General features: G+C 41.7%; 2 protein-coding genes across 8 annotated transcripts in view; one reads left to right on the top strand and one right to left on the bottom strand.

Moving 5' to 3' along the window:
- The first annotated feature begins 5,380 nt into the window (after positions 1 to 5,380).
- On the top strand, positions 5,381 to 89,965 carry acsl4a (acyl-CoA synthetase long chain family member 4a). 6 transcript variants are annotated; one of them, XM_073057960.1, is made up of 16 exons: positions 5,381 to 5,483; positions 49,101 to 49,166; positions 50,779 to 51,013; positions 52,405 to 52,582; positions 55,402 to 55,511; positions 60,034 to 60,172; positions 64,148 to 64,298; positions 65,743 to 65,866; positions 66,315 to 66,386; positions 66,752 to 66,891; positions 70,380 to 70,552; positions 71,639 to 71,713; positions 73,942 to 74,130; positions 80,538 to 80,652; positions 84,309 to 84,466; positions 85,777 to 89,965. In XM_073057960.1, exons 3-16 carry the CDS (start codon positions 50,786 to 50,788, stop codon positions 85,932 to 85,934), a joined length of 2,010 nt encoding a protein of 669 aa, XP_072914061.1. In that variant the 5' UTR covers positions 5,381 to 5,483; positions 49,101 to 49,166; positions 50,779 to 50,785; the 3' UTR covers positions 85,935 to 89,965. The 6 variants fall into 6 exon arrangements, with proteins under 6 accessions (XP_072914061.1, XP_072914059.1, XP_072914055.1 ...); XM_073057958.1 differs by having other exon boundaries at positions 50,774 to 51,013; XM_073057954.1 differs by having other exon boundaries at positions 50,446 to 51,013.
- Positions 89,966 to 125,105: 35,140 nt separating this feature from the next.
- The window catches only part of nxt2 (nuclear transport factor 2-like export factor 2), a 10,676-nt gene continuing 8,826 nt past the window's right edge, over positions 125,106 to 126,955 (bottom strand). The window contains exon 4 of one of the 2 annotated variants that reach the window (XM_073057952.1): positions 125,106 to 125,586. In XM_073057952.1, the coding sequence (XP_072914053.1) occupies positions 125,405 to 125,586 (182 nt within the window). In that variant the 3' untranslated portion in view covers positions 125,106 to 125,404. The remainder of the gene's footprint in view (positions 125,587 to 126,955) is intronic. The other variant, XM_073057953.1, reaches the window with a different exon arrangement.

Here is a 126,955-nt window from a genome sequence, read left to right as displayed (position 1 = left end):
ATTTATGGAAAGGGTGGAATCAAACGTATACCGAGCTAGCCTATGAAAAGGGTGTGCTCTTGGACCGTTGGTGCACCGCAGAACAGGTGGACGGGGATTATGGGCGTATCAGGGAGTTATTTCTGATTGAGGAATTAAAAGGGTGTGTTCCGGAGGAGATCCGGATGTATTTGAATGAGAAGGCAAATAAGTCCATCTCAGAAATTGCTAGGTTCGCAGATGAATATGCCGTAACCCACAGGATAAAGATTTCCTCGCCAAAAGGTTACCCAAGAGACCGTCGGAACGGTAGGGAAAGTCCGCCGGCTGAGGCAGAGGTCCTGCCGGGAGCTAGTGGTAAGGTTGAGGGGGAAAGGCCAAGCGGCCCGAGATTTCCGGGCTTGACCTGTTTTAATTGTGGGAAGGGAGGACATATTGCCTCTAGGTGCTTTGCTCCGAGAAATGAGCCAGAAAAAGGGAGAGCAGCAGTCCCTATCGGGTGTGCCGTGGTAATCAGTAAATCGACGAGAGAGCCCCGGGTAGACAGAGTACGAGAAGGGTCAGAGACTTGGCCGGAACAGTGTCCGTGAAGGGGGGAGACCCACCCATTCCCATCCGAATCTGGCGAGACACCGGGGCGGAGCTGTCGTTGATCCGCCGTGAGATACTAGATTTCGGTCGGAGAAGGGGAATGGTCGCCGTGAAGGGGATAGGTACAAGAATAGAAATGGTGCCCCTACATCAGGTAATTATGGATTGTGAGCTGGTATCTGGACCAGTCGAAATAGGGGTGCCATCAGAATTCCCGAGAACTGACGCGGACGTCCTCCTCGGAAATGATTTAGCCGGGGGGCAGGTTTGGACACGGCTCAAACAGCCTGTGAGGATTGCAGCCCCGCCCCTCGCATCTCCAGTCTGTACCACAGGCGCGAGCATTCGCAGCCTGTCGAGAAAGGCAGCTGAGAAAGCGAGCAGTTTAAATCTGGCCAGTATTGATTTGGCCGAGACGGTCCTACTGACCCTGTACCACGAGGGTTCTGAGGGTGGTAAACCGAAGAGTAGTAAAGTGAAAGGGGTTAAGGGAGAGGAGCGAGATCTGCCCTTAGTGAAGAGAAAGGTCCTAGAGGTAGGAAATAAAGAGGAGAAATGGAACCAACTGTTAAAAGGTCCAGAGTTGGACATGGATGATCTGTCGGGGGTGGCAGCCCTGTTTGAAGAAGTTGAGAGTTATCAAGGTGTTCCCGAGAATGAGATGAAGGCAGTCCTAGATGAAAAGGATGCCATTACCTTGGAGAGGTCTGCTGGGTTGGCAGACGAGGTTGTTTCAGCCCGTGGGGTTGAGTTTACTCCGGAAGGGAGTTGCCCAGAGAGGAACTGGGAGGATCAGGGGAAGTTAGAATTTGAAAAAGGTACGGGTATTGAAAGCCTGGAAGAGGCAGATGTCCCGTTTGAGTGTGTCCAAGATGTGGATGCACGTGGTACTGAACCTAGTAATGGAGCTCAGAAAAGGTCTGAGGTATTTGATTCAGTTGAAAAGGAATGCAGTCCCTGTGGGTCAGATGGACTGGGCTCAGTGAAGACAGGGTTAACCCTGGTAATTGGGGGAAGGGAGGGTTCCCAGGTGTTGGTACACGAAGGGGTGGTTAACCTTAAAGTGGAACTCGACCATGGGGGGATAAACATTATTATTGAAGGGAACGGGAAGTTTGTAGTTCCCAAATCGAATGAAGAAAATTTAAAGTTTAGATTGGTGTCAGAAGAAGCAACCAAGCTACAGAAACGAGGGCTTGGTACCGCGGTGCCTGCGCATTGATTACAGGTGGATTTGGAATGTAAAGGTGCCCCACACGCTGTTGTTATTCAAGAGAGCGCTGTGAAAAGGCCGAAATTTAAATGTGGCCTGAGGGAAAGGTTCGAACTGAAACCCATCAACCTGCATGGTCTTGACAAAAGGGTTAGCTACCTGTGTAACATTAAAGATTTGGGTGGAAATTCCCACGATGATTTAAGTTTGGGACACGGTGTTGAGAGAATAACCCTTATGGAACGGAAAGGCGGGAGAGTACCTCGCCAAATTACCCAGGTCCCCCACGTAGGAACTCACCGGAAAAGAGGTGAAGGCTAATGGGGGCGCCATTTTTAAATAGAAAAACCGGCTGTACGGGATTTTGACAAAGCATGTGAATAACAAAGACAACCCCCTTGGAACCCTGCCTGTTGAAATCTGATGCTACCAGCCTTTAGTCAGGGACAAGATGTTACCATATTAAAGGAAGTGACACTGTAATCGTTAACTGTTTAGACGCTGAAAAATGTATGACGGTACAGCTCTGTAGTTAAAAGAAAAGCTTTTGTACTATGTTAAATCCTAAAACTCTGTAAGACTCTGTACCACTCCGTTTTAACCGCTGGTAAAAATGTTTTTAAGAGGGGAGGTGTTATGATCCCAGCCCCCTCCTTTGTGAGAATCGCCAGAGCCCTAGTGAAGGGGGGAGTCAATGACCCAAGAGAAGAGAAAGATACGTGTGGTGTCCCTCGTTTCACGGCGAGGCAAAGCTGGCGACTGTGGTCATTGTCTCATGGAGACACCTTTGTGAATTGGGAACTGTACTATGTGTATACCCTCAGGGCAACGTGGGTGGAGAGATGGGGAGAGATTGCATCATCCCAACCTGATTGACATCTGAGACCCCGTGAGTTCAGATAAAAGAGGGGTTGTAAAGACGGCCCCCCCAGACGCACCAGAAGACACGCTAGAAATCCTGTGACAGCGTTTAATAGCGACGGCCAGTGGTGGGGTTCGTGTGCGTCTTTTCCTTGCCTGGGATTGGCGACCTCACCACGAAAGAACAGCTTAGCTACAGGGGAGGCCACAAGTGAGCATCCATTCCCCAACGAGACTCCGACGAATCGAACTCCTAAAGGTTGGAAAAACCCGCCGGGTAACTGTTCCATTCAATTCTCTCTCTCTCTCTAACAAAGTGCACCAACGCGACACCACAAAAGACGGCAGCTGGTGGAACTGCAGTGACCGCAAGAGACTTTCAGATATACAGCGGACAATATATACATTACCCCTAGACAATGATAGAGTTTATTTCTTATTGGTTATTACTATACCTGCGCTTTAGATTGAGTATTGACGACTTATGGTATCTGAATATTTGTATTAACCTTACTTTTGTGCCCCTTTATAAATAAAAACGTTTGAAAATGGTACCATCAGACTTCAGCAGACCTCTCTATCTTTGCTGGTAAGTGATCCAGTTACGGGATACGTAACAAAGGCAACGTCTGTTATCAAAGGTCCCCGCTGTCTGGGCCATGCCAGCTTTTGCAGTTACCATCAAGCGAGAAGTACAGAAACCTGAAGTCCCGCACCACCACATTCAGGACCAGCTACTTCCTTTCAACCATTTGGTTCTTAAACCAACTGGCAAAAACCTGATCGCAATTTTGATCACTTTGCACCAAAGCAGACTTTGTTTTGCTTTTGTTCTGTGTTCTTTCTCACAAATATTGTGAACAATGTTTTCGGTTTGTATTCTACTTGTGAAGGTGGCATTTCTGATGCTATATGCCCATGATACTGCTGCATCTAGATTTTTCATTGCATCTGTGCACATATGTATTTGTGCATGTGGCAATAAACTTAACTGACTTTCTAAGATACAGAATAGTTGACTAATAAAATGCCTTTTAAATGACAGATGACGTAAGAAAGCAATTAGTTTCTATGTACCCAATTGCAGATAAGAAATTAGCTCTAGTCCTTTCAGCAATAAAATGTAACGGCATAGAGAGGGTTGACCAACCTATGTAAAATTAATGGATACATGTCCAATTACATTCGCGATCTTTGTTACTATCTCAGGGTTACGGAAGCATGCAGGTGAGCTCACAAAGTGCTTGAAAAAAAATGAGATTTTGTTTTTATAACTGTAGATGATCAATGCAGGTCAACAAACAAGTGACAACATGCATATGACATGTGCAAAGTCACAATGAACAGATGTTTGGGCGAGCTGAACATGGATGCAACGAGACCTGGGTGTCATTGTACAGATGCAACGAGACCTGGGTGTCATTGTACACCAGTCATTGAAGGTGGGCATGCAGGTACAGCAGGCGGTGAAAAAGGCAAATGGTATGTTGGCATTCATAGCAAAAGGATTTGAGTACAGGAGCAGGGAGGTTCTACTGCAGTTGTACAAGGCCTTGGTGAGACCACACCTAGAATATTGTGTGCAGTTTTGGTCCCCTAATCTGAGGGAAGACATTCTTGCCATAGAGGGAGTACAGAGAAGGTTCACCAGATTGATTCCTGGGACGGCAGGACTTTCATATGAAGACTGGATCGACTAGGCTTATACTCACTGGAATTTAGAAGATTGAGGGGGGATCTTATTGAAACGTATAAAATTCTAAAGGGATTGGACAGGCTAGATGCAGGAAGATTGTTTCCGATGTTGGGGAAGTCCAGAACGAGGGGTCACAGTTTAAGGATAATGGGGAAGTCTTTTAGGACCGAGATGAGGAAAAACTTCTTTACACAGAGAGTGGTGAATCTGTGGAATTCTCTGCCACAGGAAACAGTTGAGGCCGGTTCATTGGCTATATTTAAGAGGAAGTTAGATATGGCCCTTGTGGCTAAAGGGATCAGGGGGTATGGAGGGAAAGCAGGTACAGGGTTCTGAGTTGGATGATCAGCCATGATCATACTGAATGGCGGTGCAGGCTCGAAGGGCCGAATGGCCTACTCCTGCACCTATTTTCTATGTTTCTATTATGGAGAGTGACAGATGGGACATGGAGAGGTGAGGATTGTAACCGTTTGCCAGGGTTTACGATGGCGCGGATGAAAGTTTCTGCTGCTAAAAGCTGAGGCAGATTTTGAAGTGGCCAATGTTACGAACGTGGACGTCGGCATTTTGATTTTGAAGGCGTAGCAAGCCCATCTCGGAACAGCCCCTTTCTGTCGTTTAACCTCAGACAGTTGGGAGGAAGTCAGTAGCTGTTGAACAGAGTGTATTGTCCTCTCGTACACCTTCCCAAAGCTGAATGTGCAAATCAAGGACTACTGTTAAGGAAATATTTGATTAAGCTCTAAATTGAGAGACGCAACCAATAGAAATAACAGGTGTTTGAAATGTAGGAAGCACACACACCTGGAAGACTGGAATTGGAGATGCCAAATCACAAAACCCATTGCAATACACTTAATTCGGAAGAACGGTCACGCAAGTTACTTCTGCAGAAACAGCGTGAGCGGTATCGCGCACGCAATCTGCATTGCCGACAGAAGCCGGGACTGCGGTTCCGGAGAGGGACAGGAGTGGGCGGGGTTAAATGCCACGGCTCTCCTATTGGCCGCCGTGGATCGAATCAGATGACGTGAGCCCCGTGTTTCCGGGCTTCCCCCCCCCCTTTAGGGGCTGGGGGTTACTAGCGGGCATTGACACCTTGCGGCTGGTCGGTTCATTCTCGGAGCGGAGAGCGTCAAGGTAAGGGGGGCAGCGGCACGCCGGTTTACTGGGACCGGGAGTGTAGTCTGCAAGTGATGCAAATACTGTATATACTCATCTTAATGGATGAGAGGCGAAAGCTGTTTCTGTGCGCTTAGAGCGCCCCATGTGAGATGTCTGTTGCCGTTAACAATGATAGAAAGCCGGTCAAGTTTAAGAAGACATCTGATACACATAAGTGGACGTCATCCCCTGGCAAATCTGCTTTATTTGAGCTTGATCTGGGTGGACTTGTTCACTCCGGCTCTGAAAGCCTCTTTCACTAATCTTGTGGTTAAACGGCCGCGGATGCTCCCATTGTGAACGGCGGTGGAGTGAACTAATCCGAGCCACGTTCTAAAGCGGAACACTGTTAATATTGCAAGTAACATGATCCCAGCCATGTCCTAAAGTGGAAGAGCCAGTCACCAGCTCCCGTACTGTACAAGAGGTGGTTAGAAGTAAGCAATGCAACCCTTTTCTCCCCCCCCCCCCTTGGGAACAGGTAGTTAAAACTTTAAATCTAGCTCTTAAAAAGTCTATCTTTAGCCATCTTTCCCCTGCTCAAGACGCTGCTTTACCACTGAGTCAGGGGCTGGTGAGCTCATTTGATATTTTGAGAACAGGTCATCGTTTCCCGTGTCTTGCAGATTTCCCGGTTGAAGGCTTCTAAAAGTAACTTTTGAATCAAAAAGGCTTAGTGATTGTGGCTTTTCTCAGTCAATCTGTCAAAATACGCTTAAAATTTCCCTTACAACGTTTTTGTTGGGATTATGATCTGTGAATGATTGTTGTTTCTAGTTGTGTATAAAGCTGTTTTAAAAGGCAAGTTCTCTTTTTCACTTAGTAACAGTAATGGCTGTGTCAAAATTTAACAAAATGAACTTCATCCGTTCTAGTCGCAGAGGAGACCATTCTGCTTTGTAACCCATTGTAGGGATGGTATCTTTACAGAATAGTTGCCCCAGTTTAATCCTGCCAAGATCTTTCCTGCCAAAGTTTGCAAATTAGAACCTAGAAGATGACAGGATGATTGGGGAGTACGTTTATGTAGGCCACACTATGATGTCGTGCTGACCTATATAAAGCTACTCCACCGTCAATCTAACGCTTTCCTCCCAAATAGCCCACGACCCTTCGTTCTTTTCTTGCATCCTCTTAAATGCCCTTGTGGTATCAGCCTCTACCACTATCCCCAGGAATGCAGTCCAGGCACTGACTACACATTGTGTTTTTTTTAAAAAAAGCATGTCTACCTCTGGACATCTCCCCTAAACTTTACTCCACTTGCCTTTAACAGATGACCTCTGGTTTTGGCCAGTGCTGCCCAGTGAAATGTGTACTGGCTGCCTACTCTTTACATTTTGCAATTTGCATGGTCTTTTTGAGGGATCCATGGAGTTGGACCTCACCGTTCCATCACCCTGCTATTTAACCGACATTCAAATGTGATCTTCCAAAGTGTGTTGCTTTGTTATCCAAATTAGCTCACAATCCAAATTACTAATTGAAATATGAAGCATTTGGACTGAATGATGATATTCAAACAAGGACCCGTACTTTTCATTTTACTCTGTGGTTTGGTATAGATTTTTGACAAATATTGGTAATGAAATACGTATCATTTGCCTTCTGACTATTCCTTCTGAAATGCAGTCAAGAAAGAAGTGTTAGGATTAAGATATTTGGCCCTTTTGAACTGCTGTGCCATTCATGAAAATTGTAGCTGATGTTCAACCTCAATGCTATTTTCCTGCTCTAGCCATGTGTCTCTTGATTCCCTGCATCTCCAAAATGCTCAGTTTGTTTTTACATTAACCCCGTGACTGCATCCTTCTGAAGTACAGAATTCCAAAGAACTGCCGTTCTCCATGTGGTAAAATTTCTCCTCCCCGCAGTCCTAAATTTCCTATGCCTTAATCTCAGAATGAGAATCTGAATAACACACACGAAATGCTGGAGGAACTGAGCAGGCCAGGCAGCATCTATGGAAAAGGGTACAATTGATGTTTCGGGCCGAGCCACTTCATTAGGATTTCTAGTAACTGCAGATTTTCCTTTGTTCATGAGAATCAAAATCACTTTATTGCCAATACATGAAACAAACCAGAATTGATTGTGGTTCGGTGCCGGCATACCATAACAGACAGCGCAACAAGCAACCATCCACTTACAAGGCAATAATGCAGACAGCCATGAGCAATCAACAATTAGCAGAAATTCACAAATGTCAATAATCAAACTTAAAATAAACATGAACATTTGAACAGACTAAATAACTAACAACAGAACAAGGAGAGGAGGAATGGCCACTTAATGCATGTTGTGCAGGGACATTTAGGGTGTTGAGTGTGTTTTGTTGAGAAGTTGGATAGCTACAAGAAAGAATCTTCAGAGATGATGTATAGTTCTGGTAGTGATGGACTTGTAGAGCCTTCCTGCTGGCAGTTTGGTGAATAGGTGACTGCTCGGGTGGATGGAGTCAGCAGTAATCTCTTAGGCTCTACGTTCTGGCGATGAACAGGTTTTTTAACGTCAATAACTGGCAGCCAATAATGTTTGCCAAGTGGACCGTTTGCTGCAGCGTAGGCTTGGATAGGGAAGAATTGGTGGGAAACCAAACGGTGATAAAGGAGGTCACAACACTTTCACAATAACGGCTGAGTAAAAATGCACCAGGACACACCCTGAGATATTAAGTTTCTTAAGCTGGTGTAGGAAGAACAACTTCTGCTGGGCTTTCCTAGTGATGAGCATAACATGCTTGTCCCACTCCAATATATAGGTAATGGTAGTCACTAAGAATTTGAGACTTTTCAGAGTTTAACTTGTTGCCTACTATGAAGTAAATGTTGGAAACTTATGAAATAAAAGCAGTATGGAAAATTCTGAAAGCTCTGATATGAGTTGTTAGCTTGGTTCCAGAAATGGTGGGGTGGGTAAAACATGGGGCTACAGATGAAAGATTAAATGTAAGCTTTAGCACAGAAGGCAATAGACTCCTCATTGCCTAGATTTTTCGCAGTTCAAAATAAGTTTATTATCAAAGTACGTGTATGTCACCATATGCTACCTTGAGATTCATCTTGTTGCTGGCATTCACAGTAGAACAAAGAAATAAAATAGAATCAATGAAAAATTAAGCACCACAGACTAACAAGCAGCTAATGTGCAAAAGGAAAACAATCTGTGCAAACGTAGTAATAATAATAAGTAAATAAGACTGAGAACATAAGCTGCAGAGACCTTGAAAGTGAGTCCATAGGTTGTGGGATCAGTTCAGTGTTGAGTGAAGTTATCCACGCCAGTTCAGGAGCCTGATGGTTGAAGGGTAGCAACTGTTTCTGAACCTGGTGGTGTGGGACCAAAGACTGCGATACCTCATTGCCTGTGGCAGCAGTGAGATGAGATCATGGCCTGGATGGTGGGGTCCTTGATGATGGATGCTGCTTTCTTGTTACAGTGCTCCTTGTAGATGTGCTCAGTGATGGTGAGGGCTTTTCCTCTGATGGACTGGGCCATATCTACAACTTTTTGTAGGCTTTTCCATTCTTGGATCTTGTTGTTTCCAGTTTGGGTACTCTCCAGTGGATCTATAGAGGTTTGCCAAATTTGCACAGACTCCTAAGAAAGTCGAGGCACGGTGGCATTTATGTGTTGGCGCGTGGCCAAGCGGTTAAGGCATCGGTCTAGTGATCTGAAGGTTGCTAGTTCGAGACTCAGCTAAGATGGTGTGTTGTGTCCTTGAGCAAGGCACTTAACCACACATGCCAAGGCCTTTGCCCTTCCCTTGGACAACATCGGTGGCGTGGAGCGGGGAGTCTTGCAGCATGGGCAATTGCCAGTCTCCCATACAACCCTGCCCAGGCCTGCGCCCTGGAAACTTTCCAAGGCGCAAATTCATGGTGTCTCGAGACTAACGGATACCTATATTATGTGTTTGTCCTAGGACTCACTTCAGGTTCCCTGGTTAAGACGTAAGCTGCCAACATTCATGATTAGGGACTAAAGAATAAAAGAATAGAGAAAGACAGCTGATTCTCTTCACCGTTGATGAGTTAGAAAGATTCTAAAGAATATTTAATAAAACTTTTCTAAATAAAACTTTACACGTCGCGGAATTTTGTCAGTGCCCAATTCAATTGCTTCATATTGCCAGTATTTCCTATGCCATCTTTGGGTTTTCTGCAATATACTCTTGTAGCTCAAATTATTTTAAAGTAACATTTATAGTAAAAGGTGTGGTTGTAATTGTAATTCATTGGCAATTGTAATTACCGCAACAGCCAATATACAGGCAGTCCCCGGGTTATGAACAAGATCTGTTCTGAAGTCTGATTTGTACATAAGTTGAACAGGTACATCTGGTCTTGTTTAGCTTCGGTTAGTCAAACGTTTGTCGTAGTATACAGGTAGTCCCCGAGTTACGAACGTCTGGCTTGGGGACAACTCGTACTAACAAACTGAGAAAGAAGAACGCCGTATGCCATTTTAAGTCAGATCGCGACACCATCCGCCATTTTAAATTGTTGTCGTTGACACTGTGTTGAGAGTTTAACTTTGTATTTGGCTTAAATTTTTCTTAGTAAGATTCACCCTGACCTCCCGCCCCCCTCCCCCCGGTCCGGTCAGCTGGTGGCCCAGTGAGATCAGCGCCGGGCTGGAGACCGGAGGTTTGATCCAGTGACAGTCCCCATTTATCCCATTTAGCCTGTCTCAGTGCGGTGGTCCTTAGGACCCAGCGGACCTCGGGAGCCGGCACAGCTCAGGACCCGCCACCCGTAGTGTTTCGTTTCATTGATGGGAAGCGATCATGATTGAAAATAAAGTGGAAATAATAAAGCATTTGGAAAGATGTGAAACGCCATCGGTCATTGGAAAAGCGTTAGGCTACAGTCGATCAACGATCGGAACAATTTTAAAGGGTAACGGATAAAGTGAGAATAATGGAGCATGTGAAACGCCCTGCCCCGATGAAAGCTACAATTATTACTACGCAACGCAGTGTTTTAATTATTGGAATACATACATTTCTTAAGTGTTTTATATGCATAGAAAGGTAAAATATATACTATATACTAAGACAAATGTTTGACTAACTGACGCTAAATAATACCGGATGTACTTGTTCCGACTTGCGTACAAATCTGACTTAAAGACTGACTAAGGAACAGAACTCGTACGTGACCCGGGGACTGCCTGTATAGTATATATTTTACATTTCTATGCATATACAACACTTAAGAAACACTTCCAAATACACTAAAACATCTTAAACATAATATAGTAATAATAAATGTAACTACATATGGTTGCATCGATGCCTTGCATACTGGAAGGGGCATTCGCGAGGTAACATTATGATGGACCTGATGCTGGAGAGTCAGGGTTTGATTATGCTGCTGGAGAGGGGGGCGTGGGTTTTTCTACTGGAGTCAATTTCTTGAAGTAGGCATCAATGGAGGCTTGTACAGAGCTTTTCTTTTACTTGTCATAAATGGCCTTGCAACAGCTGAGGTGCTCGGTAACTGCATGGTAAACTTTGGTGAACCTCTCTGTATTAGGATCTTGCTCCTCTAACTTTGCCATCTCTGCTTTAATATTATTTAAATTTGCCCTCACTTTGAAACGATTGAACCAACCCCTACTCGCAACAAATTGTTCATCACAATCACCTTCACTAGCTGTACTTGCAGCTTTTAAATCGTGGAAAAGGCTTCGAGCCTTTTCTTGCAGTAAAGTAAGGCTAATAGGAATATTACGCAGATTTTGATTGTTTAACCAAATTATCAATAGCCTTTCCATTTCAATAATTAAACCACTGCGTTGCTTAGTAATAATTGTAGCTTTCATCGGGCCAGGGCCTTTCACATGCTCCATTATTCTTACTTTATATTTTAAAATTGTTCGTTCGTTGACCGACTGTAGCCTAACGCTTTTCCAATCACCGATGGCGTTTCACATCTTTCCAAACGCTTTATTACTTCCACTTTATTTTCAATCTTGATCGTTCTCCTTTTCTTTGATCCATCACCAGCATTTGCATCGGATTTACACTTGGGAGGCATGGTTACAAAGGTAAATAAGAGAAAAATTTAAGCCAAAGTTACACACTCAACACAGTGTTAACAGCAAAGTGATTCGACTTAAAATGGTGGATGGCATTCTCCTTTCTTGAGCTGACAAATCGCTGAAGCCACGCAATGTTTTCATGAGCGTCACAACATAGTGCGTGCGTTCGTTATTACGAACCATTGTAGTTAACTCAAATTTTCAATATAATAGGCTTTATGGCAGTCCATTCGTAAGTACGAGTTGTCCGTAACCCGGGGACTGCCTGTAATTATAATTGCATGACTCACAGAACTTGAGGAAATTTTGATAGTCTTGACTTCAGATTCAACAATTGCTCACTGATTGGAATAATCTATTTCTAAGCATCTAATACCCTTAAGTATAGAAAATGCATCTTCTAGCACTTGCCTTTTGGCCATTTTAGTCATTTTTCTGTGGACATTCGTTTTTTTTGTTTCTCTGACCATTTTGATATACCTGAGAAAGGCTTTTGTCTTGCTTTTCTAGCCTAACTCACTTCTTTTTGAACAGCTTGAACTTTGCCTCAGTTGGCAAAGACACCAGTATTTTCATAGAGATCCAGTTCAACGATCTGACTTGAGGTGACTCGTGTTCGATGACTGATGATTGGCCAAGTGCATGAAAGATAATGCCTTTTGGATTTAATGAGACTGACGTATTGACTTTGTAAACAACTTGTGTGCTTTGATATTGTGAATCTTCACGAGGTGCAGCACATATTTGTTTATGTACGATTCAAGTGTTGGCATGTCAAAATTTTCTTCTTCCCTTATATGCCATCCAGCCGTTTATACTACTACCAGGTGACTAGCTCTGTTACTCTTGGCAATTTTTTCCTGAAAGGAACTTGTACTTTCTTGCTCTCTTCTCCTTATTCCTCCTTCTGACTTGCATAGTTGTGACTTCTTAAGCAGGACTTAAGGTGTGGCAATCACTTGCATGTTTTTGCCAAAGTCAAGTTTATTGTTGTATTCACAAGTAAATGTATGCACAGATGCAATGAAAAGCTAACTTATCGCAGCATTTCTGTGCTCAGGTGAGCTCGGTACAGTTTCAGAGCCAGGAAAAGATAAAGGGCCTCAAAGCAGGGACAAACTAAAAGCAGAACACCTCTATAAAAAGAAACGAAGATGAGGATCTGGGAGCCAGAACTCCATTAGTTCCTTGGCACAGCAGGAGTTTGGAGCAGATTGTTTGCAACCCTTTTTCTGGAACATATTTTTTTAAAAAATTGGCTGGAGGTACCCTGAAAATACTGAGTTAGTTTTAGCATAAACTACTTTAATCAGTTTTTAAATTGTAGCATAATTGGCTATGTCCATGTGCCACATTGCTGATTGTGGCATTTATTGTGAATCCAGTAAACCAAAATACTGCTTTCAGTTTCAGCTCTTTCCTAATATCCAAGTCTTTTTTAAAATAAATAAATTCCACTTCTGAGAAATGGTGATTGTCCATATCTAGTAGTTATCATGATACATTAAGTTGTAAATGACAAAATGATAGTTCCAACAATAGGGTTCATTTAAGGTTTGTAGATGAAATGGTCCTATTGTTCATGAATGGTTGAATCTGGGGGGAATTTGAAGTGATTTCCTTGCGGTAACCTAGTAAGTTGTCTGTCTCTCAAGATTTCCCACCGTAGAAAATCTTCAAAAGGTGTTTCCTCAAGGAGGTGACCTCTATCATTAAAGGCCCTCGCCATCTGGGACATGCCCTCTTTGCGTTACTGCCATCAGGAAGGAGGTACAGGAACCTGAAGACCCACACTGAATATTTTGGGAACAGCTTCTTTCCCTCTGCCATCTAAACAGTTCATGAAGCTACTTTTCATGAATTAATCTTTTTGTGTTATTTATTTTTGTAACTTTGCGCAGTAATGCTGCCACAAAATGACACATTTCACAATGTTTGTTAGTATTCTGGTATTGACCAAACCTGCCATTTTGTAAAAACATGGCTAATCTTACATCTTCTCTAGTCTTCCATTGTATTCTTTGATTTCATTGGGTATCCAAAAATCAAACAATCTGGGCATTGAATATAGTAATAACTAGGCATCTTCAGCTTACTTGAAGTTAATAATTCAAAATTCACTGAATAAAGAAATGTCTATATCACAATCCCCACATTTTAATTTCAGTATTTATTTCTCACATTTCTTTATAGTATGAAAGGAAACCTTTCAGCCCATTGAATCTGTGCTGGCTTGAGAGAAGGAGTTCCTAACCTTTTCATACCACACAGAGCACCAGAGGATGGAATTGAATTTGGGTTACTGGGACTGTGAGATGGGAGCATTGCCTCCACTGCTGCTAAATCAATGGCACTACAAATCCAAATTCTGGAATCTCTAGGTAGTAGGGGAAAACTCCACTGAGCATTTAAAATCATTACTCGTTCAACGGGCAGCATCTGTGATAAGTATTTGTGCTGAATTTTATAATACATTGGTCAGACCACATTTGAAGAATTGTGTGCAGTTTGGGTCCCATACCTATGAAAGGATGTGCTGGCATTGAAGAGGGTCCAGAGGAATTTTTACAAGAATTATCCTGGAAATGGAAGTGCCAACATGTGAAAAGCATTTGAAGGCTCTGGGCCTGTACTCACTGGAGTATAGAAGAATGGGGGGGCGGGGAAGATCTCATTTTAAAGCCTACGAAACATTGAGAGGCCTAGATAGAGTGGATGTGGACAGGATGTTTCCCATAGTGGGACATTCTAGAACGAGAGGGCACAAACTCGGAACAGAAGTGCACCCTTTAGAACAGAGAAGAGGATGATGTTTTTTACCCAGAGTGTGGGGAATCTGTGGAATCTATTGCAACAGATGGCTGGTGAGGCCAAGCCATTGGGTATATTTAAAGCAGAGTTTAATAGGTACTTGATCGTTGAATGTTAAGGAGAGAAGGCAGGAGAGTGGGATTAAGACTCATTGGCTGAATGGACTAATTCTGCTCCCATGCCTTGTGGCCTTAAGTGGAGTTAATGTGTCCAGGTGATGACCTAGTACCAGAACTGATTTATCAATACTGTTTCTCTCTTCATAAATATTTTCTCATCGGGTGATTAGTTGCAGCCTTTACTATATGTCAGGATTGATGGACTTGTTTTTACATACTGTTTCCATGGCTGACGCCCTACCTTTGTTTTCCATCTGCTCCGTCAGCAAATAGCAATTCAGGTGTGTGGCCCTACCAGACCTTGAGGGATTTTGCTGTTACTTCTGGGCAGGTTTCTTTCCACAGACATCTTGTGTCTGCTCACTGGAAGAGCAGCCCGAGCATCGTATTGCAGTCACTTGAGATCGCGTGTTTCTAAGTGTGGTAGATGGCATTCAGCCATTCTGAGTTGAACAGTCACATTTTGAGACAAATCCTGTGGATCGTGAGTACAGCATTAATTGCTTGATGGGACTGCAGAGATTTTTTTTTTGACCAGTCTTCTACCTGTCTGCTGTCAGCATTTTGCCAGCTCATTGTTGGTGACTATTGATCTTTAATTATTTATTGAGATACAGGACCCTTTGGAACAGGCCGGCCCTTCCAGCCCTTTGAGCCAGACCGCCCAGCAATCCCTCGATTTAATTCTAGACTAATCACAGGACAATTTCCAATGACCAATTAACTAACCGACTGGTATGTCTTTGGACTGTGGGAGGAAACCCACGCGGTTACAGGGAGAACGTACAAAGTCCTTACAGGCAGCTGCAGGAATTGAACCCAGGTCCCTGGTACTGTAAAGCGTTGTGCTAACCACTACACTACTGTGCCGCTCACCTTGTTGATCTCCTTGTTTTACTTAGTGAGTATAAATGAACCTGTCTTTTTTTTAAATTCAGGGCTTTCATAGCATCTCAAACTGCTTTGCTGTGTTTCTGAAGTGAGGTTGTTGAAGTGGAAGTCTGGTTGTGCACAGCAATGGGCAGGAGAGGACATTTTGTTTTGCTTGTGCTGCAGAGGAACTCAAGGTTGCCCTTGCATTCAGCATCATGGGATTGGTCACCCAAGGGAGTAGCACCCGCCAAATCTCTAGTCTGAGCTGCTGGATTAGCAACGGTGCTGTTAAGTGCCCATTTGGATATTTTGGACAAGTTCCTTTTTAGTTATCTCCACCACCCTCCATGATGCTGCCTGGATTGGAGAGCCTGTCTTCTGAGGATAGCTGGTATAAGCTAGGGTTTTTCCTTTTTGGAGAGAAGGATGAGGTGATTTTCAGATGGGGAGATGATGATAAAAGACATAGATCAAGTGGATAGCCAGAGACTCTTTTTTTCCAGGAAGGAAAGGGCTAATATGAGAAGGCGTAATTTTAACTTGGAGGTCAGTGCCAGGGGTGTTTTCTTAAACACAGAATGGTGAGTCTGTGGGATCAGATAGCCAGGGGTGATGGTAGAGGCAGATACATTAGGGGCACTTCAGAGAGTCTTAGATAGGGACATGGGCGAAAGAAAAACAGAGTGCTGTTATGGGAGAGAAATATTAGATCTTGGAGTTAAAGAGTTGGCACAACATTGTGGGCCGAAAGGCCTGTACAGTGTATTCTCTTTTTCTCTCTCCCTTTCCCAATCCTGCTTGACCTATTGAGTATCTCCAGCATTTTCTGCTTTCATTGCTATCTCATTGTGCTACTTGTGAAGCAGGCTAGTAACAAATATGTTGTGCAGGGTTTTTGCTGGGTTTCTAACAGCTGATGACTGGGTTCAAAGCAGTGCGATCTAGTTTAAACCACGTCTCTGGGGCTGGACTGACCCAATTAATCCCTGTAAAAAATGTCTTTCATGGAGATTTGATTTTGACAATGGTAAGAAAGATTTAGAGGGTAGTGCCAGAGAGATTTCAATGGAGAGTGTTTTAGATGCTACAGTTTTTATGATTGCATGGTAATCCAACCCAACTATAGCATTTGATATGGCTCTTTACATTGCCTTGTCCATTCCTTAGCCTCTGGACACACTGTAGAACATCTCTACAGAAGTGTTATTTTCAGCAGATGATGTGTCTGTTCCTTTGAGATGCTGACCCGCAAAGGTGTTGTTAGTTCCCAGTAAGTCCTGCCTGCTGAAAGTCCCACAGAATTAGGATCTCACAGTGCCCCGAACCAGGTTTACTTCCCTTATTTTGTGCTGGTTGTTGTGATTCTGGACTTGGGTTCTTGATTGTTTTTGCTTAATTCGGTAATCTTACTTACTCCTAGATATCAAATTCCATTACCTTTTTTGTGTAAGGATTTTATGCAAAGCAAGCACTTTGTGGTAGTGTGGATGAGTTGGTGAAAGGCAGGTCTGAAACCCTTTGCCTACTTTTGAGCTTGGTCAGTCGTGGAGGAGCTGCTGTTGGACTAGATTGGGGGAGGAGGGAGTAAAGTCTGCTTTCAACCTTCTCAGAGCAGGTAAGGACATGAGAATGTGTGATGTTCTCCATATTTGAATAGATTGACTTTAAAAACTGTGTCTGTTTCCAGAGATTAATTATCTGGAGTGGCTGCTGAAAGTTACCACTTGTAACAGGAGGAAGAAAAGAAGTGAATAAAGTTACTGGTCTGATCAGGCATATTAAAATTGCTCACGATGCACCCGTTTTCTACATGTCTAATATTCCCATGTTACACCTGTCTTTCATCTGCTCACATTTCATATTTGGAAAAGCTTTGTTCAATCTTGTTCCTTTGTGCTTTATCTCACTTTTGCGAAGATATTAATCGAAATAATTTACGGAAAGAATAGTGCTTTGTTTTTAAAAAGTAGCTTGCTTCTCATTAATGAAGTATTACCGTCCCTGTACACTTCTCACATTACACTCTGTTGCTAATCCTTTTTTTAAAGCTGTTAATGTATAAATTATAAAGCGATGAACAGCACACAAGGATTGCTTGTACTTCAGCTGGTTTGCAATTGGCTGTTATTTTAAACAAGCTGTTAAAGCATTTGATAGTTTCCTCCTTTTAAAGGCGCACAGAAACATTTTTCTTTGTTGCCTGCACGATGCCATTAATCCAGACCTTTGCACAACGTGTGTGTGTGTGTGTGTGTGTGTGTGTGTGTATGTGTGTGTGTGTGTGTGTGTGTGTGTGTGTGGCAGCCAGCCTCTCCAGAGACTGGGGTTATTCGTGGTCATTGGTTGCGTGTCAGTCAGCGACAGCAGCCGCTTTCTGTTCTGAGATACAGCTCGCAGATTGTGAAGCAACTGATGAATGGATGGTATTTCACAGTTTTCACTGGTGTGAGGATGAAATGGAATGCCATGTTTCCGACGGACGAATAGAGCACCTCAGTTAAAGTTGGATGAATTTGTTGCGGTTTGGAGGGAGCGGTGGTGACCTTGCGGGGCAGGGTGTCCAACTAATACTGCAACAAGATTTGTAATTATTAGTGCTTTTAAATTGTTTTTTTTTAAATGTTAGTGAGAAAGCAATTCATACCCGCAGGTTTTCAGATTATGTAATGTACAAACGGACTATTCACACCGTTCCACCGTGCTTCAGTTGTCCCCGGGCCGAAGACGTCTTCAGTGTCCTGCCTAAATGACTACCGTCTCGTTGCACTTATATCCATCATCATGAAGTGTTTCGAGAGGCTCATCATGAGGTATATCAAGACCCTGCTGCCCCCCTCACTGGACCCCCTGCAGTTCGCGTACAGTCCCAAGCGTTCAACAGACAACGCCATTGCCACCACCCTCCACCTGGCCCCAAATTTCTTGGTTTTCACCTGGCGGAGAATCTCACCTGGTCCCTCAACACCAGCTCCATAGCAAAGAAAGCCCAGCAGCGTCTCTATTTTCTGCGAAGGCTGAGGGAAGTCCATCTCCCACCCCCCATCCTCACCACATTCCACAGGGGTTGTATTGAGAGTATCCTGAGCAGCTGCATCACTGCCTGGTTCGGAAATTGCACTGTCTTGGATTGCAAGACCTTGATAGTGAGGTCAGCTGAGAAGATCATCGGGGTCTCTCTTCCCGCCATCACGGACATTTACACTACACGCTGCATCCGCAAAGGAAACAGCATTATGAAGGACCCCATGACCCCTCATACAATCTCTTCTCCCTCCTGCCATCTGGGAAAAGACTCCAAAGCATTCAGGCTCTCAGGACCAAACTATGTAACAGTTTCTTCCCCCAAGCTATCAGACTCCTCAATACCCAGAGCCTGGACTGACACCTTGCCCTATTGTCCTGTATTATTTATTGTAATGCCTGCACTGTTTTTGTGCACTTTACACAGTCCTGTGTAGGTCTGTAGACTAGTGTAGCTTTCTCTGTATTTTTTTAGGTAATTCAGTCTAGTTTTTTGTACTGTGTCATGTAACACCATGGTCCTGAAAAACGCTGTCTCATTTTTACTATGCACTGTACCAGCAGTTATAGTCGAAATGACAATAAAAGGGACTTGATATAGAATGGTTAATTTTTAGATATTTGGTAATAAGTTTTAACATTATAGTGCCCTTTTGTCTTCCATGTGCCATTTATAAAATTATATAATCTAGAATGATAGCTTTATACACAAGCCCAAGAGCACAAACTAACGCATTTGGACAGTCACTGTCCCTCTGCTATCAGTCTCTGGAGTGGACCTCTCAAATGGCAAAAGATAAACTCTCCATCTCCCAGTCCACCTTGTCGTGGCTCTTCCACCTTTGCGCATCTGTAACCACAGCACCATTCTGCGTTCTGTTTTCCTCTCTCCTTCCTCAGTGTAGTTATGTATGGCACCATGTGTCTGGATGACATGCACAACAAATGTTTTTTTTACTGTATCTCTGCACAAGTGCCAATAAACCAATACAAATTGTACCGTTTGCATCTTTCATTCTGTAATGTGGTTTGCAGATATTGTGAAAGATGATGCAAATGTAAGCAGTTGGAATAATTTGATTTGAGCCTGTGTGCATCAATAAGGATGCTGTGGTGTATTGAAGCAGCTGGAAAAGTCATTGTGTGTTACTCATCCTAGAGGTATGCATTGTCCATCACTGTTCACAAATATTCCCATTCTCTCAAAATTTGTGGCTGTGGTCAGAGAAATGCTGACACTGATAAATGGATTTGTGGTTGGCTGCATAGATACAGTATTGCTGCTGCAATATTTCATGACATTAAAATAATTCCAGTTATTTTGTGAGAGCAAATTTATAGGAATAAGCTTGGTTTTGCATATCTTTAATTTTCCTCATGGATTTTGAAAGACTGTTTTCAATGTGTTCTGAAATCTAAAAGTTATCTGTCACTTCAAATTGGCTTTCAAAAGTGGTTCTACAAAGCCACCAATTCACAGGAAAGGATGTGCTGTAAAGTGAAACTCAAAAGTTTTTGAAAAGCATACGTGATTACCCAGCACTACCTCCAAGCCATATGGATACTTTCCTGAAGTATTAATCTAGCAAGGATTGCTTTTCTATTACATCAAAGGGGAGACTGACATTTGTATTTCATGGATTTTAATGTTGAAACAAGATTGGTTTGTATGATCCCTCAGGACCGTTTGGTTATGGTGATGGCTGATTCTTGGCATCACGATCATCTGCCATCTTATCCAATATCCTTTTATTCCAATGGCATCCAGAAACCAGAGTAAAGAAATTTTTCCTCCGATTCTGAATGCCCACATCTTCATTTTCAGCAGCTTTCTGAGATGGCAAGAAATGGAAAAATGACTTGCAAACCAAATCATCTGTTTTATTTTAATCTGCTCTGCTGTTGAAAGAATAGCTCATCTCAAATGGCTTCCCATGTGCCTTAGGTGAGCTCCTGGCAGTGTCCAGATTTCCCATAGTGCTTGGGCAGTTGGGAAGTTAGTCCACGTGTCTGCAGTTTGGATGTAATATTTTCCTCCTTCAGCTTTGAATGTTATTATCATCTGGGATTTCTGAAACATTTTCAAGTGTTCCAACCATGAAATGATTTTGATTTGAAATTGAAAATCAAGAAATTGAGGATGTTGGTCAAAGTGTATTGAGCTGAACGCTAACACTTCCGGCAGATGCTGCCTGAGCGTTTCCAGAACTTTCTGACCTTGACTAGAAATGTATCATTCAATTAGCTTAATTCGTGATGTGTAGACCTGCAAACAAGTTAGAGAAATTTACCTTTTTCATTTTTGTACCATTGTCCATATTGCACTTCAATTTTTAAAAAGTACAGAAAAGCATTTCCAGTGAAAGCTTGGGTGGGATTGAAGAGAAATGAACAACAATTGCCCAAGGTAAGCTCTGGTGTGGAAAAGCCAAAATTGGAAATGTTTCAATAAAAGAAGCCCAAAATGCTATGAGTTTTGGGAGAGGGGGGGAACATGGAAATATTCTGTCTTTTTCTTGTTAATGGACATGTTAATCACCACAGTGAATGCTAATGAAGTTGATAACCAAAGGTGAGGAGGGTGGAGGGGTGGTGACTTGCTCAGCTGTTTACATGTAAAACATAATCCGTATTTACAATTGCAGGAGCAACCTTCAAAAGTCTTTTGAATAAGGAGGAGTGTAGGAGGGCCAGTGCAGGCAAATGGGACTAAGCTTAATGGTGTGGATAAGGTGAAGCTAAGGGCCTTTCCCCATGCTGTCTTCCTCTCAGTCTACATTGGGGAAATGTTGATGGTCTGGCTTGTTCAGAGATTCTGGTTAACCTGTTCTTCAAATCTTCACCTCTTACATTGTCTCCAGCCAGTTTTTGATATTTATTTTCAGCCTGGTTGGCTTTTGTTGAGTGATCTTAAAATAGCCAGGCGTTCCTTATCTCCCTGATGGTAACTACATTTTTCCAACTTGTGAAGAACGTGGGAGTATTTTCTGTCTTAGTGCCTCATAACTAAGTATGTTGCATTTCCCACATGAGACTGCGAGATTCTGTATTTGTGCTTGTGTGTCTCCTAGTTCTCAACAAACCAGGCAATGAAGACACTATGCATTTATATCTAGCTATTTCAGCATCGTGATTCTTTTAAGCTCAGGGAGTCAGAGATATTCATGGCGCAGGAGGAGTCTATTTGGCCCACTATTTCCATACTCGGCAATTCAGACCGTGAGTTAGGTAAATTCTTCTCCCTACCCAGCTCTTGCTGCACAGCCCTGAAACCTTTTCACGTGCCCTCCAGATACCCTTCACTTTAAAGCCCCTTTGCCTGCACCCCCACCCTTTCTGACTCCAGATCCCCAGTTTTTTTTCCTTTCTACCCTCTAGACCCCCCATCACTCAGCCAAGCCTGAGCAACTGGCTTTTCTACCCATTTGATACTGACCACTAGCAAATGCCCAGTACAAACCTCGGTCATTCTCCTCTGCAGCTTCCCTTGTCCTTCATACGATGCAGTGACTAGAACTGTACCCATTCACCAAATGTCCCACGTTGCTTCAGTGTGATCTCCTGGGCATCAGCCAATGTAAGGCACCTTCCCACACATCATACTTGCCCTACAACCTTCATCGATCTTTGGGCATGTGTTCCAAGATCCCGTTACTCTTTCACACAATCCATTGCCTACCTCCTGGCCTTGCCTGACTGCTTCCCACCTCCAATTGGGACCACATTGAGCACCACATTGTGCTCTCTCTGTCACATACTGCCCTAACCAATTTAGCAACACCTGCCTGCAGTGGAAGAACCCCTTATGCTTCCAGCCCACACCACAGTGCTAATCCCGACATGATCAGCAGTCCCTCTGTTTATCACCTGGTATTTATCCAGTTCTCCACACTAAAAAAACATGGAGCCTAGCACCCTCTGCCCAGCACCCAAAATTTCCCTTGACCAAAATTTCCCTTGACCAAAATTTCCCTTGGCTCTCTGCAAAACTGTGGTCTGAATTCCTCCATTCCTTGGACTCCACGACTCCTGACCAATCTGTTGCACAGGATGCTGTCAAAAGCCTTGCCAAAATGCGAATAAGCTTTCTAAAATGTTTTGCCTTCCCTGTTGCCAACTCCACAAAAACTCACTGAAGGCTTGTCCTTCCTCAACAAATCCGCACTGATCTTCAGCTTATCTGTGCCTCTCCGAAGGGCAGTGCCCACCTTTGATACTGGTGCCCAGTGCAGTTCATGCTCACGAGATTTGTACTTATAAACTCAATCCTTGAAAGGGTTGCAATAATGTGCAGAAGTAGCTTAGTTTTTATTGTTTTAAAAAAAAACTTCTGCTTTTCCCTTGCTGTCAAATCGAATAACTTCCCCTTTTCCAGTTTTCTCCATTTGCCACCGTGCCCATTTCATTAACAGAAGCGTGTTTTTCCAGTCAATAATCACCAGACCACTTTGTGCTTTGGTCTTTGCAAATAACTAACTAATTTTCTTTTTTGAGAAACAGCACAGAATAGGCCCTTCCGACCCTCAAAGCACGCCACCGACTTAATCCTAGATTAATAACAGGACAGTTTACAATGATAAATTAACCTACCAGCAGGTATGTCTTTGGACTGTGGGAGGAAACTGGAGCATCCGGAGGAAACCCACGCAGTCACGAGCTCCTTGCAGGTAGTGGCGGGAATTGACTTCGGGTCTCCTGTAATGTAAAGTGTTGTGCTAACCACTACACTACCGTGTCAACCCATGGCATAGAATGTAATGATCTGTATTATAATAGATTGTAAACGGGGGAGGAGGCAATATCTTTTGGCACTGTATTTGGATGAGCCGGCCATACTGAAAGCGTGTTTATTCTACGAGAAGGAACTCGACAGGTCAAGCAGTATCTGGAGGCAAAGGAATGGTCGGTGTTTTGTGTCGAAACCCTACATCAGGGCTTGCTGCAGATTCCAGCATCCACGGTCTCTTCTGTCTCTGGTTTACTCCTACCATTTTCCCTCCTATTTTTTAATAAGTTCTCTCTTAACCTGGTGCGACATTTTGTGCAACAAAAACAATTTTTTTTTGCTGAGGTGGACAGTCTGAGCAATTTGTGACAAGGATAGTTCAGAGAGTGAATATTGAAAAGCTCTGGACCTGTGGTCACTGAAGTTGAGGAGAACGAAAGGGGATCTGTTTGAAATCTACTGAATACTGAAAGGCTTAGATAGTGGATGCGGAGAGGATATTTCCAATAGTGAGAGTGCTTAGGACCAGAGGGTTCAGCCTCAGGACAGGAGAATGTCCCTTTAGAACCGAGATGAGGAGGAATTTCTTTGGCTAGAGGGTGGTGAATCTTTGGAATTCATTGCTGCGGATAGCTGTGGGGTCCCAAGTCATTGACTACATTTAAAGTGGAGGTTGATAGAAAAAGGATCTAGTGCTTTCCTGGCGTATTTCAGAAATGAGCTCATCTCCAGCTGGGAACAGGTATCGATTATAACTGGCGTTTTGATGACAAACTCTGCCACCTTCATCAGGGTTGATGCCTGGGCATGTCTAGTCTGGTGGTATTTGTATCCCCAGAAGCTGAAGGTTTTTATTAGTAAGGGTGTCAAAGTTGATGGGGGGGGGGGGGGGAGGCAGGAGAGGGGTTGAAAGGCAAAATAAATCTGCCATGATCAAATAACAGAGCAGAATTCAACGCACTGAATGGTTTAATTCTGCTCCCATGTCGTATGGATGCAGAAATCAGGGACAAAGGATTCTTTTTAAAAAAAAAGATGCAGCTAAATCACTTAGCAGAGCTTGTCTCATCAATAAAAATATTGAAGGAGGCTGGGACTGCTCCCTGCAACTATTGTGCATTGAATTTGTTGGAGGCTTGATATTATTAGCAAGTGGAAAGAGTGCACCTGCTGGCACTGGCTGCCTTGCGGGTGGTGAGAGTCGTTTAGTGTGGGGTGAGCGGTGAGCTGCCTGCGCATTGGCTGCCCAGGCAAGGGGAGGGAGCAGCCTTAACCTAAAGCAGGGAAGTGAGATACTAAGCTGGAGCTTGGCAACCAGGAGCCAGCTGTCGACCAGAATTAGGCAGATTAGTGACGAAAAATACATCTCCATTCAATGTCGTCAGCCGAGCCATGACTGGCCCTGGTTTCAGGCCGTTATCTTAATAAGTGATCCAAGGTGTCCTGCAGCAATAACTCAGATAATTACTGACTAGGAAAGAAACTCAGTGCATTTTTGTTTGTCCAGGAACAATACTTTACATTTTTTTGCAAAATTCTTTCCCCCCACCTCTCACTGTCAGAGTATATACACCCTGTATTGTGTTTTTATTTTATGTATATACAACGTATTATTGGCAGCAGAGGTGTCACCTCATGTCTCATTATAAAGGAAAGGTGATGCAATCCTTAGAAGCAGGTTTAACGTCATTGACATATGTCGTGAAATTTGTTTTGCGGCAGCAGTACAGAATAATACATAGAAATGTAGAAAACCTACAACACAATACAGGCCCTTTGACCCACAAAGCTGTGCCAAACATGTCCTTGCCTTGGAAATTACCTAGGGTTACCCATTGCCCTCTATTTTTCTAAGCATGTACCTGTCCAGGAGTCTCTTAAAAGACCCTATCATATCTGCCTCCCCCACCGTCACCGGCAGCCCATTCCACACACTCACCACTCTCTTGAGTAAAAAAAAAACTTACCCCTGACATCTCCTCAGTACCTACTCCCCAGCACCTTAAACCTGTGCCCTCTTGTGGCAACCATTTCAGCCCTGGGGGGGAAAAACCTCTGACTATCCACACAATCAATGCCTCTCATCATCTTATATGCCTCTATCGGGTCACCCCTCATCCTCCGTCGCTCCAAGGCCGAGTACTGTACACTCAACCTATTCTCATAAGACAGGCTCCCCAATCCAGGCAACATCCTTGTAAATCTCTTCTGCACCCTTTCTGTGGTTTCCACATCCTTCCTGTAGTGAGGTGACCAGAACTGAACACAGTACTCCAAGTGATCTGACCTGGGTCCTATATAGCTGCAACATTTCCTCTCGGCTCCTAAACTCAATCCCACAATTGATGAAGGCCAATGCACCATATGCCTTCTTAACCGTTGAGTCAACCTGTGCAGCAGCTTTAAGTGTCGTATGGACTCGGACCCCAAGATCCTTCTGATCCTCCACACTGCCAAGTGTCTTGCCATTAATACTTTATTGTGTCATTGTATTTGACCTTCCAAAATGAACCACCTCACACTTACGTGGGTTGAACTGCATCTGCCACTTCTCAGCCCAGTTTTGCATCCTATCAATGCTCTGCTGTAACCTCTGACAGCCCTCCACACTACCCATGACACCCCCAACCTTTGTGTCATCAGCAAATTTACTAACCCATCCCTCCACTTCATCCAGGTCACTTATAAAAATGATTAAAAACAGATAAATTACTATACAATATTCAGTAAGTAGTGCAAAAATCATGACGTAGTGTTCATAGGCTGGTTCGTTATTACTTCAGAAATCTAATAGTGGAGGAGAAGAGGATATTCCTAAAGCGTTGAGTCTGTGTCTTCAGGCTCCTGTACCACCTCCCCTGATGGCAGCACTGAGAAGAGGCATGCACTAGATGTTGGGGGTCCTTGAAGATGGATGCCACCTTTTTGAGGCCACTTCAAAAGATGTCCTAGATGCTGGGGGGGGGGGCGGCGAGTACCCATGATGGAGCTGGTGGAATTTGCAACTTCCAATCCTGTGCAGTGCCCTCCCCCACCTTGCATACCAGAATGGTGAGGTAACCGGTCAAAAACTCTCCACGGTACATCTGTAGGAATTCGCCGAAGTCTTTGGTGATGTATCAAATATATTGTAATACATTTAAGATCTCAAATAATAGATTGCAAACCTTGCCAGCTAGGTATTGTCCATCCATGTACACGTGTGCGCTGCTTAACGTCCATTCGGACAACGTCCAGTCGCATATACGTCTGTAGTCCTGATCGGAGAGCATGACGTAGCGAACGTACCCAGTCTCATGTATCGTGCGTCTCTTGAGTGTAGTAGCGTTTAATTCTCTTTCGAAAATATTACCATAAAGTGCATCATGGCTTCCAAACGCAGCAAAACCACTCCTAGTGATAGCAGCAGCAAGAGGCAAAGGAAAAGTATTGATTTGGAAGTGAAACAAAAGGTTATTAAACAATATGAAGCTGGAAAACCAGTGCATGCTATTGTTCGGGATTTAGGCGTGTCGCACTCGACAATCACGACAATCCTGAAAAATAAAGAGAAGATTCTTGAAGCTGTTAAAGGATCGGTTTCACTGAAATCTACAAGGCTCACGAAAATGTGAGAGGGACCTATATCGGATATGGAGAAATTGCTAAGTATATAATATGGTGTTCACACAACTTCCAAATCACATAACATCCGATTTCACAGAATGTATCGTGGGCGTTAAGTGACGCATATCTGTAATCTGTCATGTGTGGCTGATTGAGTGGCACGTAACAAACTTTTGAATTGCCACCTTTAGAATTCGGTATGCGTCCTGAAATTTGTTAACTTGGCAGCAGCAGTTCAATGCAGTACAGGACAATATAGAAAAAAATAGGTAAATCAATTACAGTAAGTGTGTGTGTACTAAATTAAAAATGGTGCAAAACAGAAATATTTTTTTTAAAATGAGGTAGTGTTCAGTGTTCATTTAGGAATTGGATGGCAGAGAGGAAGGAGCTGTTCCTGAATTGCTGAGTGGGTTTCTGTGTACCTCCTTCCTGATGGTAACAATGAGAAGAGAGCATGTCCTGAGTGGGAGAGCAATGAATGCTGCCTCTCTGAGGCACCGCTTTGTGAAGATGTCTTGGATACTATGGAGGCTAGTACCCAAGGTGAAGCTGACTAATTTTACAACTCTCTGTAGCTTCTTTTGGTCCAGTGCAGTAGCCCCCTCCCCTCCATCCGTGCCCCCGCTCCCCATACCAGACAGAGATGTAGCCTGTCAGCATGCTCGCATGCCCTCCCAGTTGGCTCATAACCTCCAAGTTTAATTCTTGTTTCTAAAAGAGTAAACTCATAGTTCCACATCTTGCACTGCAGCAAGATTATATTACATGCCACATATCCTTTGTCAAACTCTGCCAGCAGCTTTCTCTGTGACTTCATACTTTCAGGGGAAGTGTTGAATGGTTTGGCCATCTTTTGTCCTCCTATCTTTGCTATTTTTCACTCCAGCATTAATCAGTTGCATGTGCACTTAATCAACGGATTGTACTGCAGATGCACCCAATGAAGATCTGGGCTTATTTTTCATCTTGTTATATAATTATGTAAAGAATGATTTGAATCGTGATTTTTAGATCTGAAATTTTTCCACTTTTCATTTTCTCTTCTCCCCCCCCCCCCCCACACCAACCAAAGATTGTATTGTGGTTTCCTTTTCATATTCACTCTGGAAAAATTTATGTTTAAAATGTGACTGCATCACGTATCCTTACTGCAAGGTAATATCCACTGCGTAGCAGAAATCTGTGCATTCTAAGTCAGAATACTGTAACTTTTATGGTCTTCAACTAGTGAGTGGAGTTTAACCATGCAGAAGTCCAAATTTAGCTTGGTCGTGGGAAAGGAAAATGATGGAAATGGTTATTTAATGTTATGAAATGTTATTTCTGCTTTTGGTTCTGAAACCATGAGGGATATATTTGTGAGAGATGATTTTTTGTCCTACATCTGGTTTGAAGTCTTTCATCGAAGGGTATCTGCTCTCCTTGCCGTGTCTGCCATATGTGTGGCTCCTCACCCACCAGTGGACTTGACTCTTAATTGCCTGCAAAAAGAGTTTTGATATAAAAATAATTCTGAATGATTAGGTCTTAAATACTTTGAAAGGATGACCTTGTTGCAGCAGCTAATGCAAGCACGTCGGGTGCTCTTTTCCCAGTGATGTGCCGAGCTGTGATATTGTGGTGTTCAGGCTGCAGTGTGCAGCTAGTGTTTTCCCATGCCTGGGACTCCATGATACTGCCATAGACTCGCTGGTCGTTTACGAAGTTTTCGCAATCTCTACAATCTGGCAGGAAGGCCCGAAACACTAATCAAAATCAACTCTAATTGTTGTCAGATGTACGTTGCGTTAAGCAGCATTGATCTGGAGCTTAAACGCTTGGTAAGGCCGATTTCAAATTATTTAACTCTTAAAGATTACCAGCAGGGTCACTGACTAGGTTAACAAAAGAAAGCAAACACATCAGATGCACAAACTGGGCACGTGATCAACCTGATGTTAGCAATAGAAGTGAGCCTTAACCTATTCTCTCATATCGCCTTACATGAAATCTAAACTTTGCAATAGGATGTTTTGTTAATTATATCCTATTTTATCAAATGTACTCAAAATTTCATCTCCTGTAACATGGTTGTACCAATGTAAACATCTCAGTGTACTTTTTTCAGTATCTTTAATAAAAGGGCTGGGAATAAGTGTTCCACAATTTAAAAATCCAGTATTGTGCTCACTAGGGAAATAGTGACTATTATAATGCACTGTGCTTTCTTGGTACTAGAGGTAAAAATGGTGGAATTGAGACCATAGAGAGCAATTTGATTTAACATCTAGCAAGAATAGTAACTTTTTGCATGTTTTGGGGTAAAAATGGATGGAAAGAAAAAGACTGGATATCTGAAATCAAAAAGGGATACTGGTAATGCTTAGCAGGTATCTATTATACAAGAAGCAGTTCATGTTTCTAGTTAATGACATTTCTTCAGAAGTAAAATTAAAGCATGGTCATTGAGTATACTATGTGGCCAGCAACTATTCAGAGAGTGGGTAACACACGCAAAATGCTGGAGGAACTTAGCAGGTCAGGAAAAGAGTACAATTGGTGTTTCAGGCCAAGACCCTTCAGTAGGACTGGAGGAAAAAAAAAGATGAGTAGGTTTAAAAGGACCTTCACCATTCCTCATCTCCTTTCCCCTCTCTCCTTGCCTACTCATCGCATCTCTCTAGTGCTCCTCCCACCTGGTCTTTCTTCCATGGCCTTCTGTCCTCTCCTATCAGACTAACCCCTTCTCCAGTCCTTCCTAGCTCTTTACTTCATCCCTCCCCTTCTTGGTTTCACCAATCATCTTGTGTTTCTCCCTCCCATCCCCCTACCTTTTCAATCTGCTCTTCTTTTATTTTAAGAGTCCTGCTGAAGAGTCTCTGTCTGAAACGTCAACTGTACTCTTTTCCATAAATGCTGCCTGGCCTACTGAGTTCCTCCAGCATTTTATGTGTAGCTTGGATTTCCAGTATCTGCAGATTTTTCTCTTGATTGTGTTTAGAGAATAGGAGCTGGTAGAGGGATTGGGGGAAGAAGGTTCCTAATCTGTTGAGGCCCCCAAATCCTAAGGACTTTCCACAGGGGCACAATTGAGAGCATTCTGACTGGCTGCATTACTGCCTGGTGTGGGAACTATACTTCACTCATTTGCAGGACTCTGCAGAGAGTGGTGCGGACAGGCCAGAGCATCTGTAGATGTGAACTTCCCACTATTCAGGACATTTACAAAGACAGGTGTGTGAAAAGGGCTCGAAGGATCATTGGGGACCTAAGTCACCCCAACGACAATCTATTCCAGCTGCTACCATCCAGGAAAAGGTACCGCAGCATAAAAGCCAGGACCAACAGGCTCTGGACAGCTTCTTCCATCAGGCCATCAGACTGATTAATTCATGATGACAACTGTATTTCTATGTTGTATAAATATGTACTATTTATTATAAATTACTATAAATTGCACATTTAGATGGAGACAAAACAAAGATTTTTACTCATGTATATGAAGGATGTAAGTAATAAAATCAATTTATTTCAATACTTTTCATAACTCAGGATAGTGTTGGGGAGAATTGGTCTCCCTTTACCATTAGTACTTGTTGAAGTAAGTTTTTTATCAGGTGGTGGACTGTTGATTCTGAGTTTGCTGTGCCCCAGAATCCAGCTATTTAACTATTAATTGGAAGAATTTGTGAAGTATTATTATATCTGGTAATAAACAGCATCATGTGCTGTCATATGACATGGGCAATCATGGTCTTCCATCTGTCTTTAATCTGAAAAGTTCTAATAAACTCTTTAAACAGCTTCTTCCCCTCTGCCATCCGATTCCTGAATGGACATTGAAGCTTTGGACACTACCTCACTTTTTCTAATATACAGTATTTCAGTTTTTGCACATTTTTAATAATTTATTCAATATACATAATTGATTTACTTGTTTATTTATTATGTTTTTTATTGCTACTCTTGTTAAGGTTGGTAGATTTCCTTAAAGGACTTAGCCATACCAGTTTTCATAGCAGTCTGCTGGTTCTATGTTCAGTTGCTACAAAATGTTCAGGATTATATTTAATTATTTCAACTCAAATGACTCCGCACCCCTAGCGGAATTCAAACTCAAGCCTCCAGGAAAATAATCCAGACCTCTGCTGATGCAAACTTAATCATGATGCTCTACACCCATTGGGAATGTCAGGGTCCTGGGAGTAATGGCTGAGTAAGTATTTTAATCAGGTGAGGGACAAATATGCAGTACTTTTGGAAAAAGTGCTAGAATATCTCTTGTTGTGATTTAGAGCACAACCAAGTCCCACGTTTAAAATTTTATCTGGGAGGCTGCATCTCTGGTAATGGAACACTCCCTCGGTACGTCATTCAATAACCAAGCTAAACTACAAGGCTCAACTCTTTGAAGAGGGATTGAAATGAGCATTTCCATCTGAAGCACAGCTAACTCTAACCAAGCTGTTGTCTTTCTGTGTTATTAATGCTACGTCAATGGATTGGTGCTTTCATTTCCCCAGCTGTTTCTCTAGGAAGCAGATTGCGACATTTTCCTGCATTTTACGATTTCTATCTAACTTCGTGAGCACCAACAAATTCAAAAGTGGTGCTGAGTGAGTTTTGTTTTAATTTGTTGCTGTTTGTGAAGGATCGATCTATCTATTTAAAGATACAGTGCAAAATGGGCCCTTCTGTCCAATGAGTGGTGCCGCCCTGCAACCTACCTATATTTAACCCTAATGACCAAACTTAACCATATATGACCAATATGTCTTTTGGACTGTGGCAGGAAACCAGAGCACTCAGATGAAACCCACGCAGTCACACTCAGACTCCTCATAGACAGCATTGCAATTGAACTGTGATGCCCCAGCTGTAATAATGTCGAGCTAACTGCTACGCTTTGAACTACATAATCTATTTCCTTTTTTTTTTGTCCCCCACCTATTTCTAAACTTGGCCACAAGTTACAATGTTTAATGATAAATGTTCCAACCAATTCAAGAAGTTATTGCACAGTGGCAAGTTCCTGCTTTTAATTCTTTCTCAAGTCAGGTTTACAGCCAACGCTTATATTAGAATTGATAAATAAAGTGATATTGCTCAAAGCAAAATCCATGTTCACAAATTCGTCAGTTGTTTTATGTTCTTAAATCTACCTTTCCAAACGTTTTCCTCTGATTCTAACCAATTTTGCACCTACTTGTATTTATTATTGTCCGCTGTATATCTCCTGGAAGCTCCATGTATTGGTCACAAGCTTCAAGTGCAGGCTTGAAGCCTGCCCCATTTTCATGGCTGTGGTTTGACTAAGAAAAGAAATTCCTGTTTATCTCTACTGGCTCCAAATGAATTCTTGTCACTATTATTATTTGTTCTAGATCTGCCTGGCATTAGAGATGTAAGAATGGAAGATAGTTTGAAAACTTAATGGAATAATGGTTTTGTTTTCTTTGGTTACAGAATTGAAATGCAAATGTCAATATTCACTCATAATTGGTCCACTATTATCACGTGTACCGAGATATAGTGAGAGGGTTCTGTTTGCATGACATTCAGATGAAGCATTCTGTACATGCATACATTGACGTGGTACAGAAGAAAGCCAATAACAAAATGCGAAGTGTGGTTACATGAAGAGCAATGCAGGTAGTCAACTAAGATGCAAGGACTATGATGAGGTCAACTGGGAGATCAAGTGTTAACCTTGCTCTTACAAGAGTGCTGTTCAAGGGCAAGGGCAAGTTATTGGAGATGTTCACACCGATAAACTTGGTGTGTCTTCACCTCACCACCAGGTGGGTATATATTCTGTCCCACTTCTTGAAATCAACAGTCAGCTCTTTTGTTTTGCTGACATTGATGGAAAGATTGTTATTTTGGCACAATGCCACGAGGCTTTATGTCTTGTCTTGTCAATTTACTATCATGGTGCCATCGGCAGACTTTGTAGATGAATTAAAGCAGAATCTGGCCACACAGTTGTGAGTGTGGAGGGAGTAAAGCAGTGGGACTAGGATACAGTTTTGGTGTCGAGGATAATGATGGCAGAGGTATGGCTGCCAGTCCTTGCTGATTGCAGTCTGTTAATGAGGAAGCCAGGGATCCATTTGTAGAGTGGATGCAGAATCCTATGCCCTGGATTTGGACCGAGTTTGTTCTCGTACTGGGGAAAAGGTTAAGGAATCAAGCACCTGAAAGTAGAAACATATTGTAAAAGCTAAAGTATTAATGTAGGATTAGTGTAAACAGGTGGCTACTGGTCCATGTAGACTTGGTGGGTCAGAGGCTGTCCGTGCTGTGTCTCTTGTTTGGGAGGTGGAGAGGCCAGTGTCTCACCTTGTAGAGAAAATGATAATGAACCCTTATTATCGACAGAACAGTACCACCTCAGGCTGTTATTTTAGCTCGAGACTGCAATCTTCTCCAGTATTTTGCCGAGGAGATGTTTTCCGTTTCAGCAAAGTGCACTGGGGCATGTCTGTCTAAACAAAATCTCGCCGGGTTTCAGCTCAACCTTACTGACAGCGGTGCAGAGTCCATTCTCTGCACTAGGAAAGAAGTCAACTTAATCCACTTTATTGGTGACTGTTTACATGATTACTTTGTGTTCTGGGAATCAACATATTTTCAAGTTGAGTATGATTATAAGCCCAGAGCAAGGTTAACAAGACCCATACCCAAAAGGGAGTTGGCTGCAAGTAAATTTTGTATTGCCAATGTGTTTTGTAATGGTAATGCATTTATTAATCCCATATTGTATTCCTTTATAATGCTTAGCATTGTAAAGTAAGTGAACCAGTACTTACAATTTGATGAAGAATGGTCGCTAGCTTGTATTTAAACAGATTTATCAGTAGGAATGAGGGTTCTTGGGTCTACATTTGCGTCAAAACAAAGTGCAGAACTTCCTATTGAACTCTGAAAGGAAAAGGTTCTTTGAGCTGGAGGTAATCAGTAAACAATCATTCCTTATTGATCAGGTAAACAGTCATCCCTTTCTCCAGAATTCCTGACTTCGCCTTCAGCTGCTGAGGTGGATACTCTAATATTAATGAATTGCTTTTAAGCTGTGTCCACAGTCCTAGAAATAAGATGCATGGCTTACTGAGTTTTGCTTTTGAGGGGAGAGATGTAGTCAGAATAACAACTTTTGAATTTTGGTGCATGAAATTTATTTTGGAATGGGTAGTGAGGTAAAGTAGATGTGGCTGATTCACCTGATAATGAACAAGAATTTCTGAGAAGTGTGCATTGCCAGAAAAGCCAGTGTTCATTGCCAATTCTGACTTGCCCTCGAGAAGGTGATGGTGAGCTGCCCTTTTCAACTACAAAACCTCTGGAAAAGATGCTCCCACAGTGCTACTGGACAGTGATCTCCCAGTAAAAATACAGGACTGGTGAAATAATTCTAGGTGTGCTACTTCAAGGTGGCCCTGGTGTTCCCCTGCTTCTCTTGCCCTCTTCATCCTTGGTAGTAGAGGTGGTGCTTGGGTGTGTAATTGTTGTGTATTTTGCCAAAGATACACAATACATTGATGGAGGTAGTGAAAGTTCAGGATGATTTGAGGTACCGGTCAATCAGGCTGCACTGTCATGGATGGTTTCAAACTATTTGGGAATTAATAGTTGGCCACCTAAATCTTATAAGAACATAAGAAATAGGAGCAGGAGGAGGCCGTCTGGCCCATCGAGCCTGCTCCACCATTCAATGGCTGATCTGCTATGGACTCCTCTCCACCTATCTGCCTTTTCCCCATAACCCTTAATTCCCCTACTATGCAAAAATCTATCCAACCTTATCTTAAATATATTTGCTGAGGTAGCCTCCACTGCTTCATTGGGCAGAGAATTCCACAAATTCATCACCCTCTGTGAAAAGCAGTTTCTCTTCATCTCCATCTTAAATCTACTCCCCCATATCTTGAGGCCATATCCCCCTAGTTCTAGTCTCACCTATCAGTGGAAACAACTTTCCTCCCTCTATCTCCTCTATCCCTTTGATAATTTTATACATTTCTATAAGATCTCCTTTCTTGTGCTTTCTTTTCACATTACCTGACTTCTCTTTTAAAGGTATTTTCACAAATGTCACTTTTGTTTTTGCCTATACATTTACACAGGAGCTTTTTTAAAATGTAACATGCTGGTATTGACAGCAGCCAGCATCCCACATCCAATTCCTTCATTGCAAATTTCTGTTGTTAATCCCCAGCTTTGCATTTTCACTCGGTCAAACGTCTGCAATATTTCATATTGTTCAAGATTTCGACTTTAATTCTTAGCGTGTACATTCAGGTTCAGCTGTAAGTGAAGCCTTAAAACGTCTCCCTGTTTTTTTTTTGCTCTTCCTTGGTGAATGATATTCTGACATTTAACTACAGGACTTCAATTATTGCCTGACTGTGAACCATAACTGAGCACGGCTGATGTAAACAAGCATAACGAGATCTTTGTGTGGTTTTCTTGCCTGTTCCTCCTACTGTATGTTAACTCGCTACAGCCTCCCTGTTTGTGGCCAGGCATGACATTGCGTGTTATGTCTGAGGTTCTTACTGCTGCTAGGTTATACTCGATCATTGGAAAGCTTGTTTAGCACAGTTTTATTCCTAAAACATTTTGCTTTCACATTGCCCTGCTCACCTTTGAGCTGCATAGGGACCTCAATGCTTGTAGTCTTGTCTGTGGTTCATCAACAGACTCCGTCTCAGCCCATGAAGCTTGAGCTCCCATACTTGATGGGATGGGCGGGGAAGGGAATGTTAATGACTTGGAAGAGGGGACCAAGTGTAGCGCATCTATATTTGCTGATGACCCTAAATTGAATGGGAAAACAAATTGCACAAAGGATATGGAGAGTTTGCAGATGCATATAGATACCGTAGGTTTAGTGAGTGGGAAGGGGCCTGGCAGATGAAGAGCAACTAAGTGTGAAGTCATCCACTTTGGAAGGAAAAATAGAAAGTCAGATTATTTTTAAATGGTGAAAGATTGCAGTGTGCTGCTACGCAGACAAACTTGGGAACAAAAGTTTGGTTTGCAGTGCAACAGTTTGTCAAGAGGGCAAATGAGATGTTGGCCTTCATAACTAGTGGGTTTGGATTTGAAAACAGGTTATGCTGCAACAGTACGGGGTTGTACCTGGATTTGCAATTGCTTGCAGTTCTGGTTTCGCTACTTGAGGAAAGATGTACTGGCTTTGGTGGGGGTGGAGAGCAGCTTCATCAAATAGATTCTCGAAGTGGAAAGGTTAGTTTATGATGAGAGATTGAGTTGCCTGGGGCTAAATTCTCTGGAATTCAAAAGTAATCTTACAGAAACGTACGCCATTATGAAAGGAGCAGATAAGATAGGAGCAGGAAAGCTCTTTCCACTGGTGAGTGAGACTAAAACTAGGAGAATGAATTTCGGATCGAGATGAGGAAGGAGCTGCTTTTCCCAGAGACCAGTGAATCTGTGGAATTCCTGTTTTGTTTTTATGTTCTTGTATTAAGACTTGAATGTGACTCAAGTCATAAAGCAAATTAACATTGGTTACCATGAGAAAAGTATTATTAAAACATTTCAAAGTAATTGTGGAGATGCGTATCAGCATGCTCTTTTCTCCTCTTTTCACCATTCTTCTCCCCCCCCCCCCACAGTGAATAACTGACCAGCATATGGGGGGGGGCAGATTTAACTGAGGGTTTTTGATATTAAGTCATGGTAGTGGATTAGCGTCCCTACGCCATGAGTTGGCAGCAGTTTTATGTCCTTTATCCACACAATCTTGTTGAACTCGTCTCGCTCTATGAAGTCCTTATCTCATAGGCGCTGCATTGAGCCCTTCCTGACTTGTCCCAGCGTGCTTGGCCTGGAGTGAAGCTTATAGCTGAGGCTTCCCAGCCTACACAAAGGAGGCTACTACACAACAGGTTACTCCAGCCACCTGGCCAATTTAGGGACTGAGGTGATGGATTCTGCCTTTCTTTAATTGCTTTTCTGAAGGCTGTTATTCCTGCTTTTCTCTGCTTGCTGTAAAACTGTCTCATATATTTCAAAGTAAATGTATTATCAAAAATACATGTATACAAGCCTGAGATTCATTTTCTTGTGGTCATACTCAATAAATCCAGAAAATCATAATAGAATCAGTCAAAGACCGCACCAACTCGGGCATTCAACTGATGTGTAGAAGTCAACAAACGATGTAAATGAAAAAAGAAATAATACTAAATAAGGAATAAATATCGAGAAACTGAGATGAAGAATCCTTGAAAAGTGAGTCCATAGGTTGTGGGAATGTTTCAGTGATGGGGCAGGTGAAGTTATCCCTACTGGTTCAAAAGCCTGTTGGTTGAGGGGTAATAACTGTCCATGATCGTGGCCTTGAGGCTCCTGTATCTTCCTGATGGCAGCAGCGAGAAGAGTGCATGTCCGAGGCAGTGGGGGTCCTTGATGACGTGGCTGTCCTGTGACAACGCTCCAAGTAGATGTGCTCATTGGTGGGCAGGGCTTTACCCGTGATGGACGGGGCCATATCCACTGCTTTTTTTTTTGTAGGATTTTCTGTTAAAGGGCATTGGTATTTACAAGTGCAATTGCACGATTTAAAAGGCGTACTTGACTAAGGAGACGCTGGCCTAATGGACTATAAATAATATATGTTCTTTAGTCAAGATTACAATTCAGTTTCTTCTAGTACAGCATTCCAATGCAAATGGGAAAAGCATACATAGGCATAATGGACAAGGTGGGCCAAAAAACTTGTCTGTGCTGTATATTTCTGTAATTCTCTGTTACAAGGAAGGAGAATCTGGCTGCCTGTCAGAAGCCTGATAGATCCCACCACTGTTTGGGTTGCTTTGGGCCTTGCTCAGCCTTTGTCCAGGTGATATGCTTGGTATTATCACACTGATCAATATCAATGGATGAACAGTATGTTGTCCTTTTTTTCCAGTTTTTTTTTCTACAGAGCCCTTGGTTGGTGGGGTGAGGGTTGGGCTGGGGTTTGGGGAATGGACCTTGGTTTGTCCCCATAATCAAGTCTGGATTTAATTTTATGTCCCAGTGAAACTTAGCTTTGTTTATATTACTATTCCTTCATAACATCTGGAAATCCAAAGTACATACATGTTATCATGTACTGTACTATCTTGGGATTCGTTTTCTTGTAGGTATTTACTGGGGGGGGGGGTGTAAATTACAACAAAATGTTACAAAAAATGTACAAAAAGAGTAGTACACCCTAATGTGCAAAAGAAGACAAACTGCCAATAGAAATAGAAGTAAGGCTGATGGCGAGTTGTAAGGAGTCTGTGGTTCATAGAATCAGTGCAGAGTAGAGGTGAGTGAAGTTATCCGTCCCGGTTCAGGAACCTGATGGCTGTAGGATAATAACTGTTCCTGAACTTGCTGAAGTGGGACCTAAGTGGGACCTCCTGGTAGTAACAAGAAGAGAGCGTAGGGTGGATGGTGAGGAGGAGGTGGTCTTTGATGACAGATGCTGCTTTCTTGTGGTAGCTCTCCATATAAATGTACTCACTCAGTAGTGGGGAGGGCTTTGCCTGGACTGGGCTGTATCCACCACTTCCTGTTCCTGGACATTGGTGTTTCCACGATGAGACCAGTCAGTTTACTGTCCACTCTGCACCCACGGAAGTTTGACAATTTTTTTTTTTTGGCTGACATGCTGAACCTAGGCAAACTTCTAGAACAGTAGAGATGCTGAAAGGCCGCCTTTGTGGTGACAGTTGGGTGCTGCTAACCCTCCCCGCCTCCATTTTCCCCCCTAATGAGGACTGGTTCATGGGTCTCCTGACTTCCTCCTGTGGTCAATAATCAGCTGCTGTATTTAGTTTTGTTGACACCATGCGAGAGGTTGTTGCAGCACCACTCAACCATACTTTCAACCTCATTCCGGTATGCCTTTGATTCCGCCAACAATGGTGATGTCACCGGGAAACTTATCCATGACAGTGCAATGGACTGGGTAGAGCACTGTGGTGCGCCCGTGCTGATGGTGACTATGGGGAGGATGATGTTGCCAATCCATTCTGACTGGGGTCTAACAGGGCTCTTAAAACTGTCCTTCCCTTCCTGAGGCTTCACTAGTAGCACTCTTCGCCACTTGGCTGATGCCACCCGAGGAGGCGGTTCACATTCACCTTCTCGAAGGACCTGGAGTGTGCCACGGATTTGTAACTGCTCATTCTATCTGAGTTTAAAAGGAGTATGACGCGCGAATATCAACGTACAAATTATGTGCATATTTATGTGTCTCTGGGGTCTTAATTTTTGGAAGCTGATTCTCTGTGGAGTCGTATAACCCACAGCAAAGTCTGATGAGAAAGAAGCTAGGCTAAGGTCAAGCTAAATGTTTATCCTGCGTAAAACCTTGTGTACTTGTAATCCATGTGACTCAATTGGTTTGATGCCATTCATTGGATCTGCCTCAAGTTATCTGTTAATGTTGATTTCCGTTTTCCCTTTTTTGTAACCACCTCTGCTGTGACAAAATGTCCCAGTCGGATTTCTGAATCACTTCCTGCCCGAGTGTTCTCCCCTTTCACCTAGTACTGAGGATAGTGAGCTAGTTCTGAGGGTGTAGCAAGCACGCTGCTTATAAAAAGATCAGTTCTGTCTCCACATGCTGCATTCCAGACCCTTGCAGCAGGCTGAAAACATTGGCCGGGAATCTGAAGAGTTGCTCGGTGCATCCTGCTGGTAAGGGGAATAGTTTAGCTTCTGATTTATTTTTCTAAAGGAGATATTTACTCTAAAATTTAAACTGTGAACTACTCTAGGACATTGTGGGGTGCTGTTGAATAAACTTGAGCCACTTGATTTGAAAAGAAATAAATCTGTTTTTTGGGTTGAAGCAATTCAGTTGAACTTTACAGTAGATTTGTGACCCATTTCTATATCTTGGCTTGTATTTTAGAGCCAGTGTTGTCGGGTAAATACACTCTGGTACCTTTTGTACGTAAGCAAGCTGCCACTGAGTGTATGTTCGTGGTCTTCTGCAGCTGTAGCCCATCCACTTCAAGGTTTGGCATATGTGTTCAGAGATGCTCTGTTGTAACACATGGTTATTTGATTTACTGTCACCTTCCTGTCAGCTTGAACCAGTCGTGCTGTCCTCTAACCTCTCTCATTAACAGGACATGTTTGCTGGCAGAACATAATGTTCTTTTTATTTTTCACACCATTCTCTGTAAACTACATGTGTGTGAAAATCCCAGGAGATCAGCCGTTTCTGAGATACTCAAACCATCTCATCTGGCACCAACAGTCATTCTACAGTCAAAATCACTTGGATCATATTTTTGTCCCATTCTGAGCACCTGACCCTGGCTGATTATATATTTGTATTAATGTGCAGGTGCATCTTAGGAAGTGGCTACTGAGTGTAGAAATCAAACTATAGATATTGACTATCTAAAGACTTATAAATGCTCAGCAGGTCAGTATCTGTGGAAAGAAACAAATTTGATGTTTCAGGTGTAAGATCTTTCACCAGTGGGTAGGTAAATGTGTTAAAAGGAAAAATCACTGTCAGTCTATGTATGTCATGGTCCACAATCCTTCAGTTGGCAGCTTCTTTCCTTTCTGTGTGTTTGTGTGGATTTTGTTGGACGTGATCTCTTCAAACTATGTACCTGCAGTCCTATTCAGTGAGAGTTGAATTGGGCATGGGAGATTGGATGTGGGCAGCTCGCTTCCTGACCTGGTCTAGATGCTGAGTGGTGGGTGTAGGCTGGCTTGGTCTTGACAAAAAGTCAATTAATACTGAATTGGAATGTCTTTTCCTGAACTGAGTGGCTTGTTAGACCATGTCAGAAGGCGTATTTGGAGCTGTATGCAATTTGCTTGCCTGAAGAGTTTTAATAAACTCACTTGCAACAGAGCTCTAGGTGCACTGGTCAGGGAGGGCTTATTACAAAATAGATGTGCTGAGTTCTGGAAATAATGTGCAAGTTGTCCTAAGTTCACCAGCAGTGAAAGGGACAATGACTCAAATAAATGAATTTCCACAATCTGTGGTTGACAGCATAGTGTTGCATTTGACTGTTAACCGAGAGATTGTGTAAGGTCAAATGGATTTCAACATAAACCTATACTGATCCCTTTTAACCTTAAAACAGATAGGACAGAGTTCTTGCCAAAAATTTACATGCGGTGTAAACAGATCTGATGATCTTTATGCATTATTAATAAGATTGCCCATCAGATTTGGAACTGCAGTACAAAAGGAAAATACCGTAGCCCAATTTCAAAATGCAAACAGGAGGAAATCTGCAGATGCTGGAAATTCAAACAACACACACAAAATGCTGGTGGTACGCAGCAGGCCAGGCAGCATCTATAGGAAGAAGTACAGTCGACGTTTCGGGTCGAGACCCTTTGTCAGGACTGACAGGGGAAAAAAGAGATAGTAAGAGTTATGAGAGAGGGAGGGGGAAATCCGAAATGATAGGAGAAGACAGGAGGGAAAAGATAAAGCTAAGAGCTGGAAAGTTGTCTGTGTTGGGACCAATTCTTTTTATGTTACATGTCAATGTCTTGGATAATGGACCTGGTAGCTTTGTGGCAAAGTTTGTGGACAATACAAAGATGGGTGAAGGTGTAGGTAGTTTAGAGGAAATAGAGAGGCTACAGAAGGACTTGGATTAGGAGAATGGGCGAAGAAATAGCAGATGGAATAGTGTCAGGAAGTGTTTGGTAGAAGAAATAAAAGTGCTGTCGGACGATCTTGCTCACACAAGGTGCAGTAAGTGAAGGTGATGGTTCATCAGCAACTTGGCAACAGAATGTGTGTTCTGATTTATTCTGGAGAGTCTAATGCTCCGTGTTATACACTCATTGCACATTTGTTGATGAGGAAGTAGCTATGAAAAGCACAGACTGACATAAACAGAATGAGAGAGCCAGACAAGAAGGAAAATAAATAATGTACAGGCTTAAAAAATAAAGTTGAGGCTAAGATGTAACTGGGCTCTCTTGGTAGATCTGATATTCAGCAATGTAATCAAGATATGAATAAAACATGATCCTGAAGCAAAATGTTCATATGCTGGATATCTGAAATAATAACGTGCTAGAAATATCAAGATCAGTCAATAACTGTGAAGACAAAAACAATTAGCCTCAACGACCTATTATTAGAAGTGAATCATAACGTAACAGTATATTTTCTCATTATATTTATGTGCCTACTGAGTGCACATTGTGAATGTCTTTGTGACATGAGCCCCATGTTACTACCCCACTGAGGCAAGTGAGGTCATTTTCAGCTCTACGTGAAAATTGGGTTTACTGATTTTTTTTTGTGGGAGGGGGAATGGTCTACTTCTGAGAAAAACCGACCAAATGTGATTCTATCAACTTATCTGTAAATAAGTGGGTGTGCTGCACATCATTTGAGAGCTTTGCCTTTCTCCACGAGCTCTGTGCAACCTTCTTGGAAGCCACTTCCAGACTAATTAGTTTAAAATCTGTTGTCTCCGTATTTATGATGTCACTAACCTGTGCCTTGTATCCCGAAGTAAATCCTAATAGATTAACTTGGAAGCAATGGTAGAACTTGTTGCCTTTCTGATAAGAGCAGGCAAACATTTCAAGCATCCAATGCGATCTTTTGATTAGAAGGCAATCAGATCAGATATATAATCACTGACACGGCATAAAATTTGTTTTTGTGTCAGCAGTGCAGTGCAAGTCATGGCATTACTGTAAGTTACAAAATAATTGGCTCAAGAAGAGGGGAATGTGAGGTAGTGTCAATAGAATGCTCAGAAACCTGATAGCTGAGAGGATATTGTTGTTCCTTTCCACACCTTGTGCTGTATCGGGCGGCAACCTTGCTTTTCTTTTGCATTTTTGTCCATTTTTTTTTTACGCGGTTAACTCGACACTCAACCCAGCACGGATGGAAAGCGTGCAAGGAGCCGGCCAGATTCGAACCCGGGACCATTCGCCTCAAAGTCAGGTGCGGATGCCACTACACCATTCACTACACCACATGAGGAAGAAGTTGTTCCTGAATTTGTTGACTGTGGGCCTCCTACAGAGAAGAGGGCATTTCCTGGATGGTGAGGATCCTTGGTGATGGATGCCTTTGCCTTGAGATGCCACCTTGTAAAAACTCCCTCAATGGTGGGGAGCTTTGTGCCTATGGAGTAAGTGGCTGAGTCTGTAACGCTCTGTAACCCCTTGCCTTCATGATGAAACCATACAGAATGCTCTTCACCCTAGATTGTAGGAATTTGTGGGAGTCCTTGGTGATATACCAGCTCCAAATGAAGAAGAGCTGCTGGCATTCCTTCTTAATTGCATCAATGTGTTAAGCCCAGGATGGATCCTTTTGAGATGTTGGTATCCGGGAGCTTGAAGCTGCTGACCTTTTCCACACTGAGCCTTCGGTGAGGACTGGTGACTTCCCCCTTCCTGAAGTCCACAATCAATTCCTTGCCCTTGCTGATGGTGAGTGAGAGGCTGTTGTTCCAACACTACTCATCGGCTGGTCTCTCCTGTATTGCCTCACCTTCAACATCAGCAACACGTGTCAGCTGCCAATTTGGCACTTGAAATGTGCTTAACCCCGCAGTCCTGGGTGTAGAGAGAGTGGAACAGTGGGCTAAGCACGCATCCTTAAGGTCGATATGTGTTAAGGCCTGTGTCGATTTGTCAGCGAGATGCTACTACTGATCTATGTTGTCTGTGATCTCCCAAACGTTACAAATGTTGAGGTCTCCTGATATCCTGGGAGCACGGATCCCACTTTGCAGGAGACCCTACCTGCTGTGGTAACTTTATTTTGATGCAAACGTGGTGGTTAAGGTTTACTCCAACACCACACCAAGGAGGAGGTTGTAGTGGGGTGTGGTGGCATGGGAAATGTGATGAAAAGATCATAACCACAGATTGGCTTTCCAATACTCAGTGATTGAATCATTAATCCAATACTGTGGGTTTATTTTTGTACAATTGACTCAATCACAACCGTAAGACAAAGGTGTGGAATTAGGCCATTTGGGCCATCAGGTCTGCTCTCCCATTCCATCATGGCTGTTTTATTATCTCTCTCAGCCCCATTCACCTGCCTTCTTATAACCTTTGGCACCCTGACTAATCCAGAACCTATCAACCTCCATGTTAAGTATGCCTAATGACTTTGCCTCCACAGCTGTCTGTGGCAATGAATTCCCCAGATTCCAAGTACATTTATTATCAAAGTACGTGTACATTATACATCCTTGAGATTTGTCTCCTTGCAGGCAGCCACAAAATGAGAACCCCAAAGTCCTCCTCATCTTGATTTCTATTCTGAGGTTGTACCCTCTGATCCCAGACTCCCCCCATAGGAAATATCCTCTCCACATCTACTCTATCCAAACCTTTCAAGAATACATAGGCTTCAATGAGATATCTTCCTCCCGCCCCCCATTCTTCTAACTCCAGTGAGAACAGGCCCAGAACAGTCAAACGTTCCTCCGTATGTTAACCCTTTCATTTGTGAGAACTTCCTCTGAACCCTCTCTTATCCAAGAAAAGATCTGCTGACATTAGAGGCCCAAAACTGCTCGCAATACCGCAAATGCGGTCCCTCCAATACCTTAACACCTCAGCATTACATCCTTGCTTTTGTATTCTAGTCCTTCAAAATAAATGCTAACATTGCATTTGCCTTTCTTACCACTGACTCAATTTGTAAGGAAACCTTTAGGGTATTTTGCCCAGTGATTCTCAAGTTCTTTTGCACCTCTGATTTTCTCCCTGTTTTAAAAAAAAGTTTGCACCTTTATTCTTTTCACCAAAGTACATGACCATGTGCTTCCCTACCCTATATTCCATCTGCTGCTACTTTGCCCATTCTCCTAATCTGTCTAAGTCCTTCTGTAGACTCCCTGCTTCCTCAACACTATCTGCCCCCCGCCTATTGTCGTATTGTCTGCAAAGTTATCAATTCCGTCATCCAGATATGTGAGATATAATGTGGAAAAGAAATGGCCCTGACGCCAAACCCTGTAGAACACCACTGGTCATTGAAAGCCAACTGAGGGAAAAATAAACCTTTATTCCCACTCTTTGCCTCTTGTCAGTCAACCTATCTTCTATCTTCAGGTTTTGTACGACTAGTGTACGTTGTGAAATTTGTTTGGTGGCAGCAGTGCAGTGGAACTTATTTATTTTTATATATGTGTAATTACTACAAAAATAAGTGCAAGAAACAAGTAATGTTGGAATGTCTGTGAGCTCGTGGACTGTTCATAAGTATGGTGGAGGGGAAGTAGCTGTTCCTAAACATTGAGTGTGGGTCTTCAGGCTCATGTGCCTTCTTTCCAATGCTAACACTGAGATGGGGGCATCTCTGGGATGATAAGGAATGACAGATGCCACCTTGAGGTTCCGCCTCTTGAAGATGTCCGCAGTTGGGGAAGGGATGTCCCTGTGATGAACCGGCTGAGTCTACAACCCTCTGCTGCCTATTGTAATTCAATACGTTTGGAGGCTGCATACCATGCTGTCTTGCTGCCAGTCAGGATACTGTTTGCCGTAAACCTCAGCAAAGTATATCGGAAATACTGGGCTGAGAAGGAGCAATTGAAGTGCAGCTTTCTTGTTTTAATCCATTAGTAAATCTCATTTCATTCACGCCAATAATAAACGTCCTGCCACATGATGAAAATGTTAAGGAATTCCTCCTTCAGTCACAGACAACCCAATGAAGTCTTGTTCTTTGTCTTCCAATTCTGCGCATCTGCTTTACAAACTGTCGTCTAACATATCATGTTAGCGGAAACCATTTAAGCATGAGAGCGTGTAATTCCTGTTTTATTAGTCCAGCTACCTTGGCTGAATTTCCTCTTTTTTTCCCCCCACCCATGTGTATTTATTTCATATGAACTGATTTCTAAACAGGTTCCAAAATATTTGAACTTGTCCTGCATTAAACTACTCCTTCAGAATTCAAATATAAACATTGCAAAAGCAGGAAGCTGGATAAACAACTGTGTTCAAAAATGCCTCTTGGCTCCAGCCAAAATAGAAATGCACTTTTTGTTGAAGCTGATGACTTCAGCAGTTATAACACGCAAGATAGAATAGCTGAACCATTGAGAGTTATGCTGGGCAGAAATGGTCTTTATTTGGGCTGCTCTCAGAAGCCTGACACTCAGCCTATGGTCTTGTACGTTGTAGCTCATCTGCATATTTCGTAGGTAATGCTGACGGTTCTTTCCTCTCCCACTTTTCAGAAGCCTCACCACACTTCTCAAATGAACTTTTTCTCCCCCTTCATTTTAGACAAATCCTTCCCCCTCTATCTGCTGTAACCTGCACAAGTGTTTAGCTTAGTTTGGACAGTACGCTGCCACAGCTGTAATATTTGTAACTGTAATTTCATGTGTACTACCTGATTCCCTGGGCTGTTGGGAGATGAAGAAATTTAGTAAAGAAAAATTGAGCCTGTTAAAACCCTCTTTGCAGTAAACTTAAAAAAGGCTATGGATTGGGTGATGTGAGATGTGAAGGGATTTTAGACTGTTTATTTCTAAGCCATAATGTGATTGGGAGGGGTGCCTAGATGGTAATGAGATCTGTGCTTATTGGGGCATATAATTGTTCCTACTGCCTATTTATGGCCCTTTGACTATGAATGTTGGCACAGCTGATAAAGCAGCAGAGAATGACAGAGCTGTCAGGAAAATAGCGTAACATTGCCCTCACCGACTCTCAGGTATGTTGAAACATGCATCTTTTATCTACACTGAACTTGCGCAGCTTCATAAGAGACGGCGTGCCAGGTGACATGGCACAACATCAACTCCAATATATGCTTCACAGTGTGTTTTCCAGTTGATTAGTCTGTGCTTTCAAAGGGAGTTGCACTTTAAAAATGTATGTAGCCCTCAAAGGAAACTCCCTCCCTACGATTGAGCACATTCACAAAGAGCATTGCCACAACAAAACAGGGACCTCTGGCGACCGAGCCACACTCTCTTCTCACTGTTACCATCCAGAACCTTGGGTTCCACACCGCCAGGTTCAAGTACAGTCCTAACCCTTCAACCATCAGGCTCCTGAACCAGTGAGGTTAACTTCATTCAACACTGAACTGATTCCACAACACATGGACTCATTTTCAAAGATGCTTCAAACTCGTGTTCTCAGTATTCATTTACTTATTCTTATCCTTGTATTGGCACAGATGTCTCCTTTTGCAAATTGGCTGTTTTGCCGGTCTTTGTTGGTGCGTAGTTTTTCATTAATTCTATTGTATTTCTTTGTTCTACTGTGAATGTCTGCAAGAAAATGAATCTCAAGGTAGTATATGGCGACATGTATATGTTTTGATAACAAATTTACTTTGAATTTGTCTTTTGACTGATCTGCTATTTACAGAATTTTGGTATGGTTTGTGATAATATTAGATAACCCTGTTCCGGTTATGGGCTGAATGTGTCCTGTTCCTGCAATAAGTGTGTGTTCTGGAAATTGGTGGGACTTGTAGGCATGAAATATTGGCAAAAGTTTAAATCTTTTAAATCAAGGTAATCATTGCAGAGTGCTGAAAGGAAATACTTGACATTTATATAATACTTTTCAGGATTCTGAGTTTCATGCCATCTTTCATAGCCAATGAAATGTCTTTCTCTTGAGGTGCAATTATGGTTGTAATGTTGAGAATTTACAGCTAATTGGTGCATAGAAGGCGCCTTAATGATGGAGAACCATGGTGATGTGTTATGTTAATGACAGACGTGTTAAAATACAAAGATGTCTCCAATGCTCTAAATTGTGTCAGGGAACGCGTGATGTCCTCAAGGGGAAATGAGGCCTTGGTTTCTAAGTAGGTCAACCTTTGACAGCGAGGAACTAGCTTTGATCATCTGCCATTTAAAAACTGGAAGTGCAGGAAGTAGTCGAGATTAGGTAGTTTGTGTTTCGGGCTGATGAGCTATCGTCCAGAATGTTTAAGTGGTAGCAGGGAAGCCAACTTTAATGATGAGGAGGCTGGAGAGAATGGAGTGCGAGGGTGTACAGTAGGAGGAATGGAGTGCTGACCAAAGGTAAAATGGATTGGTGTTGGGATAAATAAGGAAGCAAGTTTTAAATGGGGAAAACAGAACGATTATATAAAATTACCAAAAGAGAAACGTGGAGCTTTAGAAGTTTGAATTGCAAAAGCTGAAGCTGTTCATTAGCTGTAACTGTTGAACGCTGCTTTGAGTCTAGAGGTTGCATGGCATCCAGTCAAAAGAGACTATTCACTGAGCTTGTATTGAGCTTTGGAAAGCCAAATTCAGAGGTCAGAGTGTCATGGGGATGAAATAGATGGGTGCTTGATAATTCTGGGCTACCTTTGCAGGCATTGGGGTTGGGGTTATTTAGTTTTCATCCCCAGTTTAAAGGGATACTGTTCTGTGCAGTACACTGAATTGGAAGAAGTGATATTGTGTTGTCTTCAGAATCAGGTTTATTATCTCCGGCATGTGATGTGAAATTTGTTAACTTAGCAGCAGTTCAATGCAAAACATAATCTAGCAGAGGAAAAAAAACAATAAATAAAATAAAAATAATAAATAAGTAATTAATTACATATATTGAATAGATTTTATAAAATGTGCAAAAACAGAAATACTGTATATTTTTTTAAAAAGTGAGGTAGTGTCCGAAGATTCAATATCCTTTTAGGAATCAGATGGCAGAGGGGAAGAAGCTGTTCCTGAATCACTGAGTGTGTGCCTTCAGGTTTCTGTACCTCCTACCTGATGGTAACAGTGAGAAAAGGGCATGCCCTGGGTGCTGGAGGTCCTTAATAAAGGACACTGCCTTCCTCACTTGGGTAGTGAGGAATTATAAAAGGAGCATGTATTGGTGAAGTTGGATTAGTTAACCAAAGCATTATAAAGGGAGTGGTCCCTTTATGAATTGCTGAGCTATAGGAGAAGAGATTGTGTCTGGTGATGAAATCCTGCTGGAGTTCCTGGAAATTCCAGAGGGATTATGGGATTAACAGTTGAATGGAAAGGCTGCTAGGGTGGAAGGTGAGAATCAGGGTGACCCTGCAATAGTTCTGTGCAGAAAGAGATGGGGAAAAGAGCAGAATTACATGAAATGCAGCAGAGATGTTGGAAGCAGAATAATTGTATAAAATTACTGAGTGGAAAAATGTGAGGTTTTAGAAATATGAAATGCTCGGAATCCTGAGATAGTTGAGGGTACTGTCAACCAACAATTGACAGAATTTATGGTGTTCTCTGATGTAGAATTTTAACCCACAGCCTTTAAACTCCAAGATCAACTAATTGCACTGAGTCATAGATTTTTAGTTGAGATCAAGGAGTGTAAGTAACAAAGAAGAGTATCTGGACTTGCTAATAGGAACAATTTGTTTTGCTTCTGTTTTTTTTTTGGCAGGTTTAAACCAATCCAAAAGTACAGGAACTGCCAAGGACCTGAAGAGTTACCAAAGTAGGATCCCTTGTAAGTACTTGAACACCTCGTAGAAATGTGCTTGTTCACCAGAATAGCTCCTTTACAGAGAGACCATTAGCTGTTTGTACAATGACCCTGGAGGACCGTCACCTGGAAATCAAGATGCAATTTTGTTAAATAATGTTGATAACTGTATTTTAAATGCTAAGCAACAAGCAGTAGAAGTGACTTGTTGTACCAACTCAGCCATAACCTGTGCAGTTATTTTACAGTCTGTGAGAATTGTGTTGCTTTATTTGAACTACATGCTAGAATTGCCCAGAACCCAAAGTCCGGAATTTAGACAACTTTTTTCATGTGCGCATTGTGAGGCACCTTGATATTATTGATGCAGCTGCTGTATAACTAGAGGTGTATGTGCTCAATGGTGCTGTGGTCTGTCACTTTAGCCCAGGCATTTTTTTCTCTCTGGAACTCTGTTAATCAAGTTTCTTCTATGAATGTTCTTCAAATTGCATAGTGATTGTAAGGAATGCTGTTTCCTTGTTTTTCTGACTGGATTATGGTCATTTATAAGGAGAAATAACACTTTACTGGTATACTTAAGTATTTTTGTTCCCTACTTTGTGTTTACTTTTCACTTGGGTTGGAAGAAGCCAAAATTGCCAGTGGTTTAGTATATACCAGTTCATCTCTAGTTGCATTGCTGTAACAGAGTCACAGTGAATGTTAAACTGTTTTTAAAAGCTCCAGACACACAGTGTGTTGTTCTAGATCTTAAACTATTTCCCTTTAGCTTTATTTTGTCAAAGCAGTACAGAGGACACGAGGAGCAAACTGCTGAACTGATCTTAAAAGGGAAGGCCACAGTCTGAAAGTCTGATGTGCATTTAAAGTGATTTTTGTGTGTGTGTGTATTTATATGCGCTTTTGCAAGTTAACATAGGAAGTAAGAGCTTCATGTTTTGAACTGTGTTCTGTGTGGCCCACTTGGTGACTCGATGTCTAACTGGACTCCATCAACACAAGTTTCTGAACTGATGGATTCACATTCACTGGGGGCATGTATGGGAATTTACATCTGACTGCTTCTGAATGGGGATGTTAAAGAGACATTTTGTATGAGTACATGCAGAAATGTGTATCCTCAGCTTATCAATTATAAGGGTTTTTGCCCCACTAATCCTTCCTGCACATGCCTCCGAGTTCACTGCATCATATCACTTTAATCTTTTCACTGCTAAATGTCTGTATTAGTATATTAACCATGGTACTAACTTGTCCGATTTCTCTTTCTCCTGCGCTCCATTTGTTGTGAACTGACCAGTGCCTGCTCCTGGCTTATAAAACGGCGGTGTAGCTTTCGCTTTAGCATCTTTTCTCTTTCCTGGTCACGCCACACTCCAGCATTGCTTTAGCTGTACTGCAACTTCCAGAAGCTGAGCTGAGAAGCGTAGTCAGTTGACATTGAGAGACATTCAGTGGATTCTAGAAAGCTTCTTGCCTCTGGGATTCCTAAAACTTGGAGGAGAAACAAATCCATCATGAAACTTAAACAAGAGGTGCCCCACATTTTCTTGCTTCCTGTCTACTTACTGATGTGGTTGTACACAGTGCTCACCTTTGTCCCATGGTATTTCCTCTCTGATGCAAAGAATAGAAAGGCCATGGCAAAACGAATCAAGGCAAAGCCCACATCTGAAAAACCTGGCAGTCCATTCCGCTCCGCCGACCACTTTGACTCCCTTGCCAGAGTAGACTTCCCTGGGCTGGATACGCTGGACAAACTCTTCGAAGCAGCTGTAAAGAAGTTTCAGAAGAACAGTTGTTTGGGTACGCGGGAGATGTTGAGTGAAGAAAACGAAGTTCAGGCCAATGGCAAAGTGTTTAAGAAGGTAAGAAACTTGTGTTGATATTAATTTACAAATTGTACAAGCAATCTAGAGCAGAAAGGGGAGGAGTTTTGGTTGCAACAATACTTTGTCTATATGCAACTAGACTAAATTGAAGCTTGTGCAGAAGATCAGGAGTTTCAGAGCAACTACTTCAATACCCGGAGATGTAATTGACTGGAATCTAGAACACGATACAAAATGATGGTGGAAATCAGCAGGTCAGGTGTTATCTGAGGAAAATGGCAGCCGATCTGTACTTGACCTGAAAGTTTGACTGTACATTTCTGACCTACTGAGCTTCCTCCAGCTTCACTGTCTGGGTCTGCAGATAGTGAACGATGTTAATGGGCCTGATAGGAGTGACAGGTGAGGAGCTCACAAGCAATAGTTTCTGTCTGAGCATGCAGATTTGTTCATGTTGACCTAAACTCTACATTGGTGCAAGGGTCAAGAGCCAATATCCTTTTCCGCCCCTCCTGAGCAGACAGGCACTGGATGTCTTTTCTTTCCCCTTAAGGAGTTTGAGTCTTTCATTTTTTTTTCCCAGCTTTATGTTCATTCTAGTTCCTTCACAGAAAAAAATGCAAGTTACTTTTTGGCATCAAGAAATATTTAAAATTATTCCATTTGCCAATTGTTGCCAAGTATTTTGCATTCCTGGCATCTCTTTCCATACCTTTTTCCCCCACGCAAACTCTTAAACCATAGAAATTAAGATTTTCCCCACCACCACTCAAATGTCATGCAGTCTAATTCAGTGAAATGATCCTGCTGATGTTTACACAAGGGTATGGCCTTTGTCGGGGAGAAGTTGTGGAATGCACTAGATGCCTATCATTATCCTACCTTTCACCATATGTAAACTTCAATAGCATTTTTAGAAAAATAAGATGCAAAGATTAGCCTTATTTGTCACGTGTACAATGAAGCATTTAAAACACACAGTGAAATGCTTTATTTTGTGTCAATGACCAACACAGTCTGAGGATTGTGCTGAGGGCAGCCTGCAAGTGTTTCTGGCACCAGCATAACATGCCCAGAACTCGGTAGCCCTGACCTGTGTCACTTTGGAAAGTGGGAGTAAACCAGAGCATGCAGAGGAAACCCATGGGGATAACGTACAAGCTCCTTATAGTCAGCATCGGGAATCGAACCCCAGTTGCTGATCACTGGCACTGTAAAGCAGTTGTGCCAGCCGCTATGATACTGTGCCGCCCTATAAATTTCGCAGGGCTTGTCCACTTCCTTGGCCAAGTTTACTCTATGCTACTTCTCGGGTTAGATTCTGCGATGAGGTTGCTTTTGCCAAATATCACTCAATAAGTTGTTGAATGTATCTGTCTCCCAGTACCTTTTGCTTTGATAGCTCATGTGTTATGACTTCCCTGCAGCTAATTCTCGGGGAGTATAAATGGCTAACCTACGAGGAAGTCAATCACCACGTCGATGCCTTTGGCAGTGGCCTCTCTGCATTGGGACTGAAGGCAAAGGATATGATCGGCATCTTCTGTGAAACTAGGGCTGAATGGATGATTGCAGCTCAAGCCTGCTTCAAGTATAATTTTCCACGTAAGTATTTGATGGGCTCAACGCAAGTTGAAAGAGGAGCAGCTCGTTGGGATTTACTCTGGTAACTGAACTAATTGGGATCTGCTATGTTGCTGTTCAGTGAATTGTATTAATGTCAGAATTGGGTCTATATCACTGACATGTGTCATGAAATTTGTTTTGTGGCTGCAGTACATAATAAAAATAAATTACTACAAGTTACAATTGGTTGTCCATCAGGTCCGATGATGAGAGAAAACCTGTGCAGGAGAGTTTTTAAAGTGCAAAGCTATTGCCCTGGGGCATTTCCACTCTCTCGATGTGAGAAGTCCATGTCCAGTGGTACGAAGAAACAGCACTAACTGTGGTCTTCCTTGGCTGCAGTGGATGACCATGACGTCTTCTGTGACTTGTCATGCCCTTCGCTCTCTACGGAACATTTCTGTACCACCTTCCTAGCTGTCAAATCTCATTGTAGATCTCATCCCCACAGACCGCCAGAGATGATTTTTATTTATTTATTGAGATACAATCCAGAGTAGGCCCTTTGAGCGGCCCTGTAAACCTCAGATTTAGTCTGAGCTAGAATATGGGACCAATTAATACAATGACCAATTAATTTACGAGCTGTGGACTGTGGAAGGAAACTGGAGCACCCAGAGGAAACCCACACAGTCACAGGGAGAATGTACAAACTCCTTACAGGCAGCGGCGGAGTGTTGAACCCAGGTCGCCAGTACTGTAAAGTTTATGCTAATCACTACACTACAGTGCCGCCCCAATTTTGTAATAAGTTAAATAAGAAATATAAACGATAAATAAGTAGTGCAAAATAGTGAGTAGTGTTCATGGACTGTTCAGAAATCTGGTAGCAAAGGGGAAGAAGCTGTTCCTAAAACATTTGAGCAGGTCTTCATGCTTTTGTACCTCCTTTCCTGATGGTAGTAATGAGAAGAGGATTTGGCCTGAGTGATGGATGTCCTTAAAGATGGATGCTGCTGCCTTGAGGATATCCTCGATGGTGGATTCGAAGTTCTCTGTCTCACTAGACTGGCACGAAAGGTCACAGACATAGCCCTTGCAAGAGATTGTTAGCTTTGGTTCCATTTACACATCCTCTGTGCTCTGGGCTGGGATTGGCGCTGATTTCAAACCCACTTCAGAAAAGGCAAAAGGGTCAAACTTCTACATGAATCTTTAACTCCTTAAAAGGTAAACCATCAGCTCACACAAGTTGCACTGAAGTTTTGAAAAAGGGCTTGAATGTGATCTGACAAACTTGTAGTGACTTGAAGGAGCTTGTGTCTTCAGAACCTCTCCGATATCTTGAAATGGCTTATAGAAAATGGACAGCTTCATATGTTATCACTTGTAACTTAGGAAACACTGCAACATTACCACCCCCTCCCCACAGCAATGTGACAACCGTAAAGTAATATAATTTTTTCCAGTGAATGTCTATTAGATATTTATCAAACCATTTTTTTTAAAGAGGAGCAAAAACACAGAGGGGAGTTGCTCAGTAAACTGTGAAACTCAGTTTGTCTGTCTTTCTGTGACATTAGATTGCAGTGTGCTACAGTTCCACGTTAACTTTCCACTCTTAAACTAGGTCACTCATTCAGTTGCTTAAAGTTGGGAGAAAATTATTAATAAATGGAGCAGAAAGGTATGATGGTCCATTACCATTCTGGGTAAAAGAGCAACTGGTTTAACACTGCCTTTTTCCAGTAAGTTTTTTATTTCCCTCAATTCATACTGTCATGGTTTCTAACTTGATTAGAAGCTAAACAGTTGCTTTCAGAGCCCCAAAGATTGCCAAACAAGTCACTCCAGAAAGCTCGTATTTCCTGGCGAGATAGAAAGAAACGGATTGTTTATGTCTCATTGCTGAGTAATCGATGGGTGAAAATTGAACCTCGCATGTGTATTTGCCAAGTAAGTCATATTTGAATGGGATTCCTGATAATGACTTGGATCTGTGCTCCGTTTCAAAGGGTGTAACTTTTAATGTTTCCACGCAATGATGTCAGTCAAGAATGGTTGATATTCTAGAGCTAATTTCAGGTCTTTCCAATCTCTCTTCCCAGCAGCTGCTTTCCCGGCTCTTCCCACACACTAAATTTTTTTTTCCAAAACCACTGCAAGTATACTGATGATTAACACGGAGTAACCAGGGCACACTGCTGTTAAATACATCCAATACTTCCCATTGAGCCTTAGCTGTGAATGTCTTCCAGTCACAATGTGTTTCCTGACTTTTTGATCTTTGTTGACCTGATGATTAGCATTAGCCAAAAAGACCACCCGTCTGCTTTTTAAGACAGTATAACTGTGTCTATTTTGGAAGAGACCCCTGCTTTAATATCTTATCTGAAAGACAGGATCTCCAATAGAGTGACCTCACTGTCGCATTGACATCTTAATATAGTGGAGTTAGAACCTTGTAAATTTGGAAGGAAGTGACTGAAGTTGTCTAAGATACACATCCAAAGACCTAAAAATAAGAGCTGGCCATACTTAGCAGATTAAGCAGCATCAGAGGGAGAAACAGTTGACATTTAAGATCAAATTTGCCTTCTGCTCTGGATGTGTTTTGGAAGGGGAAGAGTCCCTTGGCCTCCTGTCTCGTATGAAGGGTGGCACTTTCTGATGATGTAATATTCTGCTGCACTGAGATGCCAATCAACCAATGCCACATTGAGTTTAGCTCTTAAGGCTACCATCAAGAGATTTATTTTTGCCTTTATTGCATGTGAAATGTTAATGTTGAAATTGATTCCTAAGCCTGCTGTGTATTTTGCATAGATTTCAATTAGAGTTATTTTGCTTTGATCTAGTTGTGACGATTTATGCCACCCTTGGAGAAGATGCTGTAGCTTATGGACTAAATGAATCTGAAGTAACCCATCTTATCACAAGTGTGGAGCTCCTTGACTCAAAGCTGAAGGTGAGTGAGTGTTAAACCTATAGAATATTCAAAGCTGAAGATGATCCCAGAAATGAAAGGGTTACATATGAATGTTTAACAAGTCTAAGTCTGTACTCGCTGGAGTTTAGGAGAATGAGGAGGGATCTCCTTGAAACCTATCAAATATTGAAAGGCCTAGCTTGAGTAGATGTGGGGAGGCTGTTTCATAGAGTGGGGAAGTCTAGGACCAGAGGACACAACCTCAGAATAGAAGGACGTCCCCTTAGAAGAGAGATGAGGAGAAATTTCTTCAGCCAGTGGGCAGAGAATCGGTGGAATTCATTACCACAGACATCAATGGAGTCCATATCATTGGATATATTTAAAGTGAAGCTTGATAGGGGAACATCCATTTAGAACAGAGATGAGGAGGAATGTCCTGAGCCAGGGTGTGGTAAATCTGCGGAATTCAAAATCACAGGCAGCTGAGGAGGCCAAGTTTTTGGGTATGTTTAAAGTGGAGGTTGACAGGTTCTTGATTAGTAAGGGTGTTAAAAGTTATTTGCAGAAGGCAGGAGAATGGGGTTGAGAGGGATAATAAATCGGCCATAATGGAATGGCACCGCAGGCTCAGTAGGGTGAATGGCATAATTCTGCTTCTGTGTTATGGTCTTGTAAAAATGTTTGCACATCCCATTGCCTCTTACACTGATGAGTTGCAGATAACTTATTACAATCCATTGATGAAATGATAAAGCAATGTTTTGCATGATCTATCCTTGGGCAATGTCTCCCATCTGAGGCCTCTTTGGAATATGCTCTGAGTTTTATAAATGCTTATAATTTAAGGGTGAAATTTTTCCCAGTATTGTAAAAGTCATGCTGAATCACGTGCAAAAGAATGTTATATTATGCAAGCACCAGTTATAAACCTTGTAGAGTGAATAAAAACTTTAATATTTTGATCCGTCAGTGTGTGATCCACTTTGCTTTTATCAATGCATTTGATGTGTCCCAATGTTTCAATTTGACTAGTAAAAATGGAATTCAACTTGAAATCGAGAGTTTGATTTCAACATTTAAAAGTAATTTGGATAGGTACGTAGATGGAAGGGATCTGGAGGGCTATGGTCCAGGTGTAGGTTGATGGGACTAGGCAGATCAATTGTTTGGCATCGAAGGGCCTGTCTTATGTTGTCGTGCTCTATGACTCTGTATAAATTAATTAGTTTAAAGTAATTACCAATTTCTGTTGAGTAACAGTAACATGAAATTCTGATAGCTTACAGTGTAATACCAGTTATCATATTTCCTTAAACCCGTGGCCCATTGAATCAGTACTGGATCCCTTGTATAATTTCCTCCCCTCCCGTAACTCAATCTATGCCCCTATAAACCCCTCTTTCACACATGCCAGTTCATGACACATCTCCAATTCAACCTCCTGTGACTTACATTAATGATAATTTCTATTTAGATAATTTCTAAATTATCATTAATTAGAAATTAATGATAGTAAGACTATCAGTCAACATAGCTTTGGGATGTGGGAGGAAACCGGAGCATTCCACTGAATGCCACAAGGAAAACCTGAGAGTAAGTGGCGTCAGAGGTTATAAGCAATCTCAAATTACTTAAATTGTGAGATGATTTCAGTTCCTGCATTGCCACTGTAGATTGACAATACTTTTAAAAATATTTCTGCCAAGGCTTGCCATGTTGAAAAGAATGTAAAAATAAGTTCAAGAAAGACTGTTACTAAATAATTTAGTGACTTTTTTTGAACTTGCTCTTACCACCTTAAATATAAATAAATTAGTTATATAAATAATAATCAGTCTGCAAGCTAGGGCTTTTCTCTTTGGAGCAAAGGGTGGTGAGAGAGACTTGACTGCAGAAGTTGACAGGCGTAGATCAAGTGGGCAGCTGGAAACTTTTCTAAGGATGGAAATGGCCTATACAACAGGGCATGATTAGGGAAAGTATATGGGGGGGGGGGGGGAATGTTAGGGGTAAGTTTTTTGACAGCGGTGGGTGCATACAAAGCCCTTCCAGAGGTGGTGGAGGCAAATACATTAGGAACACTTAAGAAACTCTTGGGCACAAGGATGAGAGAAAAATGGAGAGCTTTGTGTGAGGGAAGGGTTCTTAGAGTAGATTAACAGGTCATCACAACATCATGGGCTATAGGGCTTTTACTGGGCTATGTTACAATTATTATTGCTAAGTATTCGTTCTCTGCAGTCCTGTCCCTCTCAGACAGGTCTTCACGTACTTCTGCTGCAATCCCCATCACCCCTTTCCCCACCACCACTCTGCAATCCCATCTCTCTCGGGTCCCACCACCAGCTGTTGGGTCGTCAGAAGCTCCAACTTCCTCTCACCCCTACCATCCCTCAACACCCCAAACCTCCTTTCTCCTCAGACACTACCAACCATCTTCTCCCCCCCCCCCCCCACCTTCTGGTCCCAGTTCTCATCAATGGCAGGTCTTCACTACTCCCTCTGACCTTCCCCTCTCTGAGGCAAAACATTCTGTCCTCACTAGGAACCTCACCTTTGTCCCCCTGCGCCCATGCTTCAGTGAGTTCCGCACCCGCCACAATGCTGAGCCTTTTTTTCCCTCCATCTCCAAGCCTATTTCTTTGGCAAGGACTCAGCACCCTGCACCACTGACCCCTTCCCCTGTCTTCAACCACCCCCCCCCCACTCCTTTTCCTGGACACCCCACCTTGTTCTTCTGCCTGCTCTGGATCTTTTTTTGTTAACTGCTGACAGGACATCAAGCGACTCGAATTCAATGCTCCTCTAATTCCATCCTCACTCCTTCCAAACGCTCTGCTCTCCACTCCCTCTGCACCAATCCTAACCTCACCATTATACCCGCAGACAAGGGGTGTGCTGTAGTAATGACATACTGACCTCTATCTAGCCCCAACTCCCCTCACAATTTCCCATCCCCTTTTCCCTCTCTCAACTTATCTCCTTGTCCGTCCATCATCTCCCTCTGGTGCTCTTTCCCCTTTCCTTTCTTCCAGGGCCTTCTGTCCTCTCCTATCAGTTTCCCCTTCTCCAGCCCAATATCTCTTTCACTAATCAACTTCCCAGCTCTTCACCCCTCCCCTTCCCAGTTTCACCTATCACCTTGTGTTTCTCCCTCCCACCTTTTAAATCTACTCCTCATCTTTTTTTTTTCTCCAGTCCTGCTGAAGGGTTTCAGCCTGAAATGTTTACTGTACTCTTTTCCATAGATGCTGCCTGGCCTGCTGAGTTCCTCCAGCATTTTGTGTGCTGCTTCGATTTCCAGCGTCTGCAGATTTTCTCTTGTTTGTCTGATTTGTTACTAAATGTTTAGTATTACTAAACCAAAAATTCTTAATATTACTACCTAAAGATTATTACTAAATAATTAATACACTTAATACAAAAAGATCTCAAAAGATTGAGGTTTTTTTTAGCTTTTCTATAGTTCGTCAGAATTGTATCGCGTGCAATTTGTTTGAAATGGCATTAAGATGAGTATGACCAAATGGAATCCAGACATGAATATAATGTAATCAAACAATCGTTTGGAAGATGAAATGAGGCAGATAAGATTGTGTACAGGAAAAGGGAATCTAAATTAAGACTATATAGGTACAATGCTGCTGTTAATGAAATATGTTGCGTAAGGTTTTACAACTAGCTCTGGAAACGGAAATGTTGTTTTACAGGAGCAACTGAAAGGCTTGAAGTTAATTGTAGAAAAGGAATTGGTTCCATCCCTAGTTATGAGGGAATAAAAGATTACGGAAAGAAGTTGTTATATTTTTCCCCAATCTTCCTGGTCTACAAATTGAGCATCAAGCGTGTTATATGAATGGTGAGCTGTATGGTTAAGAAAAACAATCTGACCAGTCATCGATCAAAATACCATGGGTACTGGAGCTCAGAAGCAAAATCTACAAACACAGAGAGTGTAATAATGGAAAACTAGGCTGAGCGTATACATAATGGAAAGAGGATGTAAAGCGTAGGAAACAAAATCGAGAAGCTCAAATACTTCTCGTAGTAAATAAGTTCAAGATTTTATAAATAATAGCATAAAATTGGGTAGAATCTCTAATTAGAATAAGATGCTGGAAATGAGAATATACAATTTACAAGAGGGTTTTAAAAGTTATAAACAGTTCTGATGGAAAGAGTTTTTCTTCTAAGAAGGATGATGCAAGGCCATCTGCTCAATTCCCTGATGGGGAATGATTTAAGAGGAGATTGCTGGGACTGAGTAATATTTGTCAAATGCACAAGGTATTCATTGTGGGAATAGTTGGATCGGTGTTTGAGGTTGAAACAAACTGCAAGGCTGAGTGGAGAGAACAGGTCAAGGAAATCAGTTCTGGATTGCTTGAGCGAAGGACTGGCACAGGTACAAATGGTCAGATAACTTTTGAGGCAGTAAACATCTGTGATCTTCAGTCGTAAGAAATTTACTTCATAACTAACTATAAAAAAAATTATACAATCCAGCATATCATCAATCTTTTTTTTTAAATTCATCTTCAAACTTCTCTTTTGACAGAATGTACTACCAAAAATTCAGAATCTGAAGCATATCATTTATGTGGACAAAAAGACCATCAATACTTCAGGATACCCGGAGGTTCTTCAGATTCACAGTATGGCTTCAGTGGAAGAGCTTGGAGCCAAGCCAGAGATATGTACGTGCAGAAGGACTTTCTTACAACTTGTTGCTTGACGGAATGTTTTGGAAGTGACTGTTGCTACTGCTCGCTCACTGTAGGCAAATGCTCGAGGAGGGAGTCAAAGTCAGAAATAAGCCTTTAGGTTAACTAAATCTGTACTGATCATCAAGCACATGATTACACCAATCCTAGACTTTTTTTTGCCATAAACTTTGTTGATTCTCCCCCCCCTCACCTACACACCAGGGGAAATTTGCAATGGCCAATGCACCTACCCTACATTTTTATCTGAGGGAGAATGGAGTTACCAGAGAAAAGCCATTCTGATATTGGCAGAACATGCAAACGTCAGGGATGGCATCAAAGCTCATGATTGAACTCTAGTCGATGGAACACAAGGACAGGAGCAAACAGGATCAGGGGCAGTTTGCCTGTTCTCTCTGGCTTGACCCACCTTTCAATATAATCACGCCTCATTAACCATGACTTCAATTCCTTGTTGTCAGACCCACATAGTTTTTGACACCCATACTCTTTAAATACATCTAGCTCATTGGCCTCTACAACTCTGGAACTCTGAATTTGAGATTCAGCATCCTCGGTGAGAAGAAATTTCCATTTGCCTCTATTTTTTTTAAAACACTTTGAAAGTATATCAGATGCAGACATAGAAGAGTAGTGTCCTGGACCAGCCATTTGGCCCAGGATGCTGAACCCATCTTGGTGTCAATTTATATTCTCTCTTGCTCCTGTATATCAATTCATATCGCACTATTGCCTTCATGTTCGTGTGTCTATTTAAAACGTCTCAAACTCCACCTAACTTCTTCATTCTTGCCCAGATCTGCCACTTCTCTGCCCACATCTGTAACTGTTCTATTTCCCACTGCATTAAGTGATAGTCCTTTACACTGTCCACAACCCCACCAGTCTTGCTAATCCACAGACTTGCTAATTAAACCATCTACATTTTAATCCAAATTATTGATATATATCACAAGCAACAGAGGTCCCAGCACTGATCCTTGTGGAATACAGCTGATCATGGGACCTCCTCCCAGAATAACAGCCTTCCGTCCTTACTCTATCTTCTATGGGCAAGTCGATTCTGAACCTAAACTTGCAGTGCATATTTATCTTCTGAATCAATCTACAATGAGGGACCTTACAATTGCCTTACCAAGGTCCATGTAGATAACTTCCACTGCCTTACCCTCGTCAAGCTCCTTTGCCATACTTTTTTCTTTTTAAAAAAAAATTGATCAAGATTGTGAGGCATGACCAGTCCCGCACAATGCCATGCTAACAACTGTCTCTAAGCAGGCCACGCCTTTCCAAATATGTATAAGTACTATCCCTCCGTATCCCCTCCAACTGCTTCCCTACGACTGCCATGAGACTCACTGGGGCCTATAATGACCCAGATTATTCCCTTTTTCCCCCCCCTTTTAGAACAAAGGCATGAACTACACTCTGATCTTCTAGGACCTTGCCCAATGCTGGTGACGTCCTGACCTGTGGAGTTGAGGTATCAGCTCTATGAGCTATGCCACTGTGGTGTCCTTCTGAACTATTCTAAGAATATCTAAGTTAAAGTCTGTCCCGAGCCTTATAGGCTCATCAAGCCGGTGGTTATGCCAGTTTCCGTGGCGTGAAGCGACTGAGAGTACGAGACCGCGCCCCCCCAATAGGACGCCAGTCTTATCGCGAGGTTAACCCCCAGCATTTTGCCTGTACCCATTTTCAGCTGGGTGGACTGGAGCGATGTGTGGTTAAGTGCTTTGCTCAAGGACACAACAGGCTGTATGGCTGGGGCTCGAACTCACGACCTTCAGATTGCTAGTCCAACGCCTTAACCACTTGGCTATGCGCCAAGGATATCTGCATTTCACCCTTGCCCTATTTCACCCTTGTCCAGGAGAACAGAATATTCAGCAAGTTAATCGAAACTTTAAGCGGTATAAGTTGTATTAAAAGGTATTTTATTAAAGATGAGTAATACTTTCATAATAAGTCATGCATAAAGAACATAGTGTGCATTCTGTAATATCGTTCACACCGCAGCAGATTTGAACTTTCAGATGCCTGTCTAAATCTTTTCCAACTTCTAGGAGGGGCTATTAAACACAGATGAGTGGTCAGTGTTGAATTTCAGGGTAGTTTTACCATATCTAGTCTCTACTCGGCACTGCTTATGTGGCCGAGTAGCAGTAACCGTTTTCTTGCACTGCCATTCTTTTCTGGGACAAAGTTCATTCCTGACCATGACTGCCAAGTTTTAATTCCGTATGTTCTGTTTAAATGTGAGAATTAGCCAAAAAAACAATTCCGTAGAAGATTCTGAAAAATACTTTTTGACTTCAGCAGTGGTTTGGATTGTGGAACCAGCTTCCACCATGTTTATTAAATAATTTAAATTTGGTTAATTTAATAATCAGTTTTAATTTTTTTTTAAATACTTGGATCTTAGCAGTAACTGAACTGCTTATTGAAGAAGAAATCAATTATCATACACATGAAATTCTACAGATGCTGGAAATCCAGAGCAACACACATAAATTGCTGAAGTAGGTCGGCCAGCATCTATGGAAAGGAATAAAGAGTTGACGTTCTGGGCCGAGACCCTTCATTAGGACTGACCTTTTGACAAAGGAATTTGGTTGCCCTTTTCCTGGTCTGGTTTATATGCAACTTCAAAAAACAATTCTTAACTGCTCCCTGAATTGGCGTAGCAAACCACTCGATTGAAAGGCACTTGGAGATGGCCCATAAATGTCATTCTTGCCACAATGCCCACATATGAAAAAATATAACAAACTGGAGTCATTGAAGTGATTTCCTTAGATGCATTTAAGAGGGGAAAATGAGTTGGTCTATGAGAAAGAAAGAAATAGGATTTGGTGTTGGGGATATATGAAAAGGCTTGGTGGGGGGGAGGTTCTGGTGGTGAAACACTAGCCTTGACATGTTGAACGGAGTGACTAGTTTTACTGTGAAAGATTGAGGGTGAGCAGATTGTGCAACTAAATGTGGCTTCTGTTGACTGTAACTGGAAATGCAGAGCTCATTGAAGTGCAGTCTACTGACTCATCCCAAAGCACTTAATCTCCGCATCCTTGCCCTGGTTCTGACATGCCACCAAAAACTTCTCAGCCATTCTGTTCCCAGAACTTGAATCCTTTTCCAAGACGAATGAACAAGATACTTGGTTTGGCATTTGAGTGGTAAAGGTTTGGAAGGGTATAGACCAACTTCAGGCAGAAATCCTGAGGGAGAGGAAAATCCGGAGGTGGCGTCTCTAAGGAAGTCCTCCATTGAGTTGAACGCTGACTGGCAGCTCCTGCGATGCTGTTGGTACGAAACTGTATCAGTCTCTGCCATTGCTTTGGGTTCATAAGATGCATGGAGAGGGGGAGCTTGCTCTCCATATTGTACTGCCCAGGCTTGCATATCTACACAGCTAGGATGCAGTATCCATGGTCGACCCATGCCTAGGAAGGCACTTTGGTCAGTGTGAATGAGATGGGTTGAAAGGACTAATTTCCATGCTATATAACTCCTGATTCCTTGACTCTGTAATACCGTCCCACCCAATAGTTTCACATCCCCATCCCTATCTGCTCTCATTTAAATTAACAGTTACAAAATAACTTGAGCCATAATTCTTCCCAGCAGTGATCTGTGGCATTTTTCTCTGGATCTTTGGATCAAAACACAAAATATCACCAAATTCTGTGCGCCACATTAGAGGTCTGTTTTCTTTTGGATCACGTAGACAGTCTTGTGGGAAAAACAACCTACCCCCAGATGTCTTGGTCATTCTAACATTATTACAAAGTCTTTCCATTACATGTTAAGCTGTACTGCCCAGAATTGCACATTTAAAAACAATCCATGTACAAATTTAAAAATGAGAACCGCAGCTGATGTGGAAGATATTCCGTATTGATAAGTTGTCCAACGCTGATTAACAATTGTTTTCCTGCACAGCGGACACAACCCCTTCCCGGCCCAGCCCATCGGACCTAGCAGTCGTCATGTATACTAGTGGGTCTACGGGTCGACCAAAGGGAGTGATGATGTTGCACAGTAACTTAATAGCGGGAATGACAGGCCAGTGTCAAAGGATACCTGAGCTGGGGTAAGTAGTTACATTTCTGCAGCTTTTCTTTGCCTGGTTTTGACAGATAATGCTGCTAGTTAATCTAAGATTTAAGACTGTCATTTGTTAAAATTGACTTTGTAGGCCTGAGTTATATGATCATCATTTAGAAGAACGAATGAAGAAGGAAATCTCATTGACATCTGTTGAAATCTATCAAATATTGATTGGATGTGGAGAGGATGTTTCTTATAGTTGGTGAGTCTAGGACCAGAGGGCACAGTCTCAGAATAGAGGGAGGTCCATTTAGAACAAAGATGAGAAGGAATTTCTTTAGCCTCTATGGAGGCCAAGTAATGGAATATAGTTAAAGCAGCATTTGATATGTTCTTCACAAACAAGAAAAAATCTGCAGATGCTGGAAATACAAGCAACATGCACAAAATACTGAAGGAACTCAGCAGGCCAGGCAGCATCTATAGAAAAGAAGAGTACAGTTGACGTTTCTGGCCAAAACCCTTAATCAAGATTGATGAAGGGTCTTGGCCAGAAACATCAACAGTTTACAACTTTTGCATAGATGCTACCTGGCCTACTGAGTTCCTCCAGTATTTTCTGTGTGGTGCATTAAGTTCTTGATTATTTACAGAGAGATGACAGGAGAATGGTGTAGAGAGGGATAATAAATCAGCCATGATAGAATGGCAAGGCAGAGCAGATCCAATGGGCTAAATGGCCTACTTCTGTTCCTATGTCTTGTGGTCTTGTGAGGCTTTTTTTAATTACAAAATTTTGGAGCTTGGGGCATTCATAGGTTGTACACTATCTCACTGTAAACTATAAACACTGGAATAGTAGGCTTTTTTTAAAAAAAAGCTTTAAAAACTCTGGAAAAGCTCAGCAGAGCAGGCAGCATCTGTGGAGAGAAATAGAGTTGCTGTCTGTACTTGATGACTTTTTAAAGGAGCTAGGAGAAGTTAGCCAAAAGAAGGTTTAAGCTAAAACTGGAATAGAATTCAGAGAGCCAGCGAGAACTCGAGGGGAGGTATGTGATGGGATCAGAGGCAGAAAATTTGAATGGCGAGGAAGGTGAGGGAGACAGTTCAGCTGGAGCCTCGTAATTTAAGATTAGAATGTTCTCACCATTTACAACTCAATCTTTCAGTCCCGGCCCTTGCAGTCTATTTTGTGTGGTTGTAGAATTCTATTTTAAACTTGTGCCATGATTGTTTTATGGTATGTACCCAGCCTTTATATTTTCATTGAATTGTTTAGAAATGCCTAATCTATTGTTACACTTTAAAAATGGTTTTATCAAAGAGAAAAGCTCTAAAATTTTGGAATCAAAATTTCTGAAATATACCAAGTTTCATGAATTTTGTTGTATAAGTCCTCATGACTAAAACTAACCTCATGGACTGAATGAGTGTTTCAGCATCAGTCCTTTGCAGTTTTTACTAAAAATGCTAAAATTTATTTCTAGACCCAAAGATACATACATTGGATATCTGCCATTGGCTCATGTGCTAGAACTCACTGCAGAAATCTCCTGTGTTGCTTATGGCTGTCGAATCGGTTACTCGTCTCCCCAAACGTTGTCTGACCAGGTGAGCAACACTTTGGACTTTACAGTAATATCAAACGAGAAAATCTGCAGATACTGGAAATCCAGAGCAACCCACACAAAATGTTAGAGGAACTGAGTACAGTCGATATTTTGGGCCTTCACAGTAATATAATGCCTTTTAAGAGAGGAAGTTATCTGTAACTTTAGAATTAATTTCCTGTCAAAAAGCATTTTTATAAATTTTGTGTATCTCTACCTTAGAAGGGGAATAAGCTACTTGGTTTTGTAAACTTAAAAGAAGTGGAAATGGATTACTTTTATAATGGGAGGTTACATTTCACATTCCCAGTTCACTTGCTCTGCACTCTTTCTGAGCTTCTATGTTGCTAAATTTGCTTTCCAGACTACAGTTGTTCAGTAGTTGAATGGAATAAGTTAAATAAACAAAGTGGCAACACTTCTGAATTTTGTTCTCTATTGTTTCACAGTCAACCCGGATCAAAAAGGGCAGTAGAGGGGATTGTACTGTCCTGAAGCCAACACTGATGGCAGCAGTCCCAGTGAGTGTCTGAATGTTAACAAGATCTTAAGTGTTGTAGCCTGGGGTATAATTTCTAGTAAAACACTGTATTTATCACCAGAATCCCAAAACTCGTGGGGAGAGAGGTATGTGGATCCAGGGTGGATTCTGAAGGAACCTTCACTTTTAAGTAGAATTGTCATTTGGGCAGACAAAATCACAATCTGATGGAGACTATTTTGCTAAATATCAGTATTTTCTAACATGTAATTCCACACTGAAGTTTTGCTAACAAACATGGGGATATTGATTCACCATTATAGGGTATGGCTGGTGGGAGAAGGGGAGGCACATTGTTTCTTTGAATATTTTCCCATGGTAAACTGGCTGCCTTTGTCTTTTCAGGAAATTATGGACCGAATTTATAAGAACCTCATGAGCAAGGTGCAGGAAATGAGCTACTTGCAGAGAACCATGTTCAAACTCTGTTACGATTACAAGTTGGAACAGATCAAAAGGGGTTACGACGCACCTCTTTGCAACCTGTAAGAAAACTCAATATTACCTAAAAGATTTCACTGAAACTTGATCTAAATTGCTCTGTATTGGCACAAAAATCAGTTTTATTTTGGGAAGTATTTTTAATATAGTTGCTGTAGTGAGATACGAGTGGGCTTCACTCATTTCTTGCCGCAGTTCTGCTGGCGCTAAGCTTTTGATGTGCACACAGATACTTGCCAAAAGACAAAGCATTTAGCTTTTGGACTTACACCAGCCAGGGTAGGGACGAGGACCTTCCCACCTGATGCATGAAGAGATTCCCCACCTACAGAGAGCAGACACTTGAGGACCCTTTGTCGGATGGGAAGGGCTTGGAGTTATGCTCACATGCGGACAGTTCAGCCTGTGTTGCTCCTCCCCGGCCCACAGGCAAGCTTCTGATTCTGCCAACTTCTGTTGGCAAGCAAGTGATTTGTTTTGTGTTTCAGAGAAACGCTGTTCTGGGCAGACTAAGGCAGTTTGGCATTTGACCAGGACATAAAATGCACATTCTCAGAGCCCAGCCTTAAAAGAACCAAGCTGTATTTTCCTTAAACAACTACCGTAGATTCCGGATTTTAAGCCGCTACTTTTTTCCCACATTTTGAACAGCTTTGAACTTTGCGGCCAATAATCCAGAGCGGCTAATGCAAGGTTTTTTTCATGCCGCCTCGTAAACATTTTGCCTCGTAACAGTAGACCAATAAAATTGATGAGTAGTTCACAGAGGTCCAGTGAAATTGTACGATAAATCAAGCGCACTTTCACAATTAAATTATTGTAAATCAGTCATTTGTACTCACCCTCATCAACATGGAAAACACTCGAAGCATTGTGCTACCTACCCTCTTAGTTTAAACTATATTTGTTTTCTGTACTACATCGCGGGATGCTATGACGACACACCCGGTTTCGCGGCGTCTTGTGGGAAAATGCCGTTTGCGATGAAACGGAAAGGAGGGGGTCGAGCGGCGGAGCGGCTTTGGATCCGAGCGAAATCTGCTTTTAAATGCCGTTTGCGATGAAACGGAAAGGAGGGGGGGAGCGGATTCCGCGAGCGGCTTTGGATCTGAGCGAAATCTGCTTTTAAATGCCGTTTGCGATGAAACGGAAAGGAGGGGGGGAGCGGCATTACGCGAGCGGCTTTGGATCCGAGCGAACTCTGCTTTTAAGTTAAAGGTATCAATAACTTTTCCTGGTAGGCTGCAGTATATATATTTTTTACCAGTCGTTAGGAGATATTGGAATGTTGTTCAGTAAAGAAGTATACGCAACGTATATTTAAAAGTAGCCGCGTACGGGCACGGTTCGAAAAAAAGCATTTGCAATATGTATTTGTTTTTGTTACCATATGGATTTAATTAAAAGTTAAAAAAATCCTCACGTGTAATATCTTTCTGTGTAAATATCTCATATTACAACGTGGGACACCTGCGGCCGAAAATCCGGTGCGGCCTAAAATCCGGTGCGGCCTTTACATTTAAAAAAATGATTTTATTTCTAAAATTAGTGCCAGCGGCTAAAAATCAGGTGCGCTCTGTAGTCCGGAATCTACGGTAAATGCACTTTACCCTGATAGTAACTGTAAGCTTGTCTCTCATGGTAGATTGCCTGCTTTTGAGAAATCTTTCACTTTCTTCATGAGTGTAGCCTTTCCTTAATCTTAGTTTGGAGGTGAAAACATTTGAGCTGTGTCTCTTTACTACCTCTTGCCTCCCATGTTTGTTTCTTACAAGGAAGCAACTGCTTGCTTCTTTCAGTGATGCCCTAGGACTGTCCATTTCATACTGAGGCCTTTCTGTTAGTGTCATCCCACCTTGGGGCTCCACGGTGGTGTACTTTTGAGGGCAAACCAAAATAGTCCAATAGTAATAAGTCTGAATGAATGTCTGCTTTTAAACATCTTTGCATTTGTGAAGATTGAGGTACGCAGGTATTGTTTTTTTTAAAAAGCGGGTATAGATAGGGTAAATACAACGGGTATAGATAGGGTAAATACAAGCGAGCTTCCCCCCCCCCCCCACTGAGGTTGGGTGAGACTTGAACTAGGGATCATGGGTTAATGGTGAAATGTTTAAGAGGAACATGCAGGGGAAACTTCTTCACTCAGAGGGTGGTGAGTGTGTGGAACGAGCTCGGGTTCAATTTCAGCATTTAAAAAAAATTTGGGTGAAAAACATGAATAAGAGGTAACGGAGGGCTATGATCTAGGCGTAGGTCAATTTGACAAGGATGAATAATAATTTAGCACAGAATACATGGGCCGAAGGGGCTGTTTCTGCACTATAGTGCTCCAGGACTATATTATCCAGATGATATAGTGTGTGGCACGTGGCCAAGTTGTTAAGGCATCGGTCTAGTGATCTGAAGGTTGCTAGTTCAAGTCTTAGCTGAGGCAGCGTGTTGTGTCCTTGAGCAAGGCACTTAACCGCACATTGCTCTGTGACAACACCGGTGCCAAGCTGTATGGGTCCTAATGCCTTTCCCTTGGACAACATTGGTGACGTGGAGAGGGGAGACTTGACCAGGCCTCAGTCATCATCAAAAATCGATGGACAGCCGAAGAAGAAGATTTGCACATTTTGATGATTAACATTAATACAGAGCAAATAGTGGATATAGGCTGGAGGATGGAATCCCAATTCTGCATTTGGTAAAGGACTGTTTTGGGAGGCAATTTGGGCATCTCCAGTGGTTGAATTATAAAAGACTGGGCCTGGGTGAGAGGCAGCAGCTGAAGTCCCTGAGGCTAATAAAGCTGGAGGAGGTTTCAGAGTTACTTAGAGGGGCCAGGTTTGTTATTCTTTCTTAAACTGAGCTATCACTGGGTAGACAACCACTGTAGGTCACTGAGCATGGATGATGGGGAAATAGGAATGGATTTCACGATATAGAGAGAGTTTGATAAAGTTCAAAATGTTAGTAGGATGGTATCAGGTCAGGTGAACATACTAAAATATTGTTAGCCCACTGTTCCAAATTTGCGCATCACCAACTTCCCAAACCTAGTTTGGGGAACTTCATAGAGTATTGTAGATATTTTATTTGATAGGGGCAGCACGGTAAAATAGCAGTTAGTGCAATCGCTTTATAGCATCACCAGTCACGGTTTGATTTGCACTGCTGTCTATAATGAGTTGGTATGTTCCCCCTGTGGCCATGTAGATTTCCTCTGCGTGCTACAGATTCCTCCCACGTTCCAAAGGCATATGTTAGGGTTAGTGAGTTGAGGCCCGCTATGTTGGCGCTGGAAGTGTTATGCCGCCTGTGGGGCCACCGTAATCCTCAGAGCATGTTGGTCATTGATGCAAATAATGTATTTCACTGTATGTCTCAATGTACATATGACAAATAAAGCTAATCTTTAAATTGGGAGGGGGGGGAAGAGTTTGTCATGCAGATCTCTATCATTTCCAATACTTTGGGATATTTGCAATCTCAAGTATCTTTGAGACCCATTTTAAAGAGCATTTTTTCTTGTGTTTTATGATAGGTTATTATTTAAAAAAGTAAAGGCACTGTTGGGAGGAAATGTTCGAATGATGCTGTCTGGAGGTGCACCTCTTTCCCCGCAGACACAGAGGTTTATGAATGTGTGTTTCTGCTGTCCAGTAGGCCAAGGTTATGGCTTGACAGAAACATGTGGAGCTGGTACCATCACCGAAGGTGAGTGACTGAGTTAGCAAGAGTGCTGCTTGGAGTGTGGTAATGTCTCATGGGAGAGCAAGAGAAGTGATAAAAGGAAATTAACTGGGGAGACTTGATATACTACAGGCTACAAAATGGAGTTGGAGGAGGATTATTAATTATTGGTGCTGTATTTTAATGTGAACTTCAGCAAATCTTTCTTTTGTGTGTTTGCATATATGTATGAAATCCTATTCTCTACATTAAATTGCATGCAGGTGCTAGAGTCATTGAGGAAAATGATGATTGTTTATGCTTGTTTCATGTGGCTTAGGTCACAGTCTAACCTGGGACAAGATGTCATGTGTTTGGGAAACTAATGGGAAGATTTATGTCTTAAAATTATTGCCAAATGTGTGCGTGGATATCCACTTGTACTCTCCTCCAAACATTGTTCACTGCTGCTAAACAGTTCAGTGAAACACAAAGATTCCCCTTCTTCCCTCAGGTTTCCACTCATGGCTTTCAATATCTAAATCTGAAAGCATCGGGGACAGGGAATTTGATCAATTCCCATCCTGGTCCCACTCTAATTTGATTAGATGCTTTGATCTCAGTTTCAGTGTTCTGAACATCCAGAATGATTAAGATTTGTAAACAGCAATTATAATAAAATTAACATGGATTTTCTGACTCTGTAATTTCCACTGAACTTTCCAGGAACTGAGTTTATCTGTTTTCCTTTGTCCATTGTTTCTGCCTGTGGGTTGACAGGACACAGGAGACCTCTGAAAATCAGCATATTCTCAGTATTTTGTTGTTTATTAAAAATTCTTTTACACAAAATTGTCATAATTGACGAGATTTACTAGGAAGCAATCTGTATTACTACTTGGGGTCTTCACTCCTTCCAGTGGAGTGGAGAAACATGTTTAAAACTGACCAAATGTGCCAATGATGACATCACGAAGAGATTGTTCAAGTAAACGGATTGACATGATCACAGGTTTCAGCAAGTACACAAAAGAACATAGTTTATCTACACCATTGGCTCTGTAAAGAGCTTCTGCAACCTTTCATTGCTGAAAGGATTCCAGAATCTAACCATGCTCTCTGCAATTTCAGTATCGGACTACAGTACGGGCAGAGTTGGAGCTCCACTTATCTGCTGTGAAATCAAGCTTCGGGACTGGGAAGAAGGTACTTGTATAAGACCTGCATCCATGTGATTTGACAGTATAGGTGCTGGGAGTTCTTGGATTATTCTTCCAAGAAGCTCGCACAGCTTCAAGGGATGAATGTATCATCTACAATAGGTGCAAGTACCATGGCGACAAGAATTGAAACGCCATACTTGTTACCACTCACGGTACTTTTCATTGTCAAATGTAGAGATTGTGAAAGGAACAATATGAAAAGAGTCTTGCCTGACATACCAATTTCTTCAAACGCCTAATGAAGTGGAACTGCTGGCATGTCTATTGTTGTGATTTACATCACCGTGTTGCCCACAGGACAACTGTGATAGCTGCTCCCCTCTTTCCACTGCTCATCGAGTTCTCCTGGTTTTGACTACCTGAAATCCCTTGGTCTTGCCCACCTAGTTGCCATCTCAGATTTTATCGATCACTGTAGTGTCATTTGTAAATGGTAACTGAGCTGCGTTTAGCCACATAAGTTATGAGTGTAGAGTGGTTCGGCCTGTCATTGGCAAAATTGCCTGAATGGTCTCCAGGATGTATCACTCTCTAACTATTCAATCCTGTCAGCGTGCAATGGCATCCAATTCCTCTCCTCACAAGATTTTGTGTTCTCTTTTCCTAGTGGGTGATTAATGAATTCCCTTTATCCTCCTGTCTCTGTGGGCTTTGGAGTATTGTGACTACTTTAGTCTTCACTGGGAGTATTGTGAACAGTTTTGGGCCCATTATCTTTTATTAAAAAAAAGTGCTGGTGCTGGCATTGGAGACCCTCCAGAGGAGGTTCACGAGGATGATTCCAGGAATGAAGGGTTAACACATGAGGAACATTTAATGGCTCTGGTCCTATACTCACTGGAGTTTAGAAGCATGGTGGGGGGTGGTCTAGATCCAATTGAAACCAATGAAATATTGAAAGGCCTAGATGGAGTGGATGTGGAGATATTTCTTGTAGTGAGGACGTCTAGGACCAGAGAGAAAAGCCTCAATAGAAGGACATCCATTTAGAATGGCGACAATGAGGAGTTTCCTTAGCCAGAGGGTGATAAATCTGTAGAATTCATCGCCACAGACGGCTGTGGAGGCCAAGTCAGTGGGTATATTTAAAACAAAGGTTAATAGGTTCTTGATTATTAAGGGCATCAAAGGTTACGGGGAGAAGTAAGGAGAATGAGGTTGAGAGGGATAATAAATAAGGCATGATAGAATGGTGGAGCAGATCTGATGGGCTGAATGGCCTAATTCTGCTCCAATATCTTATGGTCTTTGAGGCCTCTGTTTCCTTCCACCAACAGGCTGAGCTCAACAAACTAACCCAGGACAGACAGACAGACATACATACTTTATTGATCCCGAGGGGAAATTGGGTTTAGTTACAGCCACACCAACCAAGAATAGTGAAGAAATATAGCAATATAAACCATAAATAATTAAATAAGAATAAGTTAATCATGCCAAGTGGAAATAAGTCCAGGACCAGCCTATTGGCTCAGGGTGTCTGACACTCTGAGGGAGGAGTTGTAAAGTTTGATGGCCACAGGCAGGAATGACTTCCTATGACGCTCAGTGTTACATCTTGGTGGAATGAGTCTCTGGCTGAACGTACTCCTGTGCCTAACCAGTACATTATGGAGTGGATGGGAGTCATTGACCAAAATGAGACGTTCTGGGCAGTGGCAGTCAGCATTACTGTTCCTGCCTAGAATGTGATTATGACTTTCCAAGTGATTCATCGGTTCATGTCAGGAACAAAATGGGCTGCTTTTGATTTTCAGTTACTTTGTAGAAATCCAGCTGGACAACTAGAGAAGAAATGAAAATGTATGTGTTGCATTCTTTTAAAATGTTCTTCCTGAAACGTTCAGAACAAGCTTGGTTGTAGTGTACAGCGTATATCTAGTAGTGCTGCTGCCCCACAGCTCTCGTGACCTAGATTCAATCCTGACCTCCAGAAACTCTCCTTGTGGCATTTGCCCATTTCCCCTGTGATTGAGTCAATTTCTTCCACTGACTCCAGTTTCCTCTTGCATCCCAAAGGCAGGAGGGTTAACTGGCCACAGTAGATTGCCCCTAGAGTGTAGGAAAGTCGTTAGAATCTGGGGGAGTTGGATTTCTGGGAGAATAAACTGGTCAGTGTGGAATGGGTTGCTGTAGATTTGATGAGCTAAAGAGCTCATTTCCATTCTCTGACTATCTGCTGCTTAACAGTTGTTTATTGTTCAACCATAGGGGGATATACCAATCGTGACCAGCCAAATCCAAGAGGAGAAATTCTGATTGGTGGGCCGAACGTGGCAGTGGGGTACTTCAAAGGAAGTGCATCCAATGATGACTTTTTTGAGGATAGCAATGGTCAGCGTTGGTTTTGCACGGGGGATGTTGGCGAATTCCACCCAGATGGCTGTCTGCAGATCATTGGTAAGAACTTCAAGAAACTGGAGCAGGAGAAGAGCATCAGGACCTCTTGACCCTGCGTATCATTCAAAATGACTTGTCTTTCTCCACCATTTTCCTACACTCTGCTTCTGTCTCCAGAAATCAATCTCAGTTTAGATTTTAGTCAATAAATCAGTCATGTGCTGTCAAGAGTTCCACAGACACACTGAATGAAGAATTTTCTTATTTCAGTCCTGAATGACCTGTCCATTATTCTGCGATTCGTCATTCATTTTCTGCTTTAAGGGTTCCTGGAAGAGAAAAGCTATTCCTCAAGCACTTGACTCCTGGAAGGGACTTGTCATTTTTCGGTCTCATATTTTCTTTTGTTTTCTCTGTACTCTGGGCCTTCAGTTTTATGGGTCTTCTGTGGAGATAGACATCATGTATTTTTAAAATTTGTCTTCTGATTTCTTATTATTTATTATAAATTATCAGTAAACAATCCACATGTGCCCTTGGTAACTTTTGTTTTAATTTCTCATTAGCTTGCTCTCACATCTGTTTCTCCTTTCTTTATCAATCCTGGAGTGATCCCTTGATTTTTTTTTAAGAGCTCTGAATCATCAGGCTCACATGTTTCCTAGCAACTTTATAAGTCTTTTCCTTTGATTTAATAATTTCTCCTGTAATCCATATTTGGTCCTTTTCGTGGATTAAAATTCAATGTACATGTAGAGTACACCTCCAAACACTACCATGAGATTCATTTTCTTACAGGCGTTGTTGTTTTCATGCCAGGCCATGATGCAACCAATCAAGATACTCTCCACTGTGCATCTATAGAAATTTGTCAAAGTTTTAGCTGTGTGCCAAGTCTATGCAAAAACTTCTCAGACAATAGAGGCATTGTAAGTGCAAAGACAAAGAAGGCACGATATGCTGGTCCCAGGACAGGTCCTCTGGAACGACAATGCCAAGGAATTTAAAGTTAATGACCCTCTCCAGCTCTGATCCCCTAATGAGGATTAGTTCATGGACCTCGGTTTTTTCTTTCTTTAGTCAATAATCAGCTCTTTGGCTTTGCTGAAGTTGAGTGATAGGTTGTTATTGCGGCTTCGTTCAAACAGATTTTCAGAAAGGACTAAGTATTTATTGCAAATCTTGTGTTATTTCTTAAATGTTAGCCATTACCTTATTTAAATGAGGATTTCCAATCTACAAGAGCCAAGCTGACACCTCGTGTCTTCATAATTTCCTTAGTTTTGGTTGAAAACGCTAGCTTCAGATTGAACTACGTCAATTTCAAATGTAGTGCGTTAAATTCTATTATAGTTGCTGTTTCCTCTGGACTCCCTTACAAAAGCATTATCAATTAACCCTTTCTCATTGCACAGTAATAGATCAAAAATGGCTGATCTAGAAATCTGTCTTGTCTATGCCAGAATACATCCTCTCTTGTTTTTTTAAGCTCTTTGCCAATTCCCAAAACAAAAGTTTGCTCCTCCTTTCTTCTACCTATGTTTGGTTCAATCTTTGCCTCTCCCTACCTTCTGTTTAGTGACATCCTGAACTCTTGCATTAGGAAGACACATCCTAGAGTCACATCTATATACACAAATACATCTTTGCATCTCCTGAGCTATTGAATCTTCTGTCATTTCTATCTCACTTTTCTTATCCCCGTCGGGTGCTGTCACGTCAATTGTGGTGCCACTGTCTGGCTGCATTCCCCTGAGGCACCACAGTCTGGTGTGAAAATCTGATTGTGAAGGGACTCTGGAGAACTCTTGGACTACCAGCTTGGCCCTCTCCCAGGTTGCTTGGTGGTAGACCATTGTCTCTGCATGCTTTTAAGCTGTGGTATGACCACATCCCTGAAGTGCTTTCAGCAGGGTCTTCAACCTGGCACCATAGCCCCATCTCCAAAACCCAGTGCTTAAGCTGGAAACATTTAAGTATATGTTCCTTCCTGGGAGCATCCACCACTTCCACAGGTACAGGATTCAAGTTCCACTTGGCTGAACTGCCCTCTGATGCATCAATTTTATAGATAACTTAGAGTAGAAATCAGATGCCCGCTAGCCATTTTCCTGCCTTCTGCCAGCAATGCTTTCCCCACTTTATATCCAATGCCAGTGTCGGGTTACAATGGCTCCACTTGCCATTGCCCTGACCTCACTCACTGAAGTCTCCACCCTCAGCAGCACTGAGCTCAAACCGTGCTGTGTTCTTGTACACTCGTTGAGTCACCGGACTTGAATTAATTGGCAGCAGATATTAGGCAAGGATAGGAAGGGATTATTGGAAGGAGTGAACTGGGATTGCATCTTAAGGAAGATGAGATCACGATTGGATGCAGCAACATTCTTTGCTCTGAATACACCTGTTGTTCTGTTTACCCTGATTAGTCCATGGTGTGTGAAACCAAAACACCCAGACCGGCAGGGTTTCAGATTGGAAACTCTTCGCTAATTAATTGGGTTTCCCTGGGCTACAGTCAGAGCTGCGGAGAGATCAGCCATGGGTCTACCTGGCTGACCAATACCATGGTCACTGGATGAACACGCAACCTGTGTGAGATCACTGTACCTTCTCCGTTATATCCCTGGGCTGCGCTTTTCTCTAAATTACCTTTACCAGGATGCTGCCTGGATTGGAGAGCGTGCCTTATAGGTTGACTGAGCTGGGACTTTGCTCTTTGAGCAAAGGAGGATGAGAAGTGACTTGATAGAGATTGACAAAATGATAGAGGCACTGATCATCTGGAGACTTTTTTCCAAGGTGGAAATGGCCAATATGAGAGGCATAATTTTAAGGTGATTGGAGGAAAGTATAGGGGCGTGTCAGAGGTAGTTTATTTTTTTTACACAGTGGTGGGTGCATGGAATGCACAGCCAGGGGTGGTAGTAGAGACAAATACATTAGGGGCATTTATGAGACTCTTGGATATGCATGTGGTTGATTCAAAAAGGGAAGCTTATGTGGAAGGGAAGGGTTAGATTGATCTTGAAGTATGTTAAAAGGTCAGTACGACATTGTGGGCCAAATGGCCTGTAACGTTCGACATTCCTGGAGAGGAGGACTTTGAATCCTTAGTGGAGCCCAAAGTCACCAACTTCCAGAGAAAGGAAATCATGATTTCAGCAGGGATATTTTTTGGGATTTTCCCATACAATAGATAGATAGATACTTTATTCATCCCCATGGGGAAATTCAACTTTTTTCCAATGTCCCATACACTTGTTGTAGCAAAACTAATTACATTCAATACTTAACTCAGTAAAAAATATGATATGCATCTAAATCACTATCTCATAAAGCATTAATAATAGCTTTTAAAAAGTTCTTAAGTCCTGGCGGTAGAATTGTAAAGCCTAATGGCATAGGGGAGTATTGACCTCTTCATCCTGTCTGAGGAGCATTGTATCGATAGTAACCTGTCGCTGAAACTGCTTCTCTGTCTCTGGATGGTGCTATGTAGAGGATGTTCAGAGTTATCCATAATTGACCGTAGCCTACTCAGCGCCCTTCGCTCAGCTACCAATGTTAAACTCTCCAGTACTTTGCCCACGACAGAGCCCGCCTTCCTTACCAGCTTATTAAGACGTGAGGCGTCCCTCTTCTTAATGCTTCCTCCCCAACACGCCACCACAAAGAAGAGGGCGCTCTCCACAACTGACCTATAGAACATCTTCAGCATCTCACTACAGACATTGAATGACGCCAACCTTCTTAGGAAGTACAGTCGACTCTGTGCCTTCCTGCACAAGGCATCTGTGTTGGCAGTCCAGTCTAGCTTCTCGTCTAACTGTACTCCCAGATACTTGTAGGTCTTAACCTGCTCCACACATTCTCCATTAATGATCACTGGCTCCATATGAGGCCTAGATCTCCTAAAGTCCACCACCATCTCCTTGGTCTTGGTGATATTGAGACGCAGGTAGTTTGAGTTGCACCATATCACAAAGTCCTGTATCAGTTTCCTATACTCCTCCTCCTGTCCATTCCTGACACACCCCACTATGGCCGTGTCATCAGCGAACTTCTGCACATGGCAGGACTCCGAGTTATATTGGAAGTCTGATGTGTACAGGGTGAACAGGACCGGAGAGAGTACGGTTCCCTGCGGCGCTCCTGTGCTGCTGACCACCGTGTCAGACCTACAGTCTCCCAACCGCACATACTGAGGTCTATCTGTCAAGTAGTCCACTATCCAATCCACCATGTGAGAGTCTACTCCCATCTCCGTTAGTTTGTGCCTTAAGATCTTGGGCTGGATGGTGTTAAAGGCACTAGAGAAGTCAAGGAATGTAATCCTCACAGCACAACTGACCCCCTCTAGGTGAGAGAGTGATTTGTGCAGCAAATACGTGATAGCAAATATGGAATGCATATCATGTGCATATATTATTAGAGATTTATTTTTTTTTTAAAGCCTGTCACTGATGTCACTGTTGACCCATGTCTGAGTCGAGTGATGATCAGGCAAATTTTAACTAATTTAAAACTCAGATTTTATTGTATAAACGTAAATAACAATGTAAACTAGAAAGTTTGTTATAATTGACTCTGGGTCAATGATTTAGGTTCCTGAATGTTAGTAATCTTTTTGTACCAGTCTTCACCCAGATTCCTACTCCAACTTCTAATAGCAAAATGGGAGATCCACTGTTGGCCAAACAGTTGATCCTGTTTCTCCCTCCACCGCGCATGGAGGTCTTCCTTGCGATCTTTAGTCTCCAGAGATGTCACTGTTCTACACCTACAACTGCCCATTATTATTCACTGTAATGTTTTCCTGTTGGTTCTGTACCTGGCTAGCCTGTTGTCCACTTCCCGTTGGCTCTGATCTAATGAGGCATGACCTGATTGCTCTTCTCCCAAATAAGGACTTGCCTCTGATCTTCATCCCTTGCTTCTCCTTGAGTCAGGTCATTTTACAGTCAGCTCAAGACAGACCCTGGGCTTGGGTGACTTAATAACAGACTGCTCTTCCACAAGTCTGCAGCGGGTGATTGGTAGGGGCTTTATGTTCACTTTCAATTTCTCTGACCGAACCTTCCCTGAGCAAGAACCAATTCAGGAAGAAGTTCACAAAATGGTGGCTGTTCCTTCCACCACATGGCGGCAACAACAAAGACATTTTGTTTTATCTCATCCCACTGTCCCTGATGCATTCCAATTAGCTGTTTTGTCGGGTTTTAATTCCGACATGATTGAAATCTCAAGGTAATTTGTCAACAATGACATTGGTACTTGCTAGTTGTGGTTTATTATTGCCATATTTGATTGGTCAGGGCATGAAGGGGCACAGGGAGAAGGCAGGAAGTTGAAGTGGAGAGGAAAATTGGATCAGCCATGTTGAAATGGCAAAGCAAACTCGATGGGCTAATTCTGCTCCTATATCTTATGGTCTTATTTTCCAAGATACAGTGGAAAAATCTGTCTTACATGAAATTTATATAGACGAAATCATCGCATGAGCTAGATTAGGGTGCCATGATAACATAGCAGTTAGCCTGACAATCTCATTGGAGTGCTCAGTTTGGAGTTCAATTCCAGCACTGTCTATGAGGAGCTTTTGTGTTCTGTCCGTGACTGCATAGGTTTCCTGTGGGCACTCTAGATTCCTCTCACAGTCCAGTTAGTCATTGTAAATTCTCCTGTGATTCGGCTGGCGTTAAATGGGTGGGTTGCTGGTTCACTGGGTGAAGGTCCTGTTCTGCACTGTATTTCTAAGTAAGGTAAAACAATAATAATGCAGAATAAGGACACTGGAAAAAGTGCAGATAAATGATAAAGTGCAAGATCATAATAAGGTAGATGGTGTACCCACGAGTCAGACTGCAGAGACATGAAGTCATGTTTAGAAATTCAGCAGCCAGTCAGCACACAGCAAACTGCAATCCGATTGAGACCAGACAATTTACTCCTAATGAGGTCAGTCTGAGGGTAAATGACAGCCAGGACAGTGGGCAAACCTCTGCTGCCCTAATTTACAGTGGTGTGAATGGATGTTTTAAAACGTTATCAGCCTGAAGGAGTGGACAGGGCTGCAGTGTGATGTCTCACCTGGAAAATGATGGCATTTTAGCAGCACTGCAGTGGAGTGTCATCCTAAAGTTTTGTGCTTTGGCCCGTGGAATGAGACATGAATTTCTATTCATTTAAGAAGTGAGAACCACCAGTTAAATTGTAGCACAGTCTGTTGTGGGGTAATTACTTCAACCTTGTAATGAAGTATTTGAAGAGATTCCTTTCAAAGGCTGTAAATGTCCTGAGGCTCAGCTAGTCTGGGGCTTGCTTGTGTTCTGATATCATTTGACAGCCTGCAAGAGATAACTGTGCGCATATCCCCTTAGCACTTCTGTTGTGTTAGTCCATCGTGATGTAATCTTTCATAACTTGAACTAATTCTAGGATAATGTAACTGTTTATCTTTTTAGATCGAAAGAAAGACTTAGTAAAGCTACAAGCTGGAGAATATGTATCTTTGGGCAAAGTTGAGTCCACCCTGAAGAGCTGTTCACTCATTGATAATATATGTGCATACGCAAACAGGTAGGTCAGATTTCTGTCACAATCCAGTAACTATATGAATTATAATCTGCTGTAACAATATTGGAAGCTTTGTTTTTATTCAGCAGTTGGCTACAGTTTTTCCATAAAGTGTTTGTATTTTAGACAATTGGTTCATAGCAAACAGAATCAGTAGGTTAATTATGATATGATATTAATTGGTAAATTATTAGATAATCATTCATTCATCTTGTGAGCGGATTTGAACTCCATATCTAAGAAAGGATATTGGACAGGGTCTAAAGTAGGTTGACAAGAAATTATTCCAGGAATGAAAGGGTTAATGTAGGAGGAGTGTTTGCACACTCTGGGCCTGTATTCACTGGAGTTTAGAAGAGCGGGAGGTGGGGGATCTCATTGAAACCGGCCGAATATTGAAAGATCTAGAAGTTTGGGTAGAGAGGATGTATCAGTAGTGAGAGAGAATAGGACGAGAGGGCACAACCTCAGCCTTTGAATAGAAACCCCCCCCATCTTTAGAACAGAAGAGAAGAGGAATTTCTTTAGCCAGAAGGTGGTGAATCTGTGGGATTCATTGCCACAGATGGCTGTAGAGGCCTAGTCATGGGGCATATTTAAAGCAGAAGCTATTAAGTACTTAACTACTAAGGGCATCAAAGTTATGGGGGAAAGGCAGGAGGAAAATAAATCAGCCATGATCAGGCAGAACAGACTCAATGGTCCAAATGGTCTTATTCTGTTCCTATGTCTTATAGTCTTATGAATGTTGCTATCTTATCTCACTGGAAGCATACCTACCGCTCTGTATAAAAATAAGTATGCAACTTGTCTCCCCTTTCACCTTTAATACTATCCCCTCTAGTGTTTGACATCTCCATTCCTGGAAAATGATTCTGATTATCATCCCCATCTATCCCTCGCATAATTTTATACATTTCCATCAGGACACCCCTCAGCCTCCAGTGCTTGGGGAACATAATGCAACGTTGCCCAATCTCTTGTAGCTGGTACTCGCTGATCCAGGAAATATCGTAGCAAATCTCTTCTGAGTCCTCTCCAAAGCCTCCAGGTCCTCCCAGACTAACCAGGAAATTAATTCCAGTAAAAATGCAAAAAAAAACCACACAGAATTCTGGAGATGCTGGAAATCTAAAGCATCGCTTATGGAAAGGAATAAATACTTGACTTTTTGAGCTGACATGATTCTTCAGGACTAGAAAGGAAGATGGAAGATGCCAGAATAAAAAGGTGGGGGGAGGGGAAGGAGGGTAGCTAGAAGGTGATAGGTGAAGCCAGGTGGGTGGGAAAGGTAAAGGGCTGAAGAGGAAGGAATCTGATGGGAGAGGAGAATGGACCATTGGAGAAAGAGAAGGAGGAGGGGACCAAGGGGGAGATGACAAGCAGAAGAGGTAAGAGGCCAGAGTGAGAATAGAAGAGGGGAGGGGATTTTTTTTACTGTAAGGACAAATCGGTACTCATGCCTTCAAGTTGGAGGCTACCCAGGTGGAATCCAAGGTGTCGCTCCCCCACCATGCGGGTGGCCTCAGCAAGAAGCGCCTTGGAGTGGCATTGCAAATATTACTGGGAGGTGGTGGTGCAATGAAGGGAAGATAATGGCAGACTTTAAATGGAAAGAAAGTATGGATTACTTATGGTTCTGGATATGGAGAGAGTAATAAGAAATTATCAACATTGCTTAAGCTGTGGGAGTTGACATATACTTGGATTCCAAAGGAAAGCTGTTTATTTAATGGAATAGACATTTGGAGAAAGTGATCGAGGAGGAAGCGAAACTGTTTCATAGGATAATCATCAAACAATTGAACATCCAGACAGCAGACAATTTCAGCATTAATGCCTGGCTGAGAGAAGTCACAGGGAGAAACAGCATGCAAACTCGCCGAGTCCATACTGACCAGTGACCACAAAACTACACTGACCCTTCGTTTAACCTCTTGTTTTCCTCAACATTCCCATCAACTCCCCCCCCCATGTCCTACCACTCACCCAGGGACAATTTAAAGTGGTCATTTAATTTGCCAACCTGCACAAGGAGGAAGCTAGAGCACCTAGAGGAATAACACACAGTCACAGGGAAAACTTGCAAACTCCTCACAGACAGCACCAGACACCGGATTCAAAACCGTTCAGTGGTGCTGTGAGGCACCACAGACCTGGCATCAGAGTTGCACAATTGTGTGCCACCTGTGAGTGCTGGATGGACATTTAAGAAGGGAATTTCAGGATTTGGTACCAAGGTAATTGAAGGCACAGCCATTGTTGGGGATTTCTATATTTGTGCTGGAGTCCAGAAATCTGTGGCACATTAGCTGGGAAATACCAATGGTTTTCAGCAACTTCCAGCCTTATGGTCCCCATAAACCACTGGAGTGTAACCTATTTGCCTACATCTTGTGGAAAATTTTAAAACTGTGGATGCTGGAAATCTGAAATAAAATCAGAAAATACCTTGGGTGAGAGGGTGTTTGTGAAAAGAGAAGCAGATCTAACCCCTGTGCTAAAAAACATGAAAATGTGGTTTGTCCTTTAGAGTCATAGAATAGAAAAGTACAGCATAGAAAATGCCCTTCAGCCCATCTAGTCATGCCAAACCATTTAAAATACCTATACCCATTGACCTGCACTGAGACCATGGCCCTCCATACCCCTACCATCCATGTATCTATCCAAACTTCTCTTAAGCGTTGAAATCAAGCTCACATGCACCACTCGAGCTGACAGCTCGTTCCACACTTCCACAGCCCTCTGAAACATGGATACAGAACTAATGTCTCTTGGTTTGATTTCATTAACAAAGATGCTCTAACTTTTTACCCGTAATGTGGATTTTACAGCTTTTGCAAAGATCTTAAAAGATTGTGGGTAGTAATCACACATCACAGAATTTGTGTTGGAGCAGACGGTTATGTACGGGGTTCTAAGTCAAGTGTAGAAGACCATGTGGTCATTTGTACCCTCACTACACCTATGATGATGCAGGTAATTAGAAGAACAGAATAGGATGGCTGGTGACTCATGCGAGTTGTTTTGAGCTACCACCATCTATATCATCACACAGGAGGTAGTTTTTACATCTGGTTGCCTACTTTTGTCATGTTAACGGAAGCCTGCAAGGGGTGATTCAAAGCAGATGAATTCCTATTACCGGTTACTGGAAGAAACATTTAACAATCTCAGGGTGCAGGACATCATGTTCTTACTAGTTGATGGAAATATTGGGAAGTTGTTAAACTTTCAGTGACTACATGGGAATGTAGAAGAGTACAGCTCTGAATGTAGAATGGTACAGCCCTGTGGCCCATTATAGAAGTATTGACCATGATGCTAGTCTGAACTAATTCTGTCTGCCTGCATGTGGTCCTTGTCTCTCTCTATTCCAGGGATTCCCAACCTTTATGTGATGGAGCCTTGCCATTAACCAAAAGGTCCATGAACCCCAGGTTGGGAACCCCTGCTCTAGTCCCTGCCTGTTTGTGTCTAAGTGCTATTAACTATTGCAATCCTATCTACTTCCAACACACTCCCCTTGCACCGTTTCAGCCACCTACCACTCTTGGAGAGCATAAAGTGGGAGAAGTGTTAAGTGCTGCAGAATAGGGATTCTGGTTTCTAACCTTATTGGTGAACTTTAAACCACATTTGTGCTTCCTTTACAGTGAGCAGTCCTATGTGATCAGTTTTGTGGTGCCCAATCAGAAGAAACTGACTGCTCTCGCTGAGCAGAAACAAATTCAGGGAACTTGGGAGGAAATTTGCAATGACAGCAAGATGGAGGCGGAGGTTCTAAGGGAGATCAAAGAGGCATCAGTTTCCAGTGAGTACTGAGGTCGCTGGACTCGCATTCAGTATAGAAACTCCAGTGCTGACTATTGTTGTCCAGCGCTTTCTAATTATAACATTCAGTCTATGTATCATATTAAGCAACTCCAAACGTGCAGAAATATTTGTTCCACTTGTTTGGTCATCAGGTGTTTCTCTTAAGATATAACAGGCAACACCAACATGGCTATGTAGCCTGAGTTTAGTGCCACTATCTGCAAAGTAATTAGGTTAGTGAAGGGGCTGCTCCTCAAGTTCTGGTTGTACTTTAACCCCCATGCTCCTGATCTACGGTCACCCGATGTGGAGTGGTTTGGGTCACTTGAGGGAGCTTCTGATGAATTTGCTCCTGGGCCTGGCCAAGCTGGCTATTCATGGGTCCAAGTGATGGCAATTGGGTGCTCTGCCTCAGCTGATTGCCAGCTCCTCTTCCAGGGCTACATCCTTGCCTTGGTGCCCCTGGAGAAGGAGCATGTGGTCTCTATGGGCACAATAGGATGTTTTCAGGTACAGTGGGCCCTTTAAGAACTCGAGTGTGCTGAAGATGTTAGGTCAATTCTCAATTTGAAACTGACTATTTTATAGTGTTTTGTTTAAAAAGTTGTTTTAAAAAAAACAATAGTTGGGATATCAATTAGATCAAAATTAAGGTGGCCACTTGGTGGCCTTTTGGAGCATTGGGATTGCAAGTTAGAGCCATGCCAAGAAAATAGCAAGCAAGAATCAACTTTATTCACTCCATGCACTTGCGTTTATTAGAAACTTCTTGTGGTGTGTTGGCGCGACATGCAAAAAAAACCTCAGCAATTATAAAGAATTATGTTTTTAAAAAAAGCTAGAGGTTAAAGTTTGGATGTAGAAAAAAATATGCAAAATACATAAATAACCAGCAAGTATTTACAGTGTAAACAGTGTTACAAAAAGTGGTCTGAAGTGCCTTGCTGTGCAATGCAGTGACTGATCTAATCGATGGGGGTGTGGGGTGCTAACTAGATTGGTAGATCAGATTAACTTCCTGAGGGAAGAAACATTTAAGATAGTGTGACGTTTTTGTTTTAATTGGCCTATAGCAAGAAAGGGAGGACATGAACACAGTTGATAATGTTCCCAGTTATTCATGTTATTTCAAGGCGGTTAAGAGAAATGTGATCAGTTGTCGGCCTACCCTTGCTGCAAGAACAAGCTTGCCATTGCTAGTTATAGGGAGGGAATTAGGAAGATGGCGAATTAAACCCCACGGGTAGGTGCCCAGTGAAAAGAACACACACGTGTTGATGTTGCTGATTTTGTGCACTCTGGCAACAGGTAAACTGGAGAAGTTTGAAGTCCCCATCAAGGTGCGTTTGAGCCCAGAGCCGTGGACACCAGAAACGGGGCTGGTAACGGATGCCTTCAAGCTCAAGCGGAAGGAACTGAAGAACCACTACCTCAATGACATTGAGAGGATGTACGGAGGGAAATAGACCCTTCTAACTCCTGGATAATATTTTCCTGGTGCCTGCGGCATAGTGTACCTATAAGTTAAAAGTCAGTGAATGAGTGACTCACTTTAAACATGAATTGATGAACCAAAAGAAGAATGTTCTACTTCATGGTTATTCTCCAATGTACTCAATCTTACTTGAAAAGAATCAAATTGATATGTAAGATTGTACCATCTACCTGCCTTCTGCTAGTGACCATTGTCCTTTTGCATGTTGGCTTTTTGAACTATTGTTGTTTTTTTTTACCCCATTTTCGTCGTTAAATAAGGACCACTGGTTATATCAGTATGTACAAGGGGTAGAGGCAAAGGTTGAGTTTATCATTGGTGTAAGTAATCTTTCTTTGTTAAAACAAGACCTCTTAAAAGAGAAAAAGGATACTTCTACTGACCTTGATCTTCAAGTCCCCTAGTCAGGTGATGTCATCACAGTTTTTTGTTTGATGCGATGTTTGCACTATAACTATTTTGTATTTGTATTAAACGTTACAGGAAAACGAAATCCCAAAAACATAATTGTTGCTATTCATAGCAGTCTACTTTGTTTAATGCCGTAATCAGAGGCAGATTTCACTTTCTTAAAAAATAGGGACCCAGATAAATTTATTGGCAAATAGTTTCTTTATGATTATTCTGGTTAAGTATTTTATAATCCTGCAATCGCTGACCTCCCACTTCATCTGGCTGATTGTTCTTCAACTGCTGTGATACCTCCTGTCCTTTTGCATCAGAAGAATCCTTCTGGCCTTCAGAAAGCATGGTATGATTGATCTGGGACGTAATATGTTGAATACACAAGTGACATTCCAACAAATATGGTGCTGAGCAATCCCTGAGTTTAGTGCATTGCCTAAACTTCAAACTTTGTTCAGAAAATGTTATTTCAACCACAATTGTTTGTTTTATAAATGTGCTTTGCACCGATTCACCACAAAATGAATTGCTCCAAAGCCTGTTTTATAAAAAAAAAACAATTTTTTATAAATGTTTTGTACCAATTCACTTAGTGATGAATTATTAGGAAATAAATAGTTGGGAGCTGGTGGACAGAGAACTCTGCATATACACTGGGGGGGCGGTGTGTGTGTGTGTGTGTGTGTGTGTGTGTGTGTGTGTGTGTGTGTGTGTGTGTGTGTGTGTGTGTGTGTGTGTGTGTGTGTGTGTGTGTGTGTGTTTTTTTTTGCACTTCACCTGCTTCCACCTCACATAGCCTACTCTCCCAACCTCAGTCCCCACTCAAAGTTGCTGCAAGCAGTACACAGGTCAGCAGATGACATGCTTGGAGCATTATCCAAGGGCAAGCCCACCTCTTAAGGAGAAGTGGGGAAAGCCCCTCACCCCTTGTAGTTAACCCATTTCATTATACAGTTCAGTTGTCTCTAGTAAAATGCAAGTGACACTTGTGAAATGAATCTTCACTGTTGCATCTGACTGGCTTCTTGGCAGCTAGAACTTCCCCAAAGCCCTACTGTACTGTAAATTTTGCCCCATTTGTTCCAGTCCATGTGAGACCTAGTATTGAGGATTCCTAGTCCTCTCTTGTTCCAAACAAATATGAACTACTCAGTCATTTGCAGGAGCACTGCATTGGTTTAGTAGCCAAAAATACTCTGTTAATACTGGGGAATGACAATCAAGCACAACTGCCAGCAATTTTCCTGTGATAGATTTGCGAAAAAGGATATGGAAAGGGGGAAAAGCCTGGATGCAAAATGGGTTTTATCAGTTCCATAAGACATGTGTTTTACAAACATTCTCTTTGCTTTCTGACTTTGCACGGCATTTTTGAAAGACTACTGCCAGTATATGTTATATACTCTTGTATATAATTCTCTGTTTGTGTTAGATCTAGTTCATTAGCGGCAGGTTTTCATTGAGGCTATTCCAGAGACAATTCATGCCAAAAATGAAGTATCTGGCTTCCATTTAATGAGCCAATTGGGTGAGTTGCATTTATAAATATCAATTGAGCCCTCTATAAAATTTGCCCATTGAGTTTCAGTTTGTTCATCAGTGAATGTAGCAGTTAACACCCGCAACCCCCCCAACATTTAAGAATATTATAGTGAGTAGTAGATGTAAAACATTTAATGAAATATAAATGTTAAGACATTTATAATCGCACATTGGAATAAAACCGGTCAGGGACTAGTATAATCAACAGGACTTCAATGTTTTTTAATATATTTCCAGGTAAAAAAATAAAGTATTTGAGGGTGTATCTTTCTGAAAGACAATTCTTTAGAGCTGTATTCTAAACATTCTTATATAGTCTACTTCAAAAGTGTTTTGTGGTGAATCATTTACTGTAAACTGCTGTACATGTGAATAGTCCTTTATTTAATGTCTGTAAATGGGAGGATGAGGTAGACAATTCATTGTGATGTTGTATTGAATGTTTTGAGGTTTCTGGTTTTAAACTGCTCCTTGTGTTGCATTTTCAAGCTGGCTGTTACATTACACGAGAATCTTTGGGTTGGGAAGCAAAATAAGACGTTGGTTTTTGAATGTTGTTCAGTGATCCCGGCAAGTGACGTTCCAGGCAGCTGTGATCTCAGCTCTGATATTTTTCCCAGCAGTTATATTGACTGTTGATCCTGAGAGTGTGTTGTCAGAACTGTGACACCATACCTCGGCCTTCATCACTGCCTCTGGCAAAGGAGACAAGAGGCCGGAGATGATATCAAGTTGAGTGATATCTTCAAATAGGCTGTGATCTATGAAGCCATTTGATAGTATTGAAACATCGATTCACTGGAAAGTCACCATATTCTGTTCCTATGAGTTATGGTTGGTCTTAATGTTTCCAGAGAGGAAAGAAAAATAATTTGCTTGTTGGTTTTTAGACCATAAAATACCATTTTCCAGTGGATAATTTCCAAATATTTGATGGGATGAAATGTTACTGTTACATTATCTGTTTTTTAAAAGAAAAAACACAGAAGATTGTTGGTACAGATGGTGCGGGCGGTGATTTCAAATTAACAGGAGACTGTCAGCTCCAATTCTAGACTGTAGTTGAAGCTGTCTTTGCATTGCATCAGCACTTTCATCACTGATATTTAATGGAGCCATTCCATTCTTAAACTTCTTTAGACAGCATTTTTTTGGAAGACCTATTTAGGAAAAATGTCCTTTATATAACGTCCCTTTTCTATAACAATTATGGAATTCATTTGGTCTCCAACTTATTGCCCCTGTTTCCCATGTTTTTCAATTCCACCAGGATTGGGAGGGATTGTGAAGAAGAGGTTTGTGCTGCTTGGAAGAGACTCCTGCAGAAATTAACTGAACTGAAATAAGACAACGGGGTTTGACAGTTTTGGGCCACAGCCTCTAGGTGTCTGCTTGGGGGAAAATAACAAGTTTCAGAGGGGCTTCTGGTGTTTGCAGTGAAATCTAATCAATGGGAACAGCAGCTGGTACTGCCCACTTGCAGTCATAACCCAGGTTCAGACCCGAGCTTGTACGCTGCCTGTGTGGAGGTGGCAAGTTCCCTGTTGCACTACTGCATTCCAGAGATGCTGTGATTTGTAGGTTAACTAACTCTGGTAAACACTCCCAGTTAGGTGGAGGGGAATGGATGGTTTCTGAAAGGGAAATAAATTCAAGGGTTAAAGTCTGAGTTGAATGCTCTCCTATGTCATAAGAAACATTAACATGGATTCAGTGATTCTGACATAACCTTTACTCCATTTGTAATATATTTAGGTCCAAAATCTTGCCTGTGGAAATGTTTCATCACTGTTTGAGCAATTTTGCTAGTGAAGTACAGTCATGCTTTGGCATGCTATAAAACTCACTCTATTGCTATCTTATTGTGTATTGAATTTTTGTAAAATATCATATGAATCTCTATTTATTATGATCAAACATTTTGATTGCTGGCGTCCATTTCTCTTTTGTATTACACCCAAATGCTACCAGTCATTGAAATGTTTCTGTGCAATTAAAGGTTGAACCTTATTCACCCCATGGATCTGTGTAAATAAAACCAGTTTCTTGGCACAATTGCTGGTAGTTACTGTTTTCATTTTATGCCAAGCTTCCCCTTGAAACATTCATTATAGAATGAGTTGCCGTTCTTGCTGCAGGATAGGCCTGTATTAAAGGCGTCTCTCTCTAAGTCAGATTGAGCTTGTATTTTTCTTTAAATTAAGCAAGTCCTTTGAATGAATGATCACTGCCAGGAGGTTGGTGACCACTGATGTTCTGCAGTGATCTGTTCTGGGATCTCTGCTCTTTTTTTTTGTAAATGATTTGGATAAGGAAGTGGAAGGGTGGGTTAGTAAGTTTGCAGATGACACGATGGTTGGTTGTGGTGTAGGTAGTATAGAAGGTTGTCGTAGGGTACAATGGGACATGCCCTGTAGATAGGATACAGAGCTGGGTGGAGAAGTAGCAGATGGAGTTCAATCCAGGAAAACCATGGTGACATACTTTGGAAGGTCAAACTTGAAGGTGGGATACAAAGCTAATGGTAGGATTCTTAATATGTGGAGGAAAAGAGGGATCTTGGTTAGCATGAGAGGCTTGGGGGCACTGGAGTTTGGTTCCTGTATCCTCTAAGGAGTCTGTACGTCCTCCCTGTGAATGCACGGGTATCCCCTGGGTGTTCCAGTTTCCTCCCACAGTTCAAAGACATATTACTTAGTAAGTTAATGGCTTGTTGTAAATTTTTCCATTGTTAGGTTGGGGTTAAATCGGTGAGTTGCTGAAGGCGTGGCTCAAAGGGCAGGAGGGGTCTGTTCTGCACTGCATCTCTAAATAAAGTCCATTGGTCCCTGAAAGTTGCAATGCAGGCTGTTAAAGTGTATGGAGTGCTGACCTTCATTAGTTGGGGATTGATTTTAAGAACTCTGGGGTAATGTAGTTCTGTTCTGGTCGCCTCATTAAAGGAAGGATGGGGACGCTTTAGAGAGGATGCAGAGGAGATTCACTACGATGCTGCCTAGATTATAGACGAGAGCATGTCTCATCAAGAAGGTTGAGTCAGCTAGGGCTTTTCGACTGGGCGAGGAGGATGACAGATGACTTGATAGAGGAGTACAAGGTGAGAGGCATAGATCGTATGCACAGTCAGAGACTTTTCCCTAGGGCGGTAATTGCTTACAATACAGGCATACTTTTAAGGTGATTGAAAGAAAGTTTAGGGGGTGGTCAGAGGTAATTTTTTTTCCCCAGAGATAAGTGTATGGAATGTGCTGCCAGAACTAGTGGTAGAGACAGATACACGAGGGATATTTAAGAGCCTCTTGGATTGGCGCATAAATGAAACAAAAATGGAGAGAAATGTGGGACAGAAGGGTTAGATAGATTGAGCGTAAAGTACCGATAGGTTAAAAGGTTGGCACAATATCATGAGCCTAAAGGTCTGCACACTGAGCTGGCAAAAGGTTAAATAACCCACAGGTATTGCATCTGGTTGTAAGAATGTGTGAATTTGAGATTGGAATGGAGTTTTGATTCTGGCTCCTGGGATATTGATAGTCCAGATATAAAAATATGTATTGCCTGTTCTTAATTGACCTGTACAGCTAACCACACGATGACTTGCAATTCTGGGCAAAAAAAGTTAAACCACACTATCTCAACAGTACCAAGACCCACGCTAAAGGACACGGATTAAAAAGAATCCACAGTGCATCCTCTATTGATCACACCTCATCATTGTGGCAGAGGTATATATAAATGGAGGGGAGGGAAACACCTTAAATTTATTGTAGTTAATAAAGTAAGAAACCCCAATATGGTTTTATTGTCTTTGTAAGGGTTCCTTTTTTAACAATGAAATGGAAATTAATGGATAATTTCACACCTGAAGATTGACACGATGGTTGCCTTGCATGGAGCTGTGGCCTGCGTGACTTCGGAAAAGGAAGAAATTGACTTGAGAGAAACAGTGCTACATTTTACTGGGCTTGTGTATTGCTAAAACATCTGATGTTGGTTGCAAGATGTTAATACAGTTTTTTAAGAAAGTCCACCTAGTCTACATGTTTGGTGCTTTGTTTTTGGATATGCCGATATAATTTGATGGTTTTCTCATTATGTTGAAAAATCTTGCCCTCATCTGTTTAACTCAGATTCACTTGTACATCGGAGCATGCAGTGAAGCATGTTGTTTGCATTAACAACCGACGCAACTTTGGGATGTGCTGGGGCAGCGTGCAAGTGAAGCCACTCTTTTCTGGTGCCAACATAGCATGTCCACAATTTTCAGCAGAACAACACACACAATAGAACAACAGCAAGAAACGAGCGACGGTAAAAGAAGCCCCTTTCCTCCCTCCCCAGCCCCCCCCACACACACATACACAGTTTAAGAACTCAGATTTCCTGCACGCAGACAGGTGCATGCAGCCTTACAGTCTACTGCAGCTTCAATGCCTTTCCTAACTTAGCAATACAGCATTTGAACAAGTGTAAGATTCATGTACCAAATAATTGATCTATAATTTTAAGAAAAAGCCTGTTGCAATTCTGATATTTTTGAGCACTTTTCCTTGCATGTAAGCCTGGCTCTGTCAAATTATATCTACACTCTACTATTTTGTGAGTTATTCATGGAAGATCTTTTTACTTTGAATCTTTAATTGCTACTAAGTTATTATTGTAGACTGTGCATCTGCTTCATGTGCCTTGCAGTTACGAACAAGTTCTGGTCGTTGTTAATCTAGTACTGATTTATTGGTGAATAATTCTCATGTGATATGATCAGACTGTGCATCTACACCATTTTATAATTAGGTCATAGTGTATAGAATTGTCATGACTAAATGAATAAATTAAGTCCTGCATGTTTATGTATTAAAATGTTACTCTTAATTTTTAAGTGTTAAAAATAGTTGTGGCACCTCATCAGATATAGTTGTAAAAATGCATTTGGGTTACAATAACCTATTGCTTTTGTGCTAATGATTGATTGTGCTATTGTTTAAATCTATAAATATAACTATTATTCTCATCTCATTAGTAGTCCAAATAGTCAATAATTAACATAACTATTGACTGAATGTAAGGCGAGATAGTTCTAGTGACCTGATCTTTCTAATCTTGATGTTCAACATTCAAAGTAAATTTATTATCAAAGTACATATATGTCACCATACACTACCCTGAGATTCATTTTCTTGCAGGCATTCACAATAGAACAAAGAAATACAATAGAATCAATGAAAAACTATGCACAAAGACTGACATGCAGCCAATGTGCAAAATTAAACAAATAAACAAACAAGTTATACCAAGACATGAGTTGTAGAGTCCTGGAAAGTGAGTCCATAGGTTGTATTCAGTGATCAGCGCAGTGTTGAGGTGAGTGAGGTTATTTACATTAGTTCAGGAATCTGATGGTTGAAGGGTAATAACTGTTCTTGAAACCGGTGGTGTGGGACCCAAGGCTCCTGTACCTCATTCCCAATGGCAGCAGCAAGAAGAGAGCATTGCCTGGTTGGTGGGGTCCTTGATGACAGATGCAGCACTCCTTGTAGATGTGCTCAGTGGTGGGGTGGGGAGGGGGCTTTTCCTGTGATGCACGGGGCTGTATCCATCACTTCGTCGAGGCTTTTCCATTCCTGGGCACTGTTGTTTCCACATCAGACTGCAATGCAACCAGTCAGGATAATCCCAACTGTGCCTCTATTTAAGTTTCAGATGACCTGCAGAGTCTGTGTAAACTTCTAAGTAGTGGCACGGCACTGCTCTGCCTTCTTTGAAATAGCCCTTGCATGCTCGCCCCAGAACAGATCCTCTGAAATGATAACGCCCAGGAATATAAAGTTATTACATTTACACTATGAACTATACAGACATCTGTGGATTCCAAGTTCCACCAAACCTGACCGCTCATTGGTTCCCATCCAAATGGATTAGAGCAGAATGAGTGAGAATCTTGTCTGTGGAAGAAGTCCGTGCCAAAGCTGAGCTGTTGTCTAATGGCTTCAATTCCCCACTGCTCTAGTTGTATATTTAATAGGTTGGAGGTAATTTACATTTGGCTATCTTGGAACCTACTCTCAAACAAAAGTTTTAGCTGCCAAAAATCAGTAGCAATGAGTTTTTATTGCTTGCACAACCAGGAAAGATCTTACAACCAACTGTGTTTTAATGTTTTATTTACACTTTGTTAAATACCTTGAATAAAGTTTGTGTGCCTCAAAGCCACGTGGCAGTAACATAATATACCAGAGTTAATATAATCATTATCTTTATTGACCTTCTTCTGATAAGACAATATTGGAATACACTGCTACAACAGTGGCTGCCTTCGAATATTACCCAAGCTGAATGGTCAGAAGTTCCCAGAGCCTTATTGTACAGAATTTGAAGAGAATTGTAGCAAACTGACTGAATGGGAAAATTCTCAGAACGTGTAACAATAGATGTAAAAATCACAAATTTTAGTTAAAGTTAAAGTCTGTCCCGAGCCTTATTGATTCATCAGGCTGGTGCTTATGCTAGTTTCTGTGGCGTGAAGCGACTGAGAGTACGAGACTCCCCCACCCCCGGATAGGACGCCAGTCTATCACGTTTAACCCCCAGCATTTTGCCGGTACCCATCTTCAGCTGGGTGGACTGGAGCAATGTGTGGTTAAGTGCCTCACTCAAGGACACAACATGCTGCCTCGGCTGGGGCTCGAACTCACGATCTTCAGATCCGTAGTCCAACACCCTAACCACTTGGCCATGTACCATCCAAATTTTGGTATTTTAATACAAATAAAGATTGAGGCATACACACAATAGGGATGCAGGAATTTTCAGCCTTTTTTATGCCATAGACTCCCTACCATTAACTGAGGGGTCCGTGGACCCCAGGCTGGGAACCCTGATTTAGTGCTGAGCATTCGCTGTCGAAAATACTTTGGTTTGCAATTTGCAATCCTATTCAATAAAGTGGCATTTTCATGAAATTTTACTGTAGGAATAGTTAAAAGTTACAATGGAGTTTATTATCGTATATACAATTACAAGGGCAATAAAAAAAATTTACTGCAGCACCATCATAGGCATACAGTGTCATATCAACATTCATAAGAAAAACAAACAAATTACATATTTTTTGCACGGAACAAAAAGAATTAGAACAGAAAAGATGATCATTTTTAGTGCAAAGGGGCCAGAATGGTCATGGTATTGCTAAATTATAGTGGCGATTCAGGTTCTGAGAATTGGCTTAAGATAAAAATAGTTGAAGGGAGCTAGCTGTATTTGAACCTGGTGTGCAGGTTCATAAATACCTGAAGTCCTTGTCCCAGTAATATTTTCTTAAGTTCTCATAATTTCAAAAGTTGGCATTGTCTCCTCCACCATCAGCATCCTGAGTACCTCTAAGGACAAAAAACTACAGTAAATTAGCCACATTAATACCAATGTCCTTCCACATCTTCTATTTCAAGAGTCTCATAGAGTACTCTCTGGGTGCTTGGAAGAGTTTAACACTTGGCACCTCTGGGTATCTGGAAGAGTTTAACACTGGCACCTCTGGGTATCTGGAAGAGTTTAACACTGGCACCTCTGGGTGCCTGGAAGAGTTTAACACTGGCACCTCTGGGTGCCTGGAAGAGTTTAACACTGGCACCTCTGGGTGCCTGGAAGAGTTTAACACTGGCACCTGTAGAAAGCTCAAAGGTTTCCAGGCTCCTGGTTCAATGAGGCAGCTAAAGATAAATCCTCAAGAGCAGTCCAGATGAAGGATCTTAACGCAAAACGTCAACTGTCCATTTCCTTCTGCGGATGCTGCCTAGCCCAGCGCTTCACAGATGTTGGAATCTGTAACTAAAAGTTTCTTGTGTCTCTGTAAGAAATCCGAATGGCCTATAGAATCTCTGCCAGCTCTTAGAATAATCCCATCAACCAACTTATCTGCCTGCTGCCTATTCTCACATGCATTCCTATTAACACCATTCCCACCCCCCCCCCACCTGATCCCACCAGTTCTCCCAACATTAGGAGTAATTTCTACTGTAGCCAGTTAACAATCAACATTCCTTCTGGATGTGGGAAGAAGCTTGAGAACCTCGTATTACAAAAAAGCAGTTCCTTTGGCCCAAAATGTCCATGCTGACCAAAAAACACAGGAGAATGAAGGGTGACTTTATAGAAGTGTTTAAAGTCATGAGGTGGGTGGTTGTAGTCCATTCCCCATGGTAGGGGAGTCCTAGGCATAGGGTGAGAGGGGAAAGATTGAAACAGGATCTGAGCGACATTTTTTTTACACACAGAATACTGAGTACATAAAATGAGCTGCCAAAGTATCTGAGGCAGGTACGTTAGTATCATTCAAGAAGCACTTGAATAGATATATGCAAGTTCAGACCATAGAGAGACATGGGGTGAATGCAGGGAAATGTAACTAGCTCAGCGGGCACTGTGGTCGGCATGGATTCATTGGGTCGAAGTTGTTCCTCTATGACCCTGTGACTTTATTACTTACTTACTGCCCGGTACACCACTGGAGTTTAGGGGAGCAACGAAGGCCCTCCACCTCAGTCGTCCTTGGCCCCTCAGATGGAGAAGGATTCTTCATTGCTGCTTCCGTAACAGTTTTGTTTTACCAGTCAGGGTTGTTAGCCCTCAGCTGAACCCCTAAACCTGGAGGACCGGTGGACAACTCTTCATATGGTCTTTACCCTTTAACCTGTTTGGCATAGGTAAGCCTACCAAGAGCCAAAGCATAAAGCCCTGACTTCAGCCAACATATATCTCCAGGTCATTGAGGCATGCAGGCCTCCAAACCATGGCAAGGTTGTGGGCCTCTTAGACGTGTGACTTTATTGCCTCCTTATAATTTAGTCAGGTCCCTCTTCAGCCTCACCTGGTTGGATGATCAAATGATTTAATGTCAATTCTCTAGTTTCAAAAATAATGTAAGAGCAGAAAATGCTGGATATAGTCATCAGCTCAGAGAGAGAAATGCTACTTGCAGGTGAAATGTCATGGGCCTGAAATGCTAATCCTGTTTCTCTCTCCACAGACAGTGCTTACCCTGCTGAATATTTTGAGCATCTACAGATATTTCTCATTTCGTAAGTCCCTACGGTAGAACTTGTTTTCTCATCTTGACAAGCATCTTTTCAAAGGATTGTTATTTAACCACATGCTAAGTTTAATTCAGGAACAGAAATAGACTTTGGTTTATGAATAGCTCCTATCATTCTGAGTGGAAGTGATATTTTAAATGTGTGACACAGCTAAGGAAGTAAAGCTAATTATACCTTTCCTCAAACATGTTGACAGCAGTGATTCTCACCTAAAACACAACTCATGCTTTCTCCTAACCTCTCAAATCCGATTTGTGATGGAAGAAGAGCACAGTGTCACCACAGCCAGTACGCTGTCTATTGGCTCCACCGATAGGGTTCCCTTGTGATCTCCAGTGCTGTGTACACATTCTCCCTGTGACCATGTATGTTCCTTCCAGATCTGAGGATCCCTGAAGGGGGCAGTCCAAGTCAAAGTAATACATTATCAAACTATGTACTGTATATGTTACCATATATTACCTCCAGATAAATTTTTACTTTCAGGCATTTACAGGGAAACAAATACAACAGAATTTATGAAAACCAATACCTAAGTAAGACTGAGAAATAATCAATGCGCAAAAGAAGGCAAGTTTTGCATATATCATGATTTTTTAAATCATATATATACAGTACTGTGGAAAAGTCTAAGCCATCCTAGATTTTTTATATGGTTTTAGCTGGTATGGCCTCAGAGCCCTGATCCCAATATCATCGAGAATGTCTGGGATAACCTGGCGAGACAAGAGCAAGCTAGACAGGCAAAGTCTGCAGAGAAACTGTGGCGCTCTCCAAGATGCTTGGAAGGACCTACCAGCCGATTTTCTGATAAAATTTCTAAGAGTTTTGATGCAGTTTTGAAAGCAAAGGTGGTCACACCAAATATAGATTTGATCTAGTTTTTTACTGTTTACTGATCTTAATAGTAATTTTCTGATAGTTAGAAACTTCCCATTTCATTATTTTTGAAACCATCTTTGCTCTACAGATTTTTTCACAAGTGCCTAAGACTATTGCCCAGGACTGTATATTTGAAAACTTGAGTTGTTAAGTCCTTGAAAGTGTGTAAGTTGTGTAGGTTGTGGAATCAGTTTAGAGTTGTGTATGTACAGGGTGGTTATAAGGCTATATGAGATACTTGCTTCATTAGAGAGGGCAGAATATTTGAACTGTAAGATATTGGTGCAGCTTATGGTGGCTTGGTTAGAAGAATTTTCACCTCACATCTCCAGCAAACCAAGTTCAATCCAAACCTCTGGTGCTGTCTGTGCGGAGTTTTCGCATCTTGTATGAGCGGTGGATTAATTAACCGCTGTAAATTACCCATAGTGGTAGGTGTGCGGTATGATTCTTTGACTCAATTAATTCAATTTTATAAAGCATTAGTTAGGCTACAGCTGGAGTACTAGTGCATACAGTTCTGGTTGCTATATTATCCGGAGGATGTAATAGCACTGGACAAGGTGCAAAAGGAGTCCACCAGGGCCGTGGGAGTACTTCAGGACATGAGTTAGGCTGTTTTCCTTGGAGTCACAGAGTCACGGAACACTACAGCATCAAAACAGGCCCTATTTAACCCAGTGGTCCCCAACCACTGGGCCGCGGACCGGTACTGGACCGCAAAGCATGTGTTACCGTGCCGCGAGGAAACGATATGACTTGGCGATATGAAACGAAATGAGTCAGCTGTACCTTTCCTCATTCCCTGTCACGCCCACTGTTGGAACTTAAATGCACGCGAGGTCATTACCGACGCGTCATCCATGTCAGCAAGGGAAGAAGATCAACTCCTTGAGCTTGTAGATGACGGTGGGCTGAAAATTATGTTTGACATAACATCTCTGCCGGCATTCTGGATCAAAGCCAAGGCTGAATATCCTGAGATAGCCATGAAAGCACTGAAAACGTTGCTTCTATTTCCAATGTCATATCTCTGTGAAGCAGGGTTTTCTGCAATGAATGTAATGAAAACTAAATTGCAGAATAGACTGGACATAAAGAACCCCCTTAGAGTATCGCTGTCGCCCATCACCCCGCAATGGGACTGTCTTGTTGCAGGGAAACAAGCCCAGGGCTCCCACTAATTCAGCGATATTGTTGTGTTGTAATGATTTTATATGTTCATAGAGGAAAATATGTGCTGTGTGTTTAATAGCCAAACATTACTTAAAATGTTATGATGCTATTGACTTATAAGTGACTTACAGTTGACTTATCACCTATATTCCGGTTGTGATTAACACACCATCCCCCACCCCCCTTTCAGCAGGTCCACAAGAATATTGTCAATATTAAAGCAGTCCACGGTGCAAAAAAGGTTGGGGACCCCTGATTTAACCCATGCCGAACTATTTATCTGCCAGGTCCCATCAACCTTCACCTGAACTGTAGACCTCCATACCCCTCCCATCCATGTACTTATCCAAATTTCTCTTAAGTGTTGAAATTAAACCCGTATCCACTACTTCCACATGCTCCACACACTCACAACCCTCTAAGTGAAGAAATTCCCCTCACATTCCCCTTAAACATTTCACCTTTCACCCTTAACCCATGTCCTCTATTTCTAGTCTCACCCAACCTCAGTGAAAACAGCCTGCTTACATTTCCCTTATCTATACCCCTCATAATTTTGTATGCATCTATCAAATCTCCCCTCATTCTCCTACGCTCCAGGGTATAAAGTTCCTTCCCTGTAACTCAGGTCCTCAAGTTTGGCAACCAATTTTTACAAGACCGTTGTGAGAAAGCTGTAATTTTATGAGAAAAGCAATAAAATTGCAGAAAAAGCTTTGTCATTAAAAAAAATTAAACCTCAAATAATTCATGCATCAAAAGCTTGCTAAACATGGTTTTGTTGCACTTTATATGTAGAGAGGATTTTTTCTCACTGAGCTATGCTAACAAAAGCAACAAAGCCTAAGAGCAGACACTATTCATTGTGAAGTCCAATAATTTAGTCATGTTCTTACAGAGGTATAGCATGAAAGCAGTTCTTCAATCAATGGATTCTTCACCATCAAATGTCCACTTTTACACTAATCCTCCTCAGACCCAATTTATTCTTCCATGTTTCCAAAAACTACTCCCAGATTCTAATATTCATCTACACACTAGGGGCAATTTACACTGGTCAATGAACTTATTGACCACACGTTTTTGGGATAGGGAAGAAACCTCTATGGTCACAGTGAGCATGTGCAAGCACCCCTAGACATAGCCGACACGACAGGAAAGGTAAACCAATGTCAACATCTTCTCTCAAACCAAGATCCTTGTGGTGATATAACGTGTGAGAACGTGATTGGAGAGAGTTCTGAGCATGCGCAGGATGATAGAAAGATCAAGAAACATGGAATTGTAAAAACGTTGTGGTTGTTGTTAAATAAAAGTCCTATTTCTTCCAGAATATGGTTCTTTATTAGTAACCCATGGTACGTACGAATATAAAGAACACAACATGGTGTCAGAAGTCGGTCTGGAAAAATAATGCGCTTCCTAACACGGGAGAATCGAAGATAATTTTCTGAAAAAAGAGTTGGAACTTTTTTGGTGTTGCTAACAGTTTTACAAATGGAAGATTTGCAGCCTCCATTGACACTTCAAACTGTCTGGGAATGTAGCTGAGAACTGGAGAAAATTTAGCAACTTTATGAATTGTATTTATCGACGATCGATGCAGATCGAAAACTAGAAAAAAACAAAAGCTGTGCTTTTACTCCACGTAATAGGTGACGACGCAATTGAGGTATATAATCATTTCATTTTTGAAAATAGAGATAACTTAAAGTTTAAATTGATAATGGGCAACTTTGAAGCATTTTGTATACAGTATTGAAGCGTAATGTGACATACGAGCGGCACAGATTTTTTACATGTCGGTAGAGAGCTGGTGAAACTATTGATCAATATGTTACTGAGTAGAGACACCGGAGTAAAACATGCGAGTTTGGAGAACTGACAGAATCTCTCATCAAAAACGGAATTGTTTGTGGCATTCTGGATAATGGTCTGACAGAAAGACTGTTAAGAGAACAAGACTTAGACTTGGAAAAAGCTTTGATGCTCTGCAAAGCTTCAGAAACTGACGTCACAGGCAAAAGAACTTTTCATTGAGAGCTGCAAAGTAGACGTTGTGAGAAAGCGCAAATATATTAGAAAAAATAATAAAACGACAGACAGCAAGACATCATCTGAGAGAAGAAAGCTACATGATCGCTGTGGGCAGCAGCATCGGCCAAAACAGTGCCCAGCATATGGGAAAATGTGCAACGACTGCGGTAAGCGTAATCATTTTTCACACTGTTGCAGAGGTAGAAAGAAAATAAAACAAGTAAATGCAGTGCTTGAAAATGAACTTGAGGAGTTTTATATAGATGTGCTTTGTGAAAACAAACTAGGTAAGAATGACTGGACTATTCCTTTGCAAATGAACCAAAACAATATTCTGATTAAACTTGATACTGGAGTACAAGTACCGGTAAATGTTCTTGCAGAATCTGAGTTTAACGCATTAAGGCCAAGACCTATGTTACATAAGACAAATATAAAAGTGACTGGGTATTCAGGTGCAGACATTCCAGTTAAAGGAACATGAGTGGCAAAGTGTCATGCAAAAATATTGTGCACACGCTTTCATTTGTGGTGGTGCCAAGAAATGTGCAGTCAATACTGGGTTTATCTGCCTGTGAGAGACTGAATTTGGTGAAAAGAGTCTTAGTCCTGGACAGTGACACAGAGTCAGAATACAGTGACTTGACAAAAGAGCATGAGGACTTGTTCAAAGGGCTTGGTTGTCTTCCAGGAGAGCACACGGTTAAAATTGACCACCTGTGCCACCCATAGTACATCCACGTAGAAAAGTGCCTTTTGCATTACGTCATCAACTGAAAACAGAGCTTGACAGAATGGAACGGCTAGGAGTCATAAAAAAGACTGATGAACCAACTGAATGGATCAATTCGCTTGTCATTGTTGACAAGAAAAATGGAAAACTGAGGATTTGCTTAGATCCCAGAGACCTGAATCGAGCCATTAAAAGAGAGCATTTCAAATTGTGAAGAAATGATGTCACAGTTTGCTAATGCAAAGTACTTTAGTAAATTAGATGCGTTCTCTGGATTCTGGCAACTTAAACTAGATGAACCGGGTTCAAAGTTGTGTACCTTTAACACTCCTTTTGCCAGATATTGTTTTCTTCGGCTTCTGTTTGGAATTGCTTCAGCTCCTGAAGTGTACCATAAAACCATTCACATGCTATATGAGCACATTGAGGGCATAGGTACTTCCATGGACGATATTATTGTTTGGGGATCATCTAAACAAGAGCATGACACCAGACTCAGACAAGTCTTTGAGGCAACACGCAAGGCAAACCTGAAGTTGAATAAAGACAAGTGTCAGCTAGAAGTGACTGAACTTACCTTTGTGAGTAAAATCATCAGCAATGAGGGTGTGCGTCCTGATCCATTGAAGGTTTCTGCGATTGAGAACATGCCAAGACTGCATTGTAAAAAGTATGTTCAAAGGTTCACGGGGATGATCAACTACATGGGAAAATTCATACCCAATCTTTCAGAACAGCTTGCTCCATTGAGACAGCTAACAGAAAAGAAAAACGAATGGAGCTGGAACCATGAACAGGAGAAAGCATGGCAAAATCTCAAGGAAGTGCTCACTAAAGAACCTGTGTTGAAATTTTATGATGCTGAGAGACCCATCAAAATTTCATATGATGCATCTCAAGTAGGCTTAGGGGCAGTATTACTCCAGAAACACGATCAGGAATGGCTACCAGTGGCATATGCATCTTGTGCATTATTCGATCCAGAATCAAGGTATGCCCAAATTGAAAAAGAATTGCTCAGCATTATGTTTGCTTGCGAGAGATTTCATCAGTTTATGTCAGGGCAATCTATTGATGTTGAAGCTGATCATAAGCCTCTGAGTGCATTGTTTCACAAACCGTTAAGTGACTGTCCTTGGTGAATTCAGTGGATGATGATCAAATTGCAAAGATATGCATTGGATGTGTCATACACACATGGAAAATTCATGTACACAACTGACACACTTTTCAGAGCTGTGGATCCAACAACAAAAGACAGTCACGGGGACGCTGTTGATGTTCAGGCATTTGTTGATATGATCATAGAGACTGTACCTGTTGCTCCCGAAAAGTTGGAACTGCTGCATCTTGAGACAGAGAAGGACAAAATTCTCAGTCAGGTGATACAAGTGGATGGATGGCCAGATAATAAGCATGACTGTACCTCAGAAGTACAAGAATATTGGAACCACAGATCAGAACTTTCTGTTGTGGATGGCATATTGTACAAAGGTAGCAGAATTGTGATTCCTAAAAGTCTCTGAAAAGAAATGCTTGTGAAAATTCATGAAGGCCACCTAGGTATTGAGAAGTGTAAGAGAAGGGCACGGGGAGTGATGTTTTGGCCCAGGATGAATCAAGAAATTGCCGAATTGTTGTCAAATATGCCTTAAATACCAACCTAGCAACCCTAAGGAGCCACTGCATCCACATCCTAGTCCTCAGAGACCTTATCAGAAGGTAGGCATTGATCCTTTTGTAACTGACAACAAAGATTATCTATTAATAACTATTAATTAATATCTATTAATTGTATCCCGAAGTGCGTGGTCTGAGCAGAACAACAGCACAGAATGTAATTGCATGCATGAAATCAGTTTTTTCCAGACATGGTGTACCTGATGAAGTTTTCACAGACAATGGTCCACAATTCAATGGTCAATGCATGAGACATTTTGCTCATGAATGGGGCTTTGTTCATACAACATCCAGTCCATTTTTCCCTCAGTCCAATGGATTAGTTGAGAAGTCGGTAGGAATTATCAAGAAACTGATGCCCAAAGCAAAAGATAGTGGAGGTGATTTTTATAAAGCTTTGTTAGCCTATCGCAGTACTCTACTTGAATGTGGATTTTCAGTTGCTCAGCTTTTGATGGAACGCTGCTTGAGATCCAATTTGCCAATGGATGAGAGCCTTCTGAGAACAGAGGGAGGTGAACAAGTGAAAAGGTGGCAAGATGAACACAAAGCAAAGCAGAAAATATACTTTGACAGATGTTCTCATCCATTACCTGAACTGCACCAAGGAGATGAAGTGAGGACACAAGACAAAATGAACACATGGACACAGAAAGCTACAGTACTTGAAGAACTACAACCCAAATCATACATGGTCCAAACAGAAGAAGGAACAGTGTTAAGAAGAAATCGAAAAGACCTCAAGAAAGAGCCAACTTCAGAGTTTCAGTTAACTGATGCAGACCAGACAAAACATGGAAATAACAATGAAACACACAAGAACTGTGTGAACCACTTAGAAGGTCTACTTGTGTTCATAAACCCCCAGAGAGACAGATAGAGACATGTTAAATTATGCATTTGCTCTGGTCAATGTTGCTAATTGCTTTTCTTTTTAGGGAAAGGAAGATGTGGTGATATGAAATGTAAGAACGTGATTGGAGAGAGTTCTAAGCATGCGCAGGAATGATAGAAAGATCGAGAAACATGGCATTGTAAAAACGTTGCGGTTGTTGTTAAATAGAAGTTCTATTTCTTCCAGAATCTGGTTCTTTATTAGTAACCCACAGTACGTATGAATGTAAAGAACACAACAATCCTCAGCACTGAGACCCTAATTACTGGCTTCAATGGCTAAGCCATGTCATTCACATTCACCCATTGCCAGAATCTCAAAACTTTATCCCAAGAGATTACCAGGTAGATGGGGAAAACAGTTCAAAAACATCATCCAAGCCTCCTTGGAAAAGGTATTGGATTTCCACTGACATGAAGAAATCCCTGGATCATGTTAGTTCAAAATGTAGAAAGAGCAGCCAAGAGGGCAATGATAAACATACGCAAATTCATTGGAAGTTCAGCGAAACCCAGCATAAATGATTGAAGAAGTACAGCATTTTGAGCACAAGAGCCATGAGGTAATGCTACAGCTATACAGGTCTCCCCTCCTATCCAAAGGTAGAGCGTTCCCATGAAACGGTTTGTAAGCCAGAATGTCGTAAAGAAGCAATTACCATTTATTAATATGGGGGAAATTTCTGAGCGTTCCCAGCCCATAAAATAACCTACAAAATCATGCCAAATAACACATAAAACCCAAAATAACAGTAACATATAGTAAAAGTAGGAATGATATGATAAATACACAGCCTATATAAAGTAGTAATACTTTTCTACAATTATTGCAGCACTGTCTAGCGTAGCGAAAATCTCACTACGTAATGGAAGCAGTCTCTCCAGCAACCTTTAAGCAATGAAGCTGCCAAATCATACCAAATAACACATAAAGATACACAACCTATGTAAAGTAGAAATAATGTATGTACAGTGTAGTTTCACTTACCGGAATCGCGAGCACATGATGATGGTGTGTTAGGCTGAGTCGTCGGAGGTTGGGGTGCTCAGCAATTTTTTCCAATTAATTGCAGTTTCATCACAGTTAAACACTTGCTTATATGAATAACCACCATCTGTAATTATTTTCTTCAGCTCTGCTGGGAACTTTTCGGCAGCTTCACTATCAGCCGAAGCACTCTCTCCAGTAAACGTTAAACTATGAAGCTGCCCTCGCCTCAGAAACCGATCAAACCACCCATGACTACCTTTAAATTCCACTTTCGCAACACTTTCATCACCATCGTCCAGTGCTTTCTGTTTCAGCTTATTTATTAAAAAGACTGACTGATTTCTCCTTAAGTATAAGATAACAATGGAACACCACGCTTTATACACCCATCAATCCACTTAAGCATAGACTTCCCATTTTATCCATTATTGGATGCCGACTAAGAGAAACCACTTTGCTACGAGCAGAACCAACAGTAACATCGGCAGCTTTCAAGATTCTTTCTCTCTGCATGTAAATACTGTAGAGCGAATGGTGGACGCAGGCAAGTTCAACTCATGGACAATGTCCTTACTTCGTTGACCACAATCGAAATGCTTAATTATGTCTAGTTTTACGCTGTGTAACACCCTTACGAGCTCTTTTAGGCTTTTCTGATACCTTAGAACTCATCTTGCTAACGGATGTACAAAATAAATTGACATAAAGCACAGATGCTCACAGGCATGTGTTTAAGCAATGGCGGCTAAACGCAGTTCCGGGGGAGGAGCTTGGCTGCTCGGGGAGCGCGCTGTCTTTTTTGTAACAGTGAAAACACCTCCTGTTAGCGAAAACAGGTAACTAATGTAGGTCTTTCGTAACAGTGAGGTGTTGTAAAGTGAACGTTCAAAAAACGGGGGCCACCTGTATAAGACCTTAGTTAGACCCCACTTGGAGTACTGTGTTCAGTTCTGGTCACCTCACTACAGGAAGGATGAGGATACTATCGAGAGAGTGCAGAGGAGATTTACAAGGATATTGCCTAGACTGGAGAGCATGCCTTATGAGAACAGGTTGAGCGAACTTGGCCTTTTCTCCTTGGAGCGACGGAGGATGAGAGGTGACCTGATAGAGGTGTATAAGATGATGAGGGGCATTGATTGTGTGCATAGCCGGTGACTTATTCCCAGGGCTGAAATGGCTAGCACAAGGGAGCATAGTTTTATGGTGCTTGGAAGAAGGTAAATGAGGGATGTCAGAATTAAGTTTTTCACACAGAGAGTAGAATGCACGGCAAACGACGGTGGTAGAGGCGGATACAATAGGATCTTTTAAGAGACATAGGTACATGGAGCTTAGAAAAATAGAGGGCTATGCAGTAGAGAAATTCTAGGCATGGTTGGCATAACATTGTGGGTCTTTAATGTGCTTTAGATTTCTATGCTCTGTCTTTGTTGGGGCAGAGACTGTATATCTCACACTGACCTCTTCAGTCTCAATAGGCTGAATAGCCTAATTTCGCTTCTATGCCTTATGTCTAATATGTATCCTTGAGCCTCAAATTGCTAAAGAAGAAGCGATTTGTTAAACTGTTAGATAATAAATGACTCATATTTAAAATTATCTTCATTTTAATGTGCCGTGACAGACCCATACATGATGTACATCTATACTTACAAAGAAATCCTGTTTGAAACAAAGTGTTTCTTGTCAGTTTGTCTGTTTTGAATAAAAAAGTCAATGACTCAACTGTAAAACAGTGTGAATAAATGAAATGCAGTAAAAACCAGATTTATTGGCTTGTAATTTATCAGCTGAGCTCTGGCTACAAACAGTGCATTTTCTCTATTTGTCATTCTCTTTGTAATGGAAATATGCCGAAGATTAAGCAGCTCAGAGTCCTGACATACTCTTGATTTGACAGCTTTCTATTAGAGGGCTCTTGGATTAGGTTGAATAGTTGTTGGCTCTCAACTTCAAATTAAATCATGAGCCAGATACAAACCCTACCAGCACCAGCCACCTCTCCCTTCTCCACCATTCACTTTCAGCTCTGACCTCCATCTTGTTTTCATCTGGACCAATTACATCATAGAACATAGTACAGCCCAGTACAGGCCTTTCCGCCCACAACGTTGTGCTAACACTTTAAGATTCAAGATCGTTTAATATCCATTTTCAGTACACAGGTGTAAAGGGGAACAAAATAATTGTAACACCGGGTCTGATGCAGAACAAAAAAAAAACTGTAAAGTAAAGAAAACAATAATAAAAAAACACAATAAATATAAATACGTAAGATAGCTTATATCCATAAATTGAATGTATGTCCACCAAATGATGCTAGGCATATGAGCGTCTGTACGTAAGATGACTCTAACAGGAAATGGTAATGTAGTGGTGATTGGGGGTGTGGAGGAGTGGTTCATAGGTGGAGGTTTTGATCAACCTTACTGCCAGGGGAAAATAACTGTTCGTGGTCCTGGCATGGATATTACATAGCCTCCTCCCTGCTGGCAGTGGGACAACAGTCCATGAGCCGGGTAAGTTCCTCATGATACTGGCCTTTTTTCCGGCACCTTTCTGATAATAAGTCCTCGGTGATGGGTAGACGGTGACGCGTTGGGCAATTTTGACCACCTGTCATAGAACCTTCCTGTCCACCACAGTGAAGTTTTCGTATCATGTGGTCAGACAGCATGTTCGGATGCCCATCGGTAGAATGGCATGAGTATGGATGTGCACAGGCCAGTTCTCTACAGCCTCCTCAGAAAGCAGAGGTGATAGTGAGCTTTCCTGATTGTGTAGGATGTGTTCTGAGACTGTGAGAGGTTGTGCATAATGAGCACTCCCAGGAGTTTCCACGCCTTTGCCACCAGTGTAAAGAGGGATGTGACAGTAAAGACCCAGACTTGCAGTTACCCCAAAGACTACATTGCTCACCCAGCATTTGACATACCACAGGCTCTCTCTCTCTCTCTCTCTCTCTCTCTCTCTCTCTCTCTCTCTCTCTCTCTCTCTCTCTCTCCCCTCTCTCTCTCTCTCCCCCCCCCCCCCTAATAAGGGAGAAAGAGATGTCTCCGTTTCACAGCGAGCAGGGAGACATAACAAACAACTCACTGGTTTACGATGTTAGAAGTCTGTTGCGTCGCTTTTTTCAAGCTCTGTGCCCAAAGAATTCGAGTCTCTGGGCGCACAGCTGTAGATATTTCAGCTTGCCCAATGACACACTGCTGTGACACTGACCACCGACCTTCGATGGGGCGATCTCATTGAAACCTATCGAATATTGAAGGAGAGGATGTTTCCAATGAGGACGAGTTTCTTTAGCCTGACAGTGGTAAATCTGTGGAATTCATTGCCACAGGCAGCTGTGGAACCCAAATCAGGCTTGAGCGCTCTGTGGCGGGTGCCGATGCTTTTTTTTGCTGGTGGGAAGGGGGTGGGGGGGGTGATTGCTGCTTGCTGCCACTTACACGCGGGAGGGAGGGGAGCTGTGGGATTCTAACATTTAACTGTCGTTCATTCTTTGAGGCACTGCTCTGTTTTCATGGATGGATGCGAAGGAAAAGCATTTCAGGATGTTTATTGTATGCATTTCTCTGACATTAAATGTACCTTTGAAACCAGAGTTTTATAGAGCTGCAAGATTACCATACAGCTCTTGAACTCAATACACTATAAGACCATAAGATACAGGAACAGAGTTAGGCCATTTGGCCCATCGAGTTTGCTCCACCATTTCATTATGACTGATGCATTTCCTTCTGGGTCCCATTGTCCTGCCTTCTCCCCATATCCCTTCATACCTTGACTAATCAAGAACATGTCAACCTCTACCTTAAATATACCCAGTGATTTGGCCTCCATAGCTGCCTGTGGAAATGAATTCCACAAATTCACCACTGTCCAACTAAAGAAATTCCTCCTCATCTCCGCAACACACACAAAATACTGGAGGAACTCAATAGGCCAGGCAGCATCTATGGAAGTAAAGTACAGTTGACGTTTCGGGCCAAGACCCTTCAGCAGGACCCTCCTCATCTCCATTCTAAATGGACATCCCCCTATTCTGCGGCTGTGTCCTCTGGTCCTATGCTCTCCCTCCATTGGAAACATCCTCTCTTTCAATATTTGATAGGTTTCAATGAGGTTCCCCCTCATTCTTCTGAATTCTTGTGAGTACAGGCCTAGAGCCATCAACCACTCCTCATATGATAAGCTTTTCAATCTCAGAGTCATTTTCATGAACATCCTTTGAACCCTCTAATGAAGGCCAACACACCATATGTCTTAATCACCCTATCAACCTGTGCAGTAACTTTGAGGTTGAGCAGCTTTGCTGGAATCCTATGTTCCTAGAAAATGGATCCATCACAATTTTCTGGATGTGAAACCATGTGTTAAGAAATTCAAGCTGAAAGAAATTTATTGCATCATAGCCTTGCTCCAATGCACAGGATTGAAAGAGGCTGCAGAGGGCTGTAGACCCAGTCAGCTCCATCACAGGCAGAAGCCTCCCCACCATTGAGGACATCTTCAAAATTTGGTGCCTCAAGAAGGTGGCATCATCATTATGGACCACCATCACTCAGGACATGTCCTCTTCCCATTACTACCATTAGAGAGGAAGTACAGGAGCCAGTAGTGTAGCGGTACAGCACTGGACTTCATGATGGATGGTCCTGTGTTCGAATCCGGCCGGGTCCCAATCTGCGCAGAAGCAACGTCAGACAATCTACTTCTGTATCTTGCCATGAAAACCCAATGGACAACTATCCAGAGAGTCAATGACAGCTCAGTGGCACTCAACAACAGGAGCCTATAGATGCACACTCAATGTTTTAAGAACAGCTTCTTTCCCTCTGCCATCAGAACCTGTGAACACAATTTGATAGTTCGTATTTTGCACGATTGATATGTTTCTGCAACTTATTGTAGGTTTTAAGTCTTGCACTGTATAGCTGGCACAAAACACCAAAATTCACGATGTACCTGTATATCAGTGATAATAAAGCTGATTCCAATTCCAGTTCTGAATCTGACTTACCAAATCTGGACCGGTCCTGTACAGCTACTCTTTAAATTAGACACTTCGCCTGCTCTTTCCCTATTGCTCTGTAATTCCCTTCTTTTTTCGAGAATCTTTCCAGTTAACCTTTGAAAGATGCTGTTGAATCTGCTTCTATCACCCTCTCAGGCAACACAGTCCAGATCAAACGCAGGAACAATTCGTACCCTCTCATTGCCCTTGTGAGTGTTTTCTTCATTCTGTAGAGTTTCCATCATGAGGACAGAAAACTTCTCAAAGCTGCTAGAATCAGAATGAGACACGCAATGCTGGAGCAACTCAACGAGCTCGGCAGCGTCTATGGAAAAGTAAACAGTCAACGTTTCGGGCTGAGGCCCTTCATCAGAGCTGGAAAGGAAGGGGAGAAGTCAGAATAAGAATGTGGGCGGAGAGGAGGAAGTATTACAAGGTGGTAGGTGATAGGTGAAACCAGGAGAGAGGGAGGGGGTGAAGTAAAGAGCTGGGAAGTTGATTGGTGAAAGAGATAAAGGGCTGGAGAAAGAGGAATCTGATAGGAGGGGACCGAAGACCACGACGAAAGGAAAGGTGGAGGAGCACCAGAGGGAGGTGATGGGCAGGTAAGAAAATAAGGTGAGAAAGGGAGACAGGAATGGCAAATGCTGAAGGAGTGTGGGGGCAATTACGGGGAGTTTGGGAAATCGATGTTCATGCCATCAGGTTGAAGGATACCCAGGTGGAATGTAAGGTGTTGCTCCTGCAACCTGAGTGTGGCCTCATCATGGCAGTACAGGAGGCCATGGACTGACGTGTCGGAATGGGAATGGAAAGTAGAAGTCAAATGGGTGGCCATCAGGAAATTACACTTCTTGTGGTGGACAAAGTGAAGAGAAAGATATAAAGGTATCAGTAGATAGACTGTCTCCAGAGATGGAGAGAGAGAGAGATTGAGGAAGGGGAGAGGGATGTCAGAAACGCACCGAGTAAGTTTGAGGACAGAGTGGAAGTTGGAGACAAAGTTGACGAAATCAGCAAGCACGGCATGGGTACAGGAAGCAGCACCAATGCAGTCATCGATGTAGCGTAGGAAGAGTTGGGGAGTGATGCCAGTGTAGAATTGGAACGTGGGCTGTTCCACATAGCCAACAAAATGGCAAGCATAGCTAGCACCCATGCCAAAGCCCATGGCTACACCTTTGGTTTGAAGGAAGTGGGAGGAGCCAAAGGAGAAATTGTTGAGGGTGAGGACCAATTCTACCAGATGTAAGAGAGTGGAGGTAGAGAGGAATTTGTTGGGTCTGGTGTCCCGAAGGAAGCAAAGAGCTTGAAGGTCATCCTGATGGAGGAACAAATGTATGGGGACTGGACATTCATAGTGAAAATGAGACCATCAGGGCCAGGGCCACCTCCTCACCTCTCCCCATTCCTGTTTCTCTCTCTCACGTTATCTCCTTACCTGCCCATCACCTCCCTCTGGTGCTCTTCGCCCTCTCCCTTCTTCCATGATCTGCTGTCCTCTCCTATTAGGTTCCTCTTTCTCCTGCCTTTTATCTCTTTCTCCAAACAACTTTGCAGCTCTTTACTTCACCTCCTCCCCCTCTCCTGGTTTCACCTATCACCTAGTATGACTTCCTTCCCTACCCCAGTCTTCTTATTTGGACGTCTCCCTTTCCTTTCCACCTTGATGAAGGGTCTCAGCCCAAAGCAACTTTCCGTAAGTGCTGCCTGGCCTGCTGAGTTCCTCCAGCATTTTGTGTGTGTTGCTTTAGATTTCCAGCTTCTGCAGATTCTCTTATATTTGAGAATCAGAATCAGACAGCGTTCTGTGTGGGATTTTGTTCCGCTTGCAGCCTGTTTATAGTCCAAGTGTTGGCATTGTAAAACTTCACTCGGACAGTCTCTGCAATGAAATAATTAGAAGATAACTGAAATACTACAACACACAACCAGTTAGGGTCATATGGAACCGTGAGAAGCTCGGTAGGGCAGGGCAGGGAAAGGTCACTATCCTGCATATATGAACTTTTTTACTTTCATAATCATCAGCAAATAGAAACAGTATAAATATGCTTTGGCTTTTGTAGTGGGAGATCATAAAAACGTGTAATGAAGAAACAAAATAAGATCTAAACTATTTCAGAATCAGAATCAGGTTTATTATCACCGGCATGTGATGTGAAATTTGTTAACTTAGCAGCAGCAGTTCAATACAATACATAATCTAGCAGAGAGAAAAAAAATAACAATAATAATAAATAAGTAAATCAATTATGGTGTATTGAATAGCTTTTTAAAAGCATGCAAAAACAGAAATACTGTATATTAAAAAAAAGTGAGGTAGTGTCCAAAGATTCAATGTCCATTTAGGAATCAGATGGCAGAGGGGAAGAAGCTGTTCCTGAATCGCTGAGTGTGTGACTTCAGGCTTCTGTACCTCCTACCTGATGGTAACAGTGAGAAAAGGGCATGTCCTGGGTGCTGGAGGTCCTTAGTAATGGAAGCTTCCTTTCTGAGACACTGCTCCCTGAAGATGTCCTGGGTACTTTGTAGGCTAGTACCCAAGATGGAGCTGACTAGATTCACAACCTTCTGCAGCTTCTTTCAGTCCTGTGCAGTAGCCCCTCCATACCAGACAGTGATGCAGCCTGTCAGAATGCTCTCCATGATACAACTATAGAAGTTTTTGAGTGTATTTGTTGACATGCAGATCTCTTCAAACTCCTAATAAAATATAGCTGCTGTCTTGCCTTTCTTATAACTACATCGATATGTTGGGACCAGGTTAGATCCTCAGAGATCGTAACACCCAGGAACTTGAAACTGCTCACTCTCTCCACTTCTGATCCCTCTATGAGGATTGGTGTGTGTTTCTTCATCTCACCCTTCCTGAAGTCTACAATCAGCTCTTTCATCTTACTGACACTGAGTACCAGGTTGTTGCTGCGTCACCATTCCACTAGTTGGAATATCTCACTCCTGTACGCCCTCTTGTCACCACCTGAGATTCTACCAACAATGGTTTTATTGTCAGCAAATTTATAGATGGTATTTGAGCTATGCTTAGCCACATAATCATGTGTATATAGAGAGTAGAGGAGTGGGTTAAGCACACACCCCTGAGGTGCGTCAGTGAGGAGGATATGTTATCACCAATTCGTACAAATTACAGTTTTCCGGTTAAGAAGTCGATCCAATTGCAGAGGGAGGTACAGAGGCCCAGGTTCTGCAACTTCTCAATCAGGATTGTGGGAATGATGGTATTAAATGCTGAGCTATGGTCGATGAACAATATCCTAATGTAGGTGTTAGTGTTGTCTAGGTGGTCTAAAGCCATGTGGAAAGCTATTGAGATCACATCTGCCATTGACCTATTGTAGCGACAGGCAAATTGCAATGGGTCTAGGTCCTTGATGAAGCAGGAGTTCAGTCTAGTCATGACCAACCTCTCAAAACATTTCATCTCTGTCGATGTGAGTGGTACAGTGAGAGGTTGAAAATGTCCTATTGTGATTCTTCTTTTAAATTCCATAGTATACATTTCAATATTTCTTTCACAAAATAGAAAAAGTGTGGCAACACTTGTAACCTGCCCCCAACACATCCTTGGGAGTGCTAGTTCTTAACACATTGCACATTTCACTATATTTTGATGTACATGTGATAAATAAATCTAAATTTGAAATCTGTCGTATTAGGAGACTGAGCAGTACTAGGTTATTCATGGTCCACTGGCCTCATAACCTCATTGTGAATTACAGGAGTTAATTGTGATGTTCATGCTAGTCTGTCTGAGAGACCCGTTCTGTGGTCACTGCTGTGCCTGGTTGCTGCTTTGTAATGGACTGTGAGATGAAATGCAAATGAGATCAGGTTAACCATACTAAGCTAAAGCAATCTAGATATTATCTTCAGACTGTGGTTACAAAATGGAATGAAGTCCAGACTAATCTCAGGTTACAATAATATGGATCCCACCATGGAAATGTTAGGAGCTTAAGGCAGTTCTTCAGAGTTTAAAAATCAAAGAATTGCCATCATACAAGCTGTCAAAAATTGCGACAGCTTCAAAAATTTCCCATATGTAAGGAAACCAGTTGCTTTTACCTTGTCTGATCCATCAGTAATTCGAATACTGAAACAACGCGACTGACTCAACAATCTATCTCCTCCGTCCAGTATTTTACTCAGTTTTTAGAAAGGCAACAAATGTTATCCTTGCCAAAGACAACCTCACCTAAAGAATGATAAAACTTATTGAGCTACACATATATTAATTGTAAGGTCTGTATGTTTTTTACCTAGTTCTCCCACCTCAACGTGGATTGAATAGGTATGAAGTATAGTTTGTGAGTATTCAGCCCCCAGCCCTTTCAGAATCAGAATCAGATTTAATATCACTGACATATGTCATGAAATTTGTTAACTTTATGGCATCAGTACAGTGAAATATATGATAAATAAGTATAGAGAAAAAGCTGAATTACATTAATATACATATATTACATATATATATGTCTTTTAAATACTTAAGTTAAAATAAGTAGTGCAAAATAACAAAAATAAAAAAGTATTGATGTAGTGTCCAAGGGTTCAATGTCCATTTTTAGAAATCGTATGGCAGAGGGGAGGAAGCTGTTCCTGAATCGGCGAGTGTCTGCCTTCAGGCTTCTGTACCTCCTACCCAATGGTAACAGTGTGAAGAGGGCATGTCCTGGGTGCTGGGGATCCTTAATCATAGACATCTACTTCCTAAGGCACTGCTCCTTGAAGATGTGTTGGATACTGCGGAGACTGGTACCCATGATAGAGCTGACTAATTATACAAGTTCCTGCCACTTATTTCGATCTTGTACAGTAGCCCTCCACACCAGATGGAGACGTAACGTAACAGTTTTTACTCCTCGTGTATATAAAGGATGTAAGTAATAAAGTCAATTCCATTCAATGATGCAGCCAGCTTTGTTCACATACATAAGTATTACAACCAAGGATTTTGATCAATTTAACTGAGAATTTTTATTTGTGAATCACTTAGCCCTTTTTTTCCACAGGAGAGCCCAGATATCAGGGAAAATCGTAAAGCCTGAAAAACTAAAATTTCAAAAACTGTAATGTCAGCAGTTCAAAAGTATTCATCCCCTTGCTGAGTACTTAGTTGAACCACCTTTCAAAGTTGAAAGTTTGAAGTAAATTTTTTTATCGGAGTTTTCATATCACTACATACAACCTGAAGATTCCTTTTCCTGTGAGCATACTGTGAGTATAGAATGGTAACTGTAAACGGGATGAATGGAAAATCAAGTAGAACATAGAAGACAAAAATGTGCAAATGCAAATATAAATTAATAACAATAAAAAACAAGAAGATGAAATAACAAGATAAAGAGTCCTTAAAGTGAGATCATTTGTTGTGGGAACATCTCAATAGATGAGTGTAGTTATCCTCTTTTGTTCAGGAGCCTGATGGTTGAGGGGTAGTAACTGTTCCTGAACCTGCTGGTGTGAGTCCTGAGGCTTTTGTACCTTCTACCTGATGGCAGCAGTGAGAAAAGAGCATGCTCAGGGTGGTGAGGATCTTTGATGATGGATGCTGCTTTCCTACGACAGTGTTCCATGTAGATGGGCTCAATGGTTGGGACGGCCTTACCCGTGATGTAGTTGTCCGAATCCACTACCTTCTGTTGGGTTTTCCGAGCAAAGGCAGCAAGTACAGTCAGTAGTCTTTTTGGATAAGTCTCTATTAGTCTTTGCACAACGTGATGGAGCACGATTCACCGATTCCTCCTTGCAAAATTGCTCAAGCTGTGCCAGGTTAATTGGACAGCAATCTTGAAGTCTTGACAAAGATACTCAATTAGGCTGAGATCAGGACTCTGACTGAGTCAGTCAAAGACATCAATTTTCTTTATTTGAAGACACTCTTTGGTTGTTCTGTCAGTGTGCTTTGAGTTGTTGTTCTGCCAGATGGACTTTATCCCCAGTTTAAGCTTTCCAGTGGAAGCTAGCAGGTTTGTTTTTATCAATGATCTCTTTCTTTATAGCAGCATTCATCTTCCTATCAATTCTCACCACACTTCCCATCTCTGCTGCTGAAAAGCCTCCCCACAGCATGATGCTACCTCCACTACATTTTACAGTAGGAATGGTATTACCTGGCTGATGGGCAGTATTAGATTTATGCCACACCACTTAGTGTTGAGGCCAAAAAATTCCACTTCAGTCTCCTCCCACCACAAGTCCCTCTTCCACATCTTTACAGTATCTCCTAAGTGACACTTTGCAAAGTCTTTACGGGCAAGGATATGCTTTTTTTAAGCCAGGACTTCTTCCTTGCCACTCTTCCATAAATACCCTTTTTTTGTGCAAGGCCTTAGAGATTGTGGAGCCATGAACTTCACCTCCAGTTGCAGCCACTGACTTCTGCATCTCACTCAGAGTGACTGTTGCATCACAGACACCTCTCTTACAAATGCCATGCTTCCCCAGTGACTAAGTTTAGAGGGATGGCCTGACCTAGCCAGTGTGGCTATGGTTTCATATTTTTTCCACTTCTTCATGATGGACTGTAAAGAGATTGGAGGTATATTCAGTACCTTAGACATAGTCTTGTACCCTTCCCCTGATTTGTGCTTCTCTATTATCATTTCTCTGACTTGTCTTGAATGCTCTTTTGACTTCATTTGGTTTGGTCTGTTGAAAATCTACCACACGGTTTGATCTTACAGAGAGAGGGGGTATTTATTCAGGTGATTTTCTCATTTTCTACATAAACAAATAGGATGAGTTGGTAAGGTAATATACAGTATTGCACCTGAGGAAGGTTAGCATAGTAATTACAGAGGGGATTAATAACTTTTTCAGTCTCTTAATTTTGCTTTTTCATTTTTAGTAAATTGTTGACAGGTTTAGGAATTGTTCTTTTAATTTGATGCGATGCGCAATGTTTTGTAGATTAAGTTTAAGGAGCATGACTGAAGCCATTTTCAGTGTTGGTTGTCTGGTGTATCCAGCAATGACAGGAGACCTTTGTGGGAGAGTTTTTAGAGTGAAAAAGCCATTCCACTGGGCAGTAGCACACTATCGACCTCAGAGGTCTGGGTCCAGTCGTATGAACTAGTCATCACAAACTGGGGACATCCTTGGTAGCAGTAGATGACCAACTTCTTCTCTCCATGTAGCGTTGTAGAACTACCATCCTAGCCACTGGATCCCACTGTAGATCTCATCCACCCAGTCCGCCAGAGCCAACTTCACATGCCAGGATAGGCATGTCCCTATCTCACCGGGGTATGAGGCCGCTGACTACCCTCACCTGGTTTAGCTCATCTCTCGAAGCAGCATACCGTGGCTGCTGTCGCATGCAAACAGCTTCTTGGAGCCAAACGTGAGAGCTGAGTATCCAGTGGAGACCAAAGGTGAGTGTGCTGACCCAGAAATGACACAAGCTCCATCAACAGAGGTACTAACCTTCCCTGGACACCCTATACACCCCTATTTTGTTTCTGTAATTTGACACTAAATCTCTTAAATTAATTAAAGGAGGTGCAAAGAAGATCACTGCTGAGAAACAAACATTCAACATCAAAGCAGTTTGAAAGCTGACACTACAGCTTTTTGTTGGGTTGAACAGAGTTGTAATAAGCAACAAAGTCCCATATCTTAATACAATAACAAAAAAAGTCACAAGCATTAGCATTCCAAAATCCAATCAACAGAAAATGCATTCAATTGATTAAAAATATTAAGGTTATTATTGGAAATAAGAATCTTAACATGATGAAAGTGTAATCTATAATATCTCATTAAATTTCTGACAAGTGTGATTTTGAAATAGTATCGCTTTGCTAAACTCACAGAATTATCTTACCCTACAGTTGCACATTCAGTACAGTCAATCATTTTCTAGATGTTTTCAGAAATATTAGCAATGTATTTTGCAAGCAAAAATCTGTGAAGACCGTCACATTACAAAAGTAATCATATGGAATGATTAAAGCTTCAAATTTTAAATTTGGAAGAAAATGCACTCTCAACATTTCATTGACTTTACACCTACAGTGCCAGATAACATTAAATTTTCAATAGCCAAAGGGATTTTGTTCCCAGGCAAAACTATAATGAGGTGTCAGTCAATATTTAATTGTTTGAGAACTGGAGTAAGATCAATGCAAACATTATAGGAGTAGATACAAGCAGGTTCCAATTAGGGAACAAAAGGAAGCTGAATCCTGTAGCGAGGTTAAATTTCATTTCAAAGATTGTAAGAAATAGAAATCATTAGGGATTTTTGAGGAAACCCACTAGAATACCATCCTTTGAAATTAATGCACTTCTATTGTAACACAAATATATCTCATTTATTATTTATAACACAAATGTATTTACTTCCCTTATAATTTCAGATAATATAATTGACAAACCATGAAAGACATACATGCCTTGGAATATTTGTGTTGCTTTACAGAATTTATTCCACTGCTTTCAGTTTTCTTTTAGAACTGTGTATTATTTTATAATGCTTTCCTTCTGTGTTTATATTCTTTATTTGTTCAAGGTCTTGTTCTGAGTATTTCAAGATTCAAGATTGTTTAATGTGATTTCTAGTACACATAAAGGAGAATGGAATAATGTTCCTCTGGATCCAGCACAGCACAAAAAAAAGGATAAACAACATAATAATAAAAAACACAATAAATAGAGATACTTAAGATAGCTTATACTGATAGTACTTACATAAAGCAATGTTAGGCACAGGAGTGAAGTGTCTCTGATGGGAAATGATAAATTAGTGGTGACTGGGGGTGTGGTTGGCTGGATTAGTGTGTGGAGGTGTTGATAGGCCTTATTGCTTAGAGATAGCAATTGTTTAGAGTCTGGTGGTCCTGACACAGATGCTATGTAGCGTCCTCCCTGATGGGAGTGGGGGAGTGATGGGAGTCCATGAGCAGGATGGGATCCTTCATGATATTGCTGGAGTTTTGGGGCACTTTTCCGTGATGGCAGGTAGGCTGGTGCCGGTGATGCGTTGGGCAGTTTTGACAACCCATTGTAGAGTCTACCTGTCTGCCACAGTGCAGTTTCCATACCATGCAGTATGCAATTTTCTTTTGGACAAAAATATCGTAAAATTAAATGCATCTTGTGAAAAACTAAAAGGTTAATCCCTAAATACCTGGATTAACATTTTGACATAATATTCATTAATCTAGCAACTAACAGCTGGTGCTGAATTGGATCTGTCAAGGTTGTAGATCAATGGACTATTGTAACCTTTGTAAAAACAGAACAATTCAAGCAGTAGCTCCAGCCACCCCACCTTGAGAAACTCCAAATATAGCAATATATCTCCCAATATATCTAATGAAAATAGCAGTGGTATGCAGATTCATTCATGACTCACTTTGAACAGACTCCCACATAGAAAATGATTTACATAATTGCGACGACGTTGATGTGGTCTCAAGGCCAAGAAGCCTGGAGACAGGGCACTAGCTCATGATTGACTCCATTTCTTGCCCCAAGATTAACATGCAGTGGAAGATTGAAATCATTGAGGTGAGGGTGGAAGGTGTGAGAGTGTTCAGCACTGTCTACCAGCCTCTTGCTTGCTGCTGCTGGAGGAAGGTGGCTGTGTTAGTTGGTCCTCTCACTCGCCTGCACTCAATGGTCTCTCCATCTCTTGATGCTGTCGGAAGATGGTGCCGGAGTTCTTGGGCACAGCTTAATCAATGCGGTCTGTGGATTGGACTCACTAGTTCACATTATGATGTGTTTCTGGTCACACCATTTTTGTTGCTACTTTGGGTGACTTTGAATCGGGGCAGCATGTAGATAACGAACACCGAGCTGAACTGAATTAAGCCTGAACTCCTTTGATTTTGTGTTTTACACTTCGTGTCTTCTTGCTCATATTTTTTGTTGCTAGTTGCGTGATTCGCTTTGTTTTTTTATGGGGGGGGTGTTGCTGATTTCCTTTTAACAGGTTCTACAGTTTTCTTCGTTTTGCGGCTGTCTGTGAGGAAGACGAATCTCAGGGTTTCTTTGGTTCTTTGGCTGGTAGGTAATGGTTTTGGCTACTTTACTGGGATTCCTGTTGCAAAATTCGATGATGCTTAAAACCATGCTTCCCCTATCTAAATGAAAAGGTTTAATAAAAGATGTTCTTAAAGAAGTTAAAGGAACATATTCAAAGCCAAAAAAAAAGTACTAGGTTAAGTGCATAGTTGAACAGATATGAATCAGCCCAACATCTATTGCTTTCATATGGTATATTTTCCATTTTCCTCTTAAACTATTCCAGCCACCCCCATTCCACTGAATAAACTCCTTTCTCCAGTATATGCAACTACTTCATATGACCATGATAATGATGAAGGAAGTTTCACTCTTCTGCCATCGTCAGCCTTATTTAGATTACGTTGTATTCCTTTCAACTCAGCTAGATTGGGAGAATTCCCAAATATGTTTAGTTAAATAAAAATAACACCTTATGGGTATGGCCTGACACTGGATCTTTTAAACAAAAGAAATCTGCAGCAAATACTTAACAGATCAGGCAGTTCTGATGCAGAAAGAAAAATGAGACCTAACATTTCAAATAAATAACCATTCACTTTTACTTTTGTTTAAACATCTAAAGAATTTGAATCAGAATCAGGTTTAATATCATGGGCATATGTCATAAAATTTGTTGTTTTGAAGCAGCAACACATTGTAATACATAGTAATAAAAACTATAACTTACAAGTATATACAAAAAATTAAATAGTGCAAAAGTAGGGAAAATTACTGAGTAAGTGTTCAACGGGTTCAATGTCCATTCAGAATAACGTCTTGCTAAGCTTAGTACACAATGCTTTTATCAGATGAGGGAAGCAAAATATCGGCTTTGATCCTTTTGAGCTAAACACGTAGAAAAGGAAGAAAATGCTAAAATAAACATTATGTATTGTTCAAAGAATGATCAGAAAGGTAAGTTACACTTAAAAGGATAAGTGGAGAACATGTTCAGATCTGGGTGCTGCTCTTTAGGAAAAATACGAAGGCTTTGGAAAAGATTGCAAAGGGTTTTACAAAAATGATTCTGACACCCCTCCTGCTCTCCAAATGTATGAACCATCTCTGCCTTGGAGCCATTTCTGTTTGTAAAGTCAAATAGTGAAAATGGCAAAATGCCCTAGAATTCACCTGGAAGCTGTTAAGTTTTGTAGGTTGCCAGGAAAAAGTCAGGCTGAGTGGGAGCTAACAAACAGCTAGCCACAGTTCAAAACAATGATGCAGGGAATAGGCAAGTTTCAGAAGGAATTTAAAGTCTCCACACCAATGAGCTATGCAGCCACATTAGCACATAGCAAGAAAATACAGTAATGTTCTAGCTGTGATAAAATAATGATATAGGAATAAAACAAAGAGCAAGCAGAGTGCGAGAGTTTTAATACTTAATACATGGATATAGTGATTGAAAGTCTACCTTACAGGAAAAGAAACAAGTTTAAAACATCTCATGGATGTGTAACTTTACGTTTACTCATTACCGGCACATTATACATCATCTCTTGAATTGAAAAAAAACTGCTGGAGGAAAGCAATGGGTCAGGCAGCATCTGTGAAGGCTGTTGCTCTGGCTCATCCTGATGAGAGACCGAACCAGAAACGTTGACCATCCTTCTGCCTCCAGTGATGCTGCCTGCCTTCTAACTAACTCCAGCACAGCGTTTTTTTTTGGTCCCAGGTTTTTTCTTGCTCCATCTACGATCTTACATGCGTCCGTTATTTGTTTACTTTAATAGTCAGTGGTGAAAGCAACCTTAGATAACTCGAGGCAAATCTGCTCCCCAAAGAATAGTTTTTATTGTTAGAAACAACAATATGGTTTCAAGTATTTTGATGCAATTTGGAATTTTGCCAGTCTAAGCAGTTTGGCTGCATTACCAACCCTGTTCTCAATGCCTTTGTACAAACAGTGCCTTTTGACAATGTCACCAATTGTTCTTGACAGTATCAGTTTACCCTCTTCTCTCCAGCAACCTTTAATTAAAATGACTTTTGAAGTTATCATTTTAGCAGTCATTACTATAACAGGGCAACCAATTCACACAGATCCTATGTAACTACTCAGAATTCGTCTGGATACAGAGCTAGTGTGTGATGATATATGCTCAATGGCCACTTTATTAGGTACAACTACTTGTCATTACAAACATCTCATCAGCTAATCATGTGGCAGCAACTTAATGCATAAAAGCAGGCCGACATCGTCAAAAGGTTCATTGCTGTTCAGGTCAAAATAAGGAAGAAATGTGATCTAAGTGACTTTGACTGTGCAATGATTGTTGGCGTCAGACAGGGTGTTATGAATATTTCAGAAACTGCTGGTATTCTGGGATTTTCAATCTCAACAGTCTCTAGACTAGAGCTTATACAGAATGGTGCAAGAAACAAAAAAAAAAAATCCAGTGAGCAGCAGTTCTGTGGACAAAAATGCCTTGTTAATGAGAGTGGGCAGAGGAAAATGCCCAGACTGGTTCAAGCTGACAGGAAGGAGACAGTAACTCAAGTAATCATGTGCTACAATAGTGGTGTGCAGAAGAGTATTTCTGAATGCACAACTCATCAATCTTTGAAGTGGATGGGCAGCAGAAGACCACGAACATACACCCAGTGGCCACTTTGTTATGTACAGGAGATACCTAATACAGTAGCCACTGAACGTAGTTTTAGCATATTAATGCAGCATTAAATACCAGGCACAATATAGCTATGTGATAAAATGAGATAATGTTCATGTTCAGGTTTAATTATCATTCAGCCATACATGAATATAGCTAAATAAACACTGTTCCTCCATGGCTAAAGTAAAAAACACATTACCAATGGCACGTAGCACATTTCAGAAAGTAGTCACAAAGAGAAAAAATAATAATATAGCCAAAGTCTCTGAGTGGCACATCTGGAAATTTATGGTAAATTGTCCTGGTTCGGTTTGTTCTTCTGCTGAGCAAACACTGGAGATCAGCACTGATGGGCGGAGCCAGTCTCCAATCCAGTATGGACTCCAGCACGCCTCACAGAGGCTCTCTCACACTGTTTCTGTTTTCCTTCTCACCCGGCACGCAGTGAGGGCTTAGTCCTCGCCACGACCAAGGCCCTGCAGCTCCCCCAATCCCCGTCATTGGTCTCACCAATGAACCAGTGAACAGTACGTGCAGTATTCTACCTTACCAATGCCTAACAGGGTTCTGTGATGCCAATAAATACATCCAGGACCATTACACTTACCACTTATTGGATCGTGCACCATCTCAGCACAACAGTACTCAACATGTCGAGGCAACAGACAATGGTACTCAATAGGCCAGCTCCATTGCTATCAAGCACCTCGCTGATGGTCCTGCTGTACTTGATGTTCTTTGTATTATGCAGTGACTTGCGACCATGAAAAAGAAAAACAGGACGAACAAATACACCTTTGATTGGACCTGGAGTGGCCACTGCATCTGAGCGCACCATCATCTTACAGGAAAAGATCTAACACAACAAACTGTTCTGTGGTTTCTAGATTAGAGCGAGATCAATGGAATGGTATAACGGAATAAAATGAAACCATCCAAAAATAAATATCACCAGATTAAACCTTGTTTATTTTGTATATTGTTTTTTAAAGTGATTTATTTTCTATATTTTCACTTATTTGATAAGTATTTCTCCCATTTCAAAACAATTCCCAAATTCTACCAGAGCAATGTTCCTTACCCACTTTCTCCCCTTTCCCATAGAGCAGAATAAAAACTTGAAAGCATGTACTAGACTAGACTCAGGGGCAGCTTATATTCAACTGTTATTAAGACTATTGACTGGTCCCCTACAACCAGAATCTGGTTTATTACCACTGACATACTATATGCTGTGTATTTGTGGTTTTGTGGCACTAGTGCAATACTTAAAAATTAATATTATCAGTTAAAACAAGAAATATAATAAAAATAAGTAGAGCAAAAAGAGAATAGTAAAGTGGTTTGTAGGCTTGTGTGCCTTAATAACCCGGAGGGCTATGTTGGCAAGAGTCAGGGCTTTATGCTAAGATCACCCATGCCAAACAGATCAATGGATCGAGGCCAGACTAAGAGTGGTCCACTGGCCCAAGTTTAGGGGTTCAGCTCAGGGCTAACAACCCAGACTGGTAAAACCCCATTGTTACAGAAACACCAATGAAGGATCCTTCTACATCTCAGTGTAATGGTACTCCTGAGTCTCTACCTGGAACTTGCATGACTGATAGAAATGAAAACCGAGCTACTGAGATAACAAAGGAAACCCTGAACACAACCAGAGATGGAGGACTTTCTTCACTGCCCTGAACACCAAGGGTGTAATGGGCAGTAGAGAGTTTTGTCATTGCCACTATTGGGTTTCTTTTTATCTACTGTGAATGCCTGCAAGAAAATTAATCTTAGGGTAGTAGATGGTATTTTCATACTAAATGCACTTTGAAATTTAATTCTGTGCTTTGAATTCAAGGGGTATCAACACTCCCTTTCTAAGCGGGCACACATACACAAAATGTCCATTGAGATTAGGAAATATAATCATATGAAAACAAGGTTCAAGATGCTGAATGTTTTATGTCACAGGAGATGGGGTGGGGGGGAGGGGGAAGAGTGGAAATTGCTCCATTAGAAAATGCAGTACAGAAACCACACAAAAAATGGTTTAATTAAATTGTTTATTGAAATCCATTTATAAAGTACAATATGCAATTGAAAATATGAATACAAAACAACAGATTTCAGATTAAAACCAGACCGTACAGACTTCAGAGTGTCTATTATAAACCAAACTCAAACACTGAATATCAGTATAGATGTGGAGGCATTTTGCTTTCCAAAATAAAGGATCTTTGTTTCCCCTCCTATGTTGTTTACTCTTTCAACTTTTCCACTATTTACTTCCAGAATTAAACCCAAAATAGTGACATGCAACATTCTCCTTCCATTAAAGCAGTGAGTTAATTGGCCCAGTCCTGAAAGCGAAAGCAATCACTTGCGATTTTCCACACTGTATTTTGTGGGGTTACTTGTGCAGTAAGTAAGAAGTTTTGATTGAAGTATCGCTGTTTGTTTCCATCAAATTTCACTGTGCCACAGGTGACTACAAGTACGGTGGTCTGCCCCTGAGTAGCAAGCTCTACTTGGGAATGAAAAGATCAACAACTTCATGAGAAAATGAATAAATTGCAAAACACTTTCAGTAGCATATCTAATAATGGAGCAACCAGAAGCTAACAAGACATACAGTGTCCTAACATACAATTTTCCAATATATGGATGGAATATATCTTTAAAGTACCAGGTAGAACATCACAGTACAGTACAGGCTCTTCAGCCCATGATGTTTACCGAACTTAACCTACTCTAACTCTTCCCTCCTACATGGCCTTCCATTTTTCTATCATTCATGTGTCTATCTAAGAGTTTCTTAAATTCCCCTAATTTACCGTAGATGCCGGATTTTAAGCCGCTACTTTTTTCCCACATTTTGAACAGCTTTGAACTTTGCGGCCTTTAAAACGGAGCGGCTAATACATGATTTTTTTCATGCCGCCTCGTAAACATTTTGCCTCATAACAGTAGACCAATAAAATTGATGAGTAGTTCACAGAGGTCCAATGAAATTGTACGATAAATCAAGCGCACTTTCACAATTAAATTATTGTAAATCAGTCATTTGTACTCACCCTCATCAACATGGAAAACACTCGAAGAAAAGCATTGTGCTGCCTTTATGGCAGTTACTTAGTTTATAATATTTTCGCTTAGTAATTCATTTTCTAGTTAAAGTTAGAAGAGTTTTAACTATATTTGTTTTCTGTACTACATCGCGGGATGCTATGACGTCACACCCGGTTTCGCCGCGTCTTGTGGGAAAATGCCGGTTTGCGATAAAACGGGACGGCGGGGGTCAAGCGGCATTACGCGAGCGGCTTTGGATCTGAGCGAACGCTGCTTTTAAGTTAAAGGCGATCAATAACTTTTCCTGGTAGGCTGCAGTATATATATTTTTTACCAGTCGTTAGGAGATATTGGAATGTTGTTCAGTAAAGAAGTATACGCAACGTATATTTAAAAGTAGCCGCGTTACGGGCACGGTTCGAAAAAAAGCATTTGCAATATGTATTTGTTTTTGTTACCATATGGATTTAATTAAAAGTTAAAAAATCCTCACGTGTAATATCTTTCTGTGTAAATATCTCATATTACAACGTGGGACACCTGCGGCCGAAAATCCGGTGCGGCCTTTACAATTAAAAAATTGATTTTATTTCTAAAATTAGAGCCAGCGGCTTTTAATCAGGTGCGCTCTGTAGTCCGGAATCTACGGTACTTCTCAGTAAGAAGTGTATCTTCTATTTTAATGTGGCATGAACATGATACGAGCAGCTCATTTTAGCTTGTTCTGCCACTCAATATAATCTTGGCTGACCTAACCCAATGCCTATCACCTCCTCTGCATCGGTTCCCATAGTCCTCAATCCCCTGATTTTTCAAAAATTTAACTA

Source organism: Hemitrygon akajei, chromosome 10, assembly GCF_048418815.1.
Source record: "Hemitrygon akajei chromosome 10, sHemAka1.3, whole genome shotgun sequence".
Taxonomy (NCBI): Eukaryota; Metazoa; Chordata; class Chondrichthyes; order Myliobatiformes; family Dasyatidae; genus Hemitrygon; species Hemitrygon akajei.
Note: the sequence above shows the minus strand (reverse complement) of the source record. Positions and strands in the feature narration are given on the sequence as shown.

Coding starts and splice junctions, on each gene's coding strand:
- acsl4a (XM_073057954.1), top strand. CDS start 50,663: ATGAAACTTAAACAAGAGGTGCCCCACATTTTCTTGCTTCCTGTCTAC. Junction 74,131..80,537: donor TGGCTGTCTGCAGATCATTG/GTAAGAACTTCA, acceptor TTATCTTTTTAG/ATCGAAAGAAAGACTTAGTA. Junction 84,467..85,776: donor CAAAGAGGCATCAGTTTCCA/GTGAGTACTGAG, acceptor CTCTGGCAACAG/GTAAACTGGAGAAGTTTGAA.